Source organism: Mastigoproctus giganteus, chromosome 13 (genome assembly GCF_048544385.1).
Source record: "Mastigoproctus giganteus isolate SK-2022 chromosome 13, ASM4854438v1, whole genome shotgun sequence".
Classification (NCBI taxonomy): domain Eukaryota; kingdom Metazoa; phylum Arthropoda; class Arachnida; order Uropygi; family Thelyphonidae; genus Mastigoproctus; species Mastigoproctus giganteus.
Window position 1 is genome coordinate 14621675 of NC_143587.1, and position 139672 is coordinate 14761346.

General features: G+C 40.2%; 1 protein-coding gene across 1 annotated transcript; it reads right to left on the reverse strand.

The window, feature by feature from the left end:
* Positions 1–32758: 32758 nt before the first annotated feature.
* On the reverse strand, positions 32759–89502 carry LOC150075778 (cardioacceleratory peptide receptor-like). Its single transcript, XM_090387136.1, has 8 exons — positions 89085–89502; positions 50385–50520; positions 45697–45800; positions 42053–42146; positions 41584–41871; positions 37090–37212; positions 34546–34726; positions 32759–33127 (listed from the first exon to the last, which is right to left on the reverse strand). Exons 1-8 carry the CDS (start codon positions 89271–89273, stop codon positions 32860–32862), a joined length of 1383 nt encoding a protein of 460 aa, XP_090243262.1. The 5' UTR covers positions 89274–89502; the 3' UTR covers positions 32759–32859.
* Between the last annotated feature and the right edge of the window lie 50170 nt (positions 89503–139672).

Here is a 139672-nt window from a genome sequence, read left to right on the forward strand (position 1 = left end):
TCTCTAAGAATATATTTTACGTTGAAATGCATTTATTTAAGACCGAGAATTTAAGACCACGTCGGAAGATTCCTCTCCTGGATTATCCAGTTTGAGAACAAAAAGAGACAAAACAAATTCCACGCGTGTAAATAAACCCACTGACACACAGTGGGCGTTTGTGTTTCGTGTGGCGAGGAAATGAAAACTGAAGTTTACTCACCGTACTGATAAATTCTCTGTGAACACAAGGGACTTCTTACCCCTCAAAATAACACAAAGAAAACTTCCTCTCGGAAATAAAACTCATTAGCGTGTATCTAATCGGAAACTGTACTTGGAAAACTCATTTTCTTGGTTCGCGAGAGAGAGAGAGAGAGAGAGAGAGAGAGAGAGAGAGAGAGAGGAAGGATAACGCCTATAAACATTCTTCAAATTGTAGTGTAGGAAATTTCTTTCTACGCAGACGTGCGTGCGGATTCTTTCCAAGTAAATATTAGTCATTGCCAAGAGGCGTCAAAGGATGTGCTGAGGGGTTCCTGAAGAGCAAGAGACCTTTGTGCACGCAATGCGAGTCGCTGACAGCACCACAATCTGGCGATAAATACAAGGAACGCTCCACAAGATAACCACTTGTTTCTTTGTGTCTGGAATGGATTCATTATTCTTGATGAAATCCCAGAATAAAGAAAAATTTCAGCTCTCGACGTCAAGGAAGTGAAATTTCTCTTCACACTGCAATCATAAATAAGAAAATCTTTATCTACAGAACCTTGACAAAATAATACGAGAGGGTAAATGCAAAAGTAAAGGCAGTTTATTTGGAAATTTATTTTTTCATTAAATCGAGAGAAGGAAAATATGCAAAAATTTTATTATTACTTTTCCCTGCATCTCCAAATACCTCCCGTATCGGTCACCAAGCTTCTTAAAAACGTGTTCGGTTGTTTCTGAAGCCACTTGTACACAGCTCCCTTGACACATCATCTGAAGATTGATGTCCACGTAATGCTTTCTTCAGAGGGCCAAAAAGTTGAGACTTCAGAGGAACAAAGAGTGTTCAGACTTCAGGAAGAAGTTCAAACTGCAGGTTTTAAATCATTTCAATGGTTTCAGCGGCTTCGAGCATTGTCACGATGTTCCACCAGAATACCATTTGAAGGCACTCCTGCAGCAATACTGGAGTTTTGATCTATAGCATGCGAAGTATTTGATCGACATGGGCAAGAGACTTGATCTGACGGACTTAGAAAAAGGGATTACAGATACTAGAATCTTATGGGCTGTTCTTGGAGTATTGTGGTTAAGGTGTTTCACTCTTGGAACACCTTAACCACAAGAAGTCGCTGAGCCTGTAGCGAGCACCCACGCCTCATCGATGGTCGTGGTGAGCGTAGGCTGTCCCTCTTTGTCAAGCAGATAGAGGGAAAACGATGGAACAGCTGCATGGGTAGACAGAATTATTAGAGAAAATCGTGAACTCTCAACTTCATTAGTTCCTATTGATAGACAATTTGTAAATAGTTATACGTATTTTGATAAAGTTTTGCAAAGGGATCTTAGTAATCAGACAGATTCTGGTTTTGCACCTGAGGTTCAAAATGTTCCTTTGGTAGAAAGTAGGTCTTTTGTAAAGGATTAAGAAAACGTTATATTGAAAATAGTGGACGACTATAATTTAAAAACAAGTGAGGAAGTAAAGGAGATTACGAATATCTTGAAGAAAGGCTTCAAAACAATGGAAGTAAATTTTATACGACTGTCAAGGAATAAAGGTGTTATTCTGGAAACCGACAGTAAAGATGAATTTGACAGTTTATCAACTTCAGGTACATTTTCTAATGTTGCAATTGTATTCAATTCTGCAAAACGTACAGTACCAAAAGTTCTAATCTTTGATATTCCTAAAGATTTGATTTAAAATGATATAATTGAGGATTTGTACAACAAAAATCTCGCAGATTACGGATTGGATTTACAATTTAAAAAATAAAATAGGAATTAACATCTAGATTTAAGGATAAATCACGTTATGCAGATTCGATGATAGTTTTTGGGATTTTTGTCCAGGGTGTACAGTTGTATCGCTGATCTTCCTATGGTGTACATTAGGTGGAGTGCCTGCAAGCATCGACCATTTTCAGTGGTAATGAAATGTTTTTTATGTCTTGGCTATTGCCATATATCACAATAGTGTTCTCATAAATCTCCGACTTGTGGACATTGAAGTTACAGTGGTCATGTCTTTTCTGAATGTCCACACGGAAATGAGATTCCTTTCTGCATTAACTGCAAAAGACAGAAAAGAGAGTTCCATCACTCGTTAGAGACGCAAATTCATTTGTACCTTTGTACTGATGACATTCGAGAAAGTTCTGAAGATGATAATATTGACATAATTACAGTTCAAGGACCTTTTGTCTCTAAAGTACTCTTACTGAAATTATGGGTTATTCACTTTAAACACGAATCATTCATTCAATTAATGTGGATGATCCAACGATCGGTATTATTATTTTAAACAGATCTTTGGATGGTATTGTTATTACTGGCCTTTGTAACAAGTTTACGACTTGTGTAATTATTACAATTTCATCTTTTCCTTTTATTTGTTCTCCGTCTTCTGATATCAGAACAGCTAAATTATCTTGAGCATTATATATTTTTTCTTGGCCCAGTAAATATTATTATTGGCACGGCTTCAATCTCAAAATCACAACTATGGTTTAGCAATCAAACAGATCATAGAGGAAGTCTTATTGAGGAATTTTCGTTAGCTAACACTCTTTCTGTACAAAATTTACCTGATCCATTTATAAACAGCAGCTTCTTAGGCCAATCAAATATCGATGTAACCATTACCTCACATGGCTTTGTAAACAATATTTCACACTGGCACACTAAACCTTATTGGACCTCTAGCAGCCATCGTGGTATCATGTATTGCCAAGACCTTAAAACAAAATAGATTAGATCCCATACGTTTTTCTGCTCGCAAGGTCAATTGGAATAAATTTGAACAATCTTTTTAGAATGACTTTATTCATGGGATGGAATTTAATATACATCTTCAAGTTAAGGATTTTGCCAACTTTGTTCAGAAGTCTGTTCCTAAGACACGCTTCTTATCCACTAGGAAAAACGTATAACATCTAAAACACTGCTTCTAATAGAACAGAAATCTTCATCTTCTTAGAAAACAGGTATACCAAGCTAGACGTAACTACCAAATAGAAATTGGCCTGTTCTGGAAGTTAAGCAACTCGAAACGGTTTTAAGACAACTTAAGAGAAATTATGATCTTCTTGGTTACAATTATTTCTTTCGCCTGGAAATTTGGAATCGTGGGTTTACAAGTTTACAAGAAACAAAATGTAATCCCCGGAAATACGGTTAAGACAAATTATACATAAAAAAATAACTAACAGGATGCCATAAAAATACCATATTTGATAGGTTATTTCTAGTGGTTGATCAAAAGTGATAATGAATATTATTCTCTGACTCGGCTTGAAAACCAATTTTTCTCCTGATACACCTACTCTACCTTTTACCATTGAACTCAAAACTGTTATAGCTAGAGTCAATATTTAAAAATCCCCTGGTTACGGTCTGTTGGAGAATGTCTTTATAATTCGGATGGTTAAACTTTTTCCAATATTCTACTTTCATTATTTAATAAATGCCTACTTGCCGGTTAATTCCTGACACTTTGGAAAACTCTCTTGTGAATCATTCAGAAGCCTGACAAATCTCCATCTGACGGGAAGTTGTATAGGCCTATAGCTCTCTTTGCGAACTTGCGAAAGCTGTTAGAAAGACTTATTACTCTTAGAATTGAGAATTTATTACTCAGTAACCTTCTTTCCAGTAGACAATACGGATTCTTTCCTGGCCGATCTCGCAAAGACGCTGATCTTCTCTAACATATCAATTCCTCCACAGCCAAGTAGGAGTTAGCTATTTTTATTGACTTCGAGGGCACTTTCGACTCCTTGTGGTAAGAGAACGGTGTCGAACGTCTCAGGTTTGCTGGCTGAAGTAATCACCTCTAGAAACAAGTCTGAAACTATTTTCAAGATGGATTTGTATTAATTAAATCTAAACATCAAAATGTTAAAAGAGCAATTAATAGAAGGTGTCCTCAGGGACCTATTATGGGGCCCCTCGTTTGTAATATAACTTTGAATTAATGGCTTTTGTCTTAATTTTCCCACCATACACATTATTGCAGACGCTGAAGATTTCACCCTTATCTTGAGTGGCAGATCAAGATCGGTTTTAGAACTAACCGTTTTACATTAACTTTTTGGATGGACAAAATAAAATAAGCTTACAATTCATCCCTCGAAAAATAAGATAATTTAATTTAAGGTAAGCTGGATTACAGTAGGCCTCCACAGATTTAAATAAATAAGTCTTCAGTTGCCGTTTGTGCGTGACACAAAAATCTTAGAGTAACTTGAAGTGTTAAACTGAACTTTAATGCATATTTTGATCAACTCTTCAAGGTTAAAAATTTATGGTATCAAGATAGAGAAGAAAATTATATGGGACGAACTGCCTGACATCTGCCAGAGTAGATGCGACACTTCGCTAGCTGGACACAAACGGGGTTGATCTTTTCTGGAAGTAAATTTTCTTCTTGACAAAGACTGGAACGATGGTTCTCAGTCGATCTCCACACATCTTGAATTCACAACTACAGTATTTTACAGAAGACCTCTACTGACCACGTTAACTTCTCCATAAAATTTTGTCATAGTTCATTTTCTATTTATTACCAAGCTAATAGCCATGAAGGTATGAACTTTTGACTTGAGGTATGAACTTTTGACTTGACTTTCTTGGATTCCGATCACTAATGTTACTGGATGCTTCTACTGGATGATGTGCTGAATTGAATTCTTTTCTTGTTGGAGAAATACTTTCTATTCTTGAACGTCTTGATTTTGGATTTTTTTGGACTTCTTTAGATTGTACACAGGTTGATTGTCTAAGAAGAATGTACGAGGTGTGGCTATAAAATTCTCAGATAACTTCACTGATAAGTCAGTGAAGTCTCGAAATCTCGAAATCTCTTTCCTATGAGGGCAGTTTTCATCTTGGGAAAGAGGAAGTGCGGTTGTTCTAGATTTGAAGAGTTGGGTGGAGGGTTGATCTGTGCAATACCGTGTTTCGCAAGAAATGACTTCAAAAGTGCGGAAAGGCTGGGGGCAATAAGAACCAGCTGTTTTTCTCTCGAAATTTCGGTCTCACCTGAGAAATGCATTTTAGTACTCTTTGAAGCACTTGTACGTAGAACGCAGTTTGACTCTTTCCCATCCAAGTATAAATTTCGTGTGAATCACAGTGTTTATCAAAAAAACATGATCAGCATCGTCTTGAACCTAGACTTCTATAAAGAAAACGTTTTGGGCATTGTCGATGATAAGGAGTCCCGAGCATACTCTGTAGCTTCGTCTTTGTGTTGTACTGAAACATCCAACACTCAATTCCAGTGACAATACAGTGAAGAAAAAAAGAGGAATGTTTGGACAGGTCTGGATGAGGTCTTTGTATGATGCCACACTCTTCGTTGCCTCTGCTCATCCGTGAGGCTGTGCGGCACAAATTTTGCACAGACTTTCCACATCTTATCTTATTCATATCCAGATCATTCTGACGGTTAAACGAATCTCTTTCCATAATTTCCCAAAATTTTGCAACTTGTCCTCTTTTCGAGAGGTCGACGGATGCCCACTCCTTGGATCATCGTGAACTTCCTCACTTCCGTCTTTGAACCGCTTATACCATTCAAACAAACTGCTGTTTGTCTGAATGGTATAAGCGATAGAAAAAACAACAGAAAAAACGTTTCTGTTGCAGATTTTCCCAGTTTATAGCCATTGTAAAATCGTGACACGGAACGTTAATGTAACCTGCAACTTCTCAGCCTACTGGACAATTTCTGGACCACCATCTGTTGGAAGAAAGTTGAACTACAACTTACTACACTACAATAAACAAGACAAAGGTAGTCTTATATATGCCCCCTTGGTCACTTGCCTCCGTTCATTATTGATGATAAAATGACTTTTCATCACACGCGAGGCAATTATGCAGACCACCTCAAGCTCTTAATAAAGATCGCCCCTGAAGATAATCTCCTACAGGTTACGATTACTATGAATGAACCTCTCAGAATATTTCAGCTTACTATCCTGTTTTAATTTAGAAATGAATCTGCTGAAGTCCACAGAAATGGTCTCATTAAAACACAGTCCTTCATAAATGAATCTCTCCCTTGGAGGAACTGGAATTCCGAAAGTGCAAGCCTGCACTTTCGCACTTTCGGCCGCCAAGCAACAATTGCTCCATGTTCGGTGCCTTTCTTCTTCACTAGGTTCCTAGTAACTTATATATTGAACGCTTCCGAAATTTGGACCTCATCAGCTCCCACTAACATGAAGATAATTTACTCAGGAGAATGCTGACTTACTTCTGAAATGGGCTGATGCCAAGCTCCATCACAATCCCGAGATCAGTACCGCTGAGCTTACCAATCAGAAGAATGTCCTTTGTTTTTGAAAGGAGGATCATATTCACAGCTGAAATGCTAATAGGATCGAACTCCCAATTTGGGACGCATGCTCCTGGAGGATCCCATAACCTTATCTTAGGTCCTCTCTGATGCTCGTCAGTCATACTAACAGGCTTCCGTTGAAGGACAGAATCTTTATCAATTAAATCCTCGATAAGGTCCTAAAAACAGACGGAAACATGCACAAATTGGTGAAATTGTACATTTTAGACTAATTCCCCACTTCATTCAGGAGGAAATCCGAAAAAAAAAAAAAAAAAAGTAAAGTGGTAGAAACGTTGGAACTCTTTTGCTTTGAGTCGGGTGGCCTTCACCTTCCTGTCTGACCGGTATATTATGGAAAGGAATAGGAAATGGCCTGAGCTGGGGCTTTTTGGTACTTTTTTTGTTTTCTAGCTGCCCACTTAACCACGTCTGAACGAGCTGGGTGTTGTACAAGATTCATGCAGATGTGGGGTACTAGAAGGTATTATTCATCTGCTAAGAGATTGTTCTTTATACAAAAGGCCTGAGAGATCAGTTTTATCTTAGGATTGCACAAATTTGAGGTGCTCCAGCTTTTCCAAATAAGAGAATTAAATTAAAATTTCTGTTTATACTGCGGGACGACGAAAAGATCCAAGGAGTTCACAAGATAGAGAGAATAGAAGAAACAGCACCGTATTTAACAGTCACGGGTTTGAACCCCGGTCACTCAAGGCACATGTACTTATGCATCCTTGCACTTGACTACTCGGCTACGGCGGTCTTCTTCTGTGATACATCGTGGACTTTGTGTATCGGGTCCTCATACGGTGGAAGGTATTATATGATGCTTGATGTAAATAAGAAAATAATGTACTGTCTGCGCGGGTAGCACAGTGGTATCGTCACTGTCCTCCCCACACCGGATGGAAAAAGCCCAGGTTCGAATTCCGTCGATGACGCCAGGAGCTTTAGTGGGCTTTTTTCACTCCTTGGCTGTGAGACTATTGATCAAATATATAGTGAAGCGTGCCCTTATGTGCGTTTAAAATATGCTCAGAAAGTACATTTACTTGTGAGTTCATAATATAATGAGGACCATAGATTGTTCTGGACAATCAGCTATAAACAACAAGAATACTTCAAGAGAATATGAATTATTCTCTTGAATATGAAGAGAATATGAATTATGAATTTCAGTGATGAAAGTAAGGTGTGTTTGGTGTCAAGCGGCATCAGGGGTTTCCCCCCATCTCCGCGTCGCTTGCTTTGTGATGGGTGTGCCAGTTTGCTGGCAATGCCAGAGATTTAAAAGTGTATGGATATTGTACATGTGTAGTGTTGTGTACCGTTGTTCTTCTGGTCATTTAGCCGCTGGATCCCTGATGAGGCCCAACGTTGCCCCACTTTCGCCCCATGGATGCAGACCAGGTACACCAGTATTATAATTATTTACTCTGGCAGGTCCTACCACCTAATTTCTTGAGATTTCAGTGGCTAGGACTTTAAAAAAGAAAAAAAAAAAAAATTCATGAAATTAGTTTTATTTCAATTACAAAGGGTAATGTCGTTTGAATAGCAAAGGCCTAGAATATGGACGAAAGTTAATTTGAACGTATTTAAATTTTGTTGTGTGGGGCATTCGCTTGCATTAAGATAGAGGGGGAAGATGCCTGAAGACTGGAGGGAAAAGACCGAAATATGGGGGCAATAGAGAAGGCATCCCCAAGGAAGTCAGTAGGGCAGACCCATGTCCCACCAGGAGGGGAAAGAGGGGATCGGCAAGGACAAGAGGAGACGGAAAATACTCCCCCCTCCCTCCCCCACTCCGCCGGGGAGAGGGAATGAAAGTGGCCCGGCAAGGTGCCTGGTCCAGGTCGCCAGGTGTCGTGTTGGCAGCAAGGTGCTGTGGGATCGCAGATAACTAGTGCACGGGGATATTTTTGCACTCAAATTAAGTTCCGCCAAGATAATAAGGCACGGGACAAAATCCCGTCCAGGTTTGGTTGTCGCTGTCAATATGTTTTTCTTTCTTTCCTTCAAAGCATTTCTCTCTTACTTCTTTCCTTGTTCTTTATTCTTTCCCTTTTCCTTTCTTTTCCATTTCTTTTCTTATTCTCTCCTCTGGTTCTTGCAGTGTATTGTCTCTTAAGAGTCGCTGGATTTGGAGGATTTTGACTGATCGTTGTGGGCTTGTAGACTTGCTGAGAAGCCATGCCGGTAGCTTTACGAGGTGTCAGTCTGTGATTCTATAGTCGAGGAAGAGTTTTTTGTCTTGAAAAGAGCTCCTGCGCGAAGAGTGTGAAGGCACGGTAGTGTTCCTCAATTTGCAACACGAGCTGTTCTTAGTTCCTGAGTGTGAACTGGGTCTTTGTCATGATGATGCGGTGCAGGTCTTCGTAGGTAGGATATTCATGTATGAGATGGTCCCAGGTTTCTTCGTCTCCGCAGTGACACTCGGTGAATCCGAGAGACCAAAGTCGTAGAGTTTCCTTCTGAAGGACCCATGTCCCGTGAGGAGAAAGGTGGTATGGAGGCCTGGAGCGAACCATGCTGGCTGGCCTGGGTATATCCCATGTACGTCTGGGAAGAATTTCCGCGTTATGGCTCCTTTGGGGGAGTCGGACAATCGGACTTGCCAGTCTGCAACAGATGTGTCGTTAAACGCCTCTTTTCAGCACTTGTGTTGTTTGTTGGATCGGTGGTGAAGCCAATGCAGGTGGCGACTCTCCCTTTGGAGTGGTAAAGCAGCCCACAGCCCACAATTTACAGGCCCAGGGGAATGGATCCAACGAGGACTTGGAGCGCTTGGGTGCTAACCGTACAACACGCTCTGGAGATAGTCAGGAGCATAGAGCGCTGTATGGTGTCTAGTTTTCTTCTGCTGCAGTGATTGCTTTGTTGTACCACACACACCTGCGGCATATGATAGAGCCGGGATGAAAATAGCCTGTAGAAAAGGGAGAGTGTCCTTTTCTTCAAGCCCCAGTCCCTTCTGGTAACTCTGAAAATCATAGCGAAGTAATTCCTGATTTTGGTACGTAGGTAATTGAGATGTGGGATGAATGACATGTTCTTATCCAGGACTATCCCGAGATATTTTAGTTGCATTTTCAGCTTTATGGTTGTTCCGTATATTTTTATCTGTGGGAGCCTCCGAATATTCAGAGAACCCCTCAAGAGGATGAAACTCGTTTTTTCTGGCGAAATTCTGAGCTGGTTCTCTTAGGTCCAGTGCAACAGTGTTGAGATGGCTTGATTTGCCATTGCTTCCAATTGGGCTCTGCTGTTTGCTTCAAACATCATTATCAAATCATCAGCGTAGGCTTGCGTTTTTACTGTGTTCAGGTCAAAGTTTAAGAACTCATCAAGGACCAGATTCCACAGAAGAGGTCCCAGGACAGAGCCCTGCGGGCAACCCCTGAAAACTGGTCGTGACACCTGGCAGTACGGAGCACTGACGTTGACTTTTCTATTTGTTAAGTAGGTCTGAATGCATCGGTATAAGTATATGGGTATGTTTCCCTTCCGGAGCCTGCCGAGGACACTTGGCCACCATAGCGAGTCAAACGCCTCGGCAAAATCGATTGAGATTATTAGGAAACACTTGCTGGTGCAGGTATGTGCGTCGTTTATTATGTTTTCCAGAGCATCAGCTGCAGAGCGCCCTCTCCTAAAACCGTATTAATTCGGAGAGGAGAGCCCCGCACCAATGTGATGGGTTTCAGTCTTTTGGTAGAGCAGTTGTTCGAAAATCTTGCTGAGCACCGAGTGCAGTGCAATCGGCCTATAGGATCCTGGAAGGCCTTGTTGCTTTTTTGGGTTCTTCATTATGAGTCTCACTCTTGCTGCCCTCAAATCAGTGGGTAAGTAGCCCTCTGTGAGGCAGTGGTTAAATAAGTTCAGTATTGTGTCCGGGATATACTCGACCGTCTTTTTGACGATTTCAGGTTCCAGTAAGTCTTCGCCAGGTGACTTCCTGTTTCGGATTTTGTTTGCTGCAATTTCAAGGTCTACTCGAGTGAAGGCTCCTTCAACATGTGGTGGGTTGTAGTCAGCGTTCTCTTGGCATAGTCGTATCTGGTCAGGGGTGCTTGGAATAACAGGTGGTAGGAACGTTGCGTCCAGGATGTTGTTTATTGACTCCTGCCATGTTCTTGTGTAATTGCCTTGCGGGAGTTTGATGGCAGGGATGACCTCACCCCTAGGGAGTTTGTTGGTGGCTATTTTGTAGACCACGTTTTTGAACACCACATTTTCTACGTGTTCTGTTAATTTTTGTCGAGCAGTGTAGTTGGGAGTTGAACTTGTACGGGATGAGGTGAGATGGCCATGGACTTTAACCAGAGGTGCCAAGCGGTGTTTCCAACATCACATTGCAACGAACCCTGATCTGTGTGGGTTGGAGGAGTAGGCACAAGGTAAAGGTACCCAGTTTCTCTCCTAGTAATGGTACAGAACAAAATAGCTATACAAAAATCGATACTTAAATTTCGTTATTCTAGCACCTGTTTCATCAGACGTCAGTTCCGGTGGTCCAATAACTGACTTTAAGAACATAGCACACAGGTTTCAAGATTGCAGTAACCCAAACGTTTACTCCACTCAACAAGTTAATTCCTTTATCCGCACCGTAGTGATCACTTCATTAAGGTGATGTGTTTGGACAGTGCACACTGGACTCTTCCAACATCATTTCCATCTGTTTCCTCTTCTCTCTCTCACTCTGGTAATCTTCACTTCTAGGTAATCCAATTTAAACGCCCTATACTTCGCCGCTAAGAATATTAGCCAGATATTACAAGCGTTGAACTGCTAAAATCTCTCTCTTTTCAGACGCTACAGCTAATTAATGTTGACTTAAAGAGCCAAGTAAACACGCACTAATTCAAACCTTAATCTGCATCGTGGTCCACTTTGAATATCATCGACATCCGCAGAATCTGACATGTAAATGTGACAGACACAATTTCGTTTGACCCATTTTCACGTAAGCTTACTTCTCGGGGACCCGTTTGCCTCGTTCGAGGGGAGTTATGCATCAAATGCAACAGCTGCTTCGAGCAGCAAAGTAGAGCGTGCCATTCTGGAATTATTGCGTGATCTATTCCAGTAATGAAGTCTGTAACAAACAGCGGGTGATGGACAAAAACAATCCTAATATTCGACGCAGGACTTTCCCCATAAATAAATTTGTCTGAAGAATCCCGAAAAATAACAGGGCTTCACTGATTGTTACCCAATGACTTTTGACCTTCTGCGATTTTGAGTAATTGAGAAAAGTGCTTAAGTTGGCCCATAAACCGGACGTTTAGATGCAAATCCAGGCGTTTCTCGAAGGCAGAGAAACAACTCATTTATCATCCACCAGAAAATAATATCTTAATAAGATTTGTGAGTTTGTCAAGGCGTCACTGCGTGCAGCAACTACTTGAGTTATAATTGAACGAGTAAATATTCACTCTCCCACTAGGGGAGCATCTTATTCAACTGATGCTTTGTCACGGTTTGCTGTTCTTCGTTAGCCTCATTCTATTTATTGAAATAATAATCCCGGTTCCCACTGTAGCTCACAAAAATAGTTTTGTTCATTCAGTCGGTTCTAATCCAATAAACGGAACTTGCGATGTGTTTCTCTTCCAGTTTGTATTGAATTTAAATACGGCGGATTTTCGATTCTTTGGTCACACTGGACTTTCAAACGCTGGCTCGGTGACTTACACCGTTGTATTGAAAATTTTCTGAGAACTACTTTCAAAAGTTGGACGCTACTGTTTTTTGTTGTTTTTACTTTAGTTTCACTAAAGAGCTTCCTTATTTGTTAGTCAAATATCACGAACTCTGATTTGATTTGCTAATATCGAAAAAGGTCATTTGATTATCGAATCCCCACAGAACAAATTACTAATTAAAATTAATGATTTTAATCAACATTATGTACCATTCTAATGCACACCACTTTTAAAGCTTGATTTCCATCGCCGGCCGAAGTTACAAGAGACTTCCCATCTGGATGGGAGGGACTTCTTTTTTGGCTTCATTCACATCCTGGCTGAGATGGTGAGTTTCGGGGCAAGGTATCATGGTATCATGGTATCAAGGTATCATGGTTTATTCCCCTGGAAGGAAAGTTGGATTTTCGTTCATCAAAAGAGCAACACACTCCTTGAATACGCCCAATTTCCACATACGATATACGCTGAGCTGGCTTTGCATAACAACTGCCTAATACTTTGTGGGACCACGTTTTGTCCGTAATACAGCCCGTACACGTCTTAACATGGACTCCAGAAGATGTTGAAGGGCATCCTGTGGTAGCGCTACCATGTATTGCATAAAATATTCAGTAATGCCTCTATATTATAAAGTGGATGATCGTTGCATCGAATGTCCTTTACCAGTAGGTCCCAAACGTGCTCAATTGGGTTAAGATCTGTGAGATGGGTGGCCATGTTAACGACCATTTAGCAACCTGCGGGGATTTGTGGCATGGTGCGTTGTCTTGTTGATGGACACCGAAGTTGTCTGGATACATTACTATAATGAAAAGTTATACTTTATCGGCGACAACAGAAATGTAGGGTTTCCCATTTAGTCGTTGATTAACGGTGATCAGAGGACCAAGGACAAGAAAAACAAACAGTCCCCAAACCATAACCCCACCGCCTCCAGCCTATCGAACACCAATGGTGCATCCAGGTGCATGGTGTTGCTTTCTCCAAACGCGGATATGCTCACTAGCTTGGTAGAGTTGGAAACAGGATTCATCAGACTAGGCGATGGTTTTCCACTTGTTGGAAAACACGTGCCCATGAAAAGTGCAGTTTTTTGTGTATCACAGTGAGCATGGTACCTGTGACAGCCTTCGACTGCCATAGCTTATACGAGCTAATATACGACATATTGCCCATTTGGATATTGGTGACTACAAGTGACTGTCCCACTTGTGACTTTTGGCTGGTTGTTCGTTCGCTGTTGACCCAATCACAGTAGATTCGTGACGTTACATAATGAGCGCACTTAACCATGTTGGCTGTTGTCGTTGTGGGACACGACGTACGAGGCTGACACCTGTACGTCGTGTCCCACAACCATTCTATGTTCGAATGCGGAAAGATCTCAATGCCGGTCTATCCTTCTTTGTTCCCGACTTTGAGCTTTCTCGAGCGTCATAGGCCGGTCCATTTCTACGCAAGGGCATTTCAAATAGATGTGTACAGTATTTCAAAGAATCTTTTATTGATACATATGTAATAACGTGTCGTTTTGTCCAAAACAGCAGCCAGTTGAATTTCTGATTTCGGGTGTTTTGGACTTTCCCGAAGTCGAAGTTCCAGTTCATCCAAAAGATATTTAGTTGGTTAGGGTTGCTGTCTGGGACCCCCAGTGAAGCTTTTGCATACACATTTACGTTCAAACTTTTCAAACCAAACTCTTCAACTCTCTTCAAACCAATCACTGCAGACTTTTCAGTATGACATGATGTATTGTCATAGTGGAATCAAAAAGAGTCTTGCTACCTAGTGCAGAAAGAGAATTTTCAACGTTTCTTATCATTGTCTGAGAGATGGCCACATCCAAGCTCACACCGTGAAAGAAACAACAGCAAATGGTGACAGTACCTCCACCAATCTTTACAGTTGGTGCAATATAGTCTGGTAAATAACTTTTTCCGAGCATCGAACAGACCCAAATACGGACATCAGTTCGAAAATCGAGTACTGTGATTTGCTAACTTTGAGTTCCAGAGATGAATTATGATTGGATGTGCACAGGGCCAGAGCCTTCAGAAACCTTATTTTTAGACCTCTAAACTATGCTGCTCTAAGGCCCCCTGAACTCCTGGTTGACAGTATTCGATGAGGGCTGATGGAATCTATGTACCACTCTTCCGGGGGGGGGCACTTTTCGTCACTTTCTGCATTCTACCCGAATGTATCCAGATTGCAGTAGAACTATAACGTTAGACAACGTTGAATGTAAGGCGTTGCAGGTTTGCTGCAAAGGCACTAACCGATGGATTGCTGTTATGGAATTCCACCACGGTTAAACCTTAGTTCCTTGTTATCAGGAAATGGGGTATTTATCGTTAATAAATACTTTGTTCTCAGTATGAGGAAAGGTTATGTGACGTGCATGGCCCTTTGAAAATACATTATTGATGAGTTTTTGATATGCTTATCTCATAAAAAATTGTTTCTCTTACCAGAGTCCATTAAAATGTTGCTTACATTTTTGAATGACAGTGTATTTCTAGGGAAACTTCCTTCGAAATGGCCAAATTAATATCAGAAGAAGGAATTCATTTTGAAATAGGTTGGTAGACGTCACGAACGTGGGTACGCAACAAACATTACGCAGCACACTCTCCGTCAGCTGCACGTAGACATGTAAGGCTCACAAAGAATTTTATGGACAGGTGAAAGATCTCTGATGAAGAAATTTTGTTCGTGACAGTGAAGGCACAGGTCAATTCGAGGATATTATATTTGTGCGCGTGTGTGTTGATTGATTTTTCGATCGGCCAAAGTCCATCGACCGTTGCTGTTCAATAGAGTGATTGTGCTGAAACTTGGGGAAAAAAAAGTCGTGAGAACTCTTGCGACGATTTACAACTGCAGAAGAACCATGAGACAAAGAACACGCGGACGATTCCTCTAATGGAGGCAATACCTCAGTCCGAAAATAGGTTCGTCCGAAGAGATGGAGGAGAAGTCAATTAACTTCATGCTCCTAACGCCCGGTCTGGACTCTGTTTCCTTAACTACAAAATCTAATTGATGAACACATGAGAGACCCATTCAGTGGGTTTCTCGTGTGTTCATCAATATTTTTTCCATTTAATATGGCTTTTGGTGTACAAAGCGTGTGCGTGAGAGATTTTCCAGATCAAACATTCTTTCGAATAGTTGGAGATGTCAGAAGGACATTAATCTATCTGCTTTAAAGAGCGCGAAGGCATTTCTCAAACTTCTTTGTTATTGAACCCCGAAGGCGACGTAATGTAAAATACAATAAAAAATCCCCATTTCCTATATAACAATTCAGAATATATAATGCATAGGCGCCATTAAACACTCTTTCATGTTTTGGATATGTGAATTGTATAGATATATACAGTAGTCCACCAAAAGAACTGGGGACTATTATGTGAAGTCAACATGTTTGTTTTGTTCTATGGTCACACGATAAATGTTTATGTGTTTGTATAGATTATGACCACCTCCCTAATACTTCGTAGGTCCTTGTTTGGCCCTCAGTACAGCATCTATCCGACATGGCATTGGTTCAACAAGATGTCGGAAGCGTTCGGGAGGAATGGCTAACCAAGGTATGTGTAATGCGGTCAGCAATGCAGGTATGGAAGTGATTGGTGTATGCAAACGCCTGATATGCCTTCCCATAGTGTCCCACAAGTGCTCTATGGGATTGATATCGCCGGAGTTCGGAGGCCAATCGATATGCTGGAAGTCAGAACTGTGTTTCTCAAACCATTCCTGCACATGAAGTGCCCGATGACTCGGCGCATTGTCATCTTGGAAGACACCATCGCCATTCGGGAAAACGTATAACATAGCGGGGTGTATACAGTCGGCAACAGTTGACGATAACGGAGACCAGTTACCAAAATCACCAAAATCACCAAAATCACAAATTACTGTCTCTCATGGGCTGTATGTGCCCACGTCATCACTGTACTGGGAGAATTTTATGCAGTATCGCTTTACTGTCGGCCAGGAGAAGATATCCTCCCAGCTATAACTTACCTGCAAAACGTTCTGGAGGAATTCCCGAACGCTAAAATCGTAGTGGGCGCTGATGCAAACTGCCGTTCGCCGGCGTGGTTTAGTGAAACCCCGGAGCGACGTGGCGCGGTTAATGGACAACACCTGGAGGAGTATCTGGCAAACAGTTGCTATATGATCCTTAACAAACCAAACAACCTACCAACATTTTCAAACACGATGTGGGAGGCCACGATTGATGTTACTTTGGCTACCAGATCTCTAGCGGACCACATTGCATTCTGGACTGTCAGAGAAGACTGGACCTCATCTGATCACCGAACAATTACCTTTCAACTAAACCGGAAACTAAATAGACAAATGGTACATAGACAAATGCAACACAGATATGCTGTTGAGAAGGCAGACTGGCCTCTCTTCCAGGAGTCATTACGTACAGCTGCTCAAGCACTTGACACAGAAGGACTAGACCCAGATAGAAACCAAGCTAAAATTGTCAAGCTTATCACAGATGCAGCAAACAATTCCATAAAGCGGAAAAAACCTACTCCGGGAGCTGTTCCCTGGTGGTCCCCAGAATTACAACAACTCAGACGTGTGGTAAACACCTGCCGAAAAAATTTTCAACGTGCCAGGCGTACCTGGCCTGCAGTAGAGGTGGAAGCACTACGACAACAGTACCGAACGGCCAGGAATCAATATACAGCAAAGATCCGTGAACGAAAACAACGCTCCTGGGAGCACCTAGTATCCACAGTTGGAAACGACAACCCCTGGGGAGTGGTCTACAGAGTGACCACAAATAAACTCCCCAGAGGCGAAGTCATCCCCACAACCAAGAAGCCACAAGGGGAGTACACCAAAACGTGGCAGGAATCCATCAATAATATCCTAGATGCCATGTTCCAGAAACACCTGGATCCAACCACCCCCAGAACAAACATCGCTCTGCCTAAGAAATAGTACCTACACAACAATCGAAGAGGAGGAGCCCTTTACTAGGATCGAACTGGACATTGCAGCCGCCAAACTAAGAAACAGGAAATCACCAGGTGCAGACTTATTAGAGCCAGAAATCGTAAAAAAGGCAGTTGAGACTATCCCAGAAAAAATACTAAATTTATTTAACCAGTGCCTAAAAGAAGGCTATTTCCCACACACCTGGAAAACGGCAACGCTTCGGCTCATCCTCAAAAATCCAACAAAGCAGCAGGATCTCCCAGGGTCCTACAGACCATAGCCGTACTGTCTGTACTGAGCAAACTGATGGAACACCTTCTACGAAATCGGATAGAAACTCACTACTCAAACGCAGGCCTTCAATCCCGAAATCAGTTCGGGTTCAGAAAAGGACACTCCACCGTAGATGCATTGGAAAATATTGTTAACGCCGCAACCACAACCAACCGAAAGTACTTCCTCGTCATCGCAATAGATTTTGCTGGGGCGTTTGACACTCTCTGGTGGCCAAGTGTCCTCGGCAGGCTCCGGGAGGCTAACCTGCCAGCAAATCTATACAAATGCATCAGTACATACCTCTCAGACAGATCAGTCACAGTCACTACTCCGTATTGCTCCGTATCACGGTTGATACACAGAGGATGCCCACAGGGTTCCGTTCTGGGCCCTCTTCTTTGGAATGTCGTCCTAGACGGCTTCCTAAATCTCAACCTTGGAAACGTCACATCCCAGGCTTATGCAGACGATCTTATTCTGATGCTTGCTGAGGACTCCAGATCACAATTACAGAACTCCGCAAATAGAGCAGTCACTGTCCTGCAAGACTGGGCTGACAACAACAAACTCACAATTTCTCCAACCAAGACATGTTCAGTCCTACTCAGGGGGAACCTAGATATTAGGAGGCCTCCCCAAATCAAAGTCCAGGGGAAAACCGTCAAACTCGCAACGGAATTAAAACATTTGGGAGTCATGCTCGATAGGAATCTATCCTTCACACCACATCTGACATACATCAGGAATAAAATCAGAAACTATTCTGCACTCTTTGCAAGAGTCACCCGTAAGGACTGGGGCTTGAGGAAAAAGACCCTCGCCCTCTTTTATACGACAGTATTCCTGCCAGCCATTTCATATGCCTCCGGAGTCTGGTACCACAAAGCGACCACCGCGGTCAACAGGAGAAAACTCGAGACAATACAAAGATATACCCTGCTAACGATCTCCAGAGCCTGCAGGACGGTGAGTACTCACGCGCTGTAGGTCCTTATGGGTGCCCTCCCCCTGGACCTGGAGATCGTTTGTCGCGGAATCCTACACCACCTCAGCAAAGGAAAAACGTCCACCTGCCTGAACTACACGATTGACTTAACCAATGACCCTAAAATGGAAAAGAAGTGACTCACACTGCATCTCCAACAGACCTGGCAAACCCGCTGGGAAAAATTCAATCAAAGGTGAAATCACCCGGAAATTCGTGCCGACAATTCAGACGGTATATCCAAAATATCCCCACTGGCTGTCTCCAGGAATCCTGGTCACATACCTACTCACCGGACACGGTGCATTCAGACACAAGTTGTCAGGCTTCCGACTCAGTGACACTGCTCTCTGCCACTGTGGCCAAACAGAAACATGGGAACACCTCATGTATCACTGTCACCTGTATCAAGATCTACGCTGCCGGCTCATCACTGAAATTCGATTCACACTGCAAAACCAGGAACACCTCATCCTAGAGGAAGAAGACAGCTACAAAGCGCTAACAAAATTCGCTCAGGGCCTCTTCAGCAGAAGACGGACCTTCCCCCAGCCGTAACCACTGCAATGAAGAGAATGCAAGTACCTATCAAAGCTGCCCATAATTTGAAAACAATTCGACACCACAAAGGACCACCAGAACAAATCAAACCCGCAGGGATCCGACCTCATAACAGAAGGAACAAAATGAAATCGCAAATGCACATCCAAGTGACTGGACTAAATAACCTCAGATGGGATCTTAACCAATGAATGGCTACAAAATAAACTGGACTTTGTAAACCTCGGATGGGACAATGTCCCAAAAATGACATTCCACCGACTGAAGAAACTGCAGAGCCTCTCTGCACACTAGCCTTATTGGCGATCTGACCTGGCGCCCTTGCCTGGTCCACTTTTCTTCCCTTTCCCTGGCCGGGGGGGAGGTGATGGTCCCTCTGTCTCCTTCCCTCCTTGCCACCCACACTTTCCCTTCTGGTGGGATATGGGCATGCCCCACCAAATCTTGGAGTCACCTTCTCTATCGACTCCATTCTTCTGTCTGTCGCTCCCCCCAGCCTTCAGTCTCCCTGCCACTCTACCTGCACGCAAGCGAATGCCCCATACATCCAAACTTAATTACAGCCAAATTAGATTCGCCCACAATTTTCGGCCTCACAATTCTAGCACAACCACCACGCGATAACCTCTCAATTTTTTTTTTTTTTTACTTAGTTATTTTTATTTTTAATTTTTATTTTATTTATTTATTTTATTTTTTATTTTTTTTATTTATTTATTTATTTATTTTTTTTTTTTTTTTTTTAGGTCCTAGCCACTGAAATCTCAGGAAACTAGGTGGCAGGACCTGCCAGAGTACTTATTTAAAATATTGGTGTACCTGGTCTGCCTCCACGGAGCGAAGTGTGGGCAACGTCTGGCCTCAGCAGAGGCCTGGCGGCTAAATGGCCAGAAGAACAACGGTACACAGCACTACTCATGTACAATATCCATACACTTTTAAATCTCTGGCCTTTACAGCGTATGTATCACACGACAATGTAAACTACGCGGAGATGGGGGAAACCCCTGGTGCCGTTTGACCCCAAACACAAAAAAAAAAAAAAACGGAGACCAGTCATACGTTGTTCCACATGCACCAAGGGCCAAGTTCCTGCCAGTGAAACATGCCCCACACGTCATCGATGTGTGGGATATGTTTCACGTCATCGACGAGATTCGAACGCAGGTCTTTTCTACTCGGTTTGGGGAGGACGGCGATCCTACTATCTGTGCTCCCCAGAAGGGCCTACATGTAACGTTCTTTTTTCGAAAAGGAGGTTGGAAAAATTAAGGCAATAACGAGAAGAGTCTGGCAAGGATGCAAAGAACAATAGCAAAGACTTCTATGCTTGTATTAACAGTAGGAACAAGGAGTTGAATCACATTCAGATACTTGATGTCAATGGTTTAACTGTTGATGGCCCTGCTCAGGTTGCTGACAAAATGAATAGGTATTTTGCATCTACTCACATGAGGAATTTTTTAGGAAGTGGATGCCAAAAGTTTATCAAATTCTAAGGGGGAACGAAATGATTTTGTGATAATTAAAAAGAAAGTGAAAGAGAAATTGTTGAAGCTAAACGTACCAAAAGGCACCTGGGGTGGATGAGATATAATCAATTATACGAGGGATTAAGGGAGGAAGCAAAGGAGGTAAGCAAACCCTTATCCATAATTATGAGAACGTCCTTGCATCAATGGGAGGTCCCTAAGTACTTGAGGTATGTGACTGTATCCCAATTCATGAAGAGGATCAAAAGTTGACAAGAATAAATACAGTTCTGTTAGTTTAACATTTGTTCCAGTGGAAATAATGGAGTGACTGGTTAAAGAAGTAATGAAGGGATGCAATTATACTGCAGCCACAGCATGGATTTTTTTAAGGGGCAGTCTTGTCTGCCCAATATAACTGGATACAATGATGTAGTAACAAAAGAACTGGATGGAGTTGTTTAACTTCGAGTTAATTGTTTATCATGAACAGACAAATCAAAGACAAAATGATGGTCCATATTTTACTTACTTCCGATTGATACTGGAAAGCAGAATTGTGACCAAGGAGTCAGCAACAGAAACACAGCCGGAATGAGTTCAAAGAGACTGAAATCCAAAATGGAATTGCAATAGAGTTTGGTTAAGCAGTACCTCAATAAGCTCTGACTGTCAGTGTTATAGCATCCATCCTACTCATCAAATCTTGCACTTTACAATTTTTTCTACTTCCGAGGATGAATTAATTGATGAATGATGTTGAGCAAGTGTAAGCTGTTACTGAAAGGAAAGAGCTAGAAACAGGTTACACAAGGTTTCTTTGTTTTCAACATCTATAAAAATCAACGCTCAAGTACTGAGTTTTGAAAAATAAAATCCTTTCCTCAAGTACTTCATTATACTAAGTTTTATCTTGCAGTTTTTTTTTTGCAATCCATTATGCAAAGTATCTGTGGTACCGAATACAAAATGTATCTTTTAATAAATTCAATCTTTTAAAGAAAACACTTTAGAAAATTTCATGGAACCTTTTATTGTAGGAATATGCATTAAAATGATAGTAGGCAGAGATCTCCAAGGATTCTTCTACGTCTTAACAGACTTATTTGCATATTAACTGCAAGGATATTAAATTTAATTTGATGAAATAAGTGTTTTTTTTCGTTCACAAAAAATTGTATGTTGGAAATTCTCTCTGTTTACTGATTATATTAAGATAAAAATAAATTAGAGATTAAAGGTTGTGCAAAGATTTTAATACTTGTGTAAAACGCACTAGTAACATTTAAACACACGAGAAACATTCGGCTGATCTCTTTTTTTTTCTTTTTCATTACTATAATTATTCGTACCTTATAGGTCGACTGATCCGGCAGAATTCGACAAATGGTAATATGAGCAAGCACATTGGACAAATCAAAACGAAAAGAGAGGAAGGGAAAGAAATTAAAAAACAAAAAAAATTGATTCATATATTAATGTTCCGTTTAACGTTAGGACTAGAACTAAGAATATAGAGAGGCTCTAGCCAAGGTCTGATTTCTGAATTGTAAGTTAAAACTTTGAAATGACATTCCTCTCAATTAGAACAAATTTAATTATTTGAAATAGTGTAGAATATATATTTTTTTCAATTAACCTTTGATCGTTGTTCAAATTACTGATGTATATTTTTAAACATTATGCTCTACGAGCATATCAAGATATATTGGCATTGCAGGTTTTTTTTTTTTTTTGTCCCATTGAAAAATAAGTGGTAAGATAAGAGTAGACCATCCCTTTGTTGTTATCCATGATTGGTTGTAATTGCCCGCATTGCATCCTTTTGAAATCCTCCTTTAAAGCTACTAGTTGGAGAAACAATTAGGATTACTCTAAATATTTCAATTATTTGCTTTTTTAATTAACGAAGAAAAAATTTACAGTTTGGGAACCTCATTTCAGAAGGATGTAGACTAGTTGAACGAGAGCATTGAAGAACAACAAGATTAGTCACGGGGCAAAAAGGGTACACTTACCAGGAAACACTTCAGTTCTGTAAATTGCACCATCTGGAAACTATCAGGTCTGCTCGCAGGTGCGATTGATCCATTTGAAGTGTCGGTTGAGGAATCTAAAGTGTAGGTAACGAATTTGGGGTCAGGCGCTTTCCAATCATGTCCCATACATGTTCGAATGGGGACAGATCTGGTTATTTTGCAAGTCATGTCTTAAAGAGCCAATCAGACCTGTTATTCGATCATGCGTGCCTTCGTTTACCTTTTGTGTACTTCATCGATGAAGGATATTCCACTTTATATTAGGCCGACTATCCGCCCTCTCTAAAAGTAATGTCAATTGGATATACAGTGCTATTTGTCTGGTCGACATTATTGGAGGAACACAATAAATTTTGATCAAAAGCTTTCGTGCCTTATAGATCAACTAACACGGTGGAATTCGGCTAATGGTAATATGAACAAGCACGTAGAACAAACCAAGAAAGAAAGGAGATGAAGGGGGAAGAGAATGAAATAAAGGATGCTTACAGCATGAGAGGTCGTAAAGTTGATTTTAGAACCAACCAACCACCAACCATCAAAGACAAAGTATTTGGTGGTTGGGGGAGAAGGCAGAGACTTATATCTCGTAGATCATTTTAGGTATTTGACCGGAATGTGTGAGAAAGTTGTTGATGATCGTAATACCTAGGCCAGCACTGCTATTAAGCAACTGAATTGTGGAGTCAAGACATTCGACAGGAAACCAAGAAGACTATACTCCAAATGATAGTAGAGAGTATTTTAACGTACTTGGGTAGGATGGCCAATGAGTGCAGTGCAGTAGAGGCGAATAGCAGTGTTAAGATGGATAATGTCCGATGGAGTCTGCATGTGTCTCGCCTTCAAAGAGTTCGGAATGAGACCATCTATTGAAGACAAATGTGCTAAAACGTTTCATATAATTAGTACAGTATTAGTAGTGCCCGCATGGTGCAAGGAAGCTTATGGCTTATGTTGCACCAGCAAAAAAAAAAAAAAAAAAAACGAATAAAACAATGATAAAAAAAAACAAACTAATAATTAATAAAATAAAAGGAAATTAATTAGAGACCTAATCAGATGACCTTTGAATTTTCCCAAATTTTCAGCCTCTACCACCCGTGCAGGCAACTTATTCCAGTAATTTATAACTCTTAGGATTTATAAAACTTTTAGGATTTGCTCATCCAGGATATGTGAGGTCCCGGGGCTTCGTCTCTCCCTCTCCAAGAGGCCTAATTACGATTAATTAATTCCTGTATGCCCATGCCGCTCATGGGCATACAGGAACCATTATATTTATAAGAAAAGCAAATAAATGTGAGCATAATGGAACTTGGTTCTTCGGAAGATTTAATTTCTTTAGTGTATATGTTTTATTTTCCTTTGTGTTCATGAAACATCAGCCACTGAGCATATTTTTATTCGTTTAAGGAACTGCATTTAAAACAAACAGTCGAGGATAGCTCTGCAATGTAATCTGTCGCGAAAGGGCACTCCTGCATCAACGAATTAACACCGTCCAACGATCTAATTAAACAGAAAGTTCTATTAATATCAAAGACAAGCGTAGTCCAATGCAAATATACGGCGACCAGCGGCGAATTATTAATTAAGATTTAATTAAGGGGGTCACAGGTGGTGTGAGCTTTGTGGATATTTGCTCGAAGATTAATTATATTGCTCTCAGATGCCAATAAATCACTACGCGCAATATTGGGTTAATTAGAATTTTTCCATTTTTTTGTTTGATGGACTTCTTCGGGTAGACGCCATCATTAACGTTAGGAGGATTATTAAAAACGCAATTAGACTACACTAGTGGGAGGATGCGAGCACTTTAGACAACTTTATCAACTGTTAACCGTTGGAAAAAACACTGAGTGAAATTCATAAAGATCGCTAATGACCCTGCTACGGTTACCAATTATGAAAACAATTCTACTTTTTTCCATCCACGCATTCAGCGCAATGTGCAATGCAATTGTATCTCTGTTCATCCAGTTTATTAACACAACCTCAATGCCCTCTTCGAGCAATTTTCTGTACTACATCAGGAACTACTGGAAAAGTTTTCAACTTGTCTTATCTCATTTTCCGTCAGCGAATTTTATCCTGTTAGGATGGCCTTTCCCGTTTCTGTGGTGCGTTAAGTGTAACAAATCCCAGAGGGTGTTCCGCAGAAAGCCCAATGACGTCGCGCTTTGAGAGACGTAATTTTCCAAGCTGTGTAACGGCTCAAAGAAAGTTTCGATTCACTCAGTATCTGCGAACATCTCCTGAGGAATGCTTGTAATTATATCTTATGGACGGCTGGATAACGAATCCCAGTCGACAGTCAACAGTTAATGTACCACTAGGGGAGGGGGGGATTGCGTATAATTAAATTAAAGTCCAGGCAGTAGCTTGTCTGGTCTTTAACTCATAAATACGAGCGAAAGAAAACAAAATAAAAACCGCTCACTTGAAGTACTTCAATGGCTGTAAAGTAGGGCAACCTCGAGAGAACGAGACTATCTCTAAACAAGCATTATATGCGAGTCCTCTTTCAGTCCTCCTATGAAAGATGAGTCCCAAGTAATGTATGAGAACAACAGAACCCTTTGGCGGTAGCATAAACGAGCTCGCTGCAGTCTGTTACTGGGTTGCATCGAGGGTTCTCACGGAGAGGAACGCTAATAACCGAAGTCCTTAATAGTTCATGACGACCACCTGAGCGACTCTTCGAAATGCGAGTTGTTCGCAAGCTGCCACAGCCTCCAGCACTTGGCATTCAGTAACAAGCGTCTGTGTAAAGCATGTTCTTGAAGCGCGTGACAGTACGATATGAATATATATATGGGACATGGGACTGTTCCTGTAAGATGAATGTCAGATAATGAAAATCATTGCTAATGGGTGATGCGAAACTGCTCAGAATTCATCTCATACTCTTTGGTGAGAGGGTATTCTATTTACTTTCCACCAAGGTAGGATATATAATATTTATGCTTGCTGAGGATTATATCCGTTTTACCTATAAATTAATACATAAAATACACTACTGTCCAAAAGTTAAATCAAATAAAGTTTTATCTTTGGACACACAACTTTGGTTCTGAGCAGTGTGTATATATTTATATATTGATGTATATATTTTGTTTGATGTATATATTTATATATACACTGCCCTACCATTAATATCCGGACACCTGCATATCAGCAAATATATTTACAGGAAAACTAATAACCTTTAGCCTTTAACAGAACCTCTAGTCTGGACACTCTCCACCAGTTTTTTCCTAAATATACTCCAATATTATTCGTAATTCAGCTTTCAAAGCAACGACGAGTTCAGCTCTGTTTTATGGTTTCGGCATTCTCTTCTCACACGCACCCGAAGATTCAATCCATCCTCTCTGGGCTCGTCAGTCCAATTTTTCGACATGGTGAAATCTGAGGTGACAATTTCAACATCAGTCTTCTTTCCTTTACAGATTACATTACCAATCGTTGAACTAGTGATCTTCGGTGCCACTGGATGTCACATACCACCCACTGCTTATGTGGAACTCTATTATCATGTCGCGGTGGAAGTCTATTTGGAAGTCTATCTGGACATCCTTCAACGGAAGGATGTCCAGATATTAATGGTAGTACAGTGGATATGTCAGCTGCTGGTCATTGAAATGGCTTCACCTAAAAGGAGTGCTTGCTTTATAGACAAGCGGATGGACGTCCTAGTAGTCGAAAGGGTGGCGAATCTCATCATGGTGAACGTTGAACTCACAGTACAAGGTCAAGAAGGAAGAAGCCATACTTCTTTCTTCTGGAACTTATGCTGTGAGTTTTTTGGACAACAGATTTGGTGAATTTGCATGTCAAGGAAGCATCTCCATAGCACGCGGGATAGAGAATTATATGTGGGCGGGCATTGCTGAAAAAACAGCGTTTAGGATGGAGCGTGGAAAGGATGGATACGCTGTTTTAGAGCAGCTTCATCAGAATGCCTTACTGCCAACATCCCATCAATAACGAACAGAAGTGAATAGCTGGCTTAACTGATAGCTCCTCCTACCATGATGCTGGGTGTTGACCCTATATGCATCTTCTTGATGCAGGATTACTTCTGTTCACTGGGTGTTTGCAGACACACTTTCAGGCATGGATAGGTATAGCTTTGCGATGTTGAGAGTCTGGAAATTTTGATAAATTTTCGTCTCACTAGTCGGTGGATCAGTCGATCCTTCCGGTACAACGTTTTTCTGATGTAGAATCATATCTGATGATATGGATCAAAGTAATAAATGCACTCACCTCAAGAATTCTTCTTTGTTGCCACAACAACAGATATTGACAAGATGTTGTGGGTGTAGCAACGTTTCAAATGATCGGGATGTGAACAATAGGAAAACAAGCTTAAATGACTTCAAGGGGGTGTGTCAGGGTAGTAAACTATAGAAGAATACTTAGTCTTAGAGGTGTCTGCAATAATGTCAGGAGCATTATCAATAAACTGAATGAATTTGAACTCCTGGTTAGGACATTAATGCTGACATAAAAGGGCTAACAGAAATGGTGCCATCCTGAAATTGGAGATGACGAGTTAAACTATGGTATGCATAATGTATTCAGGAAAGATACGGAAGATAGGAGGGGGTGGTGGTGTTATATACTTCGTATCAAAAGCGGTCTGAGCGCGAAAAGAGCGTTTGCTGTCTTAAGTTATCTCCATGGAACCTGTGTGTTGTGAGTCAGTTGGAAGCAGAGGCGTAATGAGAGTGAAAGTAATCTACAACCAGAAAGTTGTGAAGAGTACGACGAGAGTCTTTATATGCAAATGGAATGGGCAAGAAAGCGCGCATGTCTTATTATGGCTGACTTTAATCTGCCCCAGATTAATTGGAATGGAACTCACCTTGGGGAAAATTTTTCTAAATAACTAGATGATTAATATTTGTATCAACATGTCAGATATGATACTAGGGGTGAGAATATTCTTGACCGCATAATTTCTTACGAATTAGGTGGCATCACAGGAATTAAAATACAAGAACCATTGGCAGCTAGCGTCATCATACGTACCATTAAGAAAATATTGCAGTAGGAGTATGCCGAAATGGATGAAAGCGGAGCTAGCCGGTCCAATAGAGCAGAAAAAGATAGCATGGGACAGTCACAGAGGGATGAAAAGTATCGAAGTCTATAACAGGTACAAGATGATTTTCATAAACGACATAGACGGTGGGATAAAAGTTTTTATGTCAAAATTTGCATACGAAGTAACAGATTGGTAGAGTCTTACTAAATATAAATACCACTCTTATACCACGTAAAATTAATAATATATTTTATTAAGCTATTCGCCTAAACTACTGTACATTAAGGTAATGTTTCAGGTATCTCACCAATACCCATCATCAGACTGTGCTGCTGACAGACTGCTCTTGCTGTTGCTCCAAGAAACCTGATGTGCATACTTATTCTGGGAGCATCGGCAAGAGGAGTCTGCCAGCAGCACAGTCTGATGATGGGTATCGGTATGATACCTAAAATGTCACCTTAATGTATAGTAGTTTAGGCGAATAGCTTAATAAACTATATTCATTAATTTAATGTGGTGGTATAAGAATGGTATTATATTTAGTAATAATCTTAATGGAAAAGAAACCACGTAATGTCCTTCCCTAACTCTTTCAGGATGACTTGAACAGGCTTCAAAAACGGTCAGAAAAGTGGAAAAGTTCAACCTCAAAATAAATTATACACTTGGTGGGGTTGAATTAAAAACAGTGGAAGAAGAAAGGGATCTGCAAGTTATAATACGGTCGGATATGAAGTTTTCTGAGCAGTGTAAACAGGCAGCCAGGAAAGCCCATGGTGTCCTATTGATGATTTATCGAACATCATCCTGTAGATATATTGGAGGTCATAGTCCCACTGTATAAGACAATTATAAGAGCACATTTGGAATACTGTGTTCAAGTATGGAGACGTCATCTGAAGAAACACATTGAGCTTCTTGAAAGGCTCCAAAGACAGGCAATTCGCTTGAAGAGATTGGCAAAAGGGTGACCATATGAGGAAAGGTACCTCAGAGGTAATCTGGTTGAAATTTATAAGACTCTGAGAGGGGTTTGTAAAATGAATTTCACAGAGTAATCCAGGAAGATATCTTTAAAAGCAAAATGGACAATGAAAAGAATCAACTAAACTAACCTCGAACGACACAACGTATCTTTTGTATCGTAGTGTATACGACGTGTATAAAATTATTACGTTAAATACCGACTTCTTAATATTGATCTGGTAATTTTCTTAGAGCTTAATCTTGCTCGCGACATTGTGCTTTCATTAATTTTAATTTTGTTTTCGGTGCCCAACACATTCTCTCAAATTCCTCATCTCATTCGAGCCTCTTACAGGACTTCGTGTGTTCTCGATATGCAATTTGTGCTGCTAATGAGTTCGATGAAGTACCGCGCAAAGTTAGCAGGAGCGTTCAAGTGTTTTTCTCTCCTCCAGAAAATCACTTTTCGGACCATTTTTGATATTATAATGACACATTTTGATAAGACCAAGGATTAAGAAAGTAATTTACGCAGAGAAGTAGTCACGTGGAAACATATTTGGAACCCTATTGGTCGTTGCCATGGTTATTTTAAAAGAGGTTTGCAACACAGAGATTGTGTGGTGGTAATAGTAGGCTTTTAGGAGCATCAGCGACTAAGGTCATGTTGCTCCGAGTATATTGTCTGGAAATTGTTCTGTGGTCGATTTGCTGTTTGTTGGATGAAACACCCAAGTTCCGGAACAAAAAACCATGCCCAGGAAACGACTAACTCAGCCTCGTTGTGGAAAATACCCTTAAAAATTCCCGACTTCATCAACGGGACTCGAACTCAGATCTTTTCCACCCGATGTAGGGTGGATGGTGATTCTACCAACTGTGCTAACCAGAGGACCATGGAGATTAGCCGCTAGTCGTTAAAGTTGCTAAACGTATTAATTAAAAAAAATAAAAACACAACGGGATTGAATGTGGGAGAGTTGGTGAAAGAGGTAGTCCATTCTGAGATTTCTGTAGTGGCTAATAAAAATCGTTTCAACAAACAAGATTTTTGTTGAATCTCCAAACAATGGAGTTAGCCCTAACTGTTCCCATCAATATAACTGAATCTGAAGTTCTATTGAGAAGTTAGAACCAAATGGCAGAAAGAATGTTTGTAAAAGTCACTAATTATCGGAAGGAAAAGCGTTTAAAAATATAATTCTTTTTCTTTTTCTAGGGATTTTTCTGCTGTTCACTTGTTTCATAATTCATAAAAGAAAATAGTTTTGGATGTTACTTAAAATGAGACCCGCACGACACTTAAAGATCTCTGTTTGTCACGCGATTTACTCATTATCCCGCATTAAAACAGAAATTTTATTGGCTGAGTCTGGCAAATGTTTGAGCTGCCTCGATGAAAATCAATTTGTTGTCTCGAAAATCCGAAAAACACGACAGCCACCATTAATCTGATGTTTCAAGTGATAAAAGCGTCTCTATAAAAACTTCAATTTTAAATTTTATGAGCTCGATATCAACGTTCCGAGGTGTATATATAAAATTCTTTTGTTGGCACTGCCAGTGAATCTCACCAACCTGGAATCGTGCAAAGTAAAGTTTAGTAGTTTACAGTATAAGACAATTATCATCGAGGTTTCAAAATGATTGGGTCCAGCTAATTTTAAATTATACAAGTTGAAGCATAAGTCGGGGTACACGATAAAAATATCTCGAAGAATACTATATTAGAAAGTTATTTTTTATGTATGAACTATGGATGAAATGAAGAACCAAGATATAGTAACACTTATAAGGGAGGGAGGGGTGTTTGATAAGTTCTTGCCTTGAGTACGAAAGGGTAGTTATACAGCTTTAAAAATTTCTGTACTTAATGTATAACACTTCGCACCAAGTTTTATACAGTTTCAATAGTCTTGTTTTTATTAACTGCCTTCTAGGCCATCCGCCAAGAACTAACTGGCTGCCCTGATAAGCCCAGTATGGAGAGATTCCTCATACCCATACCACTGTAGGCCTCCGAGATTTGGTCCTCAGCATCGAGTTGCTACTAGAACAAATTTCTAGTCATGGAATACTAGATCTTACGAGGGATGAACAGCAGGACGGGAAATCCATTCAACATTTCTCGATATCTTACAAACAAACTCAAATACACTGGTGTGCAAAACTTAAGGATCAACACTATTTCTAAAGGTTACAACCACAAAATTTTTACTTAAGGTACACTTTACTGATGAGAGTAGATTCAGTCTCAGCAGCGATTCTGGACGTCAGCTGATCTGGCGAGAGGTTGGCACACGGTATCACCTCGCAAACATCACTGAAAGGGATCGATATGGCGGTCGAGGTGTTCTTGTCTGGGGAGGCGTTATCTTGGATGGACGTACACAACTCCAGATACTGGAAGGCGGTACTGTAACCGGTGCACGCTACTGTACTGAGGTAATCCTTCCCCATGCGCGTCTGTTCCGAGGTACTATTGGCCCCGAGTTCGTGTTTATGGATGATAACGCCACATCCCATCGCACTGCAGCTGTTGATATGCTTTTGGAAAGTGAGGACATTGTTCGTATGGATTGGCCTGCCCGTTTCCGTCGATCTAAATCCCAGCGAACACGTATGGGACGCTCTGGGGAGACGCCTAGCGGCACGTCCACGCCCACCAGAAAATGTTCATCAGCTGAAGATGGCGCTGAAAGAGAAATGGACGATGTTACCGCAAGAACTTAACAACAACACTGTTCTAAGTATGGACAGGTGGGGCAAAGCCTGTATCGACATTAGGGGTGGCCATATCTCCTACTGAGGACCGCCTCTTCCCTTTGTTCCATCTTTGGCAGTGGTGCATCTGTATCATGGCAGCCAGTGCTATGTTGCCATTTGTGAATAAATTCCCTCCGTATTGTTTCCTTCATCATTTCTGTACCTCACGAGGTTCCTTTGGTATGCTTTTCCCATATCCAGGCCACTCCTATCAGAAGCTACAGGTGAAAACATGATTGGTCCTTAAATTTTGCACACCAGTGTATGATGTCCTAGAAGATATTGTTACCAAGAATATGTCCACCCTAGTGAAATTGCTGTCTGAACGAATTGATTACCAGGATTACTTGGTTATGACAAACCAGAGAGGCTGAACAATCAAAATGGCACCTCCCTCTCAGAATGACGCTCAGAAACCTCTCAGGTCTAAAGAATATGTTTCCAGGCAGTACTCTACAGTTCTTCAACATCCTTGAAATAAACTCTGATAGCTTTTTCAATGATAAGTCTTACAGATGGACACTAACTGCTTGAAAAAACCTACCACAAGCTGACCTTATTACGTAGGTAGACCTTGTCAGGCATTTGCGTGAAAACATCAAAGAATAAAGAAAAACTCAGCAAAGGGGTCTCGTTCCTCCAGGACAGCGCGCCTGCTCAGAAGTCTGTTATTACCATGGCTGCACTGCACGAATGCGACTTTTAAATCTTAGAACATTCCCATATTTATCAGATCTAGCACCGTCGAACTTTCACATATTGGCATCCACGGTTGGCATCCATTTTCCCACCAACAGTGACGCAATTGCTGCAGTAGATGAATTCCTGGAGGAGGCTCAAGAGAAAACTTTATTCGCAACTGGAATCAAGTTATAGCAGCGTCGGTGGGAAAGATGTCTTGACACCAAAGGGGGATTATGTTGAAAAGTTACATGTCACCAGTCTCCTCAATTAAACTCTTCATACTCGGGTCAAGAACTTTTCAAACCCCCTTCGTAATTATAACTCTGAATGTTCTGAAGAGATTGGTCTCAGCATTACCTGACCTGAGTATGAAGGGGAGAAATGGAGCACGTGCCACATTTCTCCGATTGCGCCCACAAATTCCACAGCTCGTAATACATTCCAACTCAGGATCATCGTCCCTGCTGTCATGGCAACGTTGGCTTTCTCAGACGCAAAGAGATGCAGAGGTTCGCGCGAACTCCAAACAGTGAATCGATTATAAACCAAAGAGACGAGCAAGATAAGATTCTCATCGCGATTTTGTCTTTCTTTGTACAATACCAAGAAGGATGTAGTTGAAATGCATGAAATGTATCTAGTTCGTGTAGGCGGAGAAGAAAATCACGTGGCCAACAGACAAACTGGTTTCGAATATCTTTTTTTCCCCTTTAATATACAGGACTAAACACCAGGTTTGTACAAATAGCAATACATCTTTTTCCTACGTTTCGTTACAACTCTGACGCACACTCTTTAACCTTTGACCGTCAATTAAACGTGCGAGTTCATGCTCACGTTCAGCGTTCCGTTCTTGAGAGTTTCTTTGTCCACGATGTGTTTCTTAACGTAGGAACTCGGGCTCCGAGTGGAGAGCGGAATGTGATGGAGCGGAGACGCACGAGACGAAGATCGGGTTTGCGTGTCAGTCATAGTAGTGGACTCCGAAAGGCGAGTCAAAGTGTTCTCCTGGAGGGGTCCCTGCAGGGATGGACAGCAGACGCACAAGTGGGTGGCGATCCAGTCGAACAGCGGGATTCTCCTGCGGGAAGAAATCAGAATAATTAGTGGTAACGCCAAGATTGGATTGGCTGTGCGTGTGTTTGTCGTGCGAACGCTACATCTGTTTCTTTTAATGTTTATTTAGTCTTTCGAAGTACCTGCACGACTTCTGAGTTGTTTGCCCACATCATTATTTCCGTCCAAATTCACAACGTAAGCAATCTCGTCTTTTGAAACCAATCAGCCGATGCCACATGCATCGATGTTATTCTTCTTTAAGTACAGCAAGGTCGGCAATTAATTAAAATATTGAAATTAAAGTTATCTGGCAGACACGAATTACTCAATAACATTTAAAAATCTACCACCAGCTGTGAATCTGCTGCAAGTTTAAACTAAACACATTTTTAGGCTGTGAGGGCATTTCATTGATTAAAAAACTGAAGGTTTTTCATTACTATATATATTTTGACTATTGATGTAACCACTCAGGTAGAATCAGGCTTCCTCTTGAGTGGTTACGTCACTCGGGACGTAACTCATGCACGCGAAGGGCAGTCAATAAGTATTTACCTTCGCCTAGACATATCTGAATTAAGGATTTGATATTATGTATATTTAGTAAGAGGTGGTATTCTGGAGAAAACTGAGGTCTAATCCCTCATAAAATTTCTTCATCTGCAAGGAAAAGAAACAAAACAAATTTATAGGGAGATGAAAGCTAGGTATAGGGAGGATTGGCCATCATATGAAACTGCAATAAATTAGAAAAGTCATTTCTGGTTTGGGCGAAAGAGTATGTGTACTACGATCCAATAAAAGGAAGACCCATCTCAGCTATGGACACTGCCATTGTGGCTAAAGTAGAACAGCTTGTCCTTGAAGACGGAGGAGTAACTGCACATTTTATAGACTAAATGAAGTGAATGTTAGCCATGGATCTTTTTACACCATAATACACGTGTCTAAGGTGATCGCTCGATGGGCCCTCGATGACTGTTGACATCTCCCCAAATGCACCATAGAAAACAGTGTTCCGCACAATAAGTTTTTGTTGATTAATTTTTTGACCGAACTGTAACAAATGGATGAATGCTGGGTACATCACAAACAAAACAGTTGAGCAAACAAAGGAAACAAAGGAAATATTTCTAGGTGAATATGAATACTTATTGACCACCCCTGGTACGGCAAGAATGGAGACCTAACTTTTTAACAGCCCTTTCTTGTGCCCTTGAATAAGATATAGCCGTTTGCGATGCAAAGACTCCTCAGCGATTTCTTGGGCGACAGCAATAAAAGTCCAGTTTCACTTTGAGTTACACAAATTTTGACTCATTCTATAAAATGAGATAACCCAAACAATTTATTATTAAGCCTTTGCTATCAATAAGAATTCATCCTATAAGTAATGTATACATCTCACTTTTCTATTCAAATAAAAATGATGGAACCTACCTTAAATTTCTGCAAATGCGGGTTGAAAAGAGGCAGTAAATTATCGGATTGGCAGCACTGTTCAGGGGTGCCAGACTCTGGATGAAAGAGGAAATGGCTAGGGTGCTCTGGCTTTCAGGGATATGGCCATACACTTGCAACAGGTCGTGGATGAAGTATGGACTCCAACAGAGGATGAAAACTAGAAGAACACACGGAGAATTAATTTTAGTGAAGCGGAAGATTTATTAGTGATAAATTATTTCAGTGTACTCAATATTGCCAATTACCAAGTAGGGTAGAGCGGTTGTGTTTTCAAATTTGAACGCAGCAAGGCGCTTTATCAGTTAAATGTGATTTGTCAAAGCACCTCTAACAACACAAAGATTAGGGATAAATTCATTTATAAAATGCACAATGATTAGTTCATCTCTTAAGAACAATAAGCTATCACGCACACTTGATTTATTTATCAGTCCACTGTTCTGTAGTATTATTGATATATCAATGAAGTGTTCTAGCGTTATCTATTAATTAAGAGCATGGTTGAAAAGTTGCATCAACGGATTTGGGCTCATTCTTCCTACACGTGGTGTCTATAAACGCTTGGCTTACTAGTAATTTGAGGTTTCTCTCAGTCAATGGCTTGAAAAGATTTCTTTCTAATCGAGAATCGGCTCTGAGGAGGCACCATCTGAGCGAAAAAAATCTATTAGCCAATTACGTAATGCGCTCTCTGGAGAGGTTTCAGCACAATTCGCGATGATCCGGTCGACGATAGCATGTGTGTTTGGTGATAGTTGCCATGGCCACGAAGGTCAATGGATCTAGTTGCCTGATATTTAAGGGATTAGCAGAAATCCCGGGTTCGGATGCTACTCAATAGCAGTACCTTTGTGTATTGATAATGTGCAAAGGACGTTCTTCTTTTATTGGAAGACGTTGGAGAGCTACGGGTTCGTTTCGGGGTTTCAATAAGAAAGAAAGCAGTCTTTCTGGATCATTGAATGAATTTCTTAGCACACGTTATGTATTAAGAAATTCATTCAATGACTCTTCCAGTGCTTTTGGCGTATTTTATTCATGGCAACATCTATTACTTCATTTTTTTTTGTGACTTCCTCTTTCTCTAACCAGAGTTATCTTCGGCAACAGACTCGTTGTTTGCATTTTACGATAGAGAGCAGTATGGTCCTTTTTCTTTATGCTTATTTTTCTTTCTTTGAGTCAATAAAGAGTATTGTTGATTCCATCTGAGAAGAAAAATATGTTTAATAAAGAGCGTAAAGCAGTTAGTCACTTTGGAAAAAAGTATGCAGCATATATCACAGGGCATCATGCCTGCTGGTACATTTGCACTGACGATCCAACAGTGAGTTACATCCTATTTCTTTGCTTTACCATATATGCAGAACTTGCTCTCGCTGATAGCGATTCTTTTCTATTTGCTAGAGAGTACAAAGACCTTAAATTGCAACTCGTTGTACTATTAAGTTAGATTGAGTCTCCGAGAATACGAGTTGCTGATCTTCAGAAAAATCCAACTGAGGTTTCAAAGACCCAGTCCTAGAGTCGGTTAGACTCGGGCTAGCCCCAGGACAGCGTTTTTCAGAATGTTCTAGTTCGACAAGAGGTAGTTTTTCTGGGGGATTCAATTGTAAAGTAAACTGGAATCATATTCTGTAGTAAAGACCGATTGCTTCTGTAAACTGTGTGTTCTGTAGTCGATTTTCTGTTTGCTAAACGAAAAACTCCAATTTCTGTGAGAAAAGTGTACACTACGCACGCCTCAGACCGACTAACTCGGCCACGTTGTGGAAAAAGCCTATAAAAATTCCTGACTTCATTGACGGCGATTCTACCAACTGTGCTACCCACGAGGGCTTAAGGGTAGTAAAAGCCGTGCAGTACTAATGATTGAAAACATAACGAGCTGATGATTTGGTCAAGAAATATAAGGTCCTGCTGGAAAAATATCGCTAGAAGGAACAAAATGTTCTTGTATCTGCAATTCGGCCGCACATATGGGAGCACATATATGATCAAAACCCCGGCAGGGATTACAGTGGATATAATGAACTCTTTTCGAGTGGAAAATACCTGGGTTTGAATCTCACGAGGAATTTTTATGGGCATTTTTCACAACGTGGCTGAGTTAGTCGGCTTCAACTAAGCTTGTAGTGTTTTATCTCCAGAAGCTCTGGTTTTTCATGTATACATCAATTTACAAACACAATATACTGATGCCTCATCTTTGGTACTTAATAGCCAGACACATATGAGAAAAGAGCCTTGGGGATAAACTCTCGACTTGAGGAACTCCGCAAAGATTTATGGGAGGAATTTTTTCTTACTGTAGTCTACCATAGCTAAATGAAGAAATTTATTTCATAAAGACAGAATTTCTTTGATCGAAGTATAACGTGTTCAGGAGGGTTAAGGGAAAAGGAGCCCTTTAATTTCTGTTATTAGGGAAGAATCTCGAAGTAACTTCGGAGATCAAATGAACTCCAAATAACTACAGACACGAACATCCCACTTCTACTGAACAAGTTTATGTCTTACCGAATACAATAACAAATGTCATCTTCACAGTTTTAATCTTGGCTTTTGGAATAATTCCTCTGGAACTGGAACGTTTTTTATCAACATCCTTTTCACCTTCAGCTTTGGATTTGTTATTGGCACCTGAAATGAAATTTAATAGTTTACAGAACTTGCTTACAGAATAAAATGTTTATTATGTAACAATTGTTAACATCTTTGATGGAACCATTTAAATTTATGTCATTATTCACCGTTAACTTCAAGAATAGAAAAAATTCTTCAATGTTATCGGGAAGAATGCTTATGTGAACTACTTATCTAGAGAATTTTGTCAGATGTTTCCCAAGTTCTTGTTGCAAAATAAACCAGACTGCTTAAACGATGGATCTTAAACACTGATGAAGATATTTATTATAAAAGGTGTTCCAAATATTTGGCAAAAATTAAAAATTCATCACTGAAGAACTAGATCACAGAGAAAGGCTATTTTAAGAGTAATACTCCAATGGATCGCAGGATGAGTTCATGAGGGGGAAGTCTTGCCTCGCTATTGTGGTTAATGAAATCATGAAACAGTTGGATGCAAGAAATAACTTCGACATATCTCGATTTTACTAAACCTTTCGAACCCTATGAAAGCTTGTTATATTGCAGCAAATTAAGATGACTAGTAAGGTCAAATTAAGGTTACTACTAAGATCTTGGTTGGCTAAAATACAGAGAATAGTCATAGCGTTGAGGGTAAGGCGCCACGGGCAGTTTCCCTCAATTGTGCCATTAGTACTTTAGTGAAGGAAAAAAACAGAATTTTGAGAATGCCAGAAGTGTGTGTCTGTAAATTGGATGTGTTCTCTGGTGGATTTGCCTGTTTTTGCTTGACAATGACGATACCAATGTGCTACCCGCGCAGACAGGATTTCCATAAGTCATAAATAAGACATTCTTCAAGGTTGGTTGGTTGTAGTAGGATTTTAGGCGCATCAGAACCTAGGCCATATTACACCCTGTGTAATATGTCTGTACATTGCGTGTGTTCTGTGGTCGATATGTTGTTTACTGGACGAAACACCAGTTTCCGGGAGAAAAAACCATGCTACGCTCGTCTGACACGTTGAGAAAAGACCTATAAAAATTCTTGGCGTTATTGATGGGATTAGAACTCAACAGTGTCCACCCAATGTGAAGAAGACGGTGATTATACCAAGCGTGCTATCCACAAGGGCTATAGAACGCTGGGACCCTTCTGTTTCTAATCTTCCTTAATAACATTGACAAGTACAGCGAGAAACTGTCCAAATTTGTTGATGATTTGAAAGTAGAAGAATAGTTAACGACCAGAACCAGGCCATTCTAGAAGAGTAATAGTAGCAGTAGTAGTAGAATTTTAAAAGCATCAGCAACTAAGGCCATATTGCTCCGTGTATACTGTCTGTAAATTGCGTGTATTCTGTGGTCGATTTTCTGTTTGCTGGACGAAAAACCCAAATTTCTGGAGGGGAAACCATGCTCCGCTCGCCTGAGACCAAAAAACTTAGACACGTTGTGAAAAAGGCCCATACCATAAAAATTTATCATCTCATCGACGGGATCGAACTCAGGTCTTTTCCACCCGGTGTGGGGAGGACGGCAATTCTACCAGTTGTGCTACCCACGGAGCGTTCTAGGAGAAGACTTAGACGAAAAAGACAGGGGTTACGATTCAGTCAAGCATGAAATTTACCAAAGAGTGCAAAGACGCAGCTTGGAAGTTACGTGATTCCTTGTCTATGAGATACAGGACCTTCTAAAGTTGGGGAAAAGGGTCGTTGTCTATTTATGTAAGCCAATGGTGAAAATATTGTGTTCAGATCTGGCGGCCATACCTAAAGCAGGATATAAAGCGTGTAGAGAGGGTTCAAAAAAAGGGCGCCCAGATTGGTGACGGGGATTAATCGATGTCCAATTTTTTTTAATATGCCACAGGAATCTCTCTCTCTCTTTTTCTCTTCTGGAGTGGGGCCCCCAGAGGAATCTGGCCCACCTTTTGGCAACATCAGGTGGGTCAGAGTCTCGAATTGAGACAGCACGAGCACTATTGGGACTGGCCCACCGTCCAGTGGTGTGGACGAGTACCCAGAATCATCTGTCCAAGTGACTGATGCTCCTGGGTAGCCAAGTGGCCAGACACAATACACGCAAACCTACGTCATTCACATAACTGGCCCATTTATAGTGATACTGTTCTTCACAGAGATACGAGGTGGAGATGAAGTGAGTTCAAGGAACCGCCATTTACAAAAACACATGTCCACATATGAAGAAAGGCTTTGAAGGTACGGATCAAAAAGCTTGGCAACAAGACATCTTACTTGAGAGGCCTGATTGAGGCACTGTGTATTGATTAGGAAAATGAAGGAAAGAGGTATTTTCTCATTGGACGAGAACCAGAGAGCACACATATAAAATCTAAAGAGAAAAATTTGGTTGGATCTCATAAGGTTTTAACTTTTGGAAGCGTGTTGTAGATTATTAGAATAAAGTACTTGCCAAGATTTTGGTTTATTTTTAACGGAAATCGGATAGTCATTTTTCGACGATGAGGACAGTATGAATGATTGTCTTTGTTTTTTTTCTTTTTTTTTTTTTTGGCAAATGCAGAAAATATGTACACTTCTTTACATCATTTAACCGTTCTATACTAATTCTAGTTGCCATAATTTAGTTATGTTTTCTATGTTATCGCGTTATCTTTGCCCAACCAAATACAACTGTGATGCGAGAATTCTTAAGAAAGTACATGAAAAGCGAAACTGGGGCAGCATTATCGTCTTTATCATTCCGACTACTTAAGAGGTTTGATGATTACCCAGTTGCCCACAACTAGGTGATTATCAAAAGTGTAAGGTTATCAACATCCACTGCAGTTGTACTTGCTAATTTTGTGCTAATTTCCAAAAGCTATTCATTGGATCGAGTCCTAGGTTGCTACTGATGTTGAGACCGATGTTATTTTCCTCGTGTTATTCACAACACTTTCTTTGGGACACAAAGCATTGTCGTGTTTGAAGATTTAAGGGCCACCTCCATAAAATTTCCACTATGTAGGGCATAGGGAATTGTCCAGAACATAAATTTACGAAGGAGCAATTGTGGTTCCTTGCACTGGGATCACCGAACCCTGTCCATACGACGCTGATACCTCCTCTTCCCACATTCTCACTTGGGACATTATATTCCGATGGTAAGCGTTCTCCAGGCATCGTTCATACTCAAACATGTCCAGCAGACTGAACGAGCGTCTGGAGTTGCTTATAACTTCTTGATTCCATAAAGATTACGTTACTTGTAGAGTGTTATTGTGAAGATCGTATTTTCCTGCGATCAACAGCTTCCCGTAATGGATTTTTATTATTTGGACAGAAGTTGGGAATAGCCTATATCTATTTATACTCTCACTTCAGCATTAACACGTGATACAGATGGCTTTCCGTGGAATTTCAATATGGATTTCTATAATGACCACTCTTAAAATTTAGAAGTGATCTTTATGCTACTATGCAAGTCCTACAGAAGAATTCAACCCCGATCTAACCAGACTGAAGTATATATGATACAACTTTTGAGTTACAAATTAAATTAAGAATTAACACAATTGCTATAATTCATTACCAATATGGGCCAAAAACATTGTTACTTTTAGGATGTCTTTTATGTTGATTTCAAAACGTTTCTAGCAATAATAGCATTAATAAATATCTATGATAAAAAAGAATCTTTAATAAATAACAATATCTTTTAAAAATTAGTCACAGCTATTGAGCTACACTGGCTAGCCACTTTATTAGAACTAAAGTTCATGCAGTATCACGCACTGTAAGTTCCAGCAGTGCGTGATCTTAAAACTGTTGGAGAGATGTGGATGGAGGGATGTGATAACGAAGGCGTCTTCTATTTCATGCAGTGGATTGACACCAGCGAATTGTGCTGGACAGGGCCGAATTGCAATGTCCCATTTTGCTCCTCAAACCACCTTCATGACAGTATAGTATATTTGATACTCATTTGGAGAGGTATGGGTTTGAATTCCATCGGATAGGACCAGTTCTAGGGTTCAGGGAGCCCGATTGAGAGATTAATCGGATTTTGGAGAAAGGGACAGCAAAGAGGTAAGGTTACCCATTTGTTGGAATTTGGGGCCTTTTTTCAGTCCGGAACTCGGATGCCTTACACCCGGTATACCCTCTAAAGGCACCATAGACTTGACTCTAAAGGTGCTTAAATACACTCCAACGCAAAGGTCATGGACCCTAATAAAGTGGCTAAGTAGTTTAAATATTTGCAGCCATGGTTTATAATGAAAGTATTTGAGAAAGGATTAGAAGGATTACACCATTTAACGTAATCTCACTTAATATAATACGAGTTAAGTCAAACAATCGCGCATCATAGTAAAATAAGTGCGCGTGCACGCACCATACACACACACACAGCGAGAATTTAACTACAAAGAAAGTAAGTGGACTGACTACCTACTTTTATTAACATTCGAGGCCTTAATGAGTTTGGGATAAGCCATCAACTTGCTTTTCGCCCAAATTGTGTAAACTATGACGCTGTAGCAGGCTGAGATGATGAGCGCTGGTAGAATAAACAAAGACACCGCTACGATGGTGATGTAGATCTGCCATTCCCACTGTTGCAGCTCAATCCAGCATTGCGGTCTGCCCCACATCATGCGATCCTCATTAAGAAATATGGCCGGCACAGAAAACAGAGCACTCAGACCCCAAGCTGAGATAATAAGTATTCTCGCTCTTATCCCTAAATTAACGAGGAAATCTTTTAAAAGTCTAAACGACATCTGATTCACATTAAAGTATTACCAAGAAAGGGTTCAAATTATCTTAACAAGGTCATGATTTTTCCAATCGTTCAAAATGATCGAGAAAATCATTTTTATTTACACTGAATGGGATTAATTATAAATAAAAAATATGCTTACAACTGCTGCTGAAGTTCATAGGGTGGGTGATGGCATCGTATCTGTCTATGCTCAGTGCTACTAACACGTAAGTAGAAGAATATGTCACTAAAACCTGAAAAAGATACCAAAAAAGCGTCATTCACTTTCACTACTATTATACACTAGTGTGCAAAATTTAAGGACTAGTCAGGTTTTCACCTGTAGCTTCTCATAGGAGTGGCCTGGAAATGGGAAAAGCATACCAAAGGAACCTCGTGAAGTACAGAAATGATGAAGGAAACAAAACGGTACAGAGGGACTTTATTCAAAAATAGCAACATAGCACTGGCTGCCATGATGCAGACGCATCACTGCCAAAGATGGAACAAAGGGTGGTCCTCAGTTGGAGATATGGCCACCCCAATGTCGATGCAGGCTTTGCACCGCCTGTCCATACTTAGAACAATGTTGTTGATAAGTTCTTGCGGTAACATCGTCCATTGCTCTGTCAGGGCCATCTTCAGCTGGTGAACATTTTCTGGTGGATGTGGACGTGCAGAGCGTCCCATATATGTTCGATGGGATTTAGTTCCAAGGGAATGGACAGGCCAGTCCATACGAACAATGTCCTCACTTTCCAAAAGTATATCAAGAGCTGAAGTGCGATGGGGTGTGGCATTATCATCCATAAACACGAACTCGGGGCCAATGGCACCTCGGAACAGACGCACATGGGGAAGGATTACCTCAGTACAGTACCGTCCAGTATCTGGAGTTGTGTACGTCCATCCGAGATAACACCTCACCAGACGAGAACACCTCGACCGCCATATCGATCCCTTTCAGTGATGTTTGCGAGGTGATACCGTGTGCCAACCTCTAGCCAGATTAGCTGACGTCCAGAATCGCTGCTGAGACTGAATCTACTCTCATCAGTAATGAGTACCTTAAAATAAGTAAAGATTTTGTGGTTGTAACCTTTAAAAATAATGTTGGTCCTTAAGTTTTGCACAGCAGTGTATGAGAAGAGTCAGAGATCCTTTTCAAAAGTTCAATGGCCTTTTCAAAAGAATTCATCTCTAATCATTTGTATAATAATTTAAGAGATAATCATAAAAATCAAATTATAGTTTTAGATCAATCGTGGAGTGCTTCACACCTGTAACCTTTAATTACAGTTTTAAATGAGGACTGAAATTACCACTAGAGTGGTAAATGATATCACCGATGATACTTGAACAGCAAAGTGAGAAGAAAATGAAGTCCAATTATAGCATTTATACGTCCGATGCGATCTATTTTTGCAAAGGCAAGAAACGTATTCTTCATTCATCCCATTAAGAAATCGTAATGCTTGCCAGACGGACGTCTGTGGGTGCTCTTTTTACACGGGGAGTACCCGGAAGCAGCTAATTTGCCTGTCTCAAGGAGTCGCCTTGCCGTGATAAAGTACTTTTTAATTAGAGATTGGCCACGCCGTTACAACTGTCTGTCTCGGTACTTGGATGATCAATAAAATCTATTACGCAGGGTGTGGAGAAAGAAACATTGTCGGTTAAGGAGTTTTTCCTTATTCTAAGCTAAATTTTCTACAACGGTATTATTTTCATAAAAATATTATTCGGTAGAAAAGTATCTTTCCATGTTTCTATCTTGAGCCTTACAGTTCGGGAATTTTTTGTATCCCCCACCCAAAATATTAGAAAACTGAATCTTACTATCTTGTAGGTCCATCTGGACGTTGAGATCTTATTGTTAAGTGTGCTAACGGTATTTATGACATTAAGAACATTTTAGGGATGAGGATGCCAGAAGTTTATCTAATTATAACAGGAAGCTAAGTGATTTTGTGGTGATCAAAAGGAAAGTGGAAGAGCAATTGTTGAAGCTAAATGCAATAAAGGCATCTGGGGTGAATGGGATCCAATTATATTGAGAGAGGCATCAAAGGAGGTAACACAGGAACCGGATGCAAAAAATAATTTTGATAATTTTGATACTGTTGCACATAAAAGACTGCTGTACAAACTGGTGCAATGTGGCATTAAGGGTAAGTTACCGCTATGGATGAAGGGATGGTTAAGTGGAAGAAGATAGAGTGGTTATCAGTGGGCACTGGTGGACTAATGCTATTAGCCGAGTCCTCCAGGTTTCAGTGGTGGGTCCATTGTTATTTTCTGTGTTTATTAATGATATTGATGAAGGTACATCAGGCTTAATGTCTCAGTCTACAGATGATACCAAAAAGTTGGCAGAGTGGTTAAGACAATAATCAGGGTGTGCTACTGTAATGAGATCTACAAAAATTAGGCAGATGGGATGAGAATTGGCAATTGAAGTTCAACATTGGCAATTGTTGAAGCTAAATGCAATAAAGGCATCTGGGGTGAATGGGATCCAATTATATTGAGAGAGGCATCAAAGGAGGTAACACAGGAACCGGATGCAAAAAATAATTTTGATAATTTTGATACTGTTGCACATAAAAGACTGCTGTACAAACTGGTGCAATGTGGCATTAAGGGTAAGTTACCGCTATGGATGAAGGGATGGTTAAGTGGAAGAAGATAGAGTGGTTATCAGTGGGCACTGGTGGACTAATGCTATTAGCCGAGTCCTCCAGGTTTCAGTGGTGGGTCCATTGTTATTTTCTGTGTTTATTAATGATATTGATGAAGGTACATCAGGCTTAATGTCTCAGTCTACAGATGATACCAAAAAGTTGGCAGAGTGGTTAAGACAATAATCAGGGTGTGCTACTGTAATGAGATCTACAAAAATTAGGCAGATGGGATGAGAATTGGCAATTGAAGTTCAACATTGGCAAATGCAAGGTACTGTATATGGGTAGCAGCAATCCCAAAATAAGGTACCAAATGCGTGGCACCACACTCGGGTAGTGGAGAATAAAAAAGACTTGGGGTAATTGGGTAGTTAGACATGAGCTTGTTGGAACAGTGCAGACAAGCAGCTGGGATAGCTCATTGGGTTTTGTCAATGATATACAGGAGTTCTGCCCATAGGGATAAGAAGGTTGATTAGCCCGTTCTATAAGGAAATGGTTAGGCCACATCGTGAGTACTGCATACAAGTCTGGATGCCTCTTTTCAGGAAAGATGTAGAACTGTTGAAACGATTTCAGATAATGGAAACGAAATTGGTGAAGGTTTGAAAGGGTGCGTTTACCAAGAAAGAATTCCGTTCTGCAAATTGTATCAACTTGGAGGACATGGAACTGCGTGGAGAGTTGATTGAGATGTTTAAGGGATTGACGAAGCTCAATGCTGATGGGATCTTTCCTGTTACTCAAACTGCACACATGATAGAGCATAAATTCAAAGTGAGGAAGGATGGTTTTCAGGAAAGATGCGCGAAAATTTTGCCTTCAGCCGGGGAGGGGTGGTCCATTGCTGGAACATACTTCCATTTGTTGTTCAGCGAATAAATTCAAGGAAGAACTGGAAAAAACTATTGGTGGGATGGAGAAATGATCCGAGATTTGTTTTTGGCTGATGCTGCATTGCCACTACTAATACTAACATCTTGTTTTTTTTTTCTTAGTACATTATTGAAAGAAACTATGGAATGTCGGGATTTCCTTTAACTTCTCTGTGCTGCGTATATTCCAACCAGAAAAAGAATCGATTCGTTAAAAACATGCTGATTAACAGTGCGGTACTCACCTGGAAGTATTTAACCATTTTGCAAACTATGTTTCCTCCATAAAAAGCCACAGTAGATCTCCAGATAATGTCTGTGAGCACACTTATAAGTCCAACGGAAAGATCTGAAAGTAGAGCGCGCGTAATTAATGATGGCATAAAATTCAATACAAAGCAGACTTTTAATGTCCGCTCTTCACAGACTTAATTGCTTACAACACTTCATATGTTTGCATAAATGTTCGGAGACTGTTATTACGCTCGTGGCTATTCACTCCAATAATCTCCCTCCCATTTTTTTCTCCCGTTAATTTATTTCGGAAGCCCCTCCACGACTTTTTTCTTCTAACTGAACGAGGAAATCATTTGAAGGAAGTTGCTGTTACCGATTTTCTCATTTAAACGCGATTGTGCAATGCTAATGTTACTAGGAAGCCGTTAGGATCACCTGTTTTGTATTTTAATGATGATTGCGCGGTTCTTCTATTGATCCTTCACTTTACTTTTATTCACGATTACGTTCTCTCGATTCTTTCGTTCCGAGATAATTATTAGGGCAAGTACGGAAGTATAAATTTGAAATGGAACCAGACTGCAATTTTGGCAAAGAGACTCCAAAGAAATTTCCCAATTTATAACATTCAGATGGAATACATAAAAAGAGAATATGGCATTATGGGTACCGATTTTTTTGAAAGTTATCTTTTCCACATCTTGGTGAAATCTTTCCATTGCAGGGTTCGGGAGGTGGGTTCGTCTCTTTTAAGAATTAAGGCTTCCTTAGACTAAAATGGTATCACCGTTCTCTAATCCTTTCCTATTCCAATACCTTCTGAAAGGATTGTGTCTTTACAGTGAAGGAAATTTTATGTTCACTAATGGGGCCCATAATAGGTAGGGTCCTCCAATTCGCACGAAACTTTTATTTTCCTTTCTAACCTTTGACTTCCATCTTTACTTCCACCTCATGAATTATTAAGTTACTCGAGGGAAAGTACGACAGCACTCATCTATCCTTTTTTATTCCTCTCTTGCTTCACTTTACTCATAACCCCATGCATATTGTCCTACGATTCATATCTGGACATCTGTGTATTCACAAGCACATTGCGTTTTCCATGGAATATTCCCTTCGCCAGCTTTTTTTGCACCCAACGTCCTAATCATCTCAGAAATTCTCTATTTGATTGAGATCAGAGCACTGGGCAAGATAGTTCAACTTGCCGACCCTCATTCCTCAAACTGACCATTCACAGTGCAAACACACAGTACCTGTATCCTGTTGATACAGGTATGAGCCTCCCCTGATGTGCTGCTACAATGTAACTATTGTCCAGGAGGTCCAGATCCAACTCAGCATTTACGATTTTTCCCAAAGCAACAAATGGTCCCAGGCCAAAGCATGAAAAATAGACCGTACCATGAAAAATACACCATCACGCTGCCTCGTCATGAAGTTACAATGTAGCAGGCATCTTTCTCTGGGAGTCCGCCACACTCAGGCACAACTATCAGACTGGTAGAATATGTATTGTGACTGGTCACGCCAAAGCACAGCTTTCCATTAGTCTACAGTCCAAGAATGGTAAGCTTACATCATGATAGATGGCTTCTGACATTAGTCATGTGATTAGTGTCTTTTGAAATACGGAAATGGAACGTGCCCGGGCTATAAAGACGGCCTCGACACGTATTCACCCTCCTTCGAAGATGGTATTAACGAAAAGCCCCATCAGGCTTCAGGACATCATCTCCCTTTATGCCAACAATGACTCCCCATGCAAGGATTTAGAACAAAAAGCTGGACTTTTTCCTTCGTCCTCCTTCCATATAATTGCAATTTCAACACCTACTGATTTACACCTCTCCCGGATGCAGCTGTCCCTGAAGACAACCCCAGGTATTTTTCTACCTTAAATAAAATATATAATATTCTTAAATTTAATATTCCTTTAAAATTTCCAAAAATACCCTTTTCAAAAAATCCACAAAGTTTATTTTAAATACATAATGAGATCTGCGATCTCATTATGGAAAAATGATGATAAAAATGATGTCCGATTTTACGAAAATTAGCAGGTCTCGACTACTCAAGTTGTCTGATGGTTTGGATGGTTTGAGCAAGCTCAAGTCTGATGAGATTCTACACCGGAAATGTGCCTTTTATCCGGTGGGTGGTTGACTGCTGGAACAAACTTCCATCTGCCGTTATCTCTCTGTTACCTGGCAGTGGTGTAATAGCACCACTTTGCTTACTGGGAGGCTTGAAGTGGTGAAACCCATGTTTAGTTTCCAGAGCAAAGATCCGGCAACCCCACATCTCTTCAGTCATGCGGTTTAGTAGATGTCTTTGGAAGTCATTCTTTCTTACATTTCGTAGATCTTTGGAGGCCAATCTTTCTTACATTTCGAGGGTGCAACTCTAAAACTGTTTCGTAGGCCGGCCGCTAGATAGTTCACCGGGCCAAACCTAATAAGCGATAAACTCAACATCCTTGGAATTACAGATGATCCATTATGCCACTGTGGCCAACCTGAAAGCTAGGACAACCTCATGTACCGATGTACATGAGGTGGTCCTAGCTTTCAGGTTGGCTCTAAGGTGCCAACTGATGACTAAGATCCATACCTGCAGCTCAATCAAGAGCTCCACATACTTTCTGATGAAAGGGAATTTTTTGCCTTCACAAGATTTGCACAAGAACTCTTTGAAAGGAGAAAAACTTTCCCGCATAACTAAGGTCCCTCTGGCGAAAAGTGACACACCCAAACATGAAGACCATATGAAATATTCTCACAGAGTCGACTGACCAAACCTTGACCTATCTGAACTTGACTCATACAACCAGAACGAACCTTACTCTGGACAGTGACTGTTGCCCCCCTCAGACACGGTATGAATGGATTAACTTCCAACAAGATAACTGAAAGGCGATTTGTCAATGCACCCTGGCGCTGACACTTTCATCTCCCTTCCCCTCATTTCGCCTGGTGGAGCCTGCAGGTCTGATGGCCTCATTTTAGGAAGGATGTAGATCTACTGGAACGAGTGCAGAGAAGCACAATGAAATTAGTGAGAGGCATAAGAGTCCTCTTACCTGGAAAGGCTTAATTTCTACCAATTGCACTCACTGAAGACAAAACATCTGCGAGGTGATCTCATTAAGTTGTATAAGGCTTTGAATGGATTGACCAAGCTGTTGACGTTCTTCCTCTTGCTCAAACTACACACTTGAGGGGATATAAACTCAAATTCAGAAAGGACAGTTGCAGGATAGATGTGTGGAAGTTTAACTTCAACCAGCGGATGGTTAATTGTTGGAGTATCCTTCAATCTGTCGTTGTGGAAGTTGATAGCTTGAAGAAATTCAAGGAGGAATTGGATAAGGGGGTAGAGAGCTGATGTGTTAAATATATTTTTTAAAATGAATTCTGAGAAAAGTTATTAGAACCATTTTATCATCAAATTAAGGATTAAAATATTCTTGTTATTCCATTTAAAGAATCTAAACTTTTCCTTTAAATAAAAATCATCTCATTTAAAAACCCAACTTTATAGAGCGTAATGAGCAGGAAGTATTTGGCGAGTTTTTAGAGTTATATGGAAAATTGCACTTTCTTTGGTCGCCTTCATCATCATCATTAGCCATTTTCAATCCATTGCAGGATGAAGGCCTCTCCAGCAACTTTCCAGTTCCTTCTGTTTTGTGCAATGGCCATCCATTTGCTACTCACGAACTCACGAATTTCATCTGTCCATCTCCGTCGTTGTCTTCCAGGTTTTCTTCTAGCCCCTCTTGGGTACCATTCTGTTATTTTCTTAGTCCATCTGTCATCTTATCTTCGCGCTATGCGTCCTGTCCAAGACCATTTTAGTTCTTTAGTTTTGATAAGAATATCCTTTACTTGAGTTTGCTGCCTAATCCATGTGTTTCTCTTCTTGGTCGCCTTTAGCAACAGGCAATTTATCACAACTGTCATGCAAACCTCATCAGGTATTTAGACCTTCGTTTTCATCAGAATGGTGGGCCTTTCTTGTGTCTACAACAAAAGCAGATTGTAAAGAAATAGATATAAACGCTGGGCTTACTGCTAGTGGATGCTACGTTTGTTCGATAGATACCTTTGCAGTTACCTCACTCCAAGATGGCGCCTTTCTGCCCACATATTTGCATTAAAATTCTTCCTTGCAACCGTCCTCTCCAGTCTTTCATTTTAATATTTTGCTTTTATGATCTCGACGCTTTTATCAGCTAAACCCCAACTCCCAACAGCGTATTCTTTGTTGAAGCCGAAGCACTTCTGGATTTTCTTAAGCGATTCTTCATTGAAGATGGTCCACAACTGTCGGTTTTTGTGTGGTAAGTCTGAATATTTGAAGTAAATGATCACCGAGAGGAACCCTCTGAGGAATTGTTAAAATAATTCTGATATGTTTGCTTATTCATAAGATGGGAATAGTTCTTATACGCGCGGTATCTTAGTATATTTTCTTTGTAGGCGTTTCTTTAGTCTTTCGAGCGTGGAAAGTTGGTTGCATCTCAGTCCAATGGATTTCTATCGATCGATGAAGCTAATCGCAATTTTTCTCTTTAATCTCGCATTAATTTTCTTTTACTCTGCGTACCGCGCTGGGATGCGTTCATACCTAAGATATTCATGACAGAGAGGTTTAGTTATTGAAAAAAAAAGTGGGATACTTTACTTACCTGCTACAGCTAACTGCATGATGAAAAAATTCATCCGGGACTTCCGGTTTTTCGAGTACATCAAAGCTGCTATCACCGAGCTGTTTCCAAGCACGATCATGGAGAAAAGTACTGACAAGAAGATCAGCTGCTCTGTCTGGTAAGAAAACATTTACTTAAAAAAATAATAATGGTTAAAGTTGTTTGCTGAAAGAAGTATTATATAAGACTGATAAAAAAAAGAATAAACATCTGACAGAATAAACTGCTGTGGGAAGGGCTGACGTCTTGTGCAACGTGCTAGATGTATATATAGGTGCAGTGTACGGGTAAAGCATAGTGTTTGGGTTGGGGCGTTCTCACCGGGCCTGTGCACAACGTTTTTGCTTACTGGTCATGGCTCCATAAATGCCAAACTCACTTCATTCAACATCGCAGAGGATCCAATATGTACCTTCAGGGGACTTGAGAGCTGGCAGCACCTTGTCTATGACTACCAGCTGTATGAGGACCTCCGCTATATTCTCGTTTCCAAGGTCAGATATAATCCAAAGAATCAAGAATCTCATCTTCTAGAATCTGAGGAGGAATACAGTGTCCTCTCCTGCTTTGCAAGATTTGCTGAATTAGTTGTAAAGTTGAGAAAGATTTGCGGGTTTCTCTTAGAGAGGTGATACAGGAGATCGGTTCTGACAACTTCGAGGTAGAGGGGCAAGGCACCCGCCAGGATCTGGAGGGCGTGAGTGCTCACCGTGCAGCAGGCACGGGAGTTGACGAGCAGCATGGGGCGATGGATGGCTTGAAGTATCCTTTTGTTGGTATCATTGGCAGCTTTGGTATACCAAATTCCGGAGGCGTATGATATTATCGGAGCGAAGGCTGCTTTGAAGAATAAAGATAAAGGTCTTCCGGATGAGCCCCACCCACGACGGGAGACCCTGGCAACCAGGACTGCACAATTTCGTATCTTTTTTCTAAGGTATTTCAGATGAGGTTGGAATGAATAGGTTGTGTCAAAGATAATTCCCAGGTACTTTAATTCTGTTAAAAACTTGATGGTTGTTCCATTGATTCTGATCAAGGGCGGTCTTCTGATGTTAAGTTTGCCTTCGAGAGGAAAGAATTGGTTTTAGTCGGGAATATATGAAGATTGCTGTCTGTGGACTCTGACCATCGTTTTGAAGCAAGTATCATGTTGGACATACAGATTGAACAGCGATATGTGATTCGTTATTCTGTCACACGAGGCTTAAATGCATCGGAAACAGTTAAAGAGATGAAAAGCGTATGGTAATGAGTGTCTTGGTAGGATGGCCATATTCTGGTGTGACAAATTTCGGTGTGAAGTGATTTCTCCTTCAAGACAATGCCAAGCCCCATACGGCTAATATTGTACAGGCAGTGATCACGCCCATTGGTGACGAGGTTCTGCCACATCCCCTTTAATTACCGATCCCCTTGTCATTTCTTCCACATCTGTGGAAAGCTCTGAAAGGCAAGCGTTTCGCGTGTGGCACAACGATGCTGGCAGAGCCACAACGGAAGCTATTCGCAGTCTTTTCGAAAACTGACTTGCAAGAAGCGTTTAATGCGTGGGTGACGAAAGCGTGTAAAGTTCAGGAGAGAGTATTTCGAGGAGAAATCCACAGAAGATTTAGATGATGACAATTAAGATAAGATCTTGCACCAGTCCGAGAAATTAAATAATCACCTTTGGTATACTGGCACAAATTGCACAACTAACTGAGCCGTGATGAATTACAAACTGGAAGAAATATCGGAAAGTACAAAGGGACTCGTGATACAATAATCTCCAACTCAAAGACCAACTTTCTTAACTGCTCTCTTTGTATTTTGTTAACAAATTCATAAGATGTATGGGAAGATGTTGGTTAAAAACGTTTTGGTAGAAACAACTGTAAAGATATTTCTGTGGAACGGTAAACTAATTATTCAATAACAAAGTTAGACGACGTACAGGGAAATGGTTGGATAATTTTTAATCAATTGGAAAAAAGTTCGAGCCTATTTTAGAATCATTGAACAAACATAAAAAACCTTACAGGTTTTTTATGTTTGTCCAATGATTCTAAACGCAAGCCACTGTTGCTGCTACGCTACCTGATGCGTAGTTATTTCGAAATGACTCATGACTGAAGTCACTTCAAGAGATTCGTTTTGCCTGTCACTGATGTACCCGTACCCAAGTTGAGTGTGGATACTCAGCTCCACACACTGACGTCAAACACTTTTGGAACGGCAGTATACATTTGTAACATTTTTGCTCTTTGTAAGCGTCTTTCAGGATATTTACTGAAGATCTGATAGCCTAGTGGCTCTCACATTTCTGTTTGCTGCGCTTGTTCGATCGTTATGTAAATGAAGCGTCCATAAAAGTATATTAAGGCCATCCTACGCCGTTAACTTTGATTTGCATTTTCGCATCATTTGGGTTTCAAACAGAAAACTCGAGAGAGAGAGTCCATCTGTAGGCCATCAATGAGGTTGATATGTAAAGCAACGGATGCCGCTATACAAAGGTAAACACCCTTTGTCAACTAGCAACTCATCACCCGCTTGGGAAACCTCCTTAACTTGTCCTCTCATGCAACGCGGTCATCGGAATTCTGTCCCCGATCCTCATTTACACCACCGGTAATAAAAATTCGCCCCTGTACAAAAAAAGCCAAATCAGAAAAGATGATTTAGTGCTCCTGCTAGGCAGTAGATGTTGCAGAGATTGCAGTATTTTTATGGTCTTCATTGTACGCTTTTTGAGAATAAGATTTTTTCTTAAAGTCATTACTTTCTGCAGTAATTTGAAAGTAATTTCGGTAGCGAGTTGCCCTCGGCGTTTCTGTAACGCGTCAACCTCTCAGGTTGTAGTAATTAGATTCAAAAAGGTAGCTCTGCCTTCGTGGAAAGCCCGGTAAATTTTACGATGCACGTGCCATCTCCGGGTCCCCTCCCCCCTCGTAACTGCGTGTTCATGTTGAGGTTGACCGTAATTTTTGCTGCCCTGATTCGCGCTACTTGAGATCAATTATTTTTTATTAGCGGATCCCAGACGTGGCTGCCTGCGTTACCCTGTAGCTATTCCTAACCCCTCCCATGGCTGGCACATGTCACCCCACCCCACTCTTCGAGATGTCTTCTCTGTTGACTTAGCAGCTCAATTAAAAGCGTCTCTGTTATGAAGATGGAATACGAAAGCATTTAGGGAAACATTTCGCTAGTTTGCTTTTGTAAAAGCAATTAAGATGAAAGAGGCAACAAGGCACCGTCCCTGCAGTCTTTTTAAACTATTTTTCGATTGATAGTTAATGGAATAAACATGTACAGGACGCCGGAGAATTTTTAGGAGCATTTTGCGATAAAGTAGTTTAAAAAAATACACTAAGTTGCCACTTTATTAGGTACATCTACCTAAATGCGAGTAAGTCCCATTCTTCGCCTCCCCGAGTCTTCAGGGAAGCCTGGATTTATCGTGGCAAAAACTTAATGAGGTATCGAAAGTGTGCCCAAGTTGACTCAACTGCTTCCCACAGTTGTTACAAGCTGGATAGGTGCGGCCTCTACTACGCAACAAGAGCTCGTTCCATCTTGTCCAACAGATGCACGATTAGATTGAGATCTGTAGACTGAGAACCCCACCGCAGTAAGCTGAATTGACCGTCTTGTTCCTGGAATCAGAATTATCCTGCTAAAAGAACTCATTCGCAGATGGATGCACTGCACCATGAAGTGCTGCATTTGGTCAAAAGCAATTTCCAGAGAGCCTGTAGCGTACAAATATTTTTCTATTGATATGAAAGGCCCTAATATGCGCCTCAAAAACATTCTCTGCGCTATTAGCCTGCATCGTTGATATTGAATAAAGATTTCCAGTTCTTTGGCCAGTGAAATCGGAATGGGTCTATCGACGAAACTGAATTGAAGAGGATCGCCTCCAAGTGGATCCAAAATGGAAAGTAGAAGCATAACAAGTTAGCCATTAACAATTACCACAACTGAAGTAGATTTTAAAAAATATATACAGTATATGTATTTTATTTTTTGCATTGTGTATGATAGACCCATTAAATTTAGCACGTGGGAACTCTACATACTTAATAAATTCCGTTTGCTGGCATAAGAATGGGTGGATTGCAGCCGCAAGGAGGAGCCCGACTAGAACTGCGCCTTGAAGGACACCAACACTAACTTTTCTTGTGAAATATTTCTTATTCACGGTCAGGTGAAGGACTCTGGTCGTTAGAAGCAACTTTAAGAATTATAGAATATTGCCTTTGATCTGATCCTTCCTCACACAACTGAAGGAGTGGATGGACGTAAATGCAGTCGAATGAGGACTGGATATCTAGGTAAAAAATTGCTATCTCAGCCCAACTTGTAGAGCCTCCAGAATGGTGTTGGTGGTTGCTAATGGTGGAGCTACGTTTCCATGCATATTATGGAGAATCAATTGGTAGAACCTGATTGGTTAAGATGGTAGAAGGCACTTCTCCTTAACTTTGAGGATACATGAGGCTCTGATTATTTGTCTGAATTGTGTAACTCAGGTCGCCCCTTGTGATTTGGGAAATTGGTCTACTATATATTGGTTCCAGGCTGTTGGGAATCTTTGAGTGGTGAGGATACCATTTAGGATTCCTGGTTAGTTATTGTAGTAGGTTTTAGGAGCATCAGCGACTAGGGCCATATTGCTCCGTGTATATTGTCTGCAAATTGCGTGTGTTCTGTGGTCCATTTTCTGTTTTGCTGGATGAAAAACCCGGGATTCTTGGAGTGCATCTATAATGTAAACAATTACGCTCTTTAGAAAAAATTGTGCATCCAGTATACCCATCATATCCAGTATATGACGTTAGGGGATGTCATTGACGGCATGGATTAGCTCTCTTTTTGATATGATGATGGATTTGTGGGTATCTCGCTAACAACTGTTGTGTAAACTTTGGCTTATATCTTGTGATGTAGTCAATGGGTTAAGTGTTTGGGGAAGTCATCCTGGCAATTGCGCAGGCTAGTGTATATTCATAAGGCCGACTGACAAATGAAAGTAAATGAAATAGGCATTTAATTTAACATCATAATCCTTAACAATTCAATCATAATTCTGGAATTCAAACAATACTCCTCATAGAACTGGTTCCCACCTTGTGATTTCTATCTTTTGAGGCAGCTAAAAGAACACTTTGTAATCGAGAAATTGATGTCAAACGAAGGTATTAAAATGTAGCCCTAAGTGGTCGACATCAACAGAAAGATTTCTTTGTTACTGGAACAAGGAAACTCCTAGATGTTCTGAAAGGTGAAGTCTGTCGATTAAAAGAAAAAACAATAATTGAATCCAGGTGAAATATATGAGCTCCGGCATAATATTTAGCTTACATTTTAATTGGGTTTTCAAATACCCTATATCTCTGCCTCAGAAATAAATAAAGAATGTACGTAATGCGTTTCAACCTCTGAAGATAGCTGAAAAACGGTAATGCACGTAGCGAGTTTCATTTCAAGCAAATTCGACTTTTTTCCCCCTTAAGTTAATTGGATTTTTCAATTTTCTACGATTAATAGATGTGAAAAGTAAATAACTAATTAATTTTTACCGATTAATTACCATTTAATTTGATAATACATAAAAATAATTCTTTTCACTTCGCTGCCCGTATTCACTCAACTTTTTGCTATGTATCTCATTTATTTCCTTCTGGATTTTAATAAAAACTGAAATGGTACGAGATTTCATTTCGCGGATATTCTAGAATTCACAGAATAAACAGTGCCACATATAATTCGAGATATTAATAAAAATTCCACGCATCTTCCCAAGATTAATAAATTAAAATTCATTATTTATGTATTTAGTTAACTGATAACAAACAACGAAAGCGATTGTTCTTCCAAAAAGCGAACACTTTTCTGATTCTGATTTTAAGACGCATTTATCTAAAACTCAGGAAAATGTGGAATCACTTTGCAGTCTGTTAGGTGTGTGAGAGTTTTGGAAGGAACAGCAGATCCACGCGTTATCTCTTTTAGGATTTGCTTTGCTCACAAGTTCCGTCTTGCGAACAAACACGTTGACAGTATTTCCAATGGACGAACACGACAGAGGGATTAGACACGCCATGCTTTTGAAACAAGAATTCCCTCAACGGCTCGGAATAGATATCCGAGAGAGAGAAGAAGAAATTCCTCGCTTCTGACAGCTGCGCGCAGTACGATACTTTTATAAATAAAAAAAAGAAAAAATGGCGAAACCCAGCTTTGCTTTTAACAAAATTTTTCGAAAGACCAGAGCAATAGAAAGCGATATTAGTGCAGATGAACGCACTTTCTACCAAAGTGTGCAAAGCCTGAACAACTCTCTCTTTCTCTCTATCTCTCTCTCTGACTGAAAAACACAAATTCCATTTATTTTTTCCATCAATAGATAAAATCGAATCCGAACTGCTTTCCTTGTAGAAGAGATATTTTACGTTTCCAGTAGAAACCACTCTTAAATGTTTCTTTTCGTTATAAAGAACTTCTTCTATTACAAACTGCCCTCCTAAAAGGTAAGATTTTAATTCTGAGAAAGAGAGAGATTCCTTTTTTTTTTTTTTTCTAAACAGGACATTGTTCTTATTGACTTAAAGAATGTGTTCTGCTGTGCAAATTACCTTGGCTTTCACTCCTGTGTAGCCAGTAAAATTGGCGACAAGAACTGAGCCTCTTTTATAGGGCACTAATGTTTTTGCGCGTGCAGTGATATTCCGTTGCCAGTAGCAACCAGCCGCAACTGTATTCGTTCCTACGAGCGAACCGAACGAGGTACCTTCCTTACTGCCCGTCGGCACACTTCAAGAAATGTCAAAAAAGATAAATAAAGAAAAGAAAATAAGAAAATAAACCCCTTTACGTACCAAACGTAGCGAGGTAATGCGCATGTGCAGTATCGACACGTGCGGGCCTAGACAAACTGACGGATGTTTTTGTTTTTCTAACATAAAAAAAAAAATGACGCTCTTGCTGTTCTTCCAGTCAAATTACACTAGCCAATTCGATTTTTATCTCCAAGAACTTGAATGCTGTTTTCAACCAACTTTTCTGCGTAGATTTCGAAAATCGCCATGATGGTTTCTCATCACGTCATACACTGGTGTGCAAAATTTAAGGAGCAGTCAGGTTTTCATCTGTAACTTCTCATAGGAGTGGCCTGGATATGGAGGAAGCATACCAAAAGAACCTCGTGAGGTACAGAAATGATGAAGGAAACAACATCGACACAACAACGGAAACAAAGAGGGACTTTATTCAAAAATGGCAACATAGCACTGGCTGCCATGATACAGATGCATCACTTCCAAAGATAGAACAAAGGGAAGAGGTGGTCCTCAGTAGGAGGTATGACCACCCCTAATGTCGATGCATCGCCTGTCCATATTTAGAACAATGTTGTTGAAAAGTTCTTGCGGTAACATCGTCCATTCCTCTGTCAGCGCCATCTTCAGCTGGTGACCATTTTCAGGTGGGTGTGGACGTGCCGCTAGGCGTCTCCCATGAGCGTCCCAGATATGTTCGATGGGATTTAGATCAATAGAACGGGCAGGTCAGTCCATACGAACAATGTCCTCACTTTCCAAAAGCATATCAACAGTTGCAGTGCGATGGGGTGTGAGGTTATCATCCATAAACACGAACTCGGGGCCAATGGCACCTCGGAACAGACGCACATGGAGAAGGATTATCTTAGTACAGTAGCGGGCACCGGTTATATTACCGCCTTCCAGTATCTGGAGTTGTGTAGGTCCATCCAAGATAACGCCTCCCCAGACGTGAACACCTCCACCGCCATATCGATCCCTTTCAGTGATGTTTGCGGGGTGATACCGTGTGCCAACCTCTCGCCAGATTAGCTGACGTCCACAATCTCTGCTGAGACTGAATCTACTTTCATCAGTAAAGAGTACCTTAAGTAAAGATTTTGCGGTTGTACCCTTTTTAAATAGCGTTGGTCTTTAAGTTTTGTATGCCAGTGTAGTTATTAAATGTAGAGGGAGTTACGTCACACCAAAATATGGGCATAATCCAGCCAGTAATGCAGGCCGTTCTGATTTATTTTAACAGATATAAGCTAATTTTCTTAATTTGAGCAATCGATTGTGGCATCGGTTTTCTTGTGAGAAACGTAATCCGACTTCTACCTATGGTTCTTAGGTTCAAATCCCGATGCAACAATTTACAGTTTGAAGAGAGCACATAGCGTTTTTGTTGAGGATTTTTGTAGGCTGTGCCAAGGTTTTCCAAGTATTAACTGGTCGTGACATGGTCAGGATTGGAAATGTATCCTCCAAAGAGCAGTGGGAAATACAATAATGATCAAGTTCAAGTTGAGGATTCCCCGGAAGCCACCACTTCACAAGGTGCCGACCAGGGCTCCCACTCCTGGGTTTTTCCACCCAGATCTGGGTTTTTTGATTGTCATCTGGGTTGATAGGTTTTTTTCACAAAAATATCTCATTATCTGGGTTTTTTTCGGTAATTTTTAATTTTAAGTCAAATTTTATTTTTATTTCTTGTAAATACAATAAAATTTAATACATTTAATAACAGTTTACAATTTTCTTAATTTTATATTCTAACAATACTGATCATAATTTGTAATATCTCAAGTGCTTGTACAAAATACTACAAATGTAAAAGGATTTCAAAGTTTTTGCAGGGTTCTACACTATGAAATTACGCTTACATGTTCATACATGTTCGTGTTACTAACATGTATGCGCAGCCTATTGAGCAGGCGGAAGGCGGTCTTTACTGCACAGTCTTTCGTGATCGTTCGTGGTATTATTGCATTATTTGGTGTGATTTTTACATTTATGCGTGTACTACATACAGTGATATAATAAATTTAAATTGTAGTGACTATTTATATTTTATGTTAATGGATTAGTGATTTATTTTTTATTTTATAGAACATTTTAAATAAGATAACTGCTAATTAGCCATACCCACAAATTGCCCACAATGTCTGAAACTTGTTCCCCACAGAGAAAGATGAGTAAACGGTGGTATACTCAAAATTTTAGAAATGAATGGTTAGAAGATCCGGAATTAAAGGATCGGTTGAAAGAAGACAGTAATGAAAAAGGTGCGTCTTACTGTATTTGTTGTGAAATGAAATTAAAGAATGCCAATAAATCGATGTTACTAGCGCATAAAAATACAGTTAAACATAAAAAAAGTGCAAATATTGCTAAGACAAGTTCAACATTAGACACGTTCTTCACAAAACATAAACCTACGGAGAATGAAGAAGTAGCAAAGGCAGAGTTAACAATTGCTGCACTCATTTCTGAGCATAATATTCCATTTGCGCAATGTGATCACCTTATAGAAGCATGTAAGAAAGAATTTCATGATAGCAATATTGCAAAACAAGTTCAGATGAAGGCGACTAAAGTCTCTTATCTTATACAAGATGGCATAGCCTATCATGAAAAAATATACATTTCTAACATATGCAGAAACAACAAGTTTTCAATGATAATAGATGAAAGTACAGATTTATCTTTATCGCAAGTTCTAGCTGTTGTTGTTAGATATTTTGATATTCAAAAACTTGATGTTGTAGATGTGTTACTTGACACTGCTTGTGTCGAAAATGGTACTTTAGAAGGGCTTTATCAAGCTGTAAAAGATCTTTTCATAGAAAAAAACATTCAAATAAGTAACCTCGTTGGCTTTGATAGTGATAATTGTGCCACTATGATGGGTACTAAGAGTGGGTTCCAGTCATTGCTAAAAAAGGATGTACCATCAGTATTTATAATGGGATGTGTTTGCCATTCTTTTGCATTATGTGCTAGTCATTCAGTCAAGGTACTACCATCATATCTAGAAATATTTATAAAAGATATCTCTTGTTATTTTTCCCGTAGTAGTAAAAGATTAAACGAGTTCAAAATGATTCAAGATGTTGTAGATACTGCTAAGCATAAAATCCCCAATTAGCACAAACACGTTGGTTATCCTGTGGCAATGTAATAAAAATTATTATTGATCAGTGGGATGCGTTAGTTCTTTATTTTCAGTATCAATCAAAAATTGACAAAATCGATGTGCAGGGAATGTGCAGGGAATATTTACAATACTATGATCAAAATATTCCCTGTACATTTATTAAAAAAATAAATGTGCAGGGAATATTTACAATACTATGATCACCAAAGGAACTAAGCATATGTTGTTGTTTTTAGGATATGTACTGGAGAAAATAAACTGCCTGAATATTGAATTTCAATCCGAGCATTTCGGATTACACTTACTTCATTCAATGGTTTCAATTGAGTATAAAAAATATTCTTAGTTTTTTCATAAAAGAAGTCATTACTTCATGCAAGCTGGTTGAAATTGATCCAAGCAATGCAATAAATCATAAGCCTCTGAATAAAATATATTTGGGAGGCCGTTGTATGGCCTTATTAAATTCAACACCACTTGGTGAGAGTGAAAGCAGGTTTAAAAATGATTGTTTAAAATTTCTTGTCGAACTTTGTATGGAAATCAGAAAAAGATTTCCTCTAAATGATGATGGAATTATCGCCAGTCTCAATGTTCTTGATCCAGCAGTGATACATGATCGTGCCAATTCGCCATCCTCAATTTTCCATTTAGCAATGCAGTTCCCTCACCTTGTTTCTGAAGACAAACTAGATCTTCTAGATGATGAATGGAGATCATTTCGTTTAAATCAAGATTTGGATTTCTCTTACAAAACCATCCCTGAGTTTTGGTATCTGTTACGTAATGTAAAAGATGGCTTTAATAATTCTAAATATGAGATTTTATCTAACTTTATGACCAGTCTAACTATTTTACCTCACTCTTCGGCAAGCGTAGAAAGAATCTTCTCCCAAGTAAACCATATAAAAACAAAAGCCACAAACTCCCTTAAACCAGAAACTGTGAAAAATCGACTAATGGCAAAACAGGCGATAAATAGATCTAATCAAAATTGCTATACATGGAAACCTAAATCAGAATTGGTAAAAGAAGTCATACAAGGAACTTGTCATAAAAGATACGAAGAACGTTTGAAAAAAATGAAAGCACTTCAAAAAATAAATGTGGAGGGAACTGAATGGGATGAAAATTCTGATTACAATTAAATAAAAGATATTTTTGCATGGTAAGTTTTATCTTATTTGTTGCTATACTATATGATGAAAACTAGGTTTTTTTTGGGTTTATTTAAGTTGCAATCTAAGGTTTTTTAAAATTTGTGAGTGGGAGCCCTGGTGCCGACTATCAGCCAGTAAGTTCAGGTAGTGAGGTACACTTAATCAAACAAGTTGAGTTGAATTATTTTGTTCGAGTCTTAAAGTTCCCGAAAGAACAAGGTGAACTGTTAGGTTCTAGACTACAGCAGTGGAATATACTCGCTGCAGGAACAAAGATTTCAATGTTTCGAAAAAGACATGAAAAGTTTTCGAAATATTTTGGTACGGAGGACAGTATGTGTTTTTGCAAAGGCATTACTGGAATTCTGAAAGAACTAGATCTCGTGCATAAGTCAGATGAATGGCATTTGTTCATAGATGCCTTAAAATTAAGTGCCGTGCGACACAAGAACATTTTATTGTGAAACATTGGGACAAGCGGGACGAGTTCATACCAGGACAGTAATGTAAAATATATTCCTTTGGTGCAATCAAACAAAGTGGAAGGAAAACTTTCGAACATTTGTAGAACCCCAAATTAGAAAATTCCTGAAAGACGATGTGTTTGAAACCCAATTAAAGGAGGTTGAATTGGCAGCTTGGAGATAATTTAAGGCGGTAGTAGATGGTTTTTTGGGTAATAGGAAAGAAGAAGAAAACCATGAATTGTTGGTGCCTAATTTACTCGAGTGCTACAAAAACATTGGTTGTCGAATGTCGTTGAAAATTCATTTTCTTCATTCCCATCTCGAATTTTTTGAGACTTCCTTTAGTGCAATCAAATAAAATTGTTGTTCCATCTCTGCACATCAAACTTGGATTAATGAAAAATCCAGTTAAAGGAGGTCCAGTTAATAATGACCATCGAGGGAATCACATATTTTCGTTGCAGAGGTATGAAAAAACTATTTTTGGTTGGCTAGGGTTATTATTTCGTTTACTGCTTGCCCCCAGATGAGGCAGAATTCCAAACTTTCTGCTGAATTTCAGGTATAGAACATTAATGGGGTAGGTATGTGCATTAGACGGGAGGATTAACAGATTAAAGATTAGAAACTGCATTTTCCGAGAACCTAAAAGGTAGGTCCACTATGTCTGTATTATGACGGTACGAAAGCATCGTCAGAGTTATTAGCAACCCCATCTAACACGCCGACAGGGCTATCGGAGTCCATTAAAGCGATTAAGGAGGAGATGAAGTAAGAAATCTTGTTGAAATATGTCAACAAGGTAAGACACTAGCATTCCTCTTAATGGCTCATTAAACTGAATTCAAGATAATGGCCGACGGTCATTTGCCTCATCGGCAGAAATCTCATAACATCGATCGAAAGCAGCCCATAAATGACAGAGGGGACGAGCCTTGTGGCGAATAAATAAGAGGGTCCTGTGTGGTAGATGCAATTACGATATTAAGAAAAAACAGGTATACGTCAAGCTGAGAGGTTATTTCTGGGTTCTTATGCCCTGGGCGGTTGCTATTATTCGTCCGGACAATTAGCCGATTGAAACATGACGCAAGACGATGGCATTTTTATTAAGAATCCCATAAATGACAGAAAATTAATATACCCTTACCGAACATCAAGCTGGATTAGTAGCCACTAATCTCGTGCATACTTAAAACCCATAAACAACCGGACCATCTTCGAAAAATTGAAAAAAGACAAAGCATCGCGATGAATTTTGAATTTTTAAACCAATAAATTCGGGTTTTGGCACGTGCACGTTAATAGAAAGAAGAAATTAGTGAAGCAACAAAAAAGGATATTAAAAAACTCGATCGCGGTATGCTGGAAGATTAGTGGAATTCTAAGCACAATGGCGCATCAAAGTAGGTCACACCTGCTTTGACAGGGGATTGCTCAATGCCGCGAAAGCACTTTTTAATATTCACGGGGAAGTTCAGGTGGCTGTCGGGGACAATGGTGTACGCTTCCGAAGAGAAATGACGAGGGTTGACACGACATCAACGAATAAAAGAAGTCCGCGCAACTTCTGCAGTGCCGAAGAGCAAAAATAGAAGTACCACACATTTTTAGATCTACACGAATATTCTGGACATCCCAACATGTCGCCTTTTGTTTTCGCGTCGATAATTTATTTATTTATTGACATTCCTTCTGTTATTTTTAGGGGTACTGTACATCTTTAAAAAATAAACTAATACTAAAGATCTATCGGGGCTAATCGTGGTAAGATTCGTACTTTGTGGAACACGTGCCTGGGTTGCTCCTTCCACATCGAGTTAATGTCACTAATCGTCGCCCTGATCGATCGAGGTGCTTCCTTTTCAATTAAGATTCCTTTCGGTTAAAAGTCCCTATTTATCCATCTAGTGAAGGGTGAGTTTCCTCCTCGCAGTCAACACGCATGCGGACAAAGAGCGATAACTTTTCTCACGAAGATCTCTTTAATTAAAACTGAGTCCACGCGTGAGTGAGAAAATGCCCGACATTTTCTTTTTGCTCTTTAAAACTTTAATTAGAGGTTAGTACTTCGAAATGAACTGTCGGGAGGGTAAAGTAATCACTGATCTACCTATTAATATTATTGTCCCTCGGCCTAGTTTACAGGTTTAAGGGTCCCCAATAACTTTCTCGGGAAATTTTCTTTTTCTGAATACAGGAAAATTAAAAAGAATATAAAAGAAATTCAGCCCTAACTTTTAGCCTACTTTTAACTGAACTTTTTACTTTGTATCCTACTTTTCATTAATATTTTAGCCTACTCTTGACTAATAACTTTTCTTTTAATTAATAATGTCCCGTTAAGAAATTTAATTAAATATAAGCGTTCTTTTAATTAATCTCTTAGCCACTCTTGATTAACATATTGCTTATTTTAATTTATAATTAATAATAATTTGATCAACTTTTAACATCATTTAGACAAAACTTTCAGGTGTGACCAAACACTACTCAGACTTCCTCTAGTCATGGGCAGATTAGAAGCAGCGAGAATATACGCCAACTGATTGGATCTCATAAATCTCAAAAGGTATGGCTCATACTGCATATAGAGAGATACCGGAACTGTGCTCTAGAGACCAAACATGGTTTTCTCTATTTCAAACCTTCAATGGACAAAGTTGTGGTATTGAACCGTTTAGCTAAACGGTTCAATACCACACCTGTGTGGTCACCTCCAGCATATTACTCTGTACTTTTGAATATGAGGTGAAAGCCTGTGGGTTTTTAACAGATCTACGAGCGTGAAGGTGAAGAAGAATAATTGTTGCAGACTGATGGAATTTGTCGAACTTTGACGCAGTTCACTCATAAGTGGAACCTGAATATCAGTTCCATCAGCGTTTAGATTTCGAAGTGGTAGTCCAAGCTATTTAACTACTGGAAAATTTTCTTTGTTTATTAATTTACGTTTCCACTTTAGAACATCCTTCCTTCCTTCTTTCTCGTGTGTCCAGCGTGATAGTGTAGTGGTTTCGACGTGTCACTTGCTTGGAGAGAGAGATCTGGGTTCGAATCTCTTGGGAGATTGGAAGGAGTGTTAAAGGCCTCTTCCTATATATATAAGAATAGCTTTTATAAACGTTTCTTTTATCTTTCTTCATATTGGTGAACTAATATCATTCAAATGAACATACGTTGCTGGATTGCGATAAATTATAAACGTTGCGTCTCTTTGTACCACATCCATTGTTCTACTAATTACTGAGCCTTCACTGTACGAGCGGTTCAGCAATACGTATTTCGTTCTGGTGGGGTAAATGAAACTCGTCTGGCAGGAGAAGACTAGTTTTTCATACACGAGGAAGCTTATCACATGCTGAAGACAATTTTCTATGCGAAGAAATCTAGATAACGGTGGGCTGTGGGATCACCATCAAATTTTATGACATTGCGAATCATTAGCCAACATCTAATTGGATCTCGATGGTAGTTTTTGCTCTCCGGAACTTATGTAATGTTCGGCAGGGTAGAGCTTTGGCGCGAAGGTCAAAATCTAATTTCGTTGGATATTTTCATCACTAAAGAGCTAATATAAGAAGAGGCTTCGTCCAAATCCCGATCGATTTCATTATTTTTGTCTAATTCGTCACGAAAGGTCAGATGAGAAGTTACGCAAAAGTTCCAGATAGGACGCTGATGGAATATGCTGCTCGCGTCTTCCAGTAAGCCCTTCTTTCGTCATTATTAGTGCGCTTCGATAGAACACGGGTTGATAGGAAATTAGATTTTCGCTCGGATAGCAATTGCGGGGCATACGGCGGCAAACAATCGCAAAAAAAGTCGCTTCGCGGAGGATAGACAGAAGGGTGTGCGCGGGCTTGTCTCTCCATCTCTCTTTTTGTGTTAATATTTTCCAATTAGAGCCCCGATTTAGAGAATAAGTCAAACTGTACAGATTACAAGTAGCCAAAACTTAAAGAAATGCTTGGTGAATAATCTTTGTTAGATCTCGGAATGCTGCCTACGAATAGTTGGAAAGTATTTGGGTTAAACTTACAGAAACGAAAGCGTTTAAAAAGCTTCATTCTTAATTAAGTATAATAACAATTTGTCTAGTTCTTTCTTAAATTTATTCAAACCATCCCCTTCCACAACAACAAACAGAAGTTTGTGTCCCAAAAATTAACTACCATCTGGTTGAAAGCCAACTTCCGTACTTCTAGTCTACAACCATCCTTCATCAATTTGAATTTATGTTTCGTCATGTGTGTAGTCTGAGCGAGAGGAAGAATTCCATCACCATTGAGTGTGTTCAATCTTTTAAAGCCTCAAACACCTTAATCAGATTACCGTGTAGGTGCCTCGACTCCAGAGTCTGCAACTTCCAGAAGTGAAACCTTTCTTGGTGAGCGCACCCTATTGTTCCCTTCAGCAACTCGATGCCCTTTACTGCACCCTTTCCAACAGAACCACATCGTTCCTAAAATTAGGCTTCCATGTATGGAGTACTCAAGGTGTAGTCTGACCATTGCCTTATATAAGGGGATAATCGCCTTCTTGTCTCTGCTAGCAAAATTCCTGTATATCATTGACAAAACCCCCATGACCTGTCCTGCCATCCTGTTTACACTACTAGAGAAGTTCATATCTGACTGCACGATTAACCCCAGGTCTTTTTTTGCATTTTCCACTAACTGAGTTTAGTATCACATAGTTGGTACTAATGTGGGTTACTGCTACCCATACGAAGTACCTTGCATTTTTCAATGTTAAACTTCAACTTTCTCAGCCCGTCTGCCTAATTTTTCTAGAGTTTGTTTCAGTAGCTTACTTTGATTAACTACGCTTCCAACCTTTCTTTCATTTCAAACTTCTTAAATATTAAGCCTGATATACCTTCATCAATATCATTAATAAACATACAGTAGAAAACAACAATCGGTACAGCACTGAACTTTAAGGGACTTCACTAGTAACCTTACTCCATGAAGAATGCATTGATTATTCTCTGTCTTCTTCCTCTCAACCATCGTTTATCCATAGCAGCAACTGGCCCAATTTTTACAACAGTTTTTTTTTATTTTATTTGAATTCTTGTCTAGCTGGTTCTGCATTATTTCTTTAACCTGCAACTCCATTATTTTCCCCGTGAGGGACGTTAAGTTAACAGTTCTGTAATCACTCATGTCACCCTTTGATATCCCTTTGTGAATTGGGAATACATTCGCGCATTTCAAGACCATAGGAAACTTCCCTGAATCCAAAGATCTCTGTCATAATTTTGGCTGTATTTGCTTACCTCTTTTGCTGTCTTGCGCTTAATATTATTGGATAGATTCCCTGCACCCAAAAGGTCTTTTTAATGCGCAGCTTTCTCAGTTATCACAAAATCATTTAGCTCTTTTCAGCTTTTGATAAACTTCTGGCCTCCCCTTCCCTAAAGAATTCGTGATGTGTGAATGGAGATGTAAATACCTATTCAGTTTGTCAGAAAACCTGAGGTGGATCATTGGCAGTTGAACTATCGATATGAAGTGGACCAATGTAATTCTTCAAGTTTTCTTAGTTCGCATGGCGTGGGATGCTGACACTGACTGTTTGGCTGGTCCAGGTCAGTGTGGATCACTTCATTCAGAGAGGCGACCTACAACCATAGGGATCCCTTTATTTATGCCCTTTCTCTCTCCACCCTAGTTGGATTCTCTGCCATCCCTGCCCCCAAATTCAGTGGTTCCTACCCAACCTTTCGCCTGGTGGCTGATACCACCACATCTTTTCAATCTTCCGCTAGGGTGAGGTTGGGCTTCCTTCTCCCTCAGGGGTCCCCACTGTCAGCCCCTTTCTTTCAGGCGGGCACTACTGCCTCCCTCTTTCATCCCACACTCATATCATCTCCCTTGCGCTCATTTCCTTTCCTTTCTTTCTTTTTTTTTTTCTTGTGACTTTCCTGATAAGCTTAGGCAACACCAGGATTCGCCCCGCCAGAGTCTATTTCTCCCTGCTGACCCAGTCTGACTCTTCGGGGCGAAGGACTGTAACTAAGAAAACGGATAAACAACAAACCAACACAACCCAACACTAACCTTGCATATTTCTGGCCTTTACAGAGTTGGGGGAACCCCTCGGTGCCACTTGACATGAAAACATTATACACTGTGTCCTTTCTGTACAGAGATAGATGAAACGTATAAATAAAGGATAATAATTACTCTATTTAAGGATGCAGACAACCCCCACTTGGCTCGTCAAAATAGAAAGTATCACTAGCTATTTGGGGTTAGACTGCCATTCACCTCATGTCTGTCGTCTTGAATAAACTGTTTAGTAGTTCTTACTGGCGTGGCCTCTGACTTATTATCATATATGAGACGACTGGGGCAATGCAGGCATAAGCTACAGAATACCCCTATGTCTGGAGATCTTCCTTGCTGGTCCAGGCATTCCTAGGACCAAGATGTCAGTTTTTTCCATGTGTCTGGATGCTGCTGATGCCCGACTGGGCGTGGAATACTGCCACCCATTCTCGAGGGTGTGGGATATCGACGTCCAAGTGGCAACCTCGTGGGCTTTATTTCCCTCTCTACTAGGGGAGATGGCTTCCCGTATCCCCCTTCTCTATCTACTCCTTTTCAAATCCCTACGGTAGATTATTCCACCTACATCCACCTCCTTACTTCTACTTCTTCCCCTACCCCCGCTCTATTCCCCCACCTTTCACTACTATGGGGATCCCTTTCCGCATATCTTTACACCCTCCCCAAAGGTGGACTCCCAAATCCCACTTTCGTCTGGTGGCTATCCCACTGTCGCTTATTAACTCCTCCCCTCTGGGGCAGGATGGGCTTCCTATTATCTGTTGACACTAATTGCTGCAAAAGGATTCTGAATTCTTTTTTGGCCAGTTACTTCTACGAACTAATACTTTTATAAAATCTTGATAATAGTAAGCTTTTTTTTCTGCAAATGGCATAGATCTCTCAAGAGTAGCATGATCTGTCAACACAAAGTTCCTCGATTTGTACAATAACAAATGAAAACAGTTTTTGTATTAGAAAACAACAAAAACAACAGGTTTGGTTGTTTATGAAAGATTTTAAAAATAATATAAGCGCAGAGATTTCTGTCATAATTATGTGAACATCTTAGAGACACCGCAGAAAAAGGAAGGAAATTTTGTTATTATCAAATGCAGAGACATTGTTTTCAAACCGAACTCCAGTGGTCTCGCTTTGTTCTTCTAGAACACTATAAGAAAAGATGGACCTAATTCGCAATGCAATTGGTTGTCAATGTTTATACTCGTAAATCATGTCCAAAGGAAACTGCGGGCGATGTAATCCATCCTTGCCACAGACAGGGTACACATCGATCATGGAAGCCAAGAGATTTACCACCAGATTCTGAGGGGCTGACCGAACGATGCTGCTGAGAGTGATAAAGGACTGGCCACTCGTGTTACGTCAGGTTGATGTTCCCGATGTCCGATCACAGGGGAAAGGAAACGGGGGCGGGGATTTCGCGCTGCAGTTGCCAATATGTTGCGCAACACTCATTAATGCATGGTGAAGAAACAGAAGGCATAAGTGGGTAAATATCGAAGGTCAGTAGGCGGGAGGGTTGTGGTTAAGAGGCTGAGAAGGGGATGCAATCCCTGCTATAGTATTATGGTTGTTAATTGCAAATTTTCCATCGAAGAGTTTCATGATACCTTTCGGAGTTAGCAATATATTGGGGTTACTACCCTGTACGTACGGGTACAAGGTAGTAACCCCACTTTGTTTATAAATAAATGTCTTTACTGTGCCCACGATTTATACATTGAAACTTAAACGGGTAGAGTGCTTTGATGCAAGTTTAACGTTCAATTTCGCTATTTCATCCTGGTGGTTTTATTATATTACAAAATAATGGTTAACTCATATGAAATGATTAGTTTGTGATAACATTATCATAAACTAAGTCGAACCGAAACGGGTTCGGTCTGACTTTGCTTCATTTACTTAATTTTAGGAATATACTTTTGATTATTTGTTAGTCCAGACATGTTGCCATTCTGGGTGACTTCGTATATTTATTAAATTCTCTCGTTTGGAGACGCCCGAGTTCAAATGCCATCGGAAATTCCACGCGATTGGTATTCTCTCTGGGTTTTAGATCGATACGTGGCCTTTGACCGCAAGCTGCTGTATCGATGTCTACCCTGACCGCAATGACACAGATCACTTCATAATTTACAATCACACGTTCACTGCAGTGCACATTCAGGAGTGCGAATATTTCGTTAAATATTCAGGCAGTTAGTTTGACGCTTTTCGGTGACGACAGGGACACGGATGTCAACTCAAACTATGCAGGATCGTCTGCATATACATGGACTTTATCAGAGAAGATCTCTGCTATGTATTCCACTGAGTGTCGACAACTCGCAGCAAGACGAATGTCGACGTCAGTCCAATTACCACATCATATTTGGATTAACGAGGAATGGCACTCCGCGCTTTTTTACAGAGTTCAAGTACAATCAGCAGTCGGATTCTCTTGAGTCCTAGTGTAGCGTGAAAGAGAAATCTCAACTAACCCTACCTAATACAGGAACATATCATCAATCAGTTCGGTGGAGGTGGTTTGCTCGTATGACATGGCGTTAGTTTTTGATGTCGTACAAATCTCCATCATCAGGAACAATACCATCTCTTCATGCAGGCATAGAGGTAATAATCTGCGACCATGGTCCTTCGCTATGCTAGTGGTTCGTTCTGATGGGTGAAAAATTATTGGCTACATGTTAGAAGGTGAGAATATCGTCCGTGTGGCTTATCTGCTCTTCCAATCTGACTCCCATTGAGCACGTTTGGAGTGCTTTAAGAAGACACACTGTAGTTCATTTGGACCATCCAGTGACTTAATCAGATTGGAAACAGCTTTCCCCTAACAGTGACCATTAATTCCACAATAACTCATTTATACCTTGATTTTATCAGTGCAAAACATGTCTGGGGGCCGTACGCCATATTGAAATCGATTTTCATGCACGTGTCATCCACAAAGCTTACAAAATCTTAAAGCTTAACAGTGCTTTGCTTTACTTCTAAGCTCTGAGGCCTTCTCTGAATTTCTCAGAAAATTTTGAGGCCAAAAGAAGCAATCATACTAGAACTACTCAAACTGTGCCACCCTCTCCCATCTAGACAATTATGCTCACCTAAATGTGGCATATACAACCAAATGTGACAAGCGTGCTAGAATGAGTTTCCCACCAATGTAGTTTTATTTTGAATATTTATGTCTCCAAATTAGAGTGCAGTGGGGACAATCTAGCAGGTTGCCCCCACCTTGCTGACATTAGACTAGCTGGTCTGATATTAACAACAGCTAGTCTAGCCACAATGGCCAGACTAGCTGTTGCCAGTGTCAGCTAGTCTGGCCATTGTGAGATCCTGAAACAGAGAAATACTCTCCGCAGTGCGATCTCCCCCCCATAGGGCGCCCTGGCCTATGACTTATCTCCCCTACAATCCCTCTGTCCCTTCCCCCACCTCTCACCCAACATTTTCGCCTGGTGTACGCTACCACCACAGACCTTTTACTGCTCTTGACAGTCACCACCTGGCAAGCTCAGGCGCTGTCCAGGGTTCGCTCCTGCTAGAGACTGATCTATTCCCTATTATACCCGGTTGCCTGCTCTTGGCGGTGGACGGGCAACGTATCCCACAAAGGGTCCCGCGAATAAATGTCCAAGGAACAACAGACTAACACAACCCAAACTACAATACGCATATCAACACCAAAACTCACACTATCTCTGGCATTTACAGAGTTAATACTGCGACTCGGAGTATACTACACAGAGTTAGGGGGACCTCTCCCCTCTGTGCCGTTTTACAAGAAACGCAATACACTATAGTGCTTTGCTTCTCGCCCCGGGGTTTTATGCTACATTTTTTCTAACAGGGCATGACTCCCTGAACGCAGAGTTGTTTCAACTGGGTCTCACCAAGGATCCCAAATGTGCCTGTGGAGCTGATGAAGATTGGGCGGTGTAATTTTTGACTACCCCAATTACCATACACACAGATCTAGACTTATGTCCAAGATTGGACCAATACACCGTAGAAACGAGCAAGTACTCATCTCTGATAAAATGCATTACACGGGCTTCTCCGAATTTGCTCAAAAAGTTTTTGAGATCAGGATAAGCAACCATGCAATGGCAACACAGAGTGTGACCCCCCTCGTTGCTCAGACTATAACGCTTACCTGATTGTGACGTCCACCAACTTAGACAAACCCAATTGAGACCAGCTGTTAAAATGTGTTTCCACCCAGTCCGACTGTTTATTGTTTGTATGATAGATAGAAATTCCATGTTTATACGTATTTTACTTTATGTTCATTTTCATCCTTGTTTTTGGATTTACTTGTGCGTTCACTGCATGACATGTGTTTTGAATCCATAGATGTAGTTTATTAGGTTTACTGGTTATAAATGGATAGATATCTGCTTGTGTCTCCAATGCTTGAGTATATATATCTTGCTGAGTTCTGGGGACTTGGCAGTGGAAGCTGATCGTGTGGATGATTGTTAGAACGATAAAAAAATGTGAATAACAGTGTGTAAACTGAAAGAATTTGGAAAGGCCATGACCTCAACTTACGGGGAATTCACTTCATCTAATGGTTAATGTAATAGCATCATTCTTAAAGGTAAGTGAATCACCGAAATGGTGAAAATGGGATGTGATAAAAACGATGCAATTTTCAATATTTCTGTGACTCACGTGTAACTATGATGCTATTGCACTAACCATTACAACAGTGTAACTTTGATCGGAGCTCTCAGTCACGTCCAAGTTTCTGAACGTTAGTGAGAGCTTATACCTGTGTATGAGTTTAATCGTACCCTGAATTTGCGTAAAAATAAAAATTATGTATTCTCCTAGCGGGTTAAGTTGTATAAATCTGTGTGAATATGCGGTGCCTGAGCAAATATTAGCACCTGGTGTTTAAAAAACAAACAAAAAAATTGTGTCTTGGTAGTGGTCCTTATGTCCTGTCTGTCTGTGTGATGATGAATGAAAGATGGTAAATGTATGAGAGAATGTGCTGAAAACCTACCTGCCCCTAAGTATATGCAAAAGAAAAAGTACTCGTGTATGCATTAGAATGACAGGCGTATAGATGGATTCAATTCAAGTATGCATTGCATTCAATCCATATGCAAGTATGAATGCGCTGTCCTGACAGGTCTCCCTGGCTTGACTGCAGTGCAGGCAACCTCCAATGAAACTACCGCTGCCACGCTGACACCATGATTGGCTTTCTACTTAAGTGCATGGCGTGGGATCTGCAGACGCCGGCTTCAGTTAGTCTGGCCTCACTCCTTTTCCAATAAAAACTTCCAGAGTTAATTTTTTTTTACCCTGGACGCCTACTTACTCTTAATGGTGGACGGGCAACGGGGTCCCTCTAGAGAACTCCCATCTAAGTGGCCTAAGGAACACCATAACAACCCAACCGAACACTAAGCTGCGCAGACCACAACGTACTGTCGCCCTCTTGAGCAACAGTCGCTTGGTTTCATCTCTCAGAACTCGAGTTCGCCAAGCAAAACAGAGAAATCGCCTTCACGCAATTTACACTTACCCATCATAGGTTTAGTTGCTTTGGCACTCAACGCACACACCACCACAAACAATACAATCAATTCCGATCCCTTAGTTCTAAACCAGTACACACCTATTATCACTTTACTAAGTAAACCGCTCTAATAGCGAGTTGATCCTTCCTTCAGCCCTGAGAACAGCCTGGATTCGTGAATGGACTCAAACGAGGTGTCGAAAGCGTGCCACAGGAATGCTGCTAACTGTTAATTGGATGGATTCCGACAGTTGCTACAAATTAGTTGGTTGGAATGCGCTTGTTCGGAAACAATTTAAATCCGAATGTTGCCCCATTGGCATCAAAGGGCCCAATTTGCACTCTGAAAACACTATCCACACCGTTTCGCCTCCATCCGCCACCAGCCTGCATTGTTGACACATCGGTGATGGACTCATGCTGTTTTCGTTTTATTTCGGTGCTCCCATCAGCGTTAAAGAGAAAGAATCAAGATTCGTCACCACCACAACGATCCAGTTCGGTCGTTGGCGGCGATACCCCATCCGTGTCAAGAAAAGTCGAGTTGGCCTCTGACATCAATGAGCTGACCCCAGCATCGGATGCTATTTGCTATTTGACCGATCTCGATACCCCTAAAGCTTCTCTCCAAGTCATTTGCTTTATGGGCCCAAAGATGAACCCAGAGCGACCAGAGAAACCTCTCAGCTACTCCGTAGCCAAGTAGTCAAGCGCATGGGTACAGAAGTACAAATGCACGCGCTTCTAGTGGCCGTGGCTCAAGTCCGCGTGATTATTAATTTCGGTAATATTCTTTTTATCTTGTGAACTCCTCTCGCCTTATGTGGTCGCCTCAGAGTATAAACAGAAAATGTGTTTATTTTATTCAAGGCCTTTGCCTAATCCAGGAGGAGGAGCCGCCTTTATCCTACACTCCCCACAACCTCCACTTCAAACCTACCCCCACCAGGAGCCCTCTAGGTTGCTCCAATGCAATCTCAGATTTTATGGTTGCTAATTTACTTTTGGACATCAGAATGCATTATTTGTACAAGAAAAAGACGTACCATCTGCAGAACTGAGCGAAATAAGTTTGTGTTGTAAATTTATTTTAAATACATTGAAATTATTTTTACATAAATATACGCAGTTATTACATAGTCTGGAGCAAGTTGTGCTCTTTATTTTGCTTGTAGACCTTGGTGCGCTTAAATAGTTTGAACTTAAGTGCAAATCCGCGGGGTGGTAGACTCTGCTCTTTTCTACGTACACCAGCAAAGCCGATCCCGGAATTCAATGGCTCGGGTGGAAGTAAATCATCCGGTTGGAAATTAAAACCTATTAGTCTGGCTTCCCATAGCCTCCTGACAAGGAGGTGGGCGTTCTACAAAAACTAGCGATGCGACATTCTGTAGACACATTACTTTCAAGCCATTTGGTGTCCACCATCCTTTAAAAATTCGATCCTAAATTGCCGAATGAAAGCAACTTCGATTTTCCGATGCAACGCATTTCTGTCGACTGCCAGTTGAACCGAACTATGTCTGGAACATTCTAACCCCCACTTAAGGAGTGTTTCCAATACACTGTCACCCTTTAAAACACCGAATATTTCAATATTCATGATAGTAAGAAAACCGATTACGTTTCTAGCTCTTATTTACTCGCTCAAAACAAAAACAAAGCATCGATAACAACCTTCAGTCTTAAAAGGAAATCGTTCTTGGGTGCCATCTCTTAAGAGACGGATGGAAATAAGTCCTGTGAATCGAATACGTAAACAGGATTGATCGATCCCTGTGACGTCTGTTTGTTCTCAACGTCATCCTTCAGAAAATAAAGACAACTTGAAAAGAAAGAATTGTTTTTGAGTCACTTCATGAGATGCTCCGAAAACAATGAAACTCCAATCAACATGAGACTTTAAATAGAACTATGCATAACTCTATTCTTATATACTGCTTTACCAAAACGTATGGTCACACTAAAGAATACGCATTTGCATTTTGTAGGGTGGCAGTCCCGTTTAATATTTCCAACGCTTCAGAGGCAAATCACTGCAACGTTCTGGCTTCCTAGTCAATGGATTTATTTTTTCTTCTTCATTTCCTCCTAAAGCGCTTCTCCTAATGGCTTGTTTTGCTAACGCTGAGCCAAAACTAAATTTCCTCTACCAAAATGAATTGCGAGAACCTTGGCTCATTAGAATAACACAAATGCCGAGAAGGAATTTGTCTGCCAAGTGAATGCTCCTGTTGGAGGCTCCTATTTATGGCCACAACTTGCTTAATTTCTTCGCATTGGAGTTTTCTATTCTTATGATCTTTCACAAAGAGAATGCGAGTGTTCCATCACTGTCAGTAATTAAGTGTTGCATTACCCGCACGTTTTGCAAATGAAAGTGCTGTTGCTTGTAATGGGCTGGAAACAAATTGTTTTTTCCGTTTCTTGAGGAATGCTAGTAAGACATTCACGTTTTGAACTAAATTAACCGGGGACTAACTATGAAGCCATTTAAAATCTCTTTCGGGGATTTCCAGATAAGGAAAATACCTCAAGTTGGAGTTTAAAAAGAAAGACAGCTTTTATTTTTAACCTGAGTTGGTCAACTGAGCGATGGAATATGTTGTTGTAGCTGAAGATATTGGAAATTTAGAAGGGTTTAGAAATGGAACAATTACTTCATTGAGGTGGATGAACCTTGTGGCCTGAACCAACGTACAGGCTCAAAAGAGTCTCAAGTTTATAGACAAAGTTCTTATCTTGTTGAATAAGTTATCAAATAAATTTTCCCCTATATCTCTGGATAAGTTCATCGAAGGCCGTGAAAAAATTGTCCTCTTAAGACCCATTACTTCAAGCTAAAAGGATGTTTTTCTAATCAGATTCAGCTAATTTATTTCCAGGGTGTATCCACAATCGCTTTAGTTGGAGTACTTACGATTGTCAACAACCAATAACAATATATTACAATTGTATTCCCAAACGTTTAAACCGGTCATTATCCTGAAAAACAAGCATCCTCATCCAACCAAAAAAAGGAAAACAAATCTTTTACATTTAGGGACTACACAAATAATCGGTTTGTTTACCTCAACAGTTTCATCAGACTATACGAAGAGCGGGACAAACATCTTCGAAAATAGATTCGATGGATGTTCGCAGTCCAGTAATAACAGCCTTCTTAATGGTTCTTATATCGGAACGGATAAAATGGATTTGAAATGGAAGGTAAGCCTAGAGTGGATTTGAGATGCAAAGTGAAAATGAAAAATTGCGAAGAAACCGCCGACATCCATCAAGGATGTTTACAGCCACCCTTTTAGTTAACAAGCGACAACAAATCTTTTAAATGGCCTCAGATTACAAGAAGATGGAGCTACGATCGGGGTACTATTCGCATTATAATTCAAAGTCCTCACGGGTGTTTCGACAAATGGAACTCGGACAGGGTTTAAGAGGGGAGCCTGCGAGACCTATAGACCGTGTGTTCTCGGTATATTTAGAAGAAAAGGGAGGCGAATGAGATGTTATATGCATACTAACTTATTTATTAGTTCTTGTAGACTTGGTTCAACCCCATACTTGCGCGCAATAATTTATTGGGTTTACAGTTCCGGTTGGGAGGGAAATACTTCACAAACGTTAGCCGTGACATTGCCTTCCGCAATTTCAAGTCGCGCAGGGGATGTTCGTCCCTTTTTATAGTCTCACGAACCGCCTGGCGATAAAATTAAAAACTATAAATTCATCTCTTAACAGCCGGTGTCACGTTTTATTGAGTCACGTGGCTCATTCTCAATATTTTATGGAAGTGGGATTTTGTAAGTCCCCATTAGATTATTTCTTTTAATTTCCAAGGTCGCGCGTGTTGCAAGCCCCCACTCCATCTCCATTAGTAATTCCAAACTAAATTCATTTTATTTTCCGTAATAAAATTTCTAATTTATTTTACTTTCTTTAAACGAGTACTTCCATCATATTAACCAAACAGCTTCGCGTCAACTTTGATGAAAATATAGTTAACTTAATAAATGGACCACGTTTTGCTTCGATGTTTCCAAATATTTTGGATCGCTAAAGTGTGGTAACTTTTTCTACTCGTTTATTTGTCATATAGTAGTTCGGCAACTCCTGGTGAGCTAAATCGGTTTATTTAGTATTGGAATAGACAGAACGCATCCCAACTTTTATGTACAGAGACACAACCACTTCGGAGCGCTACTTGAAAAAGGCACATAGGGTATAATTATAGTTATACACTGAGTGATCACTGAATTATGACCACCTACCTAATACTTCGTAGGTCCTCCTTTTTCCCTCAGTGCAGCAGCTATCCGACGTGGCATTGATTCAACAAGATGTCGAAAGCGTTCGGGAGGTATGTCCAACCAATCTGTGTGTAATGCGGTCAGCAATGCAGGTATGGAGGTGATTGGTGTACCCAGACGCTTGATATGACTTTCCATTGTGTCCCACAAGTGCTCTATGGGATTGATATCGAAGGAGTTCGGAGGCCAATCGATATGCTGGAAGTCAGACCTGCGTTCCTCAAACCATTCCTGCACATCAAGTGCCCGATGACTCGGCCATTGTCATCTTGGAAGATACCATCGCCATTCGGGAAAAAGTGTAACATAGTGGGGTGTACATAGTCAGCAAGCAGTTTACGATAAAGGAGACTACTGATACGTCGTTCCACAAGCACCAGGGGTACAAGTTGTTTCTGCTAGTGAAACATGCCCCACACCATACAACCGCCTCCACCGGCCTGCACTTTTGGTACCATGCATGATGGGTGAAGTGCCTCATGTTGTTGACGTTGTGGGGAGGGGGGGATTCTTAATCTTATCATATTATACCTCACTTTCTTATTACATCTCACAGAAGATTTTTTCTTTGGGTACCAAGGCCCCACACTTTTCCACCTGACTGCTACACACTATACCGCTCACAGAAGATTCTCAAGATCTTGAGGGTAATTTCTTTTGATTCCCCTTAATCAATTTCCAGGATTCTCTCGCCAAATTGTGTGAGAGCAAACTCTTAACTAGGCAAGCAAGGCGTGTCTTACTTAGAATAACAGGACTCAAAGTGAAAACAAAACATGGAATTTATCACATAATATACAAATGAATTAGAAAGCATACAGTCCTAATATACAAAGTTGACTCAAGAGATACCTTGCATATATTATTCTTATCACAGTTTCCATTTACTAGTTATTCTGCTTTGATAATTATATAAAAAAAACACCTGATTCATTATTTTTAACTCATATTTCATCATATCACTGCTATACCACTCATGTACTTCATCATATCAACATTGGCATTCGCCTTCTATTGGCAGGGTCTGGTGCCTTGCCTTATTCCCCAACTAACTCCTAAAACTTGTACATTCACCGTACCTATTTCTCTTACTCCTGGATACAATTATGTTTCATATATTAACAATTAGAATATGCTACATTCATCATTCAGCCCTGTGTTCTCACCACACTGTTACAATATACTTGCAATCTTCAGTATTCTAAAGTCCCTACTTGTTATTAGTCGTTCAGATAAACCAACAAATCTTCATCAATTAAAACACTATATTCAGAGTTGCTCGTATAACTGAATTATCTATCGTTAAAACATATTCAGAATTCTTCTTTATAAACTTTACTGCCCTTCTAACACATTATAGCTATTTGTACATCAATTTCATCAATTACTCATTCCTTCGTTTCCCTTGCATTATACATTAACCCTTTTTAACATAATAAACTCCGTTAGTATATCTACCTCAGAGATAATTTATCTTTCACTTTACTCTCTAAAGCTACTCCCTTTTCATTAATTAAACTACTATTTCACTAACAGTCCTTCTTGTTAACTTAGTGTACTTAATATATCGCTCACCTGCTTCTATCCCTTTCTCTTCTTCTCCAGGGAGGTTGCAGGCTTCCATCTGAGGCTCTCCAGGCTGTCTTCTAAGGCTTTCCTTCATCTTCTTTCTCCTGGATCCGCTTCAGATAATTTTCTGGAACCCTTGACTGCTTAGGTCTGGCATCCTTTCTCCTTCTTTGAATACACAACTCCTCCTTTACTACGGATCATTCAGATGTATCTTTCTCCAAGAGGTCGTTACCTTTCCTAGTTCACTTAACCGGCATTCATAACTTTTTGCTTATCATTCTTAACCTTTCCGTCACTTTCTACTCTTAACTATTTTCCCCCTTACTGTCTAGGGCCCTCTTTGCATTCTCTACATTTCTGCACTGCCCAACTTACTTTTTTCCCTCTGTCTCCATGATCACCCCTTTAGCCTCACTCTCCCCTCACCCTGATGACCCCAACTTTTTCTCTGTCGTTTGACCCTTCTTCCCCAGGACTCTCTACCAATCGCAGGAATTCACCTAATCGTTCCCCCCTTTTCTATTCGTTAAAACACTTACCATAGCTATTTGCCCCGTGTGCAAACCAGGCCATTTTCTTGTGTAGTTCTCAGGGTAGCACAATCCTTTCATGTCTGCCGTTGTCTCCCAGGATAGCCATTTTCGTCTTTTCCCATTTGCGAAAATGTTGACAACCTACCAAAAAGCCGTCACAGTGACCTGGTCTTTTTCGACCCAAACGCTAGCCCATCGGGACTTATGTCCAGATGCCGCATAGATCAGACGTTTCTTAATCATCTGCATTTGACCAACCCACTGTTCTTTTTCTAGTAACCCTTTTCCACTCGTTCACTAATGACCACTCCTTCCTTTTACCCATCGCGCTCGGAATTTTACTACCTACTGGACCACTGACACCTTATCTACGATGTCGACTAACTGCTCATTCTCGTACCTGACGTGGTCAACGGGTGGCATTCAGTTTTCATAGGGGTGGTCATAATTCATTGATCACTCAAAGTATATAATAAAATAGCGCCGTATTTATATCTTCAGGGGCCAAAATGTCCAATCTTGGCGCTGCATATTAAAGCATTATTATGGAGTGGAAGACCTGATGATCTATATAGCTGAAGTCCGGCTCTAATTCTATGAGCAAGTTTGATCTAAATATTCGCTGTTACCTAAAGTGGTTTGATGTCCTGAAGAAAGAGTTAAGGACATCCAATCACTGATTACAAAAGTATACATACAACTTACGAACCCTGTCTAATAATTTGCAAGATTTATTATTTCAGAAAATAGCAGTCGTGTAATTTTGTTCATTTTATGAAATTCATGAAGTTATCTTCGATATATCCTGGACATAACTGTTTAAATTACAAAGTAGCTGCAAATTTGAGGCCGAAAACATTATCAAAGATTTGAGACAACGAAATATTGATGGAAAATGTCTATTAAAAGATTCTTTCCCATTGTGAAACAGGTTGGATTTATAATGTGGGGTACCACAGACTTTGAATTCCAAGTTAAACAGCATAACCTCTTTGTAAACTGATGTACCTCTTTAGAAATGGCAAGTTTTTCTTTCCTATTTAGAAAGCTTTTTGTAAGAAATTTTCTTTCTTAACAAGTATTGTTGGATGGTACTTTGAAACATGTCTTATCAGGGATTTACTGCATACGGCTATTAGCCAGAACAAACAATTTTATTACGTCACTCGAGCACATATTTCCACCATGCAAATTGCTCTTTTAATCCTGCCCTTTGGTATTTGTGTTTTCTCATTCTTTCGTGCCCATTAAGAAGTTTTTCTTGGGTACATATGAAAAATTTATGCGTCGCGACGAAATCCAAATGAAAAATAAAATCTTGCGGTGATTATTGACTTTAAACAAAATGCAATGGCTTTCAAAGAAATGAAAACACGATTGTGCAATTCTGTCCATCCAAAAAAACATTTAAATGGACCCAATTTCAAATAAGGAATGTTGCAGACTTTTTGGTTGAAGATTATTTTCAAATACTCTTTGTATTTCTTTTTCAGCTCTCAAAATGATGTATGACCAAAATGATTTCAAAATTTTATGATGATTCTTGTCTCCTGGAGACGTTATTCACGATGAGGGATTACTTTATCTATAATTAAAGAGCTTATAGAAATGTTGGCCTGTTTCCATAACTTTCAAAGACTTTGTGTGATTTTAATGTTAAATTGGATAATTATAAATATCTCTGTTTCCCTCATAAATAATTTATCATTTTCGAGCGCGTTCGTCGATAATCGATATCACAATTCTAAAAAGAACTCGAATTATGATTATATTCGTATATTTGTGTGATGTATTTTTTAAAGCAACCTTTAATATTCACATTCCTTTCGTGTTTCAATTATCTTTCTTGAAAATAAGTTCTCGTGCTTCCAGTATTCATATTGACTCTGGCAAGTTCTTTTCTAATCATTAGGGCTTCGCTGGTGGTGATCATTTCAATGGAGAATTCGCAATTATGCTAATTAGCTGTGAAGGATAACTTACGTTTATTCATTTTTTTATAAATCTAAGTTATACACACACTAGCCAAAATCTTTCTATCGCAGACAGAAGAAATGCAAATAAATGCTAATGAATGCAAAGAGATACAAAAGAGAACTGCAAGGTGGGGAGACGACGTGTTGCCTGGTTGGGTGTAAACACCGCACAGTTGACTGCAGTAATCTGTACCCAGAATGGATCTATCAGACTTTGAAAAAGGTCTCTTCGTGGGTGCACGTTTAGCAGGAGCCACACTTCAAGACACGAAACACAGAACTGGTTTCTTGAAAGCATCCACCTCAAAGGTTGTTAATAACTGCTGGTCGAACAGTTGGTACAACCGCCGTCCTCCTCACACCAGGTGGAAAAGACCCGAGTTCGAGTCTCGTCGATGACGTGAGGAATTTTCATGGGCCTTTTTCGAAACTTGGCTGAGTTAGTTGGTCTCAGACTAGGGTACCATGGTTTTTTCTCCTGGAAACTCGAATTTATCGTCCAGCAAACAGAACTTACAGACAGTTTAAGAACATTGTTGTTTAAAGATTAAAATTTAAGTAAATAACTTTAAGCAAGTAAACCGAGTTCAAGTTTTAAGTAAATTTTACCCCGTGGATTGTATTTTTTGTTGCAAATAACCGAGAAGCCATTTTATCCCACATATAATCCTCTATGTACTAATATGTGTCTACAGGAGGCGAGGAATGCACTGAAAAATCTGAAAAATGATCGCGAGTGAGGTGCATTTTATTTACTGGAAATTGAGCAAAGAAGAGAATCCATTATTCCGGAGGAACTTCATTTATTTAATTTTATTTTTTGACTTTCCTTGGCAATATTGTCCTTCTTGGCAAACTCTGCAGATATTTCGTTTGTAGGTTTTCCTTCGCAATCAGCTGCTGTTCAATCGACCAGGGACTCTTTCGACCGAGAAGTGTTTACCATCCGTAAAATCGCACGATCGATAATCTGCGAAACATCTTCACTCTATAAAAGTTTGTTTTTGAATTGTTTGCAGATCTGTTGTGCCATTTTATTAACGATCGAGAAAAAATCCACCTTAGTTCCAACCATCAAGTTACCTCTCAAACATTAATTTGAACTTGAGCTAAAACAGTTTGAAAGAAGCGAGAAAAAGTTACTTCATAGTAGAGGACTCACCTCTAGTGAGGCCATCCATCCTCGCCAATCTAGAGGAGTCCGCTACTATGATGTTGTTACCATCGCAACAGTTTGTTTCCTAAACTTCAGATGGAGATAAATGTCATTTATACCGAGTTCATCCTTAAGTATTTCTGGGTGAACCACATAATATCCTTGCCAAGAAAGTTATCCAGTGGAAGATCTGAAGCTCATTGCACGACTTAATTGAGAGTTATGTCCCAAATAAAGTTATATTCGAGAATTTACTTCTGAAAAATTTTTACTCTTAGTGGAGGAGTTCCCCAAGACTGCTCGCTGGGGCCTTTGCTACTTAAATTTTTTATAGTTAACCGTTCCGGATGAGTTAGAGCGATTAACAATTGAATTAAAGCAAAGTGTTTTTTAAATATATACACTGTGCTCCACTTTATTAGGTACATCCCCCGCTGTGCACACAAATGGTCTGTCCCATAACGTTGCCAATCACATGACCACAGTTGTGGATATAAATGCAGCAGAACAACCTTTCTAGTATAAATATAAGAATGGGGAAAAGGAGTGATCTAACGGACTTCGAACGTGGCATGGTAGCACGTGCAAGACGTGCTGGACAAAGCATCTCTTAACAAGCTGGACAAGCGATTTTTTTCCACAGGAGTGCCGTTGAAAGGATGTTTTCTGTTTGTCACACCACAGTTTCAAGGGTGTATCGAGAATGGTGCAACAAACAGAAAACATCCTCTCAACGGCAATCCTGTGGAAGAAAATCGCTTGTTGATGAGAGAGGTCAGAGGAGGAGGAGGATGGCTAGAATTATGCAAGCAAACAGACGGGCCACAATGTCGCACATCACCTCAGAATACAACCCTAGTGCGCAGAACAAAATATTGCAACGGACCACTAGCCGCACGTTGTCGCGAATGGGCTACAACAGCCGACGGCCACATCGCGTATTAATGAATAACAAGAGAGCACACCTCCTGTGGGCATAGCAACACCAGCACTAGACTATCGAGAATTGAAAAACAGTTGCTTGGTCTGACGATTCGAAGTTCCTGATACATCATGTTGATGGAAGGCTCAGAATTTGGCGAAAACAACATGAATCCATGGACCCGTCATGTCTGACGACTACTGTGCAAAGTGGTGGAGGCAGTGTTATTGTGTGGAGAATGTTTTCTTGGCACACGTTGGGTCTATTGATACCCATAGATTGACGTCTGAATTCCACATCGTACCTAAACATCGTTGCTGACCAAGTGCATCCGTTCATGGCGCCTCCGCAGCCAGGTGGGCAGGAGCAGCAGTGGTAGCACGCGCTGCTTGATTAGACAGGGATTCGAGCCCATGACCACCAAATACGGAGAATGCGGAGAGGTCAGGGAATGACCACCGCATATCCACGGAGCAATATGGCCTTAGTTGCTAATGCTCCTAAAAACCAAATAATAAACAAACAAGCATCGGTTCATGTTCAGTCTACCTCAGTCAGATGGTTACTTCCAGCAGGATAATGCGCCGGTGCACAAAGACCCAAATCAATATGGAATGGTTCCAGGAACATCACAATGACTTTTCTTTGCTGCCGTGGCCCGCTCAGTCCGCGAATCTCAATCCTATTGAACATCTTTGTGATGAGCTGGAAAGGGCTGTTCTCTGCAGGCCTACACCTCCGTCGAATCTCAAGGAACTGCGTGACACACTCATGTCCGCATGGTACTCCATTCCTGCACAACGTTTTCAGCATCTTGTTCAATCCATGTCTAGACGAATTCAGGCTGTTTTGAAGGCTAAAGGTGGCTCAACAGGCTACTAAGTAGGTGTACCTAATAAAGTGGCAGCGCAGTATAGATTATCTCTCTCTCTCTCTCTCTCTCTCTCTCTCTCTCTCTCTCTCTCTCTCTCTCTCTCTCTCTCTCTCTCTCTCTCATTTCAGCAGAAGAACAGCACAAGTGGAATAAAAGTGTGTAAAAACGCGACAGAAACAAGAAAACAGGCGTTATCTTTGGAGCACCATCCAAACTAATAATAGGATAAATGTCATAAGCGCCTACAGATTTGCTGGAATTAAGGATATTTAGGATTTCCACCACCACCGTCTTGAAAATCTACGTCTGCAATTGAGTCGAAATCGCTGGATGGCAAAACAGCACCTTTTCTATGTCACAAACCCAGGAACTACCAAGAGATGCATCGTGACTGACATTTTCCAACGCATCCTCTACGGAGTAGAAATTTGGGGTTCTGCGACCAAAACCATACTAAAGCCACTATATGCAGCCAAGTTTTGATTACTGAAATGGCCACATGGAAGTATAAGTTACCTCCACAGCAGCGAACCACAGTGATGGCCACGGCTCTCGAGGTGGAACGATTAACTGTGAAGATGGAAGAGAGACGCCTAACTTTCACTGTAAAAATGCTTGCTGGAAAGATCTCCGCCCCCAAAGTCTGGAATGTGATTCGATGGAGAATTCCCTCTCCTGCGCTGAGAGCAATGCCTCAGCTGTTCTCGACACACATGTCTGAGAGATTTTTGCTTACAGAAATCTCAACAAGGAGTTATGTCTGGAGTTTGTGATGAACGATGAAACAGGGTTGGTATCGTAATACAGACTGCCCCTAAATAAGTATACAAAAAAAAGTGTAGATGTGTAACTGTTAGTATGACAGTTGTGAACTTAGAAGAATAAATGGTAAGTGTGCTCCAACAGACCCCACTCCAACTGGAACTGCTGGAACCAATTTCTAATTTTGGAAAAAATTTGTGGAACACTGATGTTCTGTTTCATGTTGGTCTTCCAAGGTTGAATTCTGTTCATTTTCTGAAGGAGAAAGACGTTTTATTGAGCGAAGTATAATTTTCACTGTAGTATCTTTATTGAGTCTGGGAGAGAGCAAAGAGTGGGGATAAGGAATAAAGAAGAGAGCAAAGAGTGCAGTTAAGGAATTCTTCACATATATAAATGCAAGGAACAGAAGGACAAATCATATTGGACCCTTAAGTAACGGACGTGGGACAGTATTAGATACCACAGCTGAAGTTGCAAGTGAACTCAACAGTTACTTTGCATCGATATTTACATAAAAAAAAACCTTTGTGTCAATGAGATATTATGGAAGTGAAGTTGAAAAAAATGTAATTAATGATGTTGAAATTTCAAATGATTATTTAATGAGAATTTTCGCGCCTACAAGCGAGTAAGACTCCTGTGGTTGATGGCATGAAGCCTATAATCTTAAAGGAGACGGCAAGTGAGTGCATTGAACCATTAAGGCTAGTTATGAGAGCATCACTGGACTCACGAGAGATTAAGTTAGATTGGTGTAAATTGGAATATAAAGACGGTTCTAGGAGTGCAACGGGAAATTAACTGACCAGCCAGTCTAACTTCAGTAGTAGGGAAAATCATGGAGGCATTGATCAAGGGTGGAATTCAGGATCATTTAGATGGAAATGGAATTCTGTAGGATACACAGTATGGTTTTGTAAAGGGAAAATCATGTTTAACAAATCTGGTTCGCTATTTCGAAAGGGTCACTCACGAGCTGGATTTAGGGAATAATTTCGACATCGTTCATTTGAATTTCAGCAAAGCATCATTTGACTCAGTACCACATGAGTGATTACTTTATAAGTTGGAGCAGGCTGCAATCACAGGGGAAATCCTTAGATGGATAGCACGATGGCTTGAGGGCACCAGACAGAGGGTTGTGATAAATGGTTATTCCTCAAATTGGTTAATGTAAGAAGTGGGGTTCCCCAAGGATCAGTATTGGGACCACTGTTGTTTTTGATTATCTTAAATGACATCTATGAAGGGGTGGAGGGCGTGAGGTCTAAACTTGCAGATGAACAAACGGAGGGGTGAAATTGGAGCGGTTTTTTTTTTGGCTGATGCTGCATAAGCTTGCTTTCTTGCATCATATGCCTCTACTAATGATAATGCTAATGATGTAAAAATCAGTAGAGTAGTTAATGATCGCAGCCAAACAGAGCTTCTTCAGAGTGACCTAGATAGACTTCCGGGATGGTCAGAAAAGTGGCAGCTATGCTTTAATTCAGCAAAATTCAAGGTTTCTCATTAAACCTAAACCGCCACACAGCTCGTCCAAACTGTTGCCATGAACACGTGACTTGGAGCGTTGACAAATGAGGTACAGTTCTGATAACAGAACTGTTCCGATGAGTTCAGTTTTCCTACAATCAAATTCTAGACGTTATTTCATCTAGAGACAACGAGGACTTCTGTACCATCCTTTCAATATCGGAGAAAGGGACGCCTACGGTGGAGGTGGTATTCTCCTTTTGGGACCGAATAATGACTAATGGCCGTACCCCTATTCATGTTTTTGATTGGGATACCGTAACTGCGAAGAGGTACCGAGAACCTATCCTGGAACCCCTAATATGTAACTTTTTAGGGGTGCGGTTGGCCCAGATTTTCTTTTCATGCTGGACAGCACCACCTCACATAAAGCCCGCTCAAGTGGTGGAGGAATATCTTGAAACTGAAGATATCCAACGACAGCCGTGGTCAGCGCTATCATCAGACTTAAATCCGATCGTGTGTGAGACGCCTTTGGTAGTCGCATTGCACGCTGACAGCCAACTCCTTGGTCACTTGGTGAGCTAAGGTCTGCGCTAGTGGAAGAATAGGATTTGTTGCCACCAAATCTTATAGACACCCTTATGGAGAGCATGGTTCATCGCTGCTGGGCCTGTTTAGCCGTTGGAGGGGATCATACGTCGTATTGATGTCATGTGACCATATTTTAGAGCATCTTGTATCGGCGTCTGCAATGTGACCTTTGTGGTAATTCTTATACAACACCTATAAATGTCCCTTATACTGTCAGAAGTTTCTCGCTGTCTCCTCATTTCATGGATATTCTTTGGTACACCACCATACCAAATTTTGTCCCGCTTCACGCACGAGTTACATTCAAGTCGAAGAGTATAGAAGTAAATTTACAGAAGATTATACAGAAAATAAGTAAGAATGCGAAAGAAAATTTGAGTTTCTTTTCTCTTTGATCCAATAATATTCGTTGAATTCGCAACCCTTGTAGTTATGATTCTCGCGAACTGCATATTGCATGCACTTGTCTTTGAAGAAATCCCCGAGTTAATTTGGTTTTCATCCACCCGCATCATCTTTCATAACTTGAAGTTTTTAACATTTTTGAAACCAGAAGATTCTCCGAAGGTACTTTAGATATTCTTATTTAAAATGCAAATATCCCTTTTCTCCGCATATTCTAGAGGGTCTAGATGCAACTTTCTAGAGCTGGAAGCGAATATATTACAAAGAATTCAAGTTTTATTTGAAAGCAACACGCAAATCCACAATCCACCATGGAACTTAGTTATAAAGGATGCAATTCTTTTTCTAGAAGTCTTTCCTTTCTTCATTCAAAAATGTCCAAGCCGTTGTTTAATATCTTTAGGAAGAGGGCCCCTCTGATTTCTGTTTAGGCTTACATTAAATGCAATCTGTCAATCAGTTGAATGTTATATTAGTCATGGAAGGTCAAGCTTACCAATCCTTCGCTCTCTCCTAAAAGTGAGTTACAGAAGGCGTTTTCATCAAAAAACTGTTCTTAATCTCTTAAAAGGCACCTTGTTTAGCAAAGAAGTTAAGAATGTCGTCATAAAATTTCATTTTGAATGTTTTATGAATTTTAAGATTCTTTTTAGGCTCTGTAATTTGCATTAAAGAAACGTTAAATTTGGAACTCAATAACCCGAGTTGATAAGAAATATATTCTTTAATAAGACGCTAAATTTAAGAGCCACTACAGATTCTTTTAATGGGAATGCAAACAGGATAAAAAGGACATATACCAAAGTATAAAAATTCGCCGTTACATATGTATACTTATAAAAGTTGAATGTTTTTTTTTTCAGCCACGTGACACCTACCTGGTAGAAATAATACATTTCGATTTGCTTCTCCTCTTGGAAGGGGACCTCTGAAGAAGTCCCATTAGTCTGTGTGTCGTTCACTGACGAGATCGAAGGTGTGTTTACAGCAAAATGGGGGGAGGCAGTCTGTATAGAACCGTTGTCACCCCTCAGGGCTTTCCAGGCGTCTTCGGTACTGATAATCATCTGGAATGCAAAAATTCAAGTCTGTCGCGAGCGCTGAACGTCACCACAAATTCCGTCAGGTGCGCTCGTGCTGACCTCTTCCATGACCCGCGTTTTGTTCAAAGAGTCGACATCCGTTGCTCACTTCTACGGAGACAGAGAGCTCGCATTTGCCAGAGAATCTACGAGGGTGGAAGCGACGCGCATGCTTCTTGACTGTGCAGTTACTGACTGTTCGTCCATAGTGCGATCGGACTTTCTCTCCCGTGGTGAATTGGGGGGAGGCGTGCGCAGCAGCTCGGCCTGTTGATTACCGGTGACGTCAGAGAGCGTGGAGGCCACGTGAGGATCAACATCTCCCCATCCTCCTCAATAACAGAGTGCACGGGAGGATGAAGATGAATGGAGAGGAACAGAGAGAGAGAGATCGATTATTTTGCGCATTTCTTTTGTCTTCTGCGTTAAATTATCTACGGTATCATTCTGCAGATTGTATTAGGCGGTAATTACGATATATCACTAGGGGGCCCTGCCTGTCGTTTGCTAAGGAATGGCGCGTATCGAATAGATACCCCGCCTTAACATTTTATGTTTTGTATACAAGATTATTATAACATCGCTAACGATGATGTTATGTCCTGATTGATGTTTTTAGGTCTTAAAGGCTTCGTCTCTACCCCCGGATAGGCATTGCAACAACTCCCCCCCCCCCACTCACTATTTCGTTCTCCGCTATATGACCTCTCCTGTCTAAAGAATTTCCCCTCAAGCAATGCAGTAAACTTTTTTAATTCAGACATTAAACTTTTTTAATGTCTGTTCTGAGGTCGATTTTCTGTTTGCTGGAAGAAAAACCCGAATTTCTGGGAGAAAAAACCAAGCTATCCTCTCCTGAGACCGACTAACTTAACCAAGTTGTGAAAAAATCCATAAACGTTCCTCCCGTCATCGATGGGATTCGAACTCAGGTCTTTTCCACCCGGTGTGGAGGAGATTAGCGATTCCACCAACTGCGCTATCCACAAGGACGCTATATGTGAGCTGTAATGGATTCTTGCATAAAATCTTTAGCGAAAAGCTAATTTCAAGGATTGATGTCCAATTTAACTTCTTGCCAGATTGCATGATTGGACTACGTGCGATTTATTTTTTTGTTGGGCCATTGTAAAGCTTACATATACAGAAGCAAATCACAGAATTCAGAATAGCTGGAAGAATTATTACGCGTGATCAGCGGAATAGAAAACAACCCCAGCTGCCACAACCTCAAGGTAATGGCCCTCATCTTGCCATAAATGACTTCAATTTTCTGCAAGCAAGTGGCATTAAATTAATCGCTGCATACACTTTATTCGGTGTGCGATTTGAATCTTGTGACTCCAAGATTGTTTTGAATCTTTCGAATGTGTTATAATTGCCAATTAAAATTAAATTTAAGGATTGCTTTATCGTGTAAAGAATACTATTGATTTCTGGCAAATCAAACTCATAATATAAAAACGAAACAAAAAGAAACCCTCAAGAAGAGTAGTCAAGATATTTTTCAACGACAACATTCTCCAGTATGTATAAAACTTTGTGGTTGAAGTATTTTCACTCTTATTACTGGTCCAGCGCGCGCTGTCAGTTTAAAAGAACGATCTTCGACTGTTTAGAAAATCCTCTTGACAGGGATAATATTAAAATTCTTCTGAGGATGAGGCGTTATAGAACTCTCGAAGATCTTGAGAAAAAAATGAACAAGAGGAAAGGGAGTACGCAAATTCAATAGAAAATTAGATTTGTTTGGCGAGTGATTTAATCTGATATTCGAAGAAAAGAAAATCAGCCAATAATATAGGATGGCATCCGAAGAGTTTGCTATTTGCGATGCATCACTCTTTGACACGGTGGACCGTCTGACTGATGAGAGAAAAAAACTAAAAATAAAGAGTGGAAGCGTAAACACAGGCTTGTAATGCGGAGCGAAGATTGCTCGGAAGATTTGAAAAGTTTGTAGCAAAAGTAAATTGATGAAGTTTAGGTATTTGTCTAGACTTTAGAAATTCCTTTTTGGATTCCTTGTGGCTGAAAGATATGACTCTCATCTTCGGCAGTACATTGTATTGTTCTGAGAAGGAGGGTAATTCTCTCGAGGGTTCTGATAATTTGGTAAATCATTGCCATGGCTGGTTTGGAAACTTGGCGTAAAAGAAAACAGACTATTTATATTTTATTCAATTATACGTTGCTCAATGGTTCTCTTAATAAACAAAAGTAATCTTTTGAATCTTTTGTTCCTTTGAACAATCTTAGCTCCTGGCAACTAAACCCTGGCCATACTGTACCTGTCCATGTTCACGATATATTCCCTGTTTGTCCAGGCCGCGTTGAACTGGACACACGACCTCATGTCAGGCGCATCCATGCTTAGAGTGAGGCTTTGGGCCAAAGTGGTGATTTTTTCGTAACTAATTGTACTTAGGATGCCACTTCCGGGTTTGAATAAAAGGTTGACTTGGAGACTTTGAATGGTCATATTGTTTCACTGGATATCATATTCTTTTATGTCGAGGAATATGACATCCAGTTTGCTGGATATTGGGTAATTTATCAAGGAGATTCGTGGTGGTAGATCTCCTACTAATAACTGTATGAAGATGTGTTGGCCGGTATCTAGAAACACGATCTACTATCGTCTTGTGTGGATTAGTTTTTCAAATATTTTTGACAAAAGTTTCAAGGATTTTCTGGTAGGTTTACAGGAGCAGGAAAATTATAAATACACGTTTTTATTTTTCTATTATATTTTTGTGATGGTATTGTTGTGGTGGTGGTGGTGGTGGGGCTGGCGTGTCTCAATGATCCAGGCGAAAAAAAAGATACCGTGGTCCTCCAGGTTAGGGATTGATGGTATGGACCAGCACCCTATTCATCATAAAACATTTTTCAATACTAAAAGACCTAACAGAGAAAGAATCGGAAGGATAATGAGGAATCGAAATGGCAAACGGAAAAGGACTATGAAGTTTGGAGGTGGACAGAAATTGGGAAGATTGGAAAAAAAGAAAAAAGGAAGGACTTTTTGATGTTGGGTTGAGGTTTACCGTTGTGATAATGGAATAAATCCTAAGAAGAAGAAGATGAGGATATTTTTGTGAAAAATGCATTGAGGATATTCCTTGGAGTTACAATCAATGATGTCCTCTCTATTAGCAGTCGCCTTAGAGCTTAAGTTTTTTTTCAGGTGACACGATTCAAGTGATTCTGTTATTTTGTGGATGATAATAATTCTTTTATATTTTGTTATAAAAGATTAAATATATTTTGCTGTAGTAACTGGATCAGAGATTTTGCAAGAATTAAAATACTACACTGAGATAAACAAACCAATTATATGATTTCCATTATCTCATAAAGGAATTCCTCACTTCTTCAAAGCTGCAACCTCCGATGTCTTTTGAAATGTCGTTTATGAGGACGGATATCTTTTTTCTTTTCCGTGTTGTTGTTTCATTGGGGTTGATAGAACGTTCAAGGGTAGGTTTAAGTGTCTCTCTTTCACTCTGAGACTTCACTGTTGTCCGAAATACAATTTGGAAATGCTTTTGCATATTTGCAACGTTCAGGAGGAAATAACATAACTCAAGAATAAAATTTTCATCACAAATCAATTTAAAAAAAAAAGAAAATTGCATTTTCCAAACTGTTCTTTTTTTTTTAATTTAAAACTTGGAATAATTACGGTAAATTAAGGACTTCAATGTACACTGCCAAGTCAAAATATTATGACCAGCCGGATGTTTTGGAAATTGGCCGTTTCTCTTCCCCTAGTCGCATACGTGTCGCAGTGAGAACCAGAAAATGTTCGTGGCATGCGGTCCACACGAAGTACACTGCTCGACAAAATTAAGAGAATATGTAGAAAACATGGTGTAACTCTTTGGATATCTTCAGTTTCGAGATATTCTTCCACTATTTGAGCTCCATCTACACTGGGTTCTAGTGCATGAAAAGAAAATCTGGGCCAACCGCACCCCTAAAAATTTGCACTTAGGACTCAAGGATCTGTTCTCGATTCATCTGCGCAGTTGCGGCACCCCTATCAGAAACATGAAGAGAGGTGCAACCGCTGATCACTGTTCTTTCCAACACGAGAAAAGTGCCTGTACCGTAAGTGTCCCTTTCTCTGATGTTGGAGGGATGGTACTGCATTCCTGGTGGTCCCCAGATGAAATAACGTCCAGACGCTGTCTGTAGACTAAAACGGGACTCATCAGCAAATAGAACTGTATCCCATTGGTCAGGGCTCCAAGTCGCGCGTTAATGGCACCAGTTTCGACGAGCTCTGCAGTGCTTTGTGGTTAATGGAACCCAAACTACTGGATTCCTTGCGTAAAGTCCACTTGAATTGAGCCTTCTTAACCAAATCCGGTTGGAAATGTTTTCACTTGTGGCCGCAGTAACCTCACAAGACGGTGATAGGACATTGCAGGATTCCATCGTTCTGTTAGAGCCAGATAGCTGTCTGTTCTGGTTGATGTAGTCCTCGAACGACCTTGGTCAGCTTTTCTTGTAATGGTTCCTGTCTACTGAAAGAGATCCATAGTACCGAGACGGTTTTAAGTCGTCCAACGGCCCGCCATCTCAAAGAACCATCTAAACGACAATGACTTGCCATTCTAAGTACTGGAGATGTGTTTATCCCACTGGGATAACCAAAAAAACGGGAATGAAGTGATGTCAGAGCTCCCGGTAGCAACCCGGTTTTTATACGCATGAATAATTTGCATAATGTGAGGCTCTATAAGGTGGTAGATCGATTTTATTGGATACTGGGAATTTTCATTCCAGGATGCCTATTATATCAAATATTCATCTTTGGCGACACTGCTTAAAATAAAATATTCATGAAAAGCATTTTGTTCTCTTAATTTTGTCGAGGTGTGTACTTGATCGATATCGGCAATGGATATGGCCTGACGAACTTCGAAAAAGAGATGATTGTCAGGTGCCGTTTGATGGGTAGTAGTTTTAAGAAAATACCAAAATTACTAATCTTGTGGGAGGAATGCGGAGTGCTGTCGTTAAGGCGTTTCATGAGTGGACGGGTAGTGGACAAAGTTACAGTCGCGGGGCTAACAGCTAATCGATAGTCGTGATGAACACAGGCTGTCCAGCTTTGCACGAGGCGATAGATAGAAGACAGTTGGCCATGGACATTTCATTGGGGGCCCTTCGAAATATCTCAGTTTAGCAAAAAAGGTCCACACAGCACACAAAGATATACGTAAAACTTGTACGCCAAACCGTACTTGTACTCCATCCACGGTGTGGAGTAAATAACGTGACTCATCCGACCAGCACACCTTCTTCCAACGTCCAACTTGCAAGCTCTTTGCACCAGGCGAGTCTTTTACGCCGATGAACCTTGGTTACGAGAGGATGCCGTAGGGGTCGTCTACTGGTACAGCCCATACGTGCGAGCGTGCGACGCATGGTCATACCAGATATTGACTACCCAATACAACACGGGTTGGGCCATGTTGCGTTGGGTAGTCAACTCTTCAACAGTGCTGCGCCTGTTCGTCATTACGAGTCGTCGGAACCGGCGCTCACTTCTAACATCAACCTTTCGCTGACCATTGTAGTTTTTCCGTCGGGTCGTTGTTTGACCATTTTGACGCCAGTCCTAGTATACTATAACAACGGCGGTTGTCGAACACCCCACCAGTTCAGCCGTTTGGGAAATCGAGGCACCAGCTCGTCGAGCTCCCACTATCTGTCCTTTATCAAAGTCCCATGAATCAGTCAGTGCGTGCAGCACAGTGGTATTGTCACCATCCTCTACACACCGGGTGGAAAAGGCCCTAGTTCGAATCCCGTCGATGAAGCGAGGAACTTTAATGGGATTTTTTCACTTCGTAACTGAGTTAGTCGGTCTCAAGTGTAGATAGCAAAGTTTTTTCCACAGACTGGAGTTTTTCGTCCAGCAAACAGACAAATCGACCATAGAACACACGCAATTAAGAGACATAAGACACAGCACGGAAGATGAATTTAATTATTCGGGTGGCCTAAATGTATAATAATAGTTAGTCCGATGAATCCTTCCTTTTACCCATCACCCTCGGAATTTTACTACCTACTGAACCACTGACACCTTATCTGTGCTACGGAGTCGACTAACTGCGCACTCTCGTACCTCACTTGGTCAACAGGTCGCATTCAATTTTTACAGCGGTGGTCATAATTCAGTGATTACTCAGTATACTTGCACCACACCAATGCTAGAAGTAAATAAATTTGATGAGCTGGAAGTGCTAGTCAGGACATCAAAGGCAGATATTGTTGGGACATCAGAGACATGGTGTCACACAGACATAATCAGTGCAGAACTGGAATTTGGGGAATACAACGTCTACAGAAAGGATAGGAACGGAGGAGGAGTTATGCTGTTAGTTAAGAAACACATAAAATCTAAGGAAGTGAAGCCAGTTGATAAACAGTGCAATGTTGAGTCCGTTTGGTGTGACATAAGCACTGCGAAAGCAAAAATAAGAGTATGAGTGTGTTATAGGCCTAATGACTCGAATGAGTACAACGAACAACTGTACAGAGGAATAGAGTGGGCCAGTAAATCAGAGAGTCGTATAATGGGGGATTTTAATTTCCCAGATATTGACTGGAATTTGGGGGCTGGTTACTCACGCACTAGCAGAGCTTTTGTGGATTTATTGGATGATTGTTTTCTACACCAGCATGTTCGGGAGGCAACTAGAGGGAGTAATACTCTTGATTTGATTATCAGTAGTGATCCTTCATGCATTAAGAATCTGCAGATAAATGAACCACTAGGTGGCAGTGATCACAGTGTGCTGAAGTGGGATTTACTCAAAGAGGTAACTACCATCAGGGGTAAAGGGAAGGGTTATTGCTTTCGTAAAGGCGACTACGATGGACTGAGACAGTATTTAACTTCTATACAGTGGGACCAACTGATGATGTTACCAACAGCAAATGCAAAATGGGAAGCACTCAAGGAATTAATCATGAATGCTACTAAAAGTTTCATACCTATTAAGAAATATTGTTCAAGGTTTAGGCTTAAATGGTTGTCAAATGAAGTAATGAGACTCGTAACAGAGAAGAAAAACGCATGGGATGCATATAAATTTTCAAGCGACTCAGAAGCCTATGGCAGATATAAGTTAATCTGTAATCAGGTCACAAAGGAGGTTCGGCAGACGAAGGTAGATTACGAGAAATCTTTGGCAAAAGATGCTAAGAAAAACAGCAAGGATTTCTTTATTTATGTAAACTCTAGAAGGAAGGGGATGAATCAGATTGGTCCACTGGATATTGATGGGTCAACCGTTGATGATCCTACTCGGGTAGCTAACAAACTAAATGAATATTTTGCATCGACATTCACACATGAGGAGTTATTCAGCGAGGGGAATGCCAGAGGTGTATTCAACTCTAGCAGTAAGCTACAGAATCTTGTAATAACTGAGAGTCAAGTGGAGGAGAAATTGTTGAAGATAAACACAAGAAAGGCACCCGGGGTGGATGGGATCTATCCAGTTATATTAAAGGAGGCAGCAAAGGAAGTAAGCAAACCCTTAGCAATAATTATGTCAGCATCCTGATATTCAGGGTTGGTCCCCATGGACTGGAGATGTGCAAATGTATCTCCAATTCACAAAGGGGGTTCAAATGGAGTCCCTGGTTAAAGATATGATACAGGATCATCTAGACAAGACTGCAGCAATAATTCAGACACAGAATGGGTTTGTTAAGGGGGCTAGTCTTGTCTGACCAATTTTATTGGATACTATGATGTGGTTACAAAGGAACTGGATGCAAAAAATAATATTGTTACTTGGATTTCAGAAAAGCTTTTGATACTGTTGCACACGGAAGACTGCTGTACAAATTGGAGCAGAATGGTATTAAGGGCAAGTTACTGCAATGGATAAGGGATGGTTGAGAGGTGAAACGACAGAATGTGGTAATAAATGGACGCCGCCCTACGTGGAGTAATGTTATTAGTGGGGTTCTCCAGAGTTCGATGCTGGGTCCATTGTTATTTTGTGTATTTATCAATGATATTGATGAAGGTATATCAGGTTTAATGTCCAAGTTTGCAGATGATACAAAGGTTGGCAGGGTTGTTAATGACAGTAAAGATAGTATGCTATTGCAACAGGATCTAGAAAGTTAGGCAGATGGGCTGAGAAGTGGCAACTAAAGTTGAACATTGACAAATGTAAAGTACTCCATATGGGTAGCAGTAACCCAAGGGAAATGTAACAACTGTGTGGTACTACACTCAGGGAAGTGGAAAGTGAAAAGGAACTGGGAGTAATTGTGCAGTCAGATATGAAGTTCCTTGAGAAGTGCAGACGGGCTGCCAGAGCAGGTCATGGAGTTTTGTTAATGATATATAGGAATTTTGCTAGCAGAGACAAGGAGGTGATTATCCCGATGTATAAGGCAACGGTCAGGCCACACCTTGAGTACTACATACAGGTCTGGAGGCCTCATTTCAGGAAGGATGTAGAATTGCTAGAACGAGTACAGAGAAGGGCAACAAGGTTGGTGAGGAGAATGAAGGGATCCTCTTACCAAGAGAGGCTTAAGTTCTGCAAGTTGCAGCATCTGGAGACCACGCACCTGCAAGGTGAGCAAGGTGATGTGATTGAGGTGTATAAAGCCTTGAATGGTTTCAGCGGGCTCAATGCTGATGGGATACTTCCGCTTGCTCAAATTAAGAACCTGATGGGGGCATATATTAAAATTGAGGAAAGAGAGTTATAGAGTAGTTGTGCAAAAGTTTTCCTTCAGCCAACGGGTAGTTGATTGCTGGAACAGACTTCCATCTTTTGTTGTTGAAGTTGATAGCCTAAATAAATTTATCGCTGAACTAGACAAACATTTGGAGTGACCGGATGGGTGAAATGGGGAGGTTTTTTTTTTTTTTTTTTTTTTTTTCTCGGCTAGAGTTGAATAAGCTTGCTTTTTTGCATCATGTGCCTCAACTAATTCTAATGTCACATTTTAGTTTCGTGCAATAAACAGCATGCGGAATTCAAAGTCAACTGTTGGCGGTTTTATCTTGAAATGCACCAGTGCCACCACCATCATACAAAAACAACATGAACCAAGAGTTTAAGACGTCAACAGCAACTGAGGTCTCTATGGACATACCGTGTTCTCAGTTTCACAGGTTCGGGAGAGTGGTGGCGCATATACTAAACATCGCCAACCTCAATTAGCGGCCTTGCCTTTGTGGCAGCAAAATGTTGGTCCATAGAGCTGTGGAAATTGGTTCTATGGAGTGTCGAATCTTGATATCACCTATTTCGATCAGATGGTTGCGTCTGGATAGAGGAATGAATTGTGCCAATAACGAAGTTCGGAGGGGGTTGGATTATGGTGGGCTAGGTGGTTGTGCGGCGAACAACCGTGAACATTTTGACGGTTCTTTGTGTCAATAAGATAATGGCCCGTGCCATACCATTGGCGCTATTCGAGAATGATTCATTGGCACGAATGTACAAAAGCGGATGGACGCAGAGTCCCGATTTGATTTGTGAAACATCGGGTGATGTCCAGATCAATACGTTGCACATCTGTAGCTGAATTGGTCACTGTTCTGCAGGAATGTATCGTTTGTTTGTGGAAAGCCCACCCAGGAGTGTGGAGTGTGTCATAGTTGCGAAATGGGCACTGGTGACAATTTGGTGAGTACGTGCCAAGCTACCTGAATCCATCATATGTCTCCAACTACCGATATGCGTTGCGGGAGATTGAATTATTGGGTGAGGAACGTTTTATATCGTGGATCGACCCCGATGTGTCCGAACAAGGTCGCTGCATATATGTAAGAAATTTATTAGGTTATGCGCAACCAGCCTTGTTTTATTTTAACTCTGAAGAGAAGTGACCAAGACAAGGAGAACTCAAAAACTTTTCAATAAGTTTCCGTTACTTAGTCTGCTGGCTGCACGTGCAACAACGATCGCCATACCTGGCATCAAAATTTCTTACGAAAGAGAGACGCTGTCGATGTGCCAACGCTCGGTTATCTCCCTTAATGAACTTCGCGAATTTTGTCGCTGTCTTCGTTCCAAGGCTAAACGTGTTGCGCAAAAGGTTTCCGATGTATAATATAATTCCAGGCAGGACACTTAATATTCCGTTCTGGTGGAGAAATCCATTTGGACCACTTTGCAGTCTTGGGGGGAAAAGTTTCTCACCACGAACGGCTGTAATTTAAAGTCTTCGTCGGTGTCTAGCCATCCGTGTTGTATTCGTATTTGGACGAAGCTATTTCCAGTTCGATATTGAGAATCACAATCTCTACAACGATCATTTTTTCCCTGATCTTTTTAAAATTGCGGCTTAAGTCGTCAATTAATGCTTAATGTTTTCAAAAATTGTAAGGGGGGGGTCTAGTTTGAGAGAGAAATAAAGTAAATGGAGCCACGTGAAATCTTTTGAATTTTAATATTGCGCAACTTGAACATTTTGATCAGTAGAACTTGAAAACACGTGCCAGACATTGAGGTTTGTTATGAATAGCTGAGGTGAAACAGTGACACGTGTTGGGAAGCTCTTGGGTGCAGGAGGTGGGGGAAAGAAGAGTTCTACGTCAATAGACATTGCATTACAGTGTCTGGACTGATGTCTAAGTTGACTTATCCATGTCGAAACAATATGTAAGCAAATATGAATCTGTTTTCCAGAAACCTTCACTGCTAATTTGCTTTCTCATTGAAAACGCAGTTGTAGTCTTCATTATCATCATCAAATTTTACTTTTAAATTTTTAAGTCGTGGTAGCTGATGAAAATACACTGGTTTCCAAAACTTAAGTAACACAAAATGGATCCTTTTCTCATCCTATTCTACTTCATTTTGCTGTCACTGCATGTCAATGTGGGAAGCATTGAGTGTCGCTGAACAGCCCTGCGGTACGCTTTGGACTCATCCATGAGTCCATGCCAGGACGAATCCAGGCTGTTTTGAGGCTATAGGGGAACTACTCGCTATTAGGTAAGGGTCCCTAATTAAGGGAACACTCGTTGTATATGAAAAAAGCTTCTCATTTTTTCTTCTAGAATACCAGCCAACGAATGTATAGTATAGTTGGTTTGCACTTAAGGGACTATTTTATCGGTTAAGATGGTTTATGCAATGCCATCCAATTCATGGCAATGCAAATATGGCCAAAAAAACCATTTTCTGTCTCTTGAGACTGCGACCCACAACTCCGAGAGATTGGATTAAAAATCACGTGTAATTTTTGTTGTAATCTCAATCATTATCGATAATGATGGGAACCATCTTCGAAGACCAACACTGCGCTACGAAAGAATTGTTCACAACCTATCATCTCTATTAGAGACCTGTATAAAGGGGAAGACTGATGCATTGTGCATTTTTAATTTCGATTGCCTCCATCCATATGTGTCCATCGGAAGTAAACTATGAAACTGGACCTTAGCTGTCTGCAGGTAGCGCTGATTGGGATGAGTACCTCTCCAGATACATTGAAGACGTTTGTAATTTTACTCCATTTTGCCTTCAGTGTTTGCCAGTATCAAAAATTCATGGCGTTCTCTTTCTTTAGGTATGAGTTGATGGTTGAGAAGTTGAGAAACAACGGGTTGTGAAACAAAAGATACTTGTTGACATTAGACTTTCTAATGTCAACAATAGACTTAGAGATTATATTTTTCAGGAAATGCATGTGAAGGAAGGTTGACAGAAATAAAAGGGATGGACGAAGAAGAGAAAAAGTTGGTTCTGTGAGTTTGGAGTTGGAAATGGTGTTGTTGTTGATATTGATGTATGGTTTTAGGAGCATCAGCAACTAAGGTCATATTGCCCCGTATATACTGTCTGTAAATTGCGTGTGTTCTGTAATCGTTTCTCTGTTTTCTGGACGAAAAACCCAAGTTTCTGGGATAAAAACTATCCTCGCCCGAGACCGATTAACTCAGCCACGTTATGAAAAAAGCCCATAAAAATTCCTCAGATCATCTATGGGGCTGGAACTGTGGTCTCCACCTGATCTGGGGAGGACGGTGACTACCAACGAGTGCGCCCTCTTTTGAATGGTTTCTAGAAGCATGAGGGTTTGGAGCACCACCTGAAATGTAGGACAATATCCCGTGGTAGTGCATGTGCAGAATCGATAGTTTAGAATAAAATGAAGAGAAGAAAACGAAAAACAGAACCCCGAACTGACTCCTTGATTCTGACTGTCCTCTGATTATAATAGTGTGACTAGGCAATGTAGTTTCTCAATCGTCCCTTTGATTATCTGCTTCGTTTAATTGCGATGTTGAATATCCCAATAAGAAGGATGGTTAATTTGAAGCGAACACGATCAAAACGAGGTTTAACAGATGTCATCAATCGCCGATTTATTCGCATCCTCTGCTTGAACTGTGGAAAATCGCATAAAATATTCAATTAACTTCAAAACAAACAACATCTGTGAGCGTACTCGCATATGTGCGTGTTTACATCGCACGTGTCCCTTCGTCCATAACGAGATACGATCGCATTAAACTTCCCTTAACACACTCCCTCTCCTGGAAAAGTTCGATCGTTTGTAGCAATCTGTGTTTTTTTTTTTTTCAGACGCGAAATCCCCAGTTGTACATCGTGACAGCTGCAGTTTCCTTCCAGTTCACTGACCCGAAATTAATTTGCACCACCGGAGCATCTTCGAAGTCATAAACTTAAAAAGACGCGCAGAATCCATCGGAGAGATCAACGTTTCCAAGTAATTTGTTCAACTGAAGACGAAGACAATCTGCATGTCAACGTGTGTCAGTAATAAAAATAACGACTGAAGTCTGAATTTGATGGAAGAGGATGGAGAAGTCAGTTAGCCAATTTCTGGCGTCAAATCCAAGAGGTCAAAATACTCAGATCTTTTCGCCAACGGTGAAGAACGAAGAACGATGTCCCAACATTTATATAGATTTATGATATTTCTTTAATTGAATCCATCCTCTTAACTCCCACACGATTAGCAACACCCATCCCCTTTCTGAGCGATGGTTTAGCTTAATAATCCTTGATTGAGATGACAATTTGAAATTCGTGGTTACGGACCTCTTGTCTTTCAAGTTTAGTCCTTTTTCATCAATATGTGCCAAAAATTGACAAAAGACATTGTCCATTTGGGGGGGAAGTAGATGGGACTAATCGACAGTGTTCAGCTGAAAGGGTGTCTTGATCTTTCCAAACGCAAATTTGACTCTCGTATTTTGCGAAGGATCGGACGTTGATGATGCCCTCTTAAAATTAAGTTGGGCAGATTATTTTTTTTCAAATAGGATGATATGTTTCCAGAATACCAGTTGCTAAGGGAGTATGAAATCTGTGGTGGAGATTTTTAAGAGTATTTGGATTCGATAAATTGATCAAAGTATGGGGAAGAGCTTCTGGTGGTTGCAATCCGGGATTTGTTAGTATTCATTTGCGCAGTTTTCGAAGCATTAGACCCTGAGGTTGTCATTTTGGTTACTTCGTAAGCGAGTCAGTTTATCTGAAAGCTAATGGGATTTCTGTATATTTGTTAGGGTCTTAAACCAACTCAGAGAGAGAGAGAGAGAGAGAGAGAGTGGGACAGATAGAAAGTGAGAGAGAAAGAACAGGAAGAATAAGAGAGGGACAAGAAACTGAAAAAAGACTAGAGAGAGAGCAGGACGAAGTCTCAGTCTTTATTGATGAAGTCCTGGTTGGAGATTTTTTTTGTTTTGTCATAATCGGGTGGCTGTTGTTGTTGTTGTTGTTGGTGGAGTGAGATTTATTGGCTCAAGGGCTGCTAGGGCCCAATTGCGCCTAGTCGGGTGGCATTTCCCCTTTTCCTCTGTGTATGGCAAAATGCGCCCTTCTTCTCGCGAAGAGGTCCTGGGGGAATCGCGACAAAGCTTTATAATCTTCTTCCGTTTCATGGAAGGGAGCAGAGGGGGGGATGTGGGAGGGTGGCTGTCTTAAATGTGACTGCACTCGAAGCGCCTAATTTGGTGCACTTTTGGGTGCATTCACGCACGCACGCCCACTCCACACTTGAGCGGCCTTCATTATTTCATCGAATGTTCGTTCGTTTCATATTTTGCGTTACTCGGCAGCACGCGGGGGTTGTTTATGAGTTCGTGCGCGATCTGAAATTCAAATTGGATGCGGAGGACGGAGGGAGTGCATTTGCCGAGACGCACCGACCAGATGATGGCATTCGTTTCTGCCGGACTCCCTTAACACACTTAGGGGTTCCTTCGGCTCGTTGTTTAGCCCCGCGCACGCACCCATCGGCTGCCCTAAATCCTCTTCCGAGGGCGTACAAATTCGAAGCTTGGAAATAACTAATTGAGCGTGCCAGAACATGCACAGAGACACACCGACTTCCTCCTCGTCTTCTCTAAATTGCCTTCGCTTCAAATAAAGTCGGCATCCTCTTCGTTTTGTCGTCCGCTTTTTCTGCGCCAAGAAATGTCGCAGTTGCTATGTCGCGTGGGGGGTGGAACGTGGTACAATGAAGCTCGCCAGATACGTAGTTTCCAGCGGCGGCGAACTGAGATTTTCACAACGCTTATCCAACCATAAATCAACTGAGGGCTGAATGAGGTCCAAATAAACCGGAGGGGCAACTTCTAAACGGCGAAATATTCTAAGTATTGTGCTGCGACGCGGCATCCGAGTATCAAAGGAAAGTCGCTTCTTTTATGACGCCCGGAATTATTCGATTCATTTGTAGGCGCAGTCGTGGGGGACAATGGAGGAAGGGGGAGAGATTTGGAATAGCCGAATTTCCATTTCATACTTCACAAAAGGCGAAAATACCCGCTTCATCAGAAAGCGAACAGAGAAAAATATCTCTGAATACCGTATTTACTCGTCTATAAGTCGATTTTCAAACTCGGGACGAAAAGATGATTTATTGCTTCAAAATGGATGAAAGCTGAGCATTGGCTTTCGTGAATCGCACTGTGTGATGCCTCTCCTCCCAAAATACTGCCCTACGAGCGCATTAATTAGCGAATATAACGTCCCGATATCTGCGTGTCTTCCGTCGTAGGCGATTAAACAGTCCGTCGTTACATGTCCTGTCACGTGATACGCCCTACCTATATACACTGAAAGTACAGAATTTACGGGATACCTGGTCCCTAGGCAACGCGACGCTCTCACCTCTCTCGCTAATGGAGGAACCCACCTCTTGGCAGGTGTATATAGGTACACTGCATCACTGCATTCAAGTAGACGGTAATTCGATGTCAGTTTGCATAATCGTCGTGAGCTAACCGACTTTAAAAGAGGGATGATAGTGGGTGCCCAACGCCTGGGTCACTTTATCGCGGAGGTGATACAAAAATTACGCTATCCCCGTTCGACATTATCAAGAGTGTAGGGAATACGCCATTTCTGGAATAACATCTCATCGTGGACAGCGCTGTGGGCGGAGAAAGGTGGTGGATGAACGTGGCCGTCCACGTCTGTCTCGCATTGTTTCAGCCAAGCGGAGAGTGAGCAAATCACCGACTTCAAAGAGGGAGGTGCTAGAAACGTCGCCACTAAGACCATCAGGCGATCATTAGCCGCAATAGGTTATGGGACCCACCAACCCACCAGAGTCCCATTGCTGACACGACGACACAGGACTCTACCCCTCAGTTGGGAGAAAGAACATCGGCACTGGACGTTGGATGATTGCACACTGGTCTTCTGGTCCGATGAGTCCCGTTCAGTTATTTAGAGAGGAAGGAAGGGTGCGTTTCTAGCGGAAACCGCACGAAACTATGCACCCATATCAACAAGGAACTGTTCAGGCAGATGGACGATCGGTAATGATCTGAGGCGTGTTCAACTGGCACATCTTGGTACGTCTCGATGCATCTCTGAACGGTCCAGGTTACGTGTCTATCCTTGCAGACCATCTGCATCTCTTCATGATCATCGTGCACCCACAGAGCAATGAACTCTTCCAGCAGAACAGTGCTTCTCCCCACAGAGCCGTGGTGATTAGAACATGGTACAAAGAGCATTTCGCAAATTTCGCCACCATGGAATGGCCTCCCCGTTCACCGGACATGAGCCCTGTGGAGCATCTTTGGGACGCTGTGAAAAAATCCGTTCGAGCTTTGCATCCTCCACCCAGGAATGTAACGAAATTATGGACAGCCGCGCAGCAAGCACGTGAACTAGTGGACTCAATGCCTCGTCGTGTGACTGCCCTTATGCACGCGAAAGGTGGGTCTACCCATTGCTAGTTAGGTATCCCATAATTTCTGTCCACTCAGTGTATAATAAAAGCTGCACCACTTCGGAGGAGTCGGCGAATGGTTCGCCCAGTTCCTCCAAGTAATTCAGCAAATCATGCGATTATACTCAAATCATTCAAATGATTCATTGGATTATGGCAAATTCAAGCTGCAGGAGATTTATTAATTCAGCAAACAATTAATACATTTTCCATGAAGGCAAACACCTTTTACTTACTCGAAAACCAAGTTCTCTTCGCGTACCACCTTATAAACCAGATAGGCACTCTGGCATTTAGAAAACAACTGTATTTTAATGAGCATTAAAGTTATTAAGCAACCGAAAGAGAGAGAGAGAGAGAGAATGTGATTGACATCACTCCAGTTTACTGACTGCTTCAATTTGCAAGCGTCGGAACAACCGTGTCTCATCGAACAACGACGAAAAGATCGATCAACTACAACTGCCACCAGGTGCCGCCAACCTCTGCTTACGTCTTTCTTTGCATTCTGCGCTTTTCAAAGAGCAGACAGGTTTCTTGATCTGTTGGTAAACGTTGTCTGAGATGGTACCTCGGGTTACTCACAAAGACCAACTCATCCATAAAAATGAGAAAGTCCCAAAACATCCAACCGGGTCCGCACTGCTGTGCACTGCACATTCGCAGCTAATGGAAACTAAGATCGTGACACCGAAGAGTAAGGCGGCGTCTTAAGTTGTCACCTTAAGGCGTCAGCAGAACGCCAGACAAGTTAAGAGACCCAAAGTTGAACTGCGCACGCAGACTAAAGGTGTAGAACGTGTTCTTTGCCTTAAAAATTGAAAACCCTCTCGCCCGGAATTTTTTTCTAGTGAAATATTTCTCGAAGGAAATTGGCTAACTTTAAAAAATGCGCCCCTAACCTACATTCGCCCCATAAAAAGCGCGGTCTGATACCTCTTAGAGTTAATATTTAAATACTTATCGCCTGGCCACAATTTTTTCAAACCATATCGAATAGACTTGAAGGAAATTGCATCAAATTCCAAAATGGCGTCACATCAGTCTCATCGGTATCCAAATGTAAAATTTTCGATTAAATTTAAAATAATAAATTTAATTGTGGCTTTAAAAGAGATAAAAATAAACTTAAAGAGCAGTATATAGTTTAAAAAACGTAACTTTGCCTGATTTAAATGAATTCAAAATGAGAACAGAACAATAGAAGCTGACACAATACAACGCATTTTTCTGGCATTTACAGTAATACTGTATTTCTTCACAGCGTACATATGGCGCAGACGTGGGAATCTACAGATGGCGTCTGACCCTAAGACTATGCAGACTACGTTGAGAATAGCGTAAAACAATTGTTTAGAAAAGCGTAGAACAATTGTTGAGAATAACGTAAAACAATTGTTGAGAATAGCATAAAACAATTGTTGAGAATTAGCGTAAAACAGTTTGAAAACAGAATAAAAGAATTGTTGAAACTATTCGGTGCTGAAAATAGCGTAAACCAATTGTTCAAAATAGCGTGAAACAATTGCAAAACAGCTTGAAACAATTGTTCAAAATAGCGTGAAACAATTGCAAAACAGCTTGAAACAATTGTTCAAAATCATCATCATTCATCATTCTCTTCTTCCATTTGGCACGGGTTGAGTCTCTATGTAGATGTCGGACTCTTGAATCTGTCATCATTTGTTGATAGTTCTGAAAGCCTGTATTTTCCTTTATTGGAGCCAATTCTCTTTTGGGTCTTCCTGGTGGTCTCTTATCTCCAATTCTTCATGTCAGTACTACATTAGCCAGCCGGTGTTGTTTCATCTGGCTCACATGCCCAAGCCACTGAAGTTGTTTTTTGTAGATCTATTCTATTATGTTACGTTCAAAATTGGGATCTTTCCTTACTTGTTCATTAGTTTTATGTTCTCTCCAATTTGTTTTATTGATTTTCCTTAAACATCTCATTTCAAATGACATTATGTTTTGCCTTTTTTTCTTATTTATTCTCCAATTCTCTGATCCATAAGTTGCTGTGGGTATGACGACAGTTTCATATAGTTTAATCTTTAGACTATTTGAGATTTTATTGCTCTTCCATATTTTTTTGAGTTTGTTCATGTTTGTCCATCCGATGTTCAGTCTCTGATTAATTTGGTCAATATTACTTAGGTTTTCGGTTATTAGAGAGCCCAGGTATACAGATTTTTGTACTTGTTCTATTCGTTGATTTTGAACGCTTATGTTTATGTCTTCTTTGTTTTTTTTTTCCAATTTGCATTACTTTAGTTTTATTTATATTAATATTAATTCCATAATTGTTGCTTGCTTTATTGATGTTTGTTAATATTTCTTTTAGTTGTTCATTGGTTTCTGTTAAAATCACAATATCATCTGCATATTTTATGTGATTTATATTTTTTCCACTTATTATTGTGCCTCTTTTTTCTTCAATTGTTCTCATTAGTTCTTCTAGGTAGAAATTAAATAGATATGGGGATAAAGAGCATCCCTGCATGACTGCTTTCTCTATTTCAAATTTCTCTGTTTTAAGGTTGTTGAATTTTACTATTGCTCTTGTATTTTTGTAGAAATTGTTAACAAACATGATTATTTCTTGATCGAATGGGATTTTTTGTAGTTGTTTCATTAAATTTTCTCTGTTTACAGAGTCAGATGCGTGCTTGAAATCAATGAAGCACAGTTAAAAAAAGTTTCTTCTGATTCCAGTATTTTTCTGCAATGATGTTTGGGTCTATTGTTGATCTGCCTTTTCTTGAAAATAGCGTAAAATAATTGTTGAAAATAGCATAAAACAATTGTTGAAAACAGGTGTAAAACAACTGTTGAAAATAGCACAAAAACAATTGTTGAAAATAGCACAAAAACAATTGTTGAAAATAGCATAAAACAATTGTTGAAAACAGGTGTAAAACAACTGTTGAAAATAGCACAAAAACAATTGTTGAAAATAGCACAAAAACAATTGTTGAAAATAGCACAAAAACAATTGTTGAAAATAGTGTAAAACAATTGTTGAGAACGGGAGAACAGCGTAAAACAATTGTTGAGAACACGAGAACAGCGTAAAACAATTGTTGAAAATAGCGTAAAACAATTGTTGAGAACAACATAAAACAATTGTTGGAAATTTCATAAAACAATCGCTGAGAACAACATGAAACAATTGTTGAGAACAATATAAAACAATTGTTGAAAACAGCGTAAAACAATTGTTGAAAATAGCTTAAAATAATTGTTGAGAACAACATAAAACAGTTGTTGGAAATTTCATAAAACAATTGCTGAGAACAACCTAAAACAATTGTTGAAAACAGTGTAAAACAATTGTTGAAAGTAGCTTAAAACAATTGTTGAAAATAGCACAAAAACAATTGTTGAAAATAGCATAAAACAATTGTTGAAAACAGGTGTAAAACAACTGTTGAAAATAGCACAAAAACAATTGTTGAAAATAGCACAAAAACAATTGTTGAAAATAGCACAAAAACAATTGTTGAAAATAGTGTAAAACAATTGTTGAGAACGGGAGAACAGCGTAAAACAATTGTTGAGAACACGAGAACAGCGTAAAACAATTGTTGAAAATAGCGTAAAACAATTGTTGAGAACAACATAAAACAATTGTTGGAAATTTCATAAAACAATCGCTGAGAACAACATGAAACAATTGTTGAGAACAATATAAAACAATTGTTGAAAACAGCGTAAAACAATTGTTGAAAATAGCTTAAAATAATTGTTGAGAACAACATAAAACAGTTGTTGGAAATTTCATAAAACAATTGCTGAGAACAACCTAAAACAATTGTTGAAAACAGTGTAAAACAATTGTTGAAAGTAGCTTAAAACAATTGTTGAAAATAGCTTAAAACAATTGTTGAGAACAACATAAAACAATTGTTGAAAATAGCCTAAAACAATTGTTGAAAACAGCGTAAAACAATTGTTGAAAATAGCACAAAACAATTGTTGAAAATAGCACAAAACAATTGTTGAAAATAGCTTAAAACAATTGTTGAGAACAACATAAAACAATTGTTGAAAATAGCTTAAAACAATTGTTGAGAACAACATAAAACAATTGTTGAACATAGCTTAAAACAATTGTTGAGAACAACATAAAACAATTGTTGAAAATAGATTAAAACAATTATTGAGTGCAACATCAAACAATTGTTGAAATAGCTTAAAACAATTGTTGAGAACAACATAAAACAATTGTTGAGAACAACATAAAACAATTGTTGAAAATAGATTAAAACAATTATTGAGTGCAACATCAAACAATTGTTGAAATAGCTTAAAACAATTGTTGAAAATAGCGTAAAACAATTGTTGAGTACATAACGCAAGTATTGATTGTGATAAAAATTGCCAACGATTCAAGAAATATAAACGGCGCTATTTTCATCTTTTGGGTCATTTGTATTTTCTCTTTTAGTGCCGGTAAGCGATATTGTTCTACGGACACCTGAAGCGATCCTTTGACGTCACGATGTAACAAATAAAGAAAGATGATGTCGCTTTACGGAGAAAGCTTCATCGCCTTGCAACACATTTCCAGCCGTCGCTTGATAACTAAAGGTGTCATTTGTACCGCATTGTACACGGGGTGAGCATTTTTTTTTTCTTTTGCTGTTCTTTTTCTGAAATGCGATCATCCACGGGTTCTTCAAGACGGAAGACAATTTCTTTCACTTAGACACTAAGACAGACGACCTTCCGCTGACACCCACTGGTTAAATTGAAAGAATTCTTTTATGGATTCTACACAGATTTACACAGTTTACATCGTGGATTCGCAGGCCCTCTTAAGGAAACGGAAAGCGAATTCTATTTCTGTTGATCGCTCAGACAGATGATGACAATGCGGAGGTTTATTGTTAGCCTGTCCTATTTGATTATAAGTGTCAAAGTGCATTCAAGTTCGCCGTGAGCCATGAGGATAAAAATGGCCATAAACTACTGAAAAAGACAGGTTCCCTCAAAGAATGGCAAAGGAGAGACATGTCACATATTAGATCACGTAATGGGAGAAAATGAATCCTAAACTCCCTTACAGTCTTTAAAGAAGATGGCCGCCACACAAATAGAAGTCACCTGCTGAAACTCAAGTGTTTTCGATCAAAAGTAAATTTATTTTGTGTGGGATTGTTATCGTTAATCAAAACTTTGGCATGAAAATTCTTCTATCTTCATCCCTAAGATGCTCACTTGGATTATGGGCTGAGCTCCGTGCTGGCCTTTGCAATGTTCCGATGTTCTCCTTTTCAAATCGGGTTTTCACGATCCTTGCTTTGTGACATGGAGTGGTATATAATAAAAAATGACATAATGTAGGAACAAGAATTTTCTAGGACTTAAGCCGTTTCCTCCATTGCCATTTCCTCCATTGTGTTTCTGAAGTCCTGACTGGTACACTTTCATTCTTTTTTTCACCACTTTATGCATTCTAATTCTCACCATTCCCTTTTCCCTTGGTAAGTTTCGCACTGCTTCAAAGTACTGGAGGGGGCAGAATAGCATCTCTATTTATAGCTCTCACCAGTTCGACCTAATGGAGGAAAGGCAACCAAAGTTCTACAATATCGAAAGATTTGTACAAGAACTGCTGCGACAGCATTTTACAATTGAAAGGGTATTCAGCTGCTCATATACGACTGTGTGACCTACTCGATCGCACTCCTTGCGTCTTTGGTTCCGTTCCTGAAGGACAATTGTATTGTGGTAACATTCCTGACCTGAGGGATGATATCAAACGGCACTTGAGACGGGAGGGATATCCCCCTCTTCTTCAGTTTGTTGCGGTCTATAATTGATCACACCGCTACTCGGGTTGATATTTTGATGCATCACGTGACCATATATTGAGTACTGATGGAAGAGTCCAGTATCTATAAAATTAAGTTCCATTTCCTCTGACAGATCGCGTTCCAGAGAGCTTAAACAGGGGTATTTTAAGTTTTCTTTTGTTTAATTTTAAGTCTTTGCGTTCTCTCACCAATAGGACCAAATAGGTAATGATGAGTTTCGGCAAATCTTGCAATTGTCTTCAAGACAATTTCAAGCCATCCTTGTTACCTTTAACGCAGATGTCCTGCAGGCAGACATCTGCCTTTAGGTTTACGGATGATAACTTAACTTTTGGAGAATGGTGTGTTAAAAACGACAAGTTTGCCTTTTCTATTTGACTTCGCATAGAGAAGCCGACAACATTCAACAGAAAGTTTACACAATGTTTATTTTCGTTGGTTTCAGAGATGGTGAGACCGAAAAGGTGTCAGATGCAGTCAGCCTCAAAGAAAGCGTGGAACGCGCACTTTATGTACTCGCGACTCACATAAAATGGCACTGTGATGTTGAGTTCGAGGTACAAAGCACCACCGGCGCTCTGAACATCCGTTCTTATGCCAGCAGCAACTTTCTCTGATAACATTTACAGCAACAGTGGAGAAGACTGAACTATTCATACCTCACGTGCTCTTTTGGAAGAAAGGAAAATCGATGAACACATCACAATACAGTTCTCAGTTAAAAATCTCCACAGTAACATTAAAAGTTACCAATTGGAAACGAATATGATTGCCATTATCTGGTCCATCCACATGTCAGAAATACACTGCTCTACAATGAATATCCGGCATACCTACAAATAATCTTTAGTTACAAGAAAACTAGTCTTCTTCAGTTTTTTGTAAATCAAATGAATCTCCATCTTATGGTGGATTGAATTTTCTGTCACTTGAAGCCCTCATGGGAAGCACAGTTGGTAGGATCGCCGTCCGCCACACACAGGGTGGAAAAGACCCGAGTTCGAGTCCTGTCGATGACGGGAGGAATTTCTAAGGGCCTTTTTCACAACGTGGCCGAGTTAGTCGGTCTCAGGAGAGGGTAGAATGGTTTTCATCCAGCAAACAAAATCGACCTCAGAACACGCAATTCACAGACTCGGACCAATATGGCCTTAGTCGCTCATGCTCTTAAAACCCTACTACAACAACTGACACTTATACTTAATGAAATTTCTTGTTTCTAAGGTGAATGAACCGTGATCTGCAGACTGAATACTCCTTCGAGGAAAAAGAGATCATCAGCACTGAACATCCACCATAAAAGCGTTTCTATATGCTAATAAGATGTTTTGTTTCTTCTAAACTCCAGTCTCAAAACATGAGTGCTTTCTGCGTCATATGCTCAATAAAGAATGATCTTCTCTCTTAATAGCCATGGCCGACAGGAGAAGCTTACTCGGAATTGACGTTAAGATGTTCCTTCCTCTCGCCAGTGCTTTATTCTTTTCTTCTTCAATAAGTTTGTGGTCTTCATTTCTGTTCTTGGAAAAGTATAAGCTACTTAAACTTGAAGCTTTCTGTAAAGTGTATCAGGGATTTATTCAAAGGAATAAATATTATCAAGAGTAGAGGGAAGGGATTTTGTTTTCAGAAAGGTAATTACAATAGTCTTAGAAATTTTTCAGCTATACCACATTGATGCGTTTAATAAATAAAAATACCAAGTGGGAAGTGTTCCTTGAAGTAATTTAGAAGTTTCTAAGTTTTTGGTACCAACAAAGAGGATTTGTAAATTGATGTCACACGAACTGGTCAGTTTAGTGGCAAAGAAGAAAAATACACGGGATGATTATAAATTATCAGAGGACAAAGAACCTTGTGGTAAGTATAAATTAGCATTTATTTAAAGTTACTCAAGGCAGGCGCAGATTACGAGAAATCTTTGGCTAAGGACGCAAAGAAAAATAGGAAAGGACTGTTTGCTTATATTAACACTAGAAGAAAAGGGACGAACATCATTGGTCCATCAGACATTATTGGCATAATTATGATCCTGTTCTGGTTGTTGATAAACAGCGGATCCAAAATAATCCTGAAACCAAAACTACTCTTATAATCATGCTAAAGGTTTGGATTCAGAAGAGGTCCCTCTGGGCTGGAGATGTTCGAATGTATGTCCAGTTCACAAAGGTGGATCAAAGGTTGACATTGTTTTATATTCCTTGAACCTTAATATTGCTGATAGTGGCAATTGTTGTTTATAAGTTGATACAACGACTCCCCTCAAGCACTTCTGGTCCCTTTTAGGGAAGATCTCCCTAAATTTAATAAAGTCCTGGAAATCTCTGTTCTGAGGACTTACAGTTATGTCAATTGACAATTGATGGAGTGGACAGTTATGACCACTCCATCAATTGTCAATTGCTTATTTCCCAGGCATGCCCATACTGTTTTTCTCTTTATTTCTGAAGTGCCGTGGTGCCAGAAGTATTTTTTCTAAAAGCAATACATTTGTAAGACTAGATGTATCAAAGCTCCAAATGGATTCAATGAATTGAGTGCTACTGGCATTTTTGCTCTTTCTCGAAAGATGTACACGAAGAGAGATGAATTCGAATTTAAAAAAAAAAGGGACGGTTAGGATAACGTGCGGAAATTTGCCTTCAGCCAGAGAGTATTTTTTTAAAGAAATAAACTACCACATAGTATACCTTCGTGCGTAACACAGTTGGCAGAAGCACCATTCTCGCCACGGGTGGAAAAATCTGAGTTCGAGTCCCATCGATAACGTGAGGAACTTTTCGGTTCTTTTTCACAACGTGGCTGAGTTAGTCCGTCTCAGGCGAGGGTAGCTTGGTTTTTTCTCCCGGAAATTCAGAACTCTGGTAATTTTAGGTATGTATGTGTTAAGCGCCAAGGAAACTAAAGCTGCGAGGCGTCAGTGTGTTATGTCTGTATATTGCGTGCATTCTGTGGTCGATTTTCCCGTTTTTTGGACGAAACTCCCGAGTTCTAGAGAAAATTCAGCCTCCTTGTGCTTGAGATTGACTGATTAACGCATGTTGTAAAGAAGAAACCTTAAAAATTCCTTAAGCCACTTATTGGATTCGAGGTTGGGAAATTTCCGTCCAGTATGTGGAGGACAGTTTTTATGTCAATTGTGTGGGCGATGTGAAGAAATCTTGGAATTTGCAAGACCTTCTAAGCTCAGTATCTCCTCCTAAATATAGTCCTTTATATCAACACAATTGCATGCATTGATGCAACAGTCATGTCATATGCGTAATCTCAACGCTCGTGTCTGAGACGTATTTTCTTTATCTCTGTTGTTACCTAATCCTTTTTAATATTCAGTTTCCTAGGAGACAGTCGCGTTCTGCCTTCCTGAGAGACACCACAATCGAAATACTCGATCACGATGAAGGTTATGATGGAGAGGACATAGTGTTGTCTGTGCAGGATGGAGGGAGGGGGGCCCCTTCTGACTAAAGTTAGAAGTAATGCTCCATCGTTTAATCAAAAATTTGTTCAGAGAGGGATTTTCCCTGTTCAGAAAAAGAGAGGAATACAAAGGGATAATCTAGTGCGTCAAGGGCCTTTTTTGATAGAACCCTGAATTAATGGGAATCGGATGAATCAGATGAATATGTCTATGATTTTAGTAAATGGAACCTTCATCTCCTTTCTCGGCTAACCTGGGACAACAGCATGCACCACACTGAAAAGCGTAAGCCAGGTTAAGTGTCTGCCATCAAATATCGAGGATTCAATGGAGGGTACATTTATAATTTCTTCCTCCAAGGAAAGTAAGAACGGTGAAAGTTGCAGTGATGTATTTTTAATATCGGACATAATGGACGTGGACAGCAGTGTCTTCAACATCAGTAAGATCTCTTAGTGGTGCTGCTGGTCCAATTATATAACTTCACAACGAGTCCACCAGTTTTTATTAGGGTAGACAGCGTGCACTGCACTGAAGTCCCAAGGTAAAATTACATTCTCTCTCTCTCTCTCTCTCTATTTAATATCTCCAGTAACCTCGTCTCCGTAAATAGATAAATGTCGTAACTTGTTCAACGTGTAGCTAACTTCAATCTACTGGGACATTTATACCTTCAGCAATTTTGGTAATGCAAGTTAAGATTTTATTGTCTTCTTCGAGTATTTTTGACGCTCCTCTATTGACGACATTGCGTTTCTAAAATAAAACAATTTAAAATTAAAATCAAAGCGTGGTCACTTCTCGATCCCTTCTGTATTCAACTTTGGATCACGTTGGTTAAATCTTTGGAAGCAGAATCGAAAAGTGTGGAACATTTGAGCAAAACATCGCATTCAATCGGCTCATTCCAAAACCAACATTCCAGTTTCGATTTTACTCCGTCGAATTGGAGCAGCATCAGCAGCCCTTTAATACCAAGAGTACGGGGATGACCTTGAGGAACGTGCAACCACATAAAATGCGTCCTGCACCAACTACTTCAGTCGATTGGCTTGAAATTCGATTATGCTGAATTCCTGAAGCTACTGGCAATGAGCAGACCAATATTGGTGAATATATGCGATGAAGGTCGAAGTACAGCTACAGTGGGATATCGAAGTACAACCAGACAGGGTCAAATTAAAATCAAATTTAATTTTCATCGAAATTTTGGAGAAACCAAAACCAAATGAAATTTTCGAAGCAATTAAAATGAAATCAATTTAATTAAATAAAACTTAATTCTTCGAATCAATTACATTAATTATTTTTTTATTTTTAAATTAAAATCTGTAAAATTAAAGAGAGATTAAAATCAAATTTAAATTTCAGAGGATTAAATTCAAATTAAATTTTCAAAGAATTTAAAATCCTGTTATAAATTTTCTGAAAAATATTTTGGCTCCTACTGTACTAAAAGCTGCGACTTAGCTCTTAGAATTCACTGATTCTGATTAGTTTAAATTGTATCTTCAGAAATGAAAGAAGTCAACAAACCTAACCATAAACGGCGCACAAAGTGGTGTACAGTGGCTCCATCTGATATTAATTAAATGTACTAAGATTTTATGGGTCTCCCGATTAATTAGAAAGTGGCGTAATTTGAAATTTTGTAATTTTAATTTTGAAATTTGAAGTCTGCCGTTTTGTTTTTGTTTTTTTCTCTTTGGAAAATACATTTTTAGTAATTATAAATTTAATATAAAAAGAACGCGACTGACTGTGAAATATTTTGTGGCTCTGAAAGACAGATAAAATGAAAGTCACGTTTGTGTAGATTCGGTTCTTAAGAGCATTTCCACATCAAAAAAAGAAAAATAAATTGTAATTAAACGCTCCTACTTTTAATATTGAAATATGGAGCTCTTTGGAAGTATGACTGAGCTGTGCTGCCATCTATCAACAATTTTGAGAATTATAAGGTCTTGTCTGGACAAAACGCATTCAAAATAGACCGTGTGCTCTGATAATCAAAGGGTTTCTCCGCGCAAAAGATTTTTTTAATTAAAAGAAACAAGAACGTTTCTTTTAATTAAAAATTGAAAATTGATTGATCGCAGTGTGCTGTCATCAGCCAAACTATGATCAGGATTTCCAGTCAGTACGAGAAGGTCATTTTAATATACAGAAGAAAAAGAGTTGAAGAAAGACTGAACTTGAGGAACACCAGCATTAGATGAAAAGTTAGAAGAACCCTGTCTACTACACTGGCGTGCAAAACTTAAAGACCGGTCAGGTTTTCACCTGCAGCTTCTCATAGGAGTGGCCTGGATATGGGAAAAGCATACCAAAGGAACCTCGTGAGATATAGAAATCATGAAAGAAACAACACCGACACAACAACGGAAACAAAACAGTACAGAGGGACTTTATTCAAAAATGGCAACATAGCACTGGCTGCCATGATACAGATGCACCACTGCCAAACAAAGAGAAGAGGCGGTCCTCAGTAGGAAATATGGCCACCTCTAATGTCGATGCATCGCCTGTCCATATTTAGAACAATGCTGTTGCTAAGTTCTTGTGGTAACATCGTCCATTCCTCTGTCGGCGCCATCTTCAGCAGGTGAACATTTTCTGGTGAGTGTTGACGTGCCGCTAGGCGTCTCCCCAGAGCGTCCCATATGTGTTCGATGAAATTTAGATCTTAGGAACGGGCAGGCCAATCCATACCAACAATGTCCTCACTTTCCAAAAGCATATCAGCAGCTGCAGTGAGATGGGGTGTGGCGTTATCATCCATAAACGCGAACTCGGTGTCAATGGCACCCCGGAACAGAGGGGAAGGATTACCTCGGTACAGTAGTGTGCACCGGTTACAGTACCGCCTTGCAGTATCTGGAGTTGTGTACGTCCATCCAAGATAATTCCTCCATAGACGAGAATACCTCGACCGCCATATCGAACCCTTTCAGTGATATTTGTGGGGTGATACCGTGTGCCAACCTCTTGCCAGATTAGCTGACGTCCAGAACCACTGCTGAGACTGAATCTACTCTCATCAGTAAAGAGTACCTTACCCCATTGCGCTGCTGTCCAGTCCTTGTGTTTAATGCACCACTGTAAACGGTGTCTCCGATGGGCAGGTGTTAAAGGGACACAGCGTACTTGCCGTCGGGCAAATAGTCCTCCTTTGTGGAATCGTCTGGTCGTAGTCAACCACGTTATCCTGCGTCCTGTGCTCCTGTGCAACTGGTTTACAATGGGTCCCGCTACCTGACGTCGGTTCCTCTTGGCATGTAGGACTATATAGAGGTCATCATTGGGCGTTGTTTTTGTTGAACAACCACCACTGGTCCTTCGAACAGCTGCACCTGTCGTTCTGAAGACTGACCACGCACGTGAGACGATGCTATGGGCGATACCGAACTCTGCAGCCATACTCCTCGCACTTCGACCTTTGTCGACCTTCCCAATTATTCGACCCCGGGTAAATTCATCCAGATATTGTCTACTGGCCATTTCGTTGGCTGTAGTACTGTATGAAACCAATCGAACGTCTGTAGCAATCGTGCTCACCATTCGGTAATTTGCACTTAACAGCTGAACTGCTGTTTTTATCTGTTTATGTGAGCCTTCTCATCACGATTCAAATATTTGCATGTGCACCAGCTGTCTACTGAATAGCCAAAGTTATGCAAACCTCCACAGGCTGTTTTGTTTGATTTTGTGGATGTAACCTTTAGAAATAGTGTTGGTCCTTAAGTTTTGCACACCAGCGTATTACCCGCAATGAGATGTTGGAGAGATAACTGGTTATCCACGTGCAAAAGTTGGGAGACAGATCATAAGATGGAAACTTTTGAGATCAAAGATTTTAAGAAATCATAATCGAAATTAGGTGCACAGTGGTACATTAACTGACGAAATCCATGCTGGCGATGGTTAATCAGTTGGAAGATGGTGTAACATTTGGCAGTTAATGGATTTTTCCATTGCTTTGTAAGTGTACCGGAACTAATTACATAATACTATTTAAGTGTACTGGGACTAATTAAGATTGGGAAGGAAGAATATGTCACCATTTTATGCATCTGCTGGGTATGAGCGAATTTCCACTGAGAAGTTAAAACATCAGTGGATTTAGAACCACAGGTTTTGAAAATAAGTGGAGAAATTCCATTAAGGTGTGAGGACTTCTTATTTAGGATTCTATTCTTCTTATTCAAGATTGTTCAGGATTCTATGATGTCATTCCATCGGAAAAACGGGGGGAGGCATTGAGTGGATATGGTAGGAGAAAATGAACCACGATCGCCGATGCAAGAGTTACACTAAAAGTGAAATGATAAAAATGCATCCTTATCTCTGTAGATAAGGATGGAAAAGAATGGTTAGGATGTAATAGAAGTGGAAGTACTGATGGATAGAAATTTCCTCCAATAGCTTTGGCAAGAGACTAGAAGACTCGAGCATTTGGATAAGAAGCAATCCTACTCTGAACCTTTTCAAATTCGAATTTAGATTTTAAATCTTTATAGCTTCTGCTAGATTTCAGTAAGATACTTGCAGTATGCTGGATTATTATCTTGAATGGCCTTTGTACATTTATTGGAAAAATACAAGGTCTAATGAAGGGGGAGTTTGGTAAAATGAGGAATGAATAATTTAATCCCCAAAAGAATAATTTAATTGTCACGATTTCAGTGATTATGATCAGAAGATTTGAAATAGTAGTCCAACCAAGGAAAAGAGGAATGGAAATCATGCAGATTATTCCATTTCTTTGGAATAATCTGCATGATTTCCATTGTTTTAATGTCGATGGCTGAAAATGGAGAAGGGATCCATTGTGATCATCAATTTGTGATCTTAATACATTGGTACTTAGAAATCCAAAGTACATCGTTAACTAACATTGACTGTATACTTTGAAGGGCTGTTAATGAGAAAACGTTCAAAAGTATTGGATGCATCATTAGAATTGGTAGTCTAGTGGAGTAAATTCAAAAACTGTATAAGGTCATCAGTAATCGTAAATACCATAGAATTTCTACTGAACTGCAACCAGAAAACAGAAAAGGCAGCTGGTGCAGTGAACATTAAAATCATCCAGAAAAATTGTGTTTGTGGATCAGTCTCGTGTTTGTCTAAATTGATCAGTAAACTCAATGACAGTCAGCCAACGACAACCGTTTTGTCGGAAACAGCTCGTTGATACAAGAGGATAATGAAGGCTGACAAAGCGTGTGCAGTGAAATTGTTACAAATAAATTAAACAGTAATATGACCTTCCAGTAATCCACAACCACCATCATATTAGTGGGATAAAAAACTGTAGTCAGAACTCTAGCATCAAATGAACGCATTTCTTCGCACAAGACCGCTGAGAGAGGTTCCTTCCGGTGAGAAACAGGTTAATGATATCTACAATGACAGAAACAGAACCTTTGTACAGGGGTCAAACAAAGCTACAGGGATCAAACAAGCTAAGCGCTGCACCACGACGGTCAAGGGCTTAAGTTACACTGCTGGAGTTTTTTAGATAACCCCACAGGAGGTACATGACACGATCCTCGAACAATTGATTTAAAAGTTTACCAGTGAGGAGTAAGCAGCCCTCATACGCATCTTTCCAAATAAAAGGTAGGAACAGAACTTCCATTTAATCTTGACTGCGTTCATTTTGCTCAAGGATTCAAAGATAAGAAAGTTTTTGGAGTCACCCGCTCATTGGAGAAGTAACGTCACTCGTTAGCAATTAAAAGTTCCCCAAAAGTATACTCAGATGGAAACATGAGGATCATAACGAGAAAGATGCATACATTGCGAGTGATGTAATGAGATTATGCTACTGCAACAGGATCTAGAAAAGTTGGGCAAATGGGCTGTGAGGTGACAACCGAAGTTTAACATTGACAAATACAAAGTACTACATATGGGAAACAGCAACCCCAGAGTGACGTATCAACTCTGTGGTACTACACTGACAGTGGTAGAGAATGAAAGGGACTTGGGGTGGTTGTGCAGGCAGATATGAAGTTCTCTGAGCAGTGCAGACGGGCTGCAAGGGTAGCTCATGGAGTATTGTCAATGATATACAGGAATTTTTCTAACAGGGATAAGGAGGTGATTATCCCCTTGTATAAGGTGATGGTCAGGCCACACCTTGAGTACTGTATACAGGTCTGGAGGCCTCATTTTAAGAAGGATGTAGAGCTGCTGGAACAAGTACAGAGAAGAATGATTAGATTGGTGAAGGGAACAAAGGGTTGCTCTTACCAAGAAAGGCTTAAATATGTAAATTACAGCGTCTGGAGAATACAGCTTTAAACTTTTAGCTGGTTTTTTTTTGGCTGATGCTGCTTTCTTGCATCATATGCCTCTCTTAATGTTAATGCTTCCACGCTAACGTATATTTTATTTGCCTGACGGAGCCTTGGCTCACTCCAGACAAGCAGATAGGCCTCATTCTGCTTGAGTAACAAGAAACTCGGTAAACTCAAGTAGTTTACCGAGGAACCTTGGAAATAACCAGTCAAATTTCCTTCATTTACATCCCCTTTCCGATCACAGGAATCAAATCAAACTACGGATGCTTCATAAGCTGACCAAATGCCTACTTATTGTCGTGACTGGGGAGGATTTCAATTTACAATGTCCTAGATTTCTGGAGGCAAACAATAACCTAGACGTATTCTTTAGTTCACCTGGTTTGACAGAAAAGTGTATGATCTCCTGTTGTCAAGATTGTCTGATCTACGCTTGTCGTGATCTCTTATCGACAAGAGGAGATCAGGCAAATGGTCTTCTCTCTGATAATTGAGAAGGTCTTCCTTTCATTTATGTCAGACTATGCTTCCCTGCATGTGTAATTTGGTGTTGAAGTTTGCAGAACCCACATTAAGAGATTCAACGTTTTCTCTTCTAATTACCCATCTTGCCGAACTCGTGGTTTGGTCATTAGTGCATCTTTCCCGATTGAATACCTTCTACGGCTTCGAATATTGGATCCTGAGATGATTGAATAGTTACCAGAGGGCGTTTCGTGGTTTTAGATCAACCCGTTTCCTTTAATTCTTTTGGTTTCGGCCTTATGGAGAATAATTTAGTTAGATTACGGAAGGTTGAGCACTGAGAATGGACAAACACCATTAATATCTGGTCACTCCTCCATTGATACTTGGTCACGTCCTAACCAAGCACCACAACTATAAATATGCTCCGAGGCCTATGATAAGGATCTGTACGTGACATTTCAATGACACTGAAGATCGCTAGGTCGACGAGTGGTCATTCATGAAACGACCGGAAAAACCTCAGAAGCTGATGAAACGTAACAGGTGAGCCCTCTGCAAAGATTATGACAAATTTTAGCACCAGTATAGTGCACAGGACGTTACATTATACGGATTAACACGATCGTGCAATTGTTTACAAGCCACTCATCATCCTGACTAATTCAAGATGCCAACTAGCTTGGTGTAAAGCCTCCGTTCTTGAGCTGTAAACCAACGGAAAGCTGTGCTTTGGAGTGACGAGTCACGGTACAAGGTCCACTGGGCAGACGGTCGTGCCTAGATTGGGTAGATACTCGAGGAAAGCTACTTAACGGACTGTGTGGTCCCGACAGTGAAGTTTGGTAGAGGCAGAATGATGGCTTGGGGGGCTTTGGTTGTTTTGGGAAAAACCTTGAATGGCAAGTTATATCTAGACGTCCTGGACAATAATGTATTATCTAGGTTGTGGCAGCACGGCCGAAAACGCTGAAATTAAGATGGCTGATGCACTGTTGGTTTATGTTTGGAAATTCACTACTTTTTCAAAGATGTTCTGAAGGATACAAGTGGTAGCAATCACCTTCTAATCCTAAGTCAAATTTAGGTTTTAAACTTTGGTTATGATTTAATTTCTTCAAGTTTAGGGGAGCAATCAGTGTGGTTTTGCGGTTTTGCAATCAGTGTCTTTGCAATCAAATCTTCTCTGACGGTTTTTCTTGCAGATCACTCCAGTTGTACACCCGAGGATTAATTCAGAATTAATAAGAATTCTTATAAATCGGTAGCGTTAACATATATTAAGGGGGTGGAGACAAAATAAAAAGAATTTAAAGTATTTATCCCTTGGTTCACTGATGTGTTTCAGAAATCTTTCCAAAATTCTATCAACATGATGGAAATCTCTCCTGATTCTCGGTGCTTCTAAATAAAGATGTCATTTTACTAACGAATTTCCACTGAAGACGTGTCTGAAGTTGTGGATAGAAATTTGTTCCAAGCAGTTTGAACGACGCAGAGTTGCATATTTGTGGAAAGAGAACACCGCTGAGGGAAACTGTTTGGCGATGTCGTTTCTCTGTGAGAATTGATGGGTTCATCGACTTTGTTATGAATACCAGAAACATTCATGAAGGACATGGAGGCAGTACCGCTCCTACATTGGAATTGATACCCGCGTACAGGAAACTGGCACTTTCTGCTAGAGATAAGGCGAATCAGCTGTTTACAGACACGATTCTTATGAGAAATGGTTGTTTAGTGAGGAGAGAGAGAGCAATTAGAGTCGGAACTTTGTCTGATTCAGGAGCATCACTCTTTTCGATGAGTAGATAATTTCTTCATAACTCATAAGTCCAATTAGCCGTTTTATTAACGCGGGGATGTCCGAAAGTTAAGCAAACAACCGTAAAACATTGAACATCAAAAAATGCATTAATATTTAGGAAGTCTGATGCAATTTGGTATGAAGTGAGTTTAAGCATAATTCTGCACTTTATTTATCGAATTCAGTGGCCGCTGGATGTTGTTCTATAAATTACTTGAGTTCTGTGGTCGATTTGCTGTTTGCTGGAAGAAAAACCAGAGTTTCCGGGAGAAAAACAAACCATTACCTTTGCTGAGACTGCCTAATTCAGCCACATTGTGAAAAAGGCCTTTAAAGTCACTCGAACTCAAGTCTTTTCCACCCCGTGTGTGGAAGGATGGTAATCGCATTAACTGTGCAACCTGCGAGAGCAATTTATTTTCATTGAACTTAAGAGTGGGCGTAAGGCAACGAAATGGAACTGTTTCATATTCTCATCGTGGAAATGTGTCTTTTTGTTTCTTCCTCGAAGTTTCTTCCCAATGGTTCCGTTTCGACCACACTTTCAATTTATTCTAATGCTGCCCGAAGGTGAATTTCACAATATAAAGTCTATTACGACTCCCAAAGATTTTATAGTTGCTTCCTCGGATCCTTCTTTCGCTCACCAATGACAATGTTCTTCCGTTTCATTTTATTAATCCTCTTCGGGGCCTTTACATTTCCATCAAACCTCCTAAAGGTGTGTAGGCGCTAAGCTTTGCAGACCACATCTTCCAAGCCGTTCTTCCTTACAGTGATGATGCTTAGATTCTCTTCTTTCCGTCTTCTTCAGAACTTCTGTTGTTCTTTGATTTTTAGGCGCATCAGCGACTTAGACCATATTGAGCTATAATATGTTTGTAAATTGCGTGTGTTCTTCAGCCGATTTTCCTGTTTATTGGATGAAACACCCAAGTTTTCCTCTTTTGGGACACTAGCTGAATCATGTTGTGAAAAAGATCCATAAAAATTCCTCGCGTCATATTGGATTCGAACTCAGGCCCTTTCTACACAGTTCGTGATTCTGACCACTTTATTAGTCTATGCCTGCCTAATAGTGACTTGGTCCTCCTTTAGTATTCAGAACAGCCTGGATTCGTAGCAGTATGGACTCAACGAAGCGTCAAAATTGTGCCACATAGAGATGATGGTCAATGTTCACTCAATTGTATACCACGGTTGTTGCATATTGTTTTGCATACTGCAAATCTCCACACCGAAAAGCTCGTTCTCCCTCATCCACAGGTATGCTGTATCCATGAAGGGATGCAACTGGTCAGAATCAAATCCCAGATAACCTATGGCATTCAAATATTGATACACTGATGTAAAGCAACCCGGTGTGGACCTCGCACTCCTCACACCATTACACCGCGACCACCAGCCTCTATTGTTGACACCTGGCACGATGTGTCCATGGACTCATGCTCTTTACGCCTTCGCATTATGGTTCTCCAATGAACTTCAGTAGCAGGAACTGGAATTCATCAGAGCAGACAACAATCGTCCACTATATTAGAGGGACTTCAGTGTTGGCGGTTTGGAGCCCACTGTTTTCTCAATACTCATACCGACGCACTAGGGCGGACTACCACGCTGTGTTCAAAGCCACTTAAATATTTCGTCTTTCCCAATGTCGCACTGAATTGCACACACATGAATAAGGGTTATCCTCACTTTTAATTTCTGTTGGCTTAAGCACCTCAAAAATATTACTTCCATTGCATCTAAAAAACTAGATTTTCTCTTTCCCTCTCTCGGCGTTACTTTTCTTCTAAACAGCTACTCAGTCTGTACTAAATCTGCCCTGCCATTGAATATCCTTCCCATAACCTCTCTCAGGCTTCTAGATTCAAAAGGGAACAGTTAGGCTAACTAATGACCAATCTCTTACAAAGTCGTCCTCGTTGGTAGCACAGTTGGTAGAATAACGCTGTCCTCCTCATATTGGGTGGAAGAGACTTGAGTTCAAGTCCCGTCGATGACTGGAGGAGTTTTTATGGGTCTTTTTCACAACGTGGCTGAGTTAGTCGGTCTTAGGAGAATGCAGTCTGGTTTTTTTTCCTGGAAACTCGGGTTTTTCGTCCAGCAAACAGAAAACAGACACCTGAGAACTCATACAATTTACAGAAAGTATTCATGGAGCAATATGGCCTCATTCGCTGAAGCTCCTAAAACTCTACAACAACCACAACAGCTTACAAAGCCTCTCCACTCTCTGTCTCATAGACGTTCTGTTTCTATTGCATTGCTCTTCTGTAAATACTTTCATGGGACTATTCTTCTCAATTGACTTCTATAATTCCTTCTCTCTCTCTCTCTCTCTCTCTCTCTCTCTCTCTCTCTCTCTCTCTCTCTCTCTCTCTCTCTCTCTCCAAACTAGTCCGAAGACGTGTCGCAACCAGTCAGCATCCTTTTACTGTCCAAACTTACAGAACCAACTTTTCTTCTTCTTCATTTATTTCTTTAATTTCCATTTTCTGGAACAGCATCCCTTCATAGGTGTTTCCTGAAAATCGCAATCTACAAAAATTCAACTCAAATGTCAACTTATATCTTCCTTCATCTTCTCAACCTTCAGTCCATGCATGGTTCTAATACAGATCTGTCTATTATATATCGCATGGTATGAACACGTGATGCCTTAACGCAGGAGCGCAGTATTTCATGAAGATTCCCCTTCGCTCCATCCTACCTCTTCTGAATCCACTGTACTCATGTGTTCTTATTATGGTTATTTACCCAGTTCTTTCTCCGTGACCTGAACTACTGGAGATTATTGTGTCTGATTCATTGGATCTTTTCTTGAAAAGATCCAATGGAATTACGAAGAAGGGTAAACCGAGGCGAACCAGATCAAAACTCGATTGAAATCAAAATAAATGATTTTTATTTTGAAGTATTTTTATTTAGCCAAAAGTAAAACTATTTTTCTACTCTTGCGATGGCGTTGGCAGCCAACTCCAATCTTATTTGAGTCACACGTGGTTTCTTTGTTTATAAGATGCGGATTAAAGAAGCAGACACCTTTTGGTCTTGCAAAGAATCTGCGAAAAAAGACTGCAATCTGATTCTCCTCGGTCTACTTCATCACATAGGAGAAGAAGGATGCAAGTGTAACTTGGTTGAGACCCTAAATTAATTTGAGTCTTACCAGAGATTTTCCCTGCACAATTAGCAGTTCGCTGATTTCTTAAGGCTTCTTCTGTGGCATCATCAAAGACCTTTGTACCTTCTTGTTCGAGTGAATTCCTTCATTACAAAATAAATTCCATCTATTAACTAGACTAGACCAAGCTGAAAAAACTTCCCCCATAACCCTTGAAGAGTCGCTCTTTGTTCTATGTTCGTGTTGTTTATTGTAAACTTAGACCATATTGTGCCATATATAATGTGTCTGTAAATTGCGTATGTTCTATGGTCGATTTTCGTCCAGAAAACAGGAAGTTGTTTTCTGGACGAATAATTTGAGTTTCCAGTATAAAAATAACCATGTTGCCCTTCTCATGAGACCAACTAACTCAGCTACAATGTGGAAGAAGCCATAAAAATTCCTTGCTTCATTAACGGATTTCGAACTCTAGTCTTTTTTCAACCGATGTGGGATGGAAGATGATTATATCAACTATGCTACCCACTAGGCCCTAGAGTTCCTCAAATCTGTAGTTAATCGACAAGGAAATCTTCATATAGTCCTTACTATGAAGTCTGGTCACGATTGCAGACACAAATTGTTTCCAGCATGACCTCATTCGTAAGTTCATTGATCGGGTCGTAAGTTCGTTTTTGTTTTAATTCTTCGTTCTCACGTATACAACCATACACCCTTAAGAACTGATAACTGATTAATAACACCATCAATTTTAGTTCTTGGTAGACATCTTCTGTTCTCTTTCTATTACAGAATACACTACCAATTTATTTATCTGACAATTGAATTATCTGCTAACATTACCTCACTTTGAACCAGAATATTATCCAATATCTTAGAACAAAGTGTCGTCTCCGCAGTACGGCGTGTGTACATTGTTGGATTTTCGTTAAACATACTAGCGATTAGCGACTTGGTTAACCATAAACTGAAACCATATAGTGATAAGTATTCATTTATTGCGTCTCCCTCCTGTGCACTCAAAAATTTCATCATCGCACATTTTACATATTTGGACATCTACATGTTGTTCACCGCACTCTGTCTACAGCCACCGCTCCCGCCTCACGTTGAATATCCAATGCTTATAATTAAATAACTGTCCTAGACCATCGTGCAGCTCAAGCTAGAGAGATGTGACATAACATCGCTGTATTGCAAGGGCTCAAAATTACATCAGAAGGAGATTACAAAATGGTTATTTGTAACTTATTGTTCATCAGTGCACAAAGGTTTCTGATTTTTAAAAACTAAGAAAAATAAGATACAAAGAGAGAATGAAAACACCTCTCCTCGTCTGAGAAGAGTAGTCCATGTTAGGTTTGATATTTCTGTACATTTATCCAACCATCCATGAAGCCTGTCCAAACGATTCTGATGTTCAGATCGACACGCATAACTAACCATCCTCTCCATCTTCATATAATCTGAAAATTTCAACGTTGCATCCTTTATTCTGTCGTCAACATCCTCAAGAAAATCAGAAGAAAAGAGCAGCTTATTGCGAAACTAAGAAGGCAAATCGTGAGAATGTAAATTGGTAAAAAGTCTTGTGAAAAGCGTTAATAAAAACTCTTCTCTGCATCAAGATAAGTTACTTAAGTTTCGTCGATGCGTTCCATATCATCTGAGCAACGATGGTTGATACGCCAAAAGAATTTCAACGTAGATCGGCTTCCCCCCTCCCCTTAATTAATGGTTTTTGGCCATGATTAATTACCGGGGATTTTCAAGCTAGTTTAAGAACTGGCTGGTGATTGATTTCTCCATCATTTCGAGAAGTGAACTGAGAACGAGCGATAATTAAATAGAAGAATATGATCAAAAGCTTCCATGTTTTTAGAAAAAAATAAAAGAAACGCTGACCCAAATAGAAAAGTAATTTGGACAACTCCTCACCTGAATTAAGTCTTTTCCATTTTGCCATCTGCAATGTCTTCCACATAAAATAAGCAATTCTCTTCGATTACGTTTCTTTAAAAGAAATCTCTGATGGAACTCAATGACGTCTTCCTACCTAAAATGAAATTTCCTTTTAAAATTGGGCGCACATAAATTTCGGAAGTTGGAGGAAACCGAGGAGACATTACGCATAGACGAAAAGCGCATCCCTCGGACCACTTTATGGATACAATTTGTCACCACCGAAGCCATAAAACTGTTTCAAATACTCAGATGACGTTGAAATATAGGATGGCCATGTTTCTGTTTGCAATCCCTCCGAGTAACAAACGATAAACGACCACAAATAAAACTTTATAAAATGAAAGTGGTCTGATTATTAGCTGCAACATCGTTTCTCTGTCGAAGTAGCCATCAGGGGGCCCGACTTTTAAGCGTAATAATATTGATTAGTTCGACTGGTGACAATGGTAGCGATCCTTGGGGAAGTTTTTCGTCTTAGAGACAAATGCTCAAACGGCAGTGCACCTATTTCCGAGATCTCAGTCATAAATTAAAGTAAACGCTTTAAATTGACTCAATGTTAAGCTTCTTACTAATACACTACTCTTCAAAATTAACAGAACATGAATGTTGTACTGTGAATATTTGATACGATAGACATCTTGGCACGCAAATTCCGAGTATCCAATAGAAATCGATCTACCACCTTACAGAGCCGCACATTATTACATTTATTCGTACCTACAAAAACAAAAACAAAGAGGAATGTGGTGTAATCCACCAACATCAGAGAAAAGGACACTTTCAGTGGAGGTGATATTCTCGTGTGGGGCGGAATAATGAGCAATGGCCACCCCTCTTCATGTTTTTGATAGGGCACTGTAATTGCACAGAGGTACCGAGAACACATCCACGAACCCAATGTGCGACTTAGGCGTTGGCCTAGATTTTCTTTTCATGCACGACAAGGCCACCGCACGTAGAGCTCAACTGGCGGAGGAAATCTTGAAACTGAAGATATCCAACAACTGCCCTGGCCAGCACGGTAACTAGAGTTAAATCCAACCGAGATGTGTGGGATTCTCTTGGGCGTCACATTGCACATCGACAGCCCACTCCTCGATCACTAAGTGAGCGAAAGTCTGCGCTGGTGGAAAGAAGGAATTTGTTGCCACAGAGACACCCTTGTATTGCGCATGTCAGGCCTGTTTAGCCGTTGGAGGAGATCACACGCCGTACTGATGTCATGTCACCATCTTTTCGAGCATACTATATCGACTTCTGTAATGTGACCTCTTTGGTAATTCTTATAAAATCCCTATAAATGTGCCTTATAGCTGTCCACAGTTTCTCATCGTCTCCTCATTTCATTTTTATTCCATGGCAATAAAGCAAACCAAATTTTGTCGGGTTTCATCGCAAGCTTTAAGAGTTACATCACGTTTTCTATGTGTTCTTTTAATTTTGTTGAGCAGTGTAGTTACATCTTATCACTCCTATGCATTTATGCGCTCATTGGCCAAAAAATTAGACATCTTTATTCAGTACCTAGCAGGCTATCTTTTGCCTGAATTACAGCCGTATACACAGCGCAAGGATTCCAATAAGTGTGAGGAGTTCATTTGAGATTCGATCTTCAGATTTGATCATTCCTTCATCGAGATATTTGTCATCTGCTAAGTAGTGGTCAGTGGAGAATTGCGAAGCAGAACTGACCTTTCGGATATATCCCAGACATTCTCAAGTGGATTCAGATCTGGAGAATTAGGCGGCCAGAAAAGATGTTCGAAATCTTGAGAATGTTTTTGGAACTATTCGGATACAATTTTCGCTCGTTGGACAGTTGTGTTGTCGTCTTGAAAGAATCCATCGCAGTCCTATTAAAAATGAAGCGCTGCAGGGTGAAGTTCGTTAGTGCGACAGGCAGAAAGATAACACGACCTTCTAACGATAAGAGTGGACTCAGTCCGCACCAACAGAACACACCCCTATACCACTTACCACTTGCAGCTGCTATAGTGATGCACACGAGACAGTCCGGACACTTTCACCCTTCCATTGGTGAATAGAGTGTAAATCAAGACGCATCAACCCACATGAACTTTTCCAAACTCCGAGATTCTTCAATTCCCCACGCAGTTCGGTTGGAAATGGGGTGTTTCTCTGTGTAAATTAAATTTTTCAATCATTTTCTGCACACTGGACCTTCTATTGTGACGCACAGTTCGATTTAAAAACTTCCCGTCTCATTCTTGGAGTACTACGGACTTTTTACAGCATTTCTTCCTTTTTTGAGTTGCATTCTCTTTTGGTCTTCCACTCATTGAATACTTTTTGAGATGGTTGCTTTTGCCATACCAGCAATCTCCCTTGTTTTCTCAATCGTGGCCCTGCTAAACGTGCTCTAAACGACACCTCTCTGAAAATCGGAAAGATCTCGTGTTTCCTTCATGATCGAATCCACTAAAGAAGACCGGCAAAGCTCGTAGTATTTATCCAATACGAAAGAACTCGTAATCATAATGGTTTGACAAAAACGTAGCTATATTTGCATACCTACGTTTAATTATCTGTTGATGCCAATTGCAAAAGGTTTCTAAATTTTTGGCCAGTGAATACTTCAGTATTAGGGTCTGTGTTTTTCGTATTTCTCTAATTTTTAAATGTTTTTTTAAGGATTAACGCCGCATTATGTTCCAGAAACGATATTTTATATAAATTAAAGCTTTGACCTTCTCTTCCTCTTCCACCACCACCACCGTGACATTCAGCCACAGCCTTGAAAATTCTTAAGACCACTAAGGTGACTAGAAGTAATGGTCGAGTAAGTCGAGTCGTTAGCTATAATGGATTCGTAAAATGTGCCTAGCAGAGAACGCTGTGATCCCAAAGAAACATTAGCACGTGCATAGGCGGTTTCAATTGCCTATTGAAGTGCTAATCATTGAACAACTTCCCACGCTATAACCACCTCATTTCCGTGTACCCAGAAAGGATTTATGAAACTGTCGCGTCAGAGCACGCACTGCAGGAAAGAGTTGAACTGGTAACGGTTGGTTTTAATAAACTTAACGATTGGCGTGGATAAACTGTACTCTCCAACACCTGACGAGAAATTACAAATGAATTCCCACTGATATTTAATTCTGTGTCTTCTTTTTATCTGCAACTTCAATATACATATTGTCTTTTTTGGTCCCATTTCGAGAATTCTTTACCATGCAAGTTCCTCTTTTATATCTATACGGGTCTTTCAATTAAAATTTTTGAAAGTCTTAAACACTTAAACACTTTTTAAGGGCTTTTAGAGATTGAAATCTTTTAAAGACTTTTAGATTTTAAGGACTTTTAGAGATAAAATATTTTAAAGGCATTTAGACTTCAAGAAAAACCATTTGGTATTCACTACGCTGGAGAGTGTAATGTATACCTCCTCTTGCAGTCACCACCACCGCTGCAAGCATGGAACCTATAAGGCTTAAGAACGTTCCAGGGGATATATTGTACTATGTTGCCAGGACTATGGGCCCTCCACCATGGACTATTGGAGATCTATGAGACTATCTTCCGTAGATCTGCGTAGTCTGTGGTGGTGAAGGATCCAAACGCCTGATTTGTCGATCCACGTAATCCAGACATATTCTATAGGATTGATATACGTCGAATTCGGCAGCCAATGTAGAGATTCGGCTAATAACTCTCAAATAATACCGGCAAGTGCCAGGGCGCATTATTCTGCTGGAACACTCCTGTGCCATCCGAGAGGACAGTCACCATGAAGGGGCGTACCTGCTCAGCCACAATTGATGGGTTGTTTTTAGAATTCAGAGTGAGGTCTAGAGGTATGGGGGTTCCAGGAAAACATCCCCCATACCAAAACACTTCCGCTATCTGCCTGTCTATTTTGGAACAGGACATCGGAGTCGTTCCTCTTCGCATTTTATCGCCGTAACTTACTTCTACCTTCCTCACGGCATACCAGGAAACGTGATTCGATGGAAAAGGCAACTTTTTCCAATTGTCAATGATCTGATGACGCCAGTCAGATGAAAACTTTAGCCATCGTTGGCAATATGAACCCGTAAGCATGAGTACCATGACCCATGTGGAGGAGAGTTCGTTGGATCATGGTCTTGAAAAAACCGCTGGTCCCAAATTCTAAATCTATGGTTAGCCATTCCATCGATTTCCGTTCATAGGCTCGCACAGGGTGGGGACATCTTATGTTCACTATGATCATTGGAGAGGCGTGGGCGCTTGCCTTTGGCCCGGCAATTGCTGCTCTATTCGTCCACTCTTGAAACACCTTAACTATAACACTCCCCAAACATCCCACAATATTTACAGTTTTGGTAATACTGCAACACTTCAACCAGCACACGATGACCATTTTTTTTGGGGAAGTCCGTTCGATCACGTCTCTTGTCCACGTCGATCAAATACTTCGTGTACACCGCATGCCATGAACCTGCAGTATCACATTTATCGGTTCTCACCGCAGCACGTGTGCTATCAGGCGGGGGAAAGCCCTGGTGGGTAGCGCAGTTGGTAGACTCGCTGTCCTTCCCACATCAGGTGGAAAAGACCTGAGTTCGAATCCCATCAATGGCGCGAGGAATATTTTGGGTGTTTTCCTAATGTGGCTGAATTAGGTGGTCTCAGGCGAGGGCAGCATGGTTTTTTTTTCTCTCGGAAACTTGGTTTTTCGTACAGAAAATCGACCACAGAACACATGGAGCAATATCCCAACTAATTCAGCCACGTTGTGAAAAAAGGATCATAAAAATTCCTCATGTCATCTATGGCACTCGAACTCGGGTCTTTTGCTCCAAGTTCGGGGAGGACGGAAATTCTACCAGTTATACTACCCACGAGGGCCTCTATCCCTGTTGCAGATTGAGAACCAACTATTGATAATAGAAAGGCGGTATTTTAGTCCATTCCTCTATGATGCAGCTGTCAGTTCAGCTCTTGATTGTGGGTCGAAACAAGTTGTTCAATGGGGTTAAGTTCGATACTCTGGGGAGGCGATGATAGTGAATCATACGTGCGGCAACAGAAAAGAGCCCTGTTCATACTGCTACCTGTATAGGAAGAGCGAAATTGTCCAGAATGTCATGGCACACTGAGACCCTGAAAAATGCACTCAAATATCATCGCATGCAGTTGGGCGTTTAGTTAGTCAGGTGCGTCTCTCTGAACTATCTGAATTATCTCTTTGTACAGTATGAACTATTCCAAAAGTCCTTGGAACAATCCGTATAATTTCAATTGCATTATATCTGGCGATTTTAATATTCGTACTACGTTTAACTCTAACCTAGCATCATCTGCTCTAGAGGTTAAGCTCTTCTCCAATTATCCACTCTCCCACACATAATGACTCATCCGGTGATTTGGTGTTCTCCACTAACGATCCTCAGTTTCTCCGCCAACATCAGATCACATTGCCGTTTTGTGACGTGCTGTTGAGAAACCCTACGCGTATTATATTTTCGGGAGAAAATTGAATTTGATAAATGCAGAATGGAACAAAATGTTTACGCCGCTTGGGAATTTCGTGGCTTAATTTAATCCACGAATTCTCGACGTTCGCGACTTCAATTTACCATACAATAAACTAATTATCGTAATTAATAAAATTATTACTAAGCGCGTTCCGTTTAGACCTTTCCGGTTCACGTTCTGCTACCTGTTTTGACAGCAAGTGAGGAAAATGGGAACCATAAATCCAATCATCAATGTGATTTTCGGACGTAATCCTGAACGGATTACTTCTGTCCAAAATCGGACAATTGCTGATGGTCAATCAGACTTTCAAGCACGCTTTAAAACTCTTCTCTGTAGTTCACTTAAAATGGGTGAAGACTCAAAAAAGAGCCCTCACTGCAGTTCGGATTATTTTGCCTGTAAATCAATTGCAATCTCTGGTTAGTTAGTTTGTTTCTAGGGATGAAAAGCCAAAATTCTCTTTATTAAATTTAGAAAACATCGGTTAAATCAGCAGAAGGTTATTTTCAGCTCCAAAGCCATTCAACTTGTGCTGCCATCTTAAATCATTTAAGCTATATTATCGATTAATTTCGCCCGCAGCTTCTCTTCTTGTTGACGCAACCCCTAATTAATCAACTGGCTTTCAGTTAAGGATCGCATTGTGTAATAACTCTTTCAACTTTCTTAAAAACTAAATGAACTTCAATGGATGTGATTTTTTATAGGATAAAGAAAGACAAGCAGTCAAGAAACGTTCCAGTCGACCGCACAAAGTGACAAAAAGAAATTGGAGGGCGCTCAAAACAATGAGTTTTTGCTAAATTCGAAAGTAGAAGAGAATTTGGGATTTTCATCCCTAAAAACAAACTAACAACTAGAGAATGGACTTAATTTACAGGCAATATACGGAAACCTCGTGGTATTTTAGTTGTCAAGGCTCAAATTGTAAACAACTCAATCGTTTTGGTGGATGGATATTGATAGGAATGCTGATGGCATGTTTGAAAAGATCCCAGAATGTATCATGCTGAGGAATACAGTTTCTTCTAAAGACAAGTGGAATCTGATCTTATCGATAACCCATTAAAGAATTTTGAATTACCTTTGCTTGTCCGGAAAAGGAACTTGTTTTGCTTTTTCTCCTCCAGAAAAGGTCGAACCCTTAGCAATTGTCTACCATTGCGTTGATAGACTGAAGAGAAAGAATTCAACTCTACTTATTGAGAAAATATTTCGTTTTAAACTTTCCATTGTGGTCGAAGTTAACTCATCTGGCTTCAATATTTGCTCGTTTCGAAAACTTTGGGGTCTGTTGTGTTGATGGTACTTTGGCATCATCATTACTGGTATGAGGAATCCAATGAAAATAGATAAATGAGCGGTTATTATCTTTAGAATTCACAATCGCGAACTTCTTTCGTTATTAGTTTCCAGTTACGTTTTCCGCTGTTACTATGACAACGTGGATATCGATTTTGGACCTTGTCCTCTGAAAATTAATGTTTCTGTTTCATTTACGTGCCATCTGTATACTTGGAAGCATTGCGAATCGGTTGCACAATTAATTTTCCCTCCAGGCGTTGTGCATTGACAAGTCATGGAAGGTTTTATTACTATTAAGATGGCTGTAGAATGAATTGATAATCGGGTTCTGTTTTAATGAAATTCTATTGCGACTGGAAGCACGTTGAAATGCTTAGTAATTGTGAAAGTTATGTTGGTATTTGGGAAAGGCGAATTATTTATAATGGAGTCTGAAATTTGTAGCGAAAATGGGACCAAAATCCTGTAGTTTTGTTGACATTTTGAATAAGGCAGTGGTTAGACGACATCTTGAGTGCTGCATACAGGTCTGGAAGCATCACTTTAGGAAGGATGCAGATCTGTTGGAATGAGTGCAGAAAAGAGCAACAAGATTGGTGAGGGAAGCAAAAGGGTGCTCTTACCAGGTAAGCATCAGTTTTGCAAATTGCAGCGTCTGGAGTCTAGGCACCTGTGAGACGATCGTCACAAGCTCAGTGCTGATGGAATTCTTCCTCCTGCTCAGATCCTTGGAACCTTTCTTGAATAAATTCAAGAAATAAGTAGATAAATTCTTAGAGGGAATGATCAAATGATATGGGATTTTGATTTGTTAATGTTTGAGGCACTTCGACAAAGATAAAATCCCGATTCTCTCCTTTTAATTTAACTTTTCTCTGCCCACTTTAGATTCTGTCATCAGGTTGTTAAATTATACGAAAATTTCGCAGCTATTTCACTAAACTGCATCATTCAATTTGTTCTCGAACAAATTTCAGGTCTTACGTTTTTAATTGGTGACAAGAATTAAGACTTCCAAATATGAGCCGGAAATAAAACTCTAAAGTGGCCATTGAAAATTGTTAACCAAGTGTAATATTATATTATACAAAGACGGAAAAAAGTGACAAAGAGGAATAGAAGGTGTTAAACTCTACTTTAAGAAAAAGATGTAGACAGGAAAAGCAAAAAAGGCACGAAGAAAAGTGTAAGGAAATTGAGGAGCTGGATAAAAGATATGACCCCAACAGAATGCACGGGATCATAAAATAAATTCAGCAGTAGGAAAGACGAGTCCCAGGAGGAGCTAAAGATAAGAATGGTAAAATGAGGAAAAATGGGAAGAATATGGGAAAAACTGTATGAAAGGGCAAATACAGGGGGGGGGATAGAAATCTTAGAGGAGGAAGATGGTCTACCGATTATGAAGGAGGAAAGAGAATAAAGAATGGAAAGACTTGTGACAATTCGCAGAACTTGTGAATGATAAGAGAGCTGCTGGAAGGTTATACGCAAACAATAATGATCTCCATGTCCAAGATGTAAAATACCTTAGATTGCAGCAACAATAAGCATCATAACACGCCCTCGTGGGTAGCACAGTTGTTAGGATCGCCATCTTCCCCACACCGGGTGGAAAAGACCTAAGTTCCAATCCCGTTGATGGCGTGGGGAATTTTTAAGGGTCTTTTTCACAACGTGGCTGAGTTAGTCGGACTCAGGCGAGAGTAGCGTGGTTTTTTCTCGTGGAAACTCGGGTTTTTCGTCCAGCAAACTGAAAATCGACCTCAGAACACACACACACACTACACGGAGCAACATGACACACTACAAATGACAACATGACGCAATTGACAGAGAGAGAGAGACGACAAAGGAAGCCAAGAAGAGAATGGCTAGATGATTTAAAGGAATTGTCAAACACGAAGAAGTACTATGAACCGAAGAGATTTGCCCGTGACAGAAAGCCCTGAAGGCCACACTTGATGATGATTAGAAGTCTAATACTCCCTACAGTTCATACGGTAATCTTACATTTCATTTCGCCCATTGGTATTTATTTTTTAGTTTTTAATGCAGTCTTACCTTTAGTTGTGATGCCCCTGATGAACATTGTTTAACGGATCCAGTGGAGGCACTGAGATTTAATTGTAGCTACTTGTATGGCGTTAGTAAGATTACAGTCTGGTTTAATCAAATTCCATTTCCTCAATGCAGTGTACGTACGCATTTTTCAGTAATTCTTTCAATGGAAGCAAGAAATAATACTTTGCAATCTTTTACTTACTGATGCCTACGTAATATCTTAAGAACGTTGACATTTTACAAAGTCCTCCTTAATTTTCTCTTGTGTTTACGACTCGTCGAAATTCTATGCAAAATCCGCAGTTATTTAAATCCACAAAGCTCGTTTCCGACACGCAATTCATTTATTCCCACCCCCAGATGCCGTATCGTTGACCCCAAAAAGCATTTCGTTAGACGGAGCTGTAATAAAGGCAGAAGAGGGCAGGAGAAGGTGATGAGTTTAACCAAGAGATTTAAAATGCAATGTGTATTGTCTTATTTTATTTAACGTCTTCCTAGAAGGAATAAATAACAACTCATTTAATCTTTTACCAGATTTAATCCACCATCGAGAGGTTGTTAATATACAAAATAAAACTCGTACGCTTGTAATCAGTGGGATTTTACTCTTTCGGTTCGCTTTTGGAACTTCATCAGGAGGCAGCCAGGAAGATTGTCCCGATTCTAAATCACCTCATCTATGATTCTTTTCCGTGTCCTGTTTTATTAACGCTGTCAAGGAAACAGGAAAATTTTACGCCGTTTACGGACATCCCTCTCATAAAACTCCAAATAGAACAGAAAATATGATTAGGGGATGATTTAAAGTTAAATCATTTTGCTGATTTTCAATGGACCAGAGAGTGTCTGGAAGATTGCTTTAAGTGTTGTTGACCCTACAGCTTGTGGGGTCTAACTCAACGCTATTAGTGCTGCTAGCCGTTACAATTCACTGTTCAACATACTCTGTTTAGGTTCACAATCCAAATATCCTAATTTCTATTAGATCTGATCTGCCAGTGAGAGAGGATGTCTTCAAGATTTTTCTCTACAGTTGTCCCATCCAATTTCTTTCGTTTCCAAACAAATTTCCGTCCTCTTGTTTTTGTCGTCGATCGATAGGTCTGTACGAGCTGGAACTTGTACGGTGTCACCTCAGACGACTGAACAAGTTGCACACTGTTGACCTTGATGTTCTAAGCTCACTGGCATGTCGTATGGATTTCCACTGGATGTCGCCTAAAAAATCCTCGATGCAGCTCCACTGCTGAATTTTGATCGACCATCATCGAGGATGATTGCACCAACAGGCTGTTTTTTGAATTTTCTCTACCATTACAGAACAGTAGGTCTACTTGGTGGATTCTTCATAAATCATGCTTGAAATTTACGCATAATTGCAGCTTATTGACCAAAGTACGCACTGCGCCTTCTCGCAATTGGTAAATCCAGTCATGATCACAGTTTTGCGACCACACCGAGACAATGACAGAAGTGCGAACATTTTTCGGTTGGAATCCAGTCTCAACTGGAAGTGATTTCAAATTTGGATCATGTACCATATTGGCGTAATAACAGTTTAGTTTTGTTGACACCACTAACCTTTGGTCACGTGGTTCTGGCTACCTCAGCACCCTCTGACGAGAAAATTAAAAAAAAACAAGCTTAACTTAAATATTCAGACTTTTCCCAACGAGATGTGGCATCCTTCCGTATCACCTCTTTGTAAGAGGATCTTTTCTTCATTTCAAGTCCATACACACACGGACATAGATCCATTAGAAAACATCGTAGTGACCTCTTATGGGTCTGTCAAAATCAAAACGTTTTGTTTGTAGAAGGGACGAGTTTCGTGACATTTTTGAGGGCAGTGCATGTCTGGAAGGAATGTGAATCGTACATTTTAGTTCCATCGTCGCCAAATGGATGTTGGTGTTATTGCTCTGCCAGCAAATGTACGGCTTTACTCGCAAAATCCAGCAGAATTAAGCCAGAGCTACCTAATACGGTGGGCAAATATCTATGATGCGCTTATGCAACTAGCTTTTTCTGTCCTCCTCCTCCTACCAGAAAAAGTCGCTGCCTTTATATAGCAAAGCATACGCACTCTCTGACTCTCTCTCTCTCTCTCTCTTTGCCTTGAAGTTTGCATTTCGCCAACCGAAAAGTTTTCAATTGGACTTCTCAGCTGTGTTGACTTTTCGTGTTGCCCTGGGATCCGAGATATCGATCCAACCATCTAAATGGAGCCCAGGAGAAAACGGATCTTCGCTGTAATGGAAATAAATAAATCAGAAATGGGGAAAGGGTACAATTTCCTTTTCCACAGCGATCATTTTAGGTCAAGGAATTCAAATATCGCGGCAAAGGTCACAGAAGTTGGCTT

Bases quoted from the DNA above. Each gene is read 5' to 3' on its own strand.
- LOC150075778 (XM_090387136.1), bottom strand. From the start codon at position 89,273: ATGATTATCAGTACCGAAGACGCCTGGAAAGCCCTGAGGGGTGACAAC. The intron at 45,801-50,384 runs GTAAGTAAAGTA...CTCTACTTTCAG, and splicing joins CATGCAGTTAGCTGTAGCAG to ATCTTTCCGTTGGACTTATA. The intron at 42,147-45,696 runs GTGAGTACCGCA...TATCTTTTTCAG, and splicing joins AAATGGTTAAATACTTCCAG to GTTTTAGTGACATATTCTTC.